Raw genomic sequence first — 144,179 nt, 5'->3', positions numbered from 1 at the left:
AACATTCTAGAAACAAATGAGTGATGCTGTAGGGGTGCCACAGTCAGCTGCTAGTTACATACTAGGACAATTCCTGGCAGTTATGTGACACTAAGTGGATAAATTCATCCACGTCCTAGAAACATCAAGGAAGCACCAGGATGCCATGGAATGGTTCTGTGCCATTGTCAACCTCCCTGGTGTCCTTGGTGCAATTAATTGTAGCAACAGGCCATTAACAACCCTCCTCTGAAGATGCAAAGCATTACATTAACAGAAAAGGGTGTCCATTACTTAATTGTTAGGTACTATGCACTACAGACAGTCTCATTATTAATGTGTTGTCCCCCAGTAGTGTGCATGATAATGATAATAGCTCTTGACCTTTTGGAGCTAAAAATCTGCACAAAGCCTAAAATGATGGGGGTACAAATAGGGACAGATTTTAAATATTGCTCTTTCAAGCATAGAAGGTTGATATAATAATAAGTTTTGCATTAGCATGAATTTTCTTAAGGATGCAGAGTCTTAAACTCAAATATTTGTCATTATTTAATGACTTCAATCCTCAGCTATTTGTCAGAAAATTACAGATTTTAGGAGGAACACAAAAAAATATGAGGTAAAAATCTGGACATTCTGTGAAAATCTGTACAGTTGAGAAGTATGATGATGATTATGCCATATGGCGAGAAAGCATCTTAACATCTGCTTTAGAAGAGTATGACATCCCTGAATGGCTACTAATTGGTAAGTATATTAGTACACCAGTAAGGTGTTCTGTCCCATCACATGGTACTGTATGCAATGGGTCTAACTGTTTGTATTCTTATACCAGCAGGTGACGGAGGTTATCTGCTGCAACCATAGCTTAGGACACCACTCAGAGCGCTATCTATACCTTTTGGGTATGCATATAACAGAGCACACACAGTTACATGAGACACCATTGAGCAAGTCTTTTCATGCTGAAATCATGATTCAGATGTCTGGACACATCAGGGGGTGAACTACAATGCATGTCAAAAAATAGACAGTGCAAATGATGACTGTGTGTTCTATATTGCACAATATGATTACATCTAAACACAGTGGGCTGCCAGCATTAGGTTTGAGTAGGAAACCCCAAAAGCCTAAGTTGTCTAAAGAAGAGCTATCACTGCATTCAAAGGATGATCAGGGGGAAATAAAAGGTGAAAATATTCAGGCATGTTCAATAAAGGCTGCAGTCATGTATGTTAGCTCAGTTGACATTGCAATATCTGACTCAGAACCTTTGCACCATGACACACCAGATGCACACATACATAGATAAACAAGTGGTGCATACACAGTAGTGCCCCTATGACAGCTCCAGTAATCTATGTGAAAGCTGTCCATAGGAACAATACACATACTATACAAAGATGTGACATGCTGCACAAGACACAACTATATGCATAAATGAAAACACAATATGTGTATTGAGAAATACATGTAAATGTAGGACTGTAGGCCAGGTATACTAACATGTGGCTATAGCTGTATGTGCATGAAACACATGTTATGCATGCTACTTTAACACTTAAGTACCAGGGCTTTTGTCTGCATATGTCTATGGCAGTGTGTGCTTTAAGCACAGAAATGGGTTTATGAATCTGCCTGTCAGTGTATGCATGGGGGAAATAATATATCAGTAGGAAATCTACATTGGGTATACTGTCGGTGATTCATATGCATTATAGACATTATACATGAATATTTTTTGAAATGATAAAGTCATCCACACTGTATATTGATATTAAAAGTGTGGAAACATTTGCCACTAATGCTACAGGCCTGACAAGGGACATACAAATCATACCAAATGGGTCTCTTATGGACTGTAATACTATAGTAAAAATGATTATAAGTACCATGTCTGATTGACATCTGCAATTATACACAAACATATGCAGTGCAGTATGGCAAGCCACAGTGACAAACATGCAACAACAGCCACAATACAATTATCAGTGAATTACTTAGGTCAGGACATGTGTCAAAGCACATATGTAATCCAGTATGCATGAGACATCATACGTAACTTGGACTATAAACTGCAGGCAAATGGAATTTGCAGCTTGAAAATGCATGTGCAGGGTGCAGTGTTGCATATACAGTGGCAGTAACCAGAACAATGTGCCAGAAGTAATGCAGGTTTGCCATTCCAGATATATCTGTGCAAGCAATATTGGAACACAGTACTGAACTATTGGTGGAACATAAGTGTGAACAGCTATGTTACAGAGAAGCAGCTATAAAATGTGGTGTCCATCCTGACTGCAGCATATAACTCAGTAAAAATGTGAACAGATGTATATTATGTGCACAGTGGTTTTATGGTCTGTTCTGTAACTCATATAAAACAATATAAATCCTGTAGGATCAGACATGTCAAACATCACTAAAATGTATGCTGTGGTCAGCACAGCAGTCATCGTTGCCACAGGATCACAGTGACACAAGACACACAAACTGAGGTAAATGTCACAGTAGCACTAATGCAGACAATTATACCCATGCTGATGGTTCATGTTGTGGTCCTGCCTTTCCCTGCTATGTAAAGAAACCATAGACACATAGTGCTGTACTGATGGCATATTGATTGTTCCAGTTTGGTTAGGTCATGTACTACCCAATTTTTCTTACAGTACTGCTCAAGCATTGCTGTGATATTTGCTTGGCAGAGCATACAGCAGATGCCACTCTGTTTCACTGTGCAGCCAAGGCTGCCATGACCTATCCATGCATGTAATCCTGACACTAATGTAACACATGCATCTGGTGTGCTACATGGTCAATAGCATTAACAAGAGTGGACAGTTCATTGTCATAATGGTACTGAGAACAATCATGTCCTGCAACAGGAGGCATACACTTTCATATACAAGTCCATGCATCTCTACCATTTCCTTAATTACTGTCCTACAAACATTTCTTGCCCATTGTGGAGCTGGCTCATCACCACTCTCATATTCACTTGAGGACAGTTGCTCAAGGTTATCACATTGTCCAATATCTGATGTTGCACAACCTGCAGACTAGCTGAGGGAACTATCCTCCTTATCACTGGTTATAGCCTGAGCCACAGAACTGGCCCTATTCCAACTTGATAACATTACTGACATTACTATGTATATTTACAAAATCACATCATGTATCAGGATCAGTGGATAAGCTTGTGAAGGAAGTGGGAAGTGGATGAATGGGAAACACAGAAAGCAAATATGGAACTACACATCACTTAATTGTACATGGAATAATGAACAGATGTGACAAAACATCATATGCATACACTAAAGCCTGTTCAAATGGAATGGAAATATGCACATAGCTTGATGGCATACATGTGGATGGTTCAATGTCCATACGCAACAGACAAAGTCAGTAATAATCATGGTCACAGCTACATGAAACTCTTGCTCTTGCTGCCCCTATAGTGCCTTTTTTAGGCAAGGTTCAAATAACAAATTCACTACCATAACAGGAACAGGTAAGCAAAAACTGAGGGTAATGCTACTCAGTGCTAGAAGTCTAAATCACAGAATGCACTCACTCGAGGCACTCCTTAAAATGGAGAACATCGATATCTATGCAGTGACTGAGACCTGGTTCAAGGCTCCAGAGAGCACTCCTGCACTACCAGGCTATAAATCATACCACACTTTTCGGCCATGTAACCTGGACTGAAACACCAAAGGTGGAGGCATGTCCATATTCATTAAGGATATCCACACCTCCAGGCTAGTTGCTCAGCATAATGCATCTGAGGTTATCCAAGTGCAACTAACTCTGGGCAAAACTGCAATCCAAATTGTAGTTTGCTACAGATCCACCTTCATGCTCCAGGATTCCCACTCCTCTTTTCTTGATGCACTGGAAAATATTAGGGTTCAACCAAAAACCATAATAATGGGTGACTTCAACTACCCCACCATTAACTGGGAAAACTATTCATGTACCAACTCCTTAGCTCAACGCTTTCTGGAATTCATAAACTCCAATGCCCTGGATCAACTTATCCACACTCCCACCAGGGGCAACAATATCCTAGACCTAGTCATTACCAACATGAGTGACTGGTGTTCCACACCTGAAGTCAACTCCTCGTTGGTCCGATCCGACCATAAGCTAATCACCCTTGATATCCACATTTCACCCCCACCCTCCATTAAGGAAACCACGGTAAAAAATTTCTACAAAGCCAACTTCATGCTTCTTAAGACAGAAGTGGTGATCTTCATGATACCCATGCAGATGGACAATACAGTTACAACTGCTGAATCCTACACAAATGCACTCTATAAGCACTTACAAGAGTGCATGGATCGTGCTATCCCAAACATAACTAAGATGCTATCCTCCAAAAAAAGGAAGCCAATCTGGTGGTCCCCTGCCATAAACAAACTGTACAACAGAAGGAAGAAACTGTTGCAAAAGAAAGTAAAATCCCATGAGTGGAGGAGCTCCCTGGTCAGCCTCAGTAAGAAGCTGAGATCCCTTATAAGATCCTCAAAAGCAAGCTATGAAAACAAAATCACCACTAATTCTAAGGACAACCGCAACACATTCTATAGCTATGTCAAGAATCTTGATGGCAACACCCAGATCTGTTCTGAGTTACAGCACAAAGGCATGAAAATTACAGAACCAACTGATATTGCCAACATCCTGGCAGATAGGTTCAGTATTAACTTTACCCCACCTCACCCCCTAAAGGGCCCATATCTCTACAGGAAGAATGCAGAGTCCCTGCAATCCCAACTACGCAGGTAAAAGCTGTACTCTCTAAAGCCAAAAACACAGCATCCATGGGACTGGACAGCATCCCAGGCTGCATTTTACACGAACTTCAGAACGAACTGGCTCCCCACTTAAGCACCATGTTCAATAATAGCCTCGCATCAGGCTTTGTGCCCACTGAATGGTGCACAGCAACAGTTATCCCACTCCACAAAGGGGGATCCACCACTGATCCCGGGAACTATCGACCTATTAGCCTGACGAGCCTGGTCTGCAAGTCCATGGAACGTATCATCATGGAACTCATAAACAAAAACATTGGTAACCGCCAAACTCTGGATCCCACCCAGTTCGGGTTTGTGAAAGGCAGATCATGCCTCCTGAACCTGATTGACTTCTTTGAAGCAGTCACCAAAGCCGTAGATGAGGGTAAGGTGGTTTGCACAGCCTATCTTGACCTCGCCAAGGGTTTTGACACCATCCCCCATTCTGGAATTATAGCTAAACTCCCTAAACTAGATATAAATCCCTACGTCACAAGATGGGTTGCCAACTGGCTCACTGACAGAACCCACACTGTAAAAGTTGCAGACTCCAAATCTGACCTCAAAGCAGTGACAAGTGGAGTACCACAGGGCTCCATCCTGGGACCTCTCCTGTTTGGTATCTACTTCTCTGAAGTACAGGCTAAAACAAAAGGCCTCTGGCTAACGAAGTTCACAGATGACTACAAACTAGGAGCCATAGTCAAGTCCCCAAATGATGTGGACATCCTACAGAAGTGCCTCACTGAGACAGATGCCTAGTGTCAGAGCCATGGCCTCAAGCTCAATGCCAAAAAGTGCAGTGTCATCCCCTTTGATAAAAACTCTGTACCCATGAACTACCACATAGGCAGCAATCTACTTAACACCAAATGTGTGATAAGAGACCTTGGGACCCAGGTGGACAGTAGTATCTCCTTTGATAGGTTCTCATTCAGGAAAAAAGAGGTTATTGTTCCCCTCTACTCGACACTCATTAGACCCATTATAGAGTACAAAGCCCCTTTTGGAATGTACCTCACAGGACATCTGCAGCAGCTGGAAAGGCCACAGAAGTAGCTCATAAAGAGGATTACTGGCCTCAAACAAATGCCCTATACTGACCGCCTCAAAAAAACACCAGCTTTACTCCATAGCATATCGCCTACACAGAGGTGATTTCTGCCTAACATATAAAGCTATGTCAAACCCAGAGCTATTGGACATGCTACACCTAAAGAAATCCCAATCCCTCTGGCTACATGCTCTAGGGACCTAAACCTTGTCACCACAATAAACAGGACATGCTGGAGGGATAGATTTCTGTCCCAGAGACTTCCCATACTCTGAAACAGGCTACCCATGTATGTCAAGCAAAGTTCTTCCTTAGCACTCTTCTAGAAAAATCTCGATGAGTGAATGGGAAATAGGAAATACACCTCGGGGATCACTTCTGTGTCTCTGCTCAACAGTGGCACAGGAAAATAACTTTCTTCAGTGGCGTAAGCCAGGGAACCTTGTTGGCTAGGCTTACATAGGTCCTTGGGCCAATAGCCTAGTTCCTACCTATGAACCTAAACAGCATACTACTGCAGCACATACAGGCACACTTTCCAGACATATCATCTTCAGAGTCCAACTCTGATTGTAGATGTTTTGGGTGCACTGTGCAATATATAAGAAGAGATAATGCATGCATGTAAGTGTTTAGCAGTAATATACAAATCAATGTGTCATATGCATAGTAATACAGCCATCCAAATCAAACCACTCATACTTGTACCTGACAGTCTTGTAATCATGGCTGGTGGGATAGACCAGCATTAGGGAAGAGGTTACCCATATGTATGCATGCTCATGACTGCACATAACAGTAGAGTTATATATTACATAGAGACACACCTATCAAGCCTATCTTCCTCAGACACTACCTCCTGCTGTAGACATCATGATGGCATTTTGCAATGTAGAAGAACAGATGAAACACATAAGTAGTTAGTAGTCTACACATCAACTTATCGTATGTATAATGCTACAATCATCCATAGCAAACCACCCAAACATGTACCTGATGGTCCTGTAATTACGGCTAGATGGATGTACATGGATAGAGGATGATATCATTGGTATGTATGCTCAACATTAAATATAATCTCAGAGTAATATATCACATAGAGACACAGTAACCATTTCTGTCCACCTCAGAATCCATATCCGGATGTGGATATTGTGATGGAACTGTGCAATACACAAGATGATATAAAACATGTAAGATTGTAAAGATATATATCTATCAAATACTATGTTTTTATGTATTTAAACAGTCTAAATACCAAAGTGTCTTTGGTACACTGGCCTCAATTCCCCCACCCCACCCCACCTCACAGGAATACATCTGTTTTGGCGAATCCTGTTATGGGATGCCAGGGATAATGTAGGTTCATCCGGGGAGGTGCAGTGGTTGCTCTACCCATGGCACTACTCTTACTTTCATTGTGGTTTAGATGGTTTGCTGCACAGAATATCATATTAGACCATCACTGGTGACATGCATCTTGTGATGAGTTGTAACCACCCACATCATTCACAGTGGCACTGATGTCACACGAAACCTGTGTTCTCCACACCATATTGCTTGTCCTGACCAGAATGGGATTGTCATACTCATGTAGGGCATCTAATATTTCCTTTTCATGTACTGAAAGGTTATCTTTTCTGGTTCTTTGCCTTATCTGCAACACACAGACAGGTGCATATCAGGATATAAACTTACGATACACATATCTAAGAGTACTGTCTAGTAGTGTAACATGTAATCAAGAAAAACATGAATTGATATGTCATTACAGCATGACTGTTGGGCATTTCATATTTATTGCTCTCTCTATAGATAGATAGATGGATACATAGATTACACTTAATTTTTACTACTCACAAATATCCACTGATATGCAAACCCTGAACCATAGCAAGTTAGGTGCGCACACACACACACACATACACACACACACACACACACACACACACACACACACACACACACACACACACACACACACACACACACACACACACACACACACACACACACACACACACACACACACAGACACATGGAAATACACATCTGTGCATTTATATTCCATCTACAGACAACTGAAATCCCTAACCTGTGTGCATTATACTGATTACAATGCAAGAAAGTCATTGTTACCACTGCAGCACTAGTACAATGATACTGAACATGCTTGGCTTAGAACAAATACAGTGGATATAAAAAGTTTACACACCCCTGTTAAAATGCCAGGCTTTTGTGATATAAAAAATGAGACCATAATAAATTATTACAAAACTTTTTCCACCTTTAATGTGACCTATAACCTGTCCAATTCAATTGAAAAACAAACAAATCGGTTAGAGAAAAATATAAAAAATATAAAACATACAATAAGCTGGTTGCATAAGTGTGCACACCCTTAAACTAATACTTTGTTGAAGCACCTTTGGATTTAATTTGATTTTGTCTGGAAATAAGATGTGTGGATTTATAACTTGACCTGTCATGAGACTGTAAACATTCTACCATAACTACTTTGATATTTGGCTGAATCCCTTCAGTAATAGGTTCATTTGTAGAATCGAAAAGCAGTACATGCATACACTAAACCCGAGAATGTATATGACAGTTTGTATCTATACATACTTTTTGAGTTGTAATATCAGAATGGAGACAAGCATGTAGTACACTTTTCCCTTAACTTATTGTTTCCTTATGCATGCAAACATACCTAATGCTCTAAGGACAAATGCGCGCACCTGACTTAAATACCATTTGCTACATGCATAGTTAATGAGCGTCATTAGAATACAATGATTCTGAATTGCATACATGTAAGCCAACATAAGCTCTCAGACTATGATGCAGTAGCCAACGGTTCAGCATAAATTTTCAGAGTTCAGTGCAGATGTCCAGTATGAGCCAATGTCTTTATATATGTGCAGGATATCTTTGACATCCACAAACAGGCTGATGCCAGTTTCATTGTGCCATATTTAAATGTGACACTGAAACACTTCCAGATCATTACTTTGCAATCTCTGAACTAAATAGTACCTCAATGAGTAATTTTCAGACTATTTTTAGTACACTTTTCTTGATTTATCAAAAGAGAAGATATTGAACAAGAGAAGATTGAGGCACATTCTGGTGCCCAACTGGACCATTGACAATACCCTACAGTTGCTGTCCATCTAAGTTTAATGTGAGATTGAAAGTACAACACAAGAACTTCACAGTAATTGATATCTGGAACTGGAGCACCAGCAAGCTTTACAGATAAACAGGGATCTTCAGGACAAGCATTCAGGTCTTTCAGTGCTATGATGATATTCATTGGAGAGAGAGATAGTAGCTTAAAGAATGGCTTGATCAGGTTCACAGACACTCACTGGATCCCTACAGTAAGTGAAATATTCCACTCCCTCACACCTTTTCTTTACAGTTTTCAACATGCAAAAATAACAATTGCCTTTTAAATGTGTTTGCACTGTAATATATTTATAATCATATTAAGCTGACATATTACAGCAGGTTTATATGGGGTTGTCCAACATGTGCACAATTATTAGTTGTATTCCTAGTAAAAGTATGGCACTATGAGCTTAATTAGCATACGATGATTCTGAATTGCATACATGTAAGCCAGCATAAGCTGAAAAAGTCTCCCCAAGGCCAATGATTCTCCTTTTCTATCTCTTCCCTAATTAAAACCATCATCTATATTGAAAAGCATACAAAATTACTAGGAATGACAATTGATGACCAACTAAAATTTGACTTACATATCCAGCAAGTGATTAAGAAAACTAATCAAAATAACCATGTGACCCTGCACACTCCATTGGAATTGTGGGATATTAACAACATAAAGATTGTAGTCAATAAATAATAATGACTGACATTTGAATTTCAGACTTTATACCCTCAGAATATACATAATGCAAAACCTGTTATTCTAGCAACTATCTGAGTTTACAGGAGAAATATTTAAAATCTGTAGCTATTTTTTGGTCTTTGTCCCGCCATTTTTTTTACTTTGTCCAGATATCTTCTCTGAGAGATTGAGAGGTGTGTTCATAACATATTAAACATTTCCCTTTCCTTTCTCTTCTTCTCTCAAATTGAAAGAATACACATTATGCAAATCAGAGTACAGTAAAGAAATGTATCTAGCATAACAATAACCAGGAAGTTAAAACTTGTCCAGGTATGTGTGAATAATTATTAGCTTTTCACCTTTGCAATGAAAGTCATAATTATTTTGCATACCTAATAAGAAGTATAATTTCCTAGTAAACCTTGTTGTACAAGTTATTTCCTCTATATTAAAATCTAAAACACCTTTGTACTTCTGGCTCTACAAAACTCTCAACTTTTCTTTAGCAAAATTTGTTAAAGAATGTTTGACAAGTGGATGTGACACATGTGGAACTCAGAAGCTAAACCACAGTAGAATGGAATGCATTCAGGTAACACCATTCATACCTTCATCATGCATTCCTATGATTAAAAAAGCACTGAGCCGTGTGTAAATCACTTTCTTAGTACAGAGCAGGGGAGTATTGAGAGCTAAAATGAGTGGGTACCTCTTGAAGACTGACAGATGAAGGGCACGATTTGTCTGCATACATTCTGAAACTTTAGGGGAAGGGGGCAGAAGGCTTCTAATTTAAGCAGGAGATATCTTCACACCTTACATTGTTGTGCAAACTACCATATTTCTAATGTACAAATCAATTTCACCTAAAAAGGACAGTGGCGTTTTTTTAACTTGTTCATACACATATGGTTGCAATCAAGAAGATGTGCATTCCTAATTCATGTGCAAACTCCTACATCCAGCAAACTACTACCAGTAGTACAGTTGTTTCAACAACACATCACCACATGTGACAAAAACAACATGCAAGGATACAGAACCACTGTGAAGTATGAACTCAGTACAACCAAGTTAAAATACCATAACACTACACTTGCGAAGAACTCAGAAGACAATGTAAAAGACAAAAATAAATATATTTGACAAGCAACTAGTTATGGCTAAAGATGACAACTCAGTATGATGATCTCAGTGATCACTGATATTTGAAACCGTCACTTATCTTCATAAAGGAGGCTTCAGTGAAATACTTTCTAAACTCATTTCTGTTGTGCTAATACCTTAACAAGCACGTGCATTTATAGTGTTTTTTATGTATAAAAGATAAAATATCACTTTTAAAAAGTAATTAAACTACATTGTAAATCATTTTCAGGGCTACCTATATAACAGCACAAATCTTACATTATATCTGTCTCTTTCACCTACAGCTGTAGTGTTTACCCATCCAGAAATACAGAGCACTGCTAGTATGTCTTGCCTGTACATGACAGCAGCATTTGTATGCAGCAGCAGCATTCCCCGAGCAACATGCAGAGCAACAACTAAAAGTGCCACTTAAGTGAACCCCTTACTGCTGCAGTATTCAAAGTGCTTGTACTCAGTGAACATCCTATCCAGAGCCTTTGTCACCGCTGTCACCCTGTGGGCCAGGTGAAGCCAATAGCCTATTAGAAAGTATGCTGTGACTGATCCATGGATGACAGCAGTCATATCATAGACAATGTTAGATTGATACACAACTACTAGCAACATCACCCATGGTTTGAAACTCCTGCCCCAGGCTCCGGGTCCTAAAGGCAGTCAGACACTACCACATGAAGCTGATGTGATCATGCATGATGCTACAAGTTGATGATGTTGTGGGATACCCTGGCAATGTGTGAAGACATCAGCCATAACTTAAAATTGTAAATAACAATTAAAAAAAAAAATTGGGAATTAAAGGAGCCACACCCCATTATTTTGACCTCAAAACTGGTAAATAGAGAGGAATTTGGTATGGTTGAGAGGCATGTATGAATATATATATATATATATATGTATATATATATATATATATATATATATATATATATATATATATATATATATATATATAATTTAAAATACTGAAATTCTCTAAGACCAAAGACCACAATATCAAGACAAAAATAAAGAAAGTTAGAATAAGGAACTGTGTTTTTTTTTCCCAGGGCAATAAAACCCACCTAGGTGATGGGCTATGCACCGCACACACCCCCAGTGTGGGGGGCTGCACCCCCCCTAACTAAATATACCAACACTGGGTTCATACTACACTAGGGAAAATGGCATTATTCTCCACATTTGGCAAGTAAAAAAGACGTGGTTCAGCATTCTAAGTTTCATTATTTTTGTCTCAGTATTGTGGTTTTCCATTGCATTTAATCAAATGTAGCAATGATTGAACCTATCTGGGACCCAGAAATAACACCAAGGGTTTTTTTTTAAAGAAAGCAGACTCCATCGATAATATAAAGTGCTGACAAATTTCATACCGACCATGTAAAATGCCAATAGCTTCTAAAGTGAACAAACAGTACTCCACCATATGCTACTTCATAAATAATGCAGGACTAGCAGCATCTTTTACTTATTCACAACAGAGCTGTACATGACTTGTACCAACACCACCATAAATACATAAAATAAAAAAGCACAACTGATGCTTCCACTGTACTAAAACTCATTATTACTATAACAACTGTTAGGCTAAACATTAATCTGCAGTACTGGTAGCAAAAATGCTTTCATATTACCCATGCTAACATGTCATAGAAGGCTTATGCATGCACAGTATGTATACCCATAACAGATGTCACTGACAATATTAGACAACGTTATAACACAGTACCAATTGCCAACATCGCTGCTCTAGGATCACACAGTGTACTATAACCCAACCTCCAACCTTATATGAATGACTAAGATATAAAATCTGATTCCACCACCATGGTCAGGGTAAATTTATTGAACAAATAAAACTGGTGAAAGAATAAAACAAAATAAACTTGAGTTCAATGTCCCTTCTGCATACAATAAGTGCTTTCGATTTGTCTTCGTCAGATTGTGAAAAAATTAGGGACTCAATTTCAATTTATATTCATCCTTTCAGACTAATAGCCCATAAGGAGGGCTTCCTTACTTAAAGGTATAATACATATTTTTGTCAAGCCTCTGATATTGCATCAATAGTACTTCTTAGCAAAACAGGAACACCTCTTTTTAACCTATCTTTGGTCTCCTAGCCTTTAAAATGGGTCTGAGTCGAACTATAAGATTAAGGCCCGGCAGTCGGTCAGCCCACAAATTATAATACACTTTAATTCTACTTTCTCAGTTTTATTAACAATATCCCCTTTCTTTTGAGTGCCATGATTGATTTCCAGTACTTTAAATAAAAAAGAGTGTGTGGCATTATGCTTTATGTGTGTTGCTAGCGCATTGTGTTCATCTAAGTCACGTATATCTCGGAGATGTCTTTGTATCCTCTGTTTAAACATTTGGTCAGTTTTACCAACATAGAAGGTAGAACAGAGTTTGCAAGTAGCTAAATATACAACATGTGATGTAGTACAGGAGGCTGCGCAAGAAATTTTATGCACAAATCCTGTAATATGATGAAACACAGTACCATAATCGATGTAAGGACAAGCTGTACATTTTCAACAGGCCATAGTCCCTTTATCGACTGGTTTGTTAGGTCTTGCAAAGCCATCTTTCCCACAGAGTGATCTCTTCAAATTTTTCTTATTTCTGTAAGTGAAACATGAAAAATCTCCTACAATTTCACGTAATTCCATATCTTGTGTCAATATAGGCCAATATCTCCTAATTATGTTAGTGACGTCTTGGTTGTCTGCTGCATAGGTGAGCATTAGTCTGATCTTATTTTCTTCTTTCATAACTGAATTGTTTACTTTATTGTTTATAATGCAATTTTTGTAATAGGGAGTTCCTTTTCCTCTCCTTAATTTCCATTTATCTTCAGTAGATACATATAAATATTTTCTTGAATAACCTCTTTGTTGCAGATATTGGCATAACTTATTACTTTCTTTTTCAAACCTTCGTCCTATGTACATAATCTAGAAATATGAATAACTTTGTTGTGCATAATATTTCTAGTAATGTGTCAGGGATGCATGCTGTTTTTTGCAAAGATAATGATTCCTTCAAGTCTTTCTCCTAAACATATTCTTTTCTATTATGCCATTTTCTGTCAAAATAACACTGACATCAAGAAACTCAATGTGGGTCTGGGACCATTGTCCTGTGAAAATTTAAAAAATTGTGGTATGATTCATATATACTTGTAGAGCCATCAGTTCATTCTCATTACCCTGCCATATCAGGAAAATGTCATCAACAAAACGTCCATAGTACAAGATGTTTTTTCTCCAAGGATTCTCATCAGTAAAGATGTATTGAGTATCCCATTCATTAAGGACCACATTTGAATAACTGTTCATGCATGGAGTACCTATGGCTACCCCCCCATTTCTGCCAATATAAATCTTCTCCTTAGGCAAATACATTTATTCCAAGGATCAGGCCAAGTAATTCACAAAGTTGGTATGCTTTATGGTCTGATACTTCATGTCTTACTACTGTTCTGATAGCTTCTATACCATAATCATTGGGGTTAAAAGTGAATAAATTACCTATGTCCATGGTTACAAGCCATAGGTTACACATATTCACTACTGTGCTCATAGTCCTTTGCAATTTATATAGAAAATCACCTGTGTCATGCAAGATTGTACTGTATCTAGTCAATAAGGTTTTCAATTCAGATTCTACATACATGGATAATGTCTCAGTTATCCATCCTTGGCCTTCTATAATTGGTCATAGAGGTGGATCAATAAGGCTTTTGTGTATCGTGGGGAGTCCTCCAGTAGTCGGGATAGTTGGATAAGGTGTATCAAAAAAATCCATCTGTGCTTGACTGATGGTACTGTCCAATAACATTTCCTGTAAATCACAACATACTTTCTGGGTCAGCAGGTCTTATTTCCCGATGGTTATTCTCTCATATGTCCTTTCATCCTTAAGCATGTTTGACATTTTATCTCAGTACCAGCTTGCATCTAAGATCACTATGGCCCCTCCCTTGTCAACAGGTTTCAGGACAATACTAGTGTCTCTCTATAACATAGATAACGCTTCTTTTTCTTCTTTAGTTATATTACAATAGAGTTTGTTTTGATGTCTGCCTTGTCTAATCCGTTCCACTTCATCTATACACATATGTATAAACAGATCAACTGCTGGATGGTTTGTAGGAACAAAACTGCTAGTTTTTTTAAAGTACTAGCTTCAATCTTTGATTACCAAAAATGTTTTTTAATGATATGTTACGCCAAAAACATTTTAGGTCTAATAGAGGGAATGAAAGATAGGCCTTTCTCTAATAATTTGATTTGATTCTCATTAAGTAATGATTGGGATAATTCTTTTATTAAACAGATTTCTTCCTTTTCCTGTCTTGGCTCATATCTCTCGGTTTCCTCCGCCAATTCTGCTTGATAAAAATCGGTAATTTCTGTGTGATTGTAGCATAAGAGCTACTTTGTTTAGGTCTAGCTCCTGTTGCATTTGATTCATGAGCTTCTACTGTTGTTAAAATAGTAGAGTCCTAGTTTTCTGTTCTTTTCTCTCCTATTTGTATGTGTACATTAGGAGTTCCTGACTTGTTCCGGCCTTGTTGAAAATCTGCAGCTTTAACCTTAACATCTATGACACAAACCTAAAAGAACAAAATATACGTAAACTTGCCAGGGATGTGGCAGATTTTCAACAAGGCCAGATTTTTGGATGGCCGAGGAAGAGTAGATATTCAGTGATCAGCAAGCAGCCAGCCATGTCTAAAATGAGTAACTTACATGTTTCGAATGAAGCAACATCTAGTGTAAGCTCTCTCACTTCAATAGAACCAATGAATTCTGGAACTCCTAATGTACCATAATAGGGGTAGTGGAATAGTGTACAGAATCAATGACAGAGCACAGAATTGTGTTCAGTGTATTTATAGCCATGGATGTCTAATGCTTTGGGTGATGGACAATGATACCTGCTGCATCTGTACCATATGATGATAATCTCCTCATTTTGGTATGTGATACATAACATATAAAGTGAATATAAAAAGTGTACAAACCCCTATTAAAATGCCAGGTTTTTGTGATATAAAAAAATGACACCACAATAAATCATTTCAAAACTTTTCCCACCTTTAATGTGACCTATAACCTGTACAATTCAATTGAAAAACAAACAAATCTGTTAGGGGAAAAAATATAAAAAATAAAAAATGTACAATAGGCTGGTTGCATAAATGTGCTAATCCTTAAATTAATACTTTGTTGAAGCACCTTACAATTTAATTACAGCATTCAGTCTTCTTGGGTAGGACTCTGTCAGCATGGCACATCTGGACTGGGAAATATTTGCCCACTCTTCCTTGCAAAAGCCCTCCTAATCTGTCAGATTGCGAGGGCGTCTCTTGTGCACAGCCCTCTTCTGGTCACGCCACAGATTTTCTATTGGATTTAGGTCGTGACCCTTGCTGGACTATTTCAAAACTTTAATTTTCTTCTGGTGAAGCCATTCTTTTGTTGATTTGGATGTATGCTTGGGGTCATTGTCATGTTGAAAGGTGAAATTCCTCTTCATCTTCAGCTTTCTAGTAGATGCTTGAAGGTTTTGGACCAAAAGTGACTGGTATTTGAAACTGTTTATAATTCCGTCCATCTTGACTAAAGCCCCAGTTCTAGCTAAAGAAAAGCAACCCCAAAGCATGATACTGCCACCACCATGTTTCACCGTGGGGATGTTTTTTTGGGGGGATGCAAAGTGTTTTTGCACCAAACATATCTTTTAGAATTGTCACCGAAACATTCAACCTTGGTCTCATCAGACCAAAACATTTTCCCTCATGCTTTTGGGAGACTTAATGTTTTGTTTTGCAAATTTTATCTGGACCTGGATGTTTTTCTTTGCAAGAAAAGGCTTTCCTCTTGGAAGCATACCTAATGGGCCAGACATATGGAGAATATGAGATATTGTTGTCACATGTAGTACACAACCAGTACTTGCCAGAAATTCCTGCAGCTCCTTCAGTGTTGCTGTAGGTCTCTTGGCAGCCTCTCTGACGAGTTTTCTTCTTATCTTTTCATCAATTTTGGAGGAACATCCAGTTCTTTGCAACATCACTGTTGTCCCATACTTTCTCCACTTTTTGGTGACTGTCTTCACTGTGTTCCACTGTATATCCAATACTGTGTCAATTTTTTATACCCTTCTCCTGACAGATACCTTTAACAATGAGATCCCTTTGCTGCCTTGTAAGCTCTCTGTGAACCATGGCTTTTGCTGTAGCAGGCAACTGAGTAAATGTCAGGAAAATCCTACTAGGACAGCTGAACTTTATTTCAGGTTAATCAGAGTCTCTTTAATTGATGGCAGGTGTGCACCCAAGAAGACTGAATGTTGTAATTAAAGCAAAAGGGGCTTCAATAAAGTATCACTTTAAGGGTGTGCATACTTATGTAACCAGCTTATTGTATGTTTTTTATTTTTTTATATTTTTCCTCTAACAGATTTGTTTGTTTTTCAATTGAATTGTACAGGTAATAGGTCACATTAAAGGTGGGAAAAGTTTTGAAATGATTTATTGTGGTCTCATTTTTTTATATCACAAAATCTGGCATTTTAACAGGGGTGTGTACACTTTTTATATCCACTGTATATGGTATGGGTGTGTTTATTATATGCTACTGACATTTTATATGGTCGGTATGAAATCTTGTTGACATTTTATATAATAGGAGCAATTTGATTTTGGTAAAACCCCACAGTGTTATTTGTGGGTTTCAGGCAGGGTCAGTCATTGTTACATACAATTAAACACAATAGATCCCCACACACACACACACACACACACACACACACACACACACACACACACACACACACACACACACACACACACACACACACACACACACACACGCACACACACACCCACATACACACACACATATGTATATATATATATATATATATATATATATATATATATATATATATATATATATGAGTCTACCTGATAATACCGAAAGCACAAAAGGCCAACATCAAGATCATCGACACCACAAGAACGAAAGTGCAAAAACTCAAAAGTTGACATGCCTGATAAAGCACAATCCCGACAGTTAACAAAACATGCTCGCAACTGACTGAATAACCTGCATGGAAAGAATACAAGCAGATTAGTAACTGCCATAGGGTTCCTATCACGTAATTGAACTTCCAGAAGGTCGAATACCAGAAGTTCGAACTTGGAAGATCGAAATGTGATAACATCGAAACATCAGAACAGCTAATTTTTTTCCCAGGAAAAACACACACACAACACAAGCACACCAAACACCTTAAAAGCCTACACTATACCTTACATACACAACTATCTATGCTCTAACCTTAACCCAGACCCTAACCATAAGGTCTGTCACTATCGCACAATTACTTTACCCGCACCCTAACCCTAAGGTCCGTCACTATCGCACATTTACCTTTACCCACACCCTAATCCTAAAGTCTGTGACTATCGCACATTTACCTTACCCACACCCTAACCCTAAAGTCAGTCACTATCGCACACTTACCTTACCTGCACCCTAACCCTAAAGTCAGTCACTATCGCACACTTACCTTACCCGCAACCCAACCCTAAAATCCATCACTATCGCACACTTACCCTACCTGCACCTTAACCCCAAAATCCATCACAATCGCACACTTACCTTAACCCATTCTGTAATAGTCATAGGACTTTTTCTTTTCACACATACCAGCTAGAGAAATGTAAATGCTTTAATCTTGCTGTAGAACATATTTACGTTCACTGTAAACACACAGAGAAACAGTTTGCAATGCACACAGTCACTCTCAAATGCAAGCACACATGTTTCGCATGCTGGTGTTTTCAGTATCGGGATTTCAACTTGTCGGTCTTCTGGTGTCAGTTATCTCATTGTCATTGTTTTGGCTTATCGGCCTTATCAGGTAGACCCATATATATATATATATATATATATATATATATATATATATATATATATATATACGGGTGTAGGTTAGAAGATCGACAGCTGGGATAACCGACAACGCATGAGCGGGCGCCAGATGATCGACACTCGGAAGACCGACGCTACGGATGAAAACTCCGACGCCAGGGATAGTGAGTTGAAAAGAATGCTGTGTGAGTATGCGGTGGTGACGGACGTTAGGGTGCGACTAAGGTAAGTGTGGATAGTGACAGTCTGTGGGGATAGGGGTGGGTTAAGTGAGTTAGGGTTAGGCTTAGGTTGGGTAAGTGTAGTGGTATTTTTGGGTTAGGGGAGGTTAAGTGAGTTAGGGTTAGGCGGGTTAGGTAAGTGTGCGGTAGTGGCAGTTTTTGGGTTAGGGCGGTTAAGTGAGTTAGGGTTAGGCGGGTTATGTAAGTGTGCGGTAGTGGTATTTTTGGGTTAGGGGTGGGTTAAGTGAGTTAGGGTTAGAGGCGGGTTAGCTGAGTGTGTGATAGTGACGGACCTTAGGGTAAGGGTTTGGGTTAGGGTTGGACGTAGTTGTGTGTGTGAGGTTTAGTGTGGGTTTGTGAGGATTTTGGTGTGCTTGTGTTCTGTGTGTGGTTTTTGGATAAGGGGATGTGTTTTGTTAGTTGATTTTTGTTATTGTGGTGTGTGCAGTGTGTGGGGTTTCGTGTTTGTGGACCGTCGGTTACTTGTTTGTCGGGCATGTGAGGTGTCATGTTTATGGTTTGTCGATAATGTGGTGTCGATGTTTTTGTTGTCGGTGAGAGTGGCTGTCGATCTTATGACCTAGAACCATATATACACATACATACATACACATACGTAGATAGGTATAGACATATAGACATATATCTTTTTCTCTTCCTCTCTCTCTATATATATAAGTATATATATATATATATATATATATATATATATATATAGATATATATAAATATATATATATATATATATATATATATATATATATATATATACACACATACATACACACACACACACACACACATATATATATATATATATATATATATATATATATATATATATATATATATATATATATATATATATATATATATTTATATATGTATATGTGTGTGTGTGTGTGTGTGTGTGTGTGTGTGTGTGTAAAAAGATGTTGGGGGGAATTCAATAAAGCCTGCATGGTGTTTTTTACTGTGTTCATGTCACAGTGCGATGGGAACATGGCCGTGGAAAGATTTGAATTCAATAAGCGTCGCGTTGATGAGTGCACCCCTGTGAAAAATAAACACAGTGGCATACTAATCAGCTGCATAAGTAGTTGAATAGCATGCTAATGAACCCAGGAAACAGGGTGGGGGGATTCAACAAAGTTGGAAGCACCCTGTAAACTCTGTGTTGGTGTTCAGTCTGTATTTGAAAGCTTTTCTAATACAGCCACAGAAAGGCATAACTCTCAACCTCTTAAAGCAAGAAATATGGACAAAGCCATCAATAATAGGGGACAAAGGCCTACAAACAGGGGCAGATTTTAAATATTGCTCTTATTAACTTGGAAACCTGCTAAAGTAACAGGGCTTATTTTAAGAACAGAAATGCAGTTTTGCTGCCGTGCCCCCAAATGAACAGTGTAGTAATGCAGACATACCTCTCAACCTTTTAGGGCAAGATTTTTGGACAAAGCCACAAATAATGAGGGGAAAAATGGCCAGAAATAGGGACACTTTTTAAATATTGCTCTTACAAACTTAGAAAATCGAAAGACCAACAGGTTTGCAAAATTCAGCTTTGCATCCCACCCTCAAATGAACAGTGCAGTAATGCCAACCATACCTCTCAACCTCTTAGGGCAAGATATCTGAACAAAGCCATAAATAATAGAGGGAAGGGGCCAAAAATAGGTACACTTTTTTAAATATTTCTCTTACAAACATATAAATTTGATAAAACTTCAGGTTTGCAGGCAGCAGCAGCAGCTTTGCGTACCTTTTGACCTCGTACACATATCTCTCAGCCTCTTAGCACAAGAAATCTGTCCGCGATAAGGACACATTTTAAATACTGTTCTTATTAACTTACAAAGTTTCTAGAATAACAGGAATTGTGTTTCCATGCATTATTATGAAGTTTATGAAGTCTAAAACTCAATGCCATGCCATTATTTAGCAATTTTAATCTTTAGATTATCCCAATGATTTATCAAAAATATTTTTTTGAGGAACAGACCAAAAATATGAGGCAAAAACTGGACATTCTGCAAAAATCTGAATAGTTTTGAGGTATGCTAGATCAAAGCATCTGGCTAAGCTTAAAATAAACAGGGGACAAAGGCTCAAAACAGGAACATTTTTTAAATGTAACACCCTCCGTTCTATGTTCAACATCCCCCCCCCCTTCAATTTCTCTAGCTACATGGTTGCTAATGGTGTAGATTCACAACTGTCAGCATGGTGAAGATGCAAATGAGGTCTGAACTCATTAGAATTGCTGAATCCTAAAAAGTTGGATCTGTGTAGGGATGTTCAGATCATGTAGGCACTCACTCAGTATTTGTGTTTATGGGATGGCAACTGTGATTGCTTGCTCCATCAGGTGAGTATGTCAGGTTACACTTACAAAGTGTTACATGTAGCTCTGTCAAAGTTGGAAATGCAAGTAAGCAGTACACAATTCATAGGTTCTGTTTCATTAACATCCAACCTCCTCTACATTTGTTTACAAACTGTTTTCTCTGTCTTTTTTAGCATTATTTAGTATAAAAGAAACGAAAAGAAAAGAAACAATATAAAAGGGAGAAATAGTGGAAAGGAGGAAAATCAATCTATAACATACAGAGTACAAAATGTTAGTATACATGAGATATGTCTATATAGGTTTGGATTTCATCTCTCACTCCAGTGCACCTTCAAGGGTGCCTTATCCCTCTTTGCTATACAAACCGCTTTGCAGCAAAAAACTGAAGTTATTTATCACACAACCAACTGCAACAGAGTGTACACTGATATCAAAGCATAAACAAATGCGGGGGCAGTTGGCATAATGTTTAAAATATTTGCCTTGCAGACACACGGTACAGTGTCTAATTCTCACATGGGTTAATTTGCTAGGCTTAAAATGGCCCACAAGAGCAGTTGGCTAGTACTAATCTACTGACCTATTTATTATTATATATGGACATAGTGTACTAAGTGATCTCACAACCTGTTATGATTATTGCTTGCAACTATACAGCTCTATATTGCCTTTCTGTGTTTCCTGGTCATTCATCAGTTATCTGACCAGTACTCTGAAACATGTAGTCTGTATGCCATGCTATATCATTGGCCTTAAAATGTGTGAGGATATTCACTTGCAATAATATGATATGCATCTGCCAACAACTGAAGGGCAGGTTGGATGGCACAAATAAGAACAGACTGTGCTTTGGGGAGGAGGAAAGGTGAGTTATGGCAAATACAAGGGTATAACTGTTCCATTGGGGGAAACAAGGCTGAGTTACTATTATGGCACATAGAAACATAGACTGTTCTTTAGGGGAGAGCAAAGGTGAGTTACTGATATGGCACAAACAAGAATGGACTGTTCCTTTTGGGGAGAACAAAGGTGAGTTACTGTTATGGCACATACAAGGGTACAACTGTTCTGTTGAGGGGAAAACAACACTGAGTTACTGTTATGGCACATACAAGCATAGACTGTTCTTTTGGGGTGAGCAAAGGTGAGTTACTGTTATGGCACAAACAAGACTGGATTTTTTTTTGGGGGGGGCAGAGGTCAGTTACTATTATGGCACAAACAAGGATATGTTGCTCTTGTTACTCTCCTTGTCATGCATCCTGCCTGTTGTTTGATCTTGTGAGAGTTGTGATGTCAGGAACTGCAATGTGTATCATTACTTTCTAACTTCTCTCTCTTCAGCAATTTTCCATTACAAACGTATAGTGCTAAACTGAGGGCATGCAGTGATCATCAGTACTTTTGAGAGGTATAACTTTGTGAATCTTTGATGCCTGAGCCTTACTACTTATTAATGGACACATATAAGTCATATAAGTCTCTGCTGTCACATGTTATGATAATGGTTCTACAAATCCCCCACATTTTATTTGCCTACTGTAACAAGTGATTAAATACAAGGATATGCCATATTATTAAACAGTACACTCCAGGTTCAGGACTTAAATTGTAAATGCAGTAGTTGCCACAGTGTTAGTCCAGGGCAAACTCTCTCTGATGCAAGCAGTACACAGCCAATACAAGGAGAGGTAAAGTGTGTGACTCAAGTATGAACAGTGTTCAGCCTTACAGAGGGGCTCCTAGTGGGCATGTGTGTACACCAGGGTTCAGCTCTGAGCCCACTGCAGTCCATACTGGTGATGGACTACATTAGCAAACAGGTTGGATGGGACAGATCAACAAAGCTGCTGTATGCAGATGATGTGGCAGTACAGGCAGACTCTGAGCTAGAACTTCAGCAAAGGAAAGGAGAATGGAATGCAAATCTGAAGGCACATGGGATGAAACTAAGCACAGATAAGATGGTGGTAATGGCAGCAAATTGGGGAAATCAGAAGAAGGTGAGAATATAGATAGAAGGGAAGATAGTAGAACAGGTAAACAGCTTCAAGCACCTGGGAGGGGTGGTTCAGGAGAAGGGTAGTCTGAATGAAGAAGTCAAACCTAGAATCAAGCAGGCTGCAGCCAACTGGCATAGAGTATCAGGTGTTGTCTATAACAGAAGAATGCCAAAGAAGCTGAAAAGTAAAGTGTACAAGACAGTGGTGTGACCAGTACTTCTGTATGGTACAGAAACCTGGGCAGTAAAGTCAGAACAGTTGAAGAAGCTACAGGTGATGGAAATGAAGTGCCTGAGAAAGGTGATAGGATGCACACTGTGGGACAGACAAAGAAATGAGGACATAAGACCAGAAGCCAATGTAGCCCCAATTGCAGAAAAGATCAAAGAGAACAGATTACGGTGGTTTGGGCACATGTGTAGAAAAGCAGAAGGCAATCTGGTGAGTAAGATTTGGGACAGAAAGGAAGAAGGTAAGAGGAATCAAGGACATCCAGCAAAGAGGTGGATAGATTATCTGAAAGAAGATCTGCAACAGTCAAGTATGAGTATTGAAGAAGCAGGAGTGTGGCACTGAATCAAGAGAGTTGGCAACAGTTAACACAATATCCCGACCCCATGTAAAAAAATGGGAAAAAGGGGGCTGATGATGATGATAATGTAAAGTGTGTGAGTTGCCTGGCATCAATATTAATATATGTATGTGAATAGGAGGAAGGTTTTAGGCCCCTAGGTAGTGAGTGTGCTATGTGTTGTCTCTTAGCCAATGCTAGGGCATACTGAGCATACCTATGTCTGTCTATACCCACACCAGCTGGTAGTTCTCTCTCTGACTCCTCATCTTCCTGTGGCTGTGGTAACCTTGGCATTGGAGGTGTGATGTGTGTCCCTTCCATTTGCTGATCCTGCTGCAGCTATTTCCTCAGGATTATGTTGTGTAGCATGGCACATGCTGTCAAGATTTCTGTACATGTCCATGGACTGTACTTTCTAGGCTCCCACAGATGTATCTAGGCACTGGTAATATGACTTCAGCAGGCCAAACACATGCTCTATGACATTTCTTGTCTGAACATGTGCCTCATTATCACATTCTTCTGTGGGTGTGTGTGCATTTCTAATGGGTGTCATCAGCCACTGTTCCACTGCATAGCATACATCCCCCAATAGATATTCTTGTGGGATGCCCCCCCCCCCAGCAAACATCTGGTACAGTTGGGAAGTGTGCCAGATATGTAAGTCGTGGTAACTGCCAGGGTTACCAGCATACACATTCAAGATGATTCCCTTGGCATTACACATGACTTGGCAGTTGATAGAGTGGTAGCCCTTTCTGTTAATGTAGAGTTTACCCTGTTTCCCAGGTGGTACCTTCATTTCTACATGTGTGCAATCTGTGGCACCCAGTACTGCAAGGAAGTAAGCTACCTCTTAGAACTATTGCATATTTCTGACCCTCTCCTCAGAACTATGGGGAAAATATATGTGGTCACTGGTATGTTGGAGCATAGCATCCAGGAACTGGTGAAGGATCTAGGATGCTGAGATCTGTGAAACCTCCAACATATCTGCTGTTGGTCTCTGAAAGGTACCTGTAGCTAATGTTCTAAGGGTACACATACCTTAGTTTCCACAGGGATGGGTTCCCCGTGGTTGGCTCTGGGTCTAAGTTGATGGCGGCAGATGTCACAGAGTTCCTGTAGTGTGTCCCTGTCCAACCTGTAGGTCTCTACAATTTCCACATCATGTAGGCTGCAATAAGCTAAATATGGCCTGCCAGCTATTCTCCTTCTTGGCCTAGGCCTATTGACAGCAGAAAAAGAATAGGCTTCAGTCCCTAGCATATACAAATGGAGTAAAGCAGCAGCAGTTCCTAACATTATGTCTGTGTAGACTTTCCATGTCTGTACTCCAAATGTTTTGACATCTGCAAGAAAAAACAGCATGGAGTGTACATGGATGCTTTATAGCTTGCTGAATAGCTCCACCTTGTTGGACTGGTTGATTAGTATGCAATTCAGTTGCTTATGCTGCAATTTGCATCTATGAAATATAGACAAAGACAGATGCAATCCATTAATAATCTATACCATTATAAAAAGGCAAATGTGTAGCTAGCTAATCTAATGGTGAGAAGAGTTGTAAATGTTTGGAAGACTGCAAACATGCTTTTTCTTCAGGATATATCTGTACAGAGGAGTACTGAACTTCAGCAGGTATGCTTCCATTTAGTCATCTACATACTGCATACGCTAGAATACATTTAAAAATAGTGTGAAGCAAAGGCTTTTACACTTTTATCTGTATGCATTACTTAAAAGTGTACTGATGGCATAGGCCTGTCTGTCAAGCCATTTCAGAGGTACACATGATTGACAATACATGAAAATGGAATGCCGTTTGATAAATATGTAGAAATGTGTCAGGGACATATCCTTTGATGGCGCTTATAGCATTTCAAAAGGTTTTGTTAACAAAATAGATCATTTGCCTGTTCTTTTATGTGTGTGTGTGTGGGGGGGGGCAAGGATGACTTATTGTTCTGGCACAAACAAGAATGGACTGTTCCTTTTGGGAGGAGCAGAGGTGAGTTACTGTTATGGTACAAACAAGGACATGTTGCTCTTATTACTCTCCTTGTTTTTCATCCTTACTGTTGTTAGTATTTCACATCACTAGATTGTTTTATGTTTCACCAGTGGGTAATAAAGACTGGCTACCTTTTCTGTTTTATCTACAAATGGTTATTTTGTAGGGTTACTTATGTGCATTATACTTCTATAGTCTTTTAGGACACTTACAAGTATGTCAGGTGTGTCAATCCACGGAGACCCCCCCTTCACTGATGCTGAAAATCAAGTCATACTCGATGGGTTTTGGCAACATGGTGCTTTTCTGCTGGAAAAGGGATGGGGTTATATGGCCCATAGAATGTGAATATGGCAGCAGATTGCTCATGATGTCAATGCCATCACTGGCCAGGGCAGAACATGCAAACAGGTGCGCCACAGAGCCACTGACATGATAACACCTGCAAGGAGATGAGGAGCTGAAGTGGTCAGTGACCAAATGGTTACCAGGGGAGGACCTGCTCGAGAACCACCAGTAGCCCGCAATGAAGAGTTCCTCACTAATCTGAGAGATCCAGACAGCTCTCAGGAGAGTGCAGTACAGCATGTCCTGTATGTGGGTGCAACACCTTCTGAGACAGCAAGCATGCCCCAGGAGGAGCTTCCAAGTAAGCGTTAATATTTCAGCAACTGAATACTGTTGCATAGTAAAACAACTGAAATGAATAAGTTAATTCTGTATCAACATGTCCTTTTTTTTTATTTTTTTGCGGGCATTGAAGTTTGCTACTGTTATAAGCTTAGTTTGGACTTGTCAGCCATGTTCTTCACAGTAACATAAATGCACATATGCAGGAGTAAATTTATTAGCCCCTGTGTTACTGTTAATTGTGATGATGTTGCCCTTACCTCTTGCTTAACTTCTTCCAGGACTGTCTGGAGTACAGCACAGTAGGTCTTCTGCAGATGGTAAGCAAAATAATTTTATGTCAGCAGTGCTGATCAATTTAAATAAATATTGTAGTTTGTGATTTTGATCTCAGGCTTGCTGTGTGTATTGCTGTACTGTCTGTAATAATAGCAGCACTGTTAGTTTGTTAGCCTATATTGCACTATAGAAGTGCAGGTATTAATGTAGTCCTGTGTTTTATGATTTTTGTCACAGGTGATCATGAGAGTGGGAGTTTGGGCCCTGTGCCACATGATGTCAGTGGATCCACAGACTCTGATGATGATGGTGGTCAAAGAGAGGTACAATCAGGGGATGCAGAAGTTGAATCTGACACACAGGTTGACATACAGCCATCCCCTGTATTTCCATTGGACACAGCCAGTAGACCTACTCCAATCCAGTCCACTGAGCCCACAGATATTGGACAAGAGGAGGACATTATCAGGGAAGTGTGGCTACTGTGGCTTCAGTGCCTGTTGAGTCTGTCTGTAGCCCATGTTTGGTCAAGGTGCCACACAGGAGTATTAATAGGGTTCTTGGAGGGGGCCTGCTGTTTCTCCTCCACCTGGTGAAGGTGTGACCTTCCATGCCACTCAGTTTGTGTTTAGGGTCATCATGGAAGCACAGGTACATTCTCATAGGTGCTCCAGACAAATTGTTAGGGTTGTGGATGTGACACAGTCTGACATCCATGACTGACTCCAACATGTTGCCGGTTCACTGGAGAAGATGAATGACATGTTGGAATGGGGGGTGTCTGTGATGGAGTGAGGGGTGTCTGTTATGGAATAAGCAGTATCTGTGACTGAATGTCTGCTAATAGGGGAATGACATCCTTGTGAGTGTAGGTCAGCCACGCCATCTGCTGTCAGCCAACGTGGCAGTGACAAATCACTCCCATAGTGGCAATAGTTCCACTGCTACATCAGTGAGTCAGTCTGCTGTCCAGACCCAGATGTGGTAGGCCATGGGGTCATGGTCCTGGACATCCCTGTGTAGGGAGCTCATCCAACAGACTTCAGTCACATTCAGGTAGCAGCACTGCATCTGACCATGGGCGTGGATGTGCCATTGCAACTCCTGCCAGAGTCAGTTCTCATGGTTGGGGGTGTCAACGATGAACTGCCACCTCTACCATGCATGGCTCATACCTGTCCAACAGACCAAGACATAAAGCTAGCACAGGGCTTGGCTGTGTTCATGCAGAAACTCAGACACCAATTTCATCTGGAGGACCCCTACATACACACACACATAACACTTACTCAATTTGTCCCATTGGTAATTTGTGGTTTCATTCCAAGTCTGCCTTCTTCTCCTTCCTACTTACACACACTCGCTGACCTTTTGTGTCAGCCTAGGCTTCCTGCCCCCCCCCAACACAACAGCCTGTGCAAGTGATGATAACTGTGCCATATCCCAGTTTTTTATCTTTTGGATTCAGGGATACAAGAGCTGTGTCTGATGCTCAGGGTGCACAGCTAACTTAGTGCTTAGCATATCTGCATTTGTGTTGTTGAACTGGTCATTGTACTTTTGACTTATATTGGTCTTTGAAAGTTAGACAGTTGATAGCATCAACATTTCACACTGTTATTGTGAATGGTCTTGTAAGGGTGTTGATGTCAGAAACTGCAATGTATGTCAATACTTTCTAACTTCTGTCTTTAATTATTTTCCATGAGAAATGCATGGTGCACATCAAAAGTCATGCCATCATAATCAGATCTTAGGATTGTACGACAGTACTGTAGTCAAACCTCATCAGAACTGTAATACATTTTAATGCTCTCTTTTGCATGTACCTCTTCAGACACATGCAGCAGCTGGAGAGAAAACAGGGCTTTCCCAGGAAGATAACACAGGGCCTACAAACTATGGCATGATGTATAGGGATACATTAAAATCCATGTCACCGTCATCTGTCTGTATTGGATGAGGAGATACCTGCCTGGCCTCCAGCCAGTCTCTGATCATGCCCTGGTGGGATGACAGCATATCCAGACATCTGATACAGCTGATAACATCAGCAGTGTCCATTGAGAATATGGCAATAACAGTGTCCCACATGCTACATTAAAAGTTTCTCTGTAATGTCAAGCAAGAGCACACATAGTTGAATGCAGTGAGAACAAAACCCCTACCTAAGTACACAGACTACAGAGCACAGTCCGTAACGAAGTGCCACAGCACAAGTCTAACTTTTGCAGGCCTGCAGTTGAACTTACTGTACATGACATCAGCAGCCCATGTGTGTGACAAGATGTTGGCATGCTTGCATAGTCTTATAGCCTCATAAGCCCATATGAAGCTACTACCATAATGGTCCTAGGTTTATAGGTTCATAGGAGGTTACTAGGCTAATGGCCATAGGGCCTTGTCAAGCCTACTCAAGTTGTACCATTGTTCCCTTATAGACCAAGATGTGTAGTCCATATTTGTCAATCCATGATCAGTACTGGTTGACACTGTCTAAGAATGACATAGATGAAACCTCCAGGGTAAATCTATGCTTTTCCATCCAATGTCCAAGTTATGCATGCTTAAATAGAGTCATTGAGGAGCTCTGTTTCATGAATTGTGAGTTTCTTCCAAGGGAGGTGCAATCAGTGGGAGACATGTCTGTGTCTCCAGCATGTCCTGTTGATGTTGCACACCAGGTTAAAGTCCCTACAGCAAGTGAGTATTGTCCCATGTGACTTGTGGTGGTGCAGCATTTCCATTAAGGCAGGGTTCGAGACTGCTCTGTAGGCCAGCCAAAAGTCACTTGTCAGCAGTTTATATGATACACAGTACAGTGACAAGGCCTTCAGACTGTCCATGTAGATAATGTGTTGGAAGTCCCTGGATTTTCTTAGTGAGAAACCTCTGAGGTCTCTCCACCTGCTATAGGTGTCTGGTGATGCACATGCAAATGGGAGCATTGTACTCTATTATTGGTCTGATGAGAGACCAGTACAGTGGAGTTATAACATCCTTAGTCTTGGATGCTATGCGCTCATTTATGAGGTGTGCAACATAAAGGACCTTCATTACCACTGTGGACACATGATGATCAAAGGGGACTTTGCCATAAACCTGCATTCCCAAATCTCTCACCATTGGGTTAGAACATAGAGGTGTATTATTAATAGGGTAATATGCACAGAATTTTCCTTTACTGGAAGGGATAATTGCGCATTATTGTGGGTTAATCTTAAGTCTGTGGCTTTGGCAACAATCATTTATGTATGTAAGAACATTTTTGTAGTATGTTTCCTCGTTTGTAGATTCAGTGATTGCACCCATTTTGCAGTTGCCAACAAACTTGTTGAGTCACAGGCCATCTTTTTTCACCCAATTTTCTGAGAAATACTTTCCAAAGAGCAGGGGGTCCAGCACAGACCCTTGTGGGATACCACTGGTAACAGCTCTGCTGGTATGGATGGAATCACCACCTATGTCGGTATGCATTCTGTTAGTGTGTCAGTTGGCTACCCATCTAATGATGTATGAGTTAATCCCCAGGTGGGTGAGTTCCACAATAACGCTTCAGTGGGGGATTGTGTCAAAGCCCTTGAGCAAGTCTTGATAGGCACTGATTTGCCTTCATCTAGGGCTTAGGTGACACTCTTGAAGAATTCCACTAGGTTTAACAGGCACAATCTGCTCCTGACAAAGCAGAAGTGGGTTGGGTGAAGAGTTTGAAGGTCACTAATGTCCTTGTTGATAAGCTCCAAGATGATTCTCTCCATGACCTTACAGATAAGGCTAGTCAGGCTTATAGGTGTACAGTTCCCTGGAGCAGTTGAGGAACTTCCTCTCTGCAAGGGTATTATGGTTGCTGTTTTACCCTCTTCTGGAAAAAAGCCAGTACTTAGATTCTGGTTGAAGAGTATCCAGTGTTTCTGTTAACTCTTTCTTTAGACTATTTAGTAAACAACTTGGTATGTTATCCAGTCCCATAGAGGCTGTGTTTTTGGCATTGATGAGTGAGGTTATGGCTGGTTATTTGGAGTTAATAGGTAGCAAACTGTTGACAGATATGCTGTGTGGTATGATCGATGGAGACAGGGATGTGAAATTGTTGCCAAACCTGTATGCTAACAGGTTGGCTATGTCCTCAGGTGCAGTATGAGTGATACTGTCCACTCTGAATATGGTGCAAAGCCGGGCCTTCCCTTTTACATTACAGACATAGCTAAAGACTGCCTTGTGATTATTCTTAGCTATGGATGCTAATCTAATTTTGGAATTAACTTTACAAGACTCTACAACATGTCTAAACAAGCTATGGAGGTTGTTCTTCTGCTGAGACTGTTCCCTCATATTCCTGGGCATCAATTTCTTTCTCTTGATATATAATGTATTTATGCCAGATGTCCAACAGCACAGCTTTTTTTTGCGAGCAAGTTTTGATCAGTTCTGGTACAACTAAGTCTGTACAATTGTAAGCATGTTTATACAGGGCATTTGTGTACACCTCCATAAACTGCCTTTTGGCTTTTCCCGGTTAGGGGTCACCACAGCGGAACTCCGGTCCGCTAATGATTGGCTGTAGATTTTTTACATGCTGGCTTGCTGGGCCTAACGCACAACCTTCAATGAAGGAACGCCCATTCACACATGTCGACACACAGAAGACGCTCTAACTGAGAATCGAACATGCAACGTCTAACTGTGAGGTGGCAATGCTACCGCAGCATCACCACCGCAGTGTGTGTACACCTCCATATAAAAGTTTATACTATCAGAGGCAGCAGCATGTTTGAAACTATTTATGTCATCACTTAGGAGCCTGTAGCTTGCTTTCCAGAGGTTTTTCCACCTTTTGGATCCTGAGTTGGGGGTCAGGTACTATTGTTACATTGAATGTCACTGATTTATGTTCAGACCTTACCAGGGACTGTCTCACACATGGGGTGGTGCAATGATATTCTATGTCAGTGAGTACTAGGCCAAGGACAGTTAAGTTCCTTGTGGGGGTGCAGACAAACTTTTTCAGAGCATTTGTGTTTACAAAGTACAGGAAGTTTAGGGCAAGTGCATTTCAGTTCATATATGTATCCCAATAGATGGAAGGATAGTTAAAGTTACCCATGTTTAATGCATTTGACTGTATTATGAGTGACTGAAGTAGGTCTAGGAAGACATTGTGTGGTTTACATTGTTCATGTTGGTGGACCTGTAGTTAACAACGACATGGACTGAGGGTTTCTCCTATAGTTAGTTGGACTTGTAATAACCCTTGGGAGTCACACTGCTTAACCAGTCTTGAGGTGTACTTGCCTTTTATGAAGATGGATACACCTCCTGCTTTGGTTCTTTCCCATTCATTTTGAGGCAAGAATATGTAGAAGGCATTATAACCTTTCATGGCTGGAGTACTCTCTGTGGCCCTAAACCATGTCTCTGTGACTGCACAAACATTGACATCTTTCTAAGTAAGAACTGCCTCCATTGAGTGTAGTTTCCATCTTAGACTCCTAGCATTAAGCAACATAACCTTGAGTTTGTATTTTGGGGATATTGTTACATTGGGAAGTTTGTTCGTATGACATTGCCTAAAAAAGTCACTATGTGAGATGCAAGTGCCTTGGCCAGTACCCAAAAGGCAAGAGGTGACAGATGAAGACCATCCCTGGCAAAGCACCATGGTCTGTCAACCATATCAGCCCAGCCTGACAACTACTGGATCCCCCTAGAGTCACATCAGTAGCTAAGCTAATTGTTGAAGTTGATAATTCTTTTTTTTTTGTATTGAGGCATCATGCTGGGGGAAGGTAGAATGCTCCTTAGGGCTAAGATTTACCTGTCTGGGACACATAATCTGAGAGGTCAGTCATATCTCTCTCCATATAGTCTAGTGAGGTACATCTCAAGTAATTTAATCCAACATGGGGTACGACAGAGGTGTAACTGTGATTGTTGTTGACAGACTTGAGTGCATGCATGACTTTGTGGATCCTGGCACCTGACAGGCAGCTGACTATGACGTTCTCCTTGTACAACCTTGTGAGGGGACATCTGTGTGTCTTCCTATGGATTCGCCTATGACCAAGACATTGGTTTTGAGGTGTTTTGCCTTAAGGGCTTAATGAATGAGACCCGATCCATTTTTTTTTTTTATGTGTAGTGGGTTCTGTTGGGACTGTCGTGTGCAGAAGGTTTGCCTTTGTGAGGTCTCTGCTCTTCCAGTAAGCTTCTAATGAGTACCTCTGCATATGGTGGGTTTATATGCTGTGCACTTAGTTTGTTGAGGAGGTAAAGTGTGTGTGCTGATAACCTGTTTGAGATCTGGTTCATTGTTGCCTAACAGAAAGAGAGGGAGCATTTATTCTAGATTCATTGTATACTTGCATCTTTCACATATTGTATTAGTAAGTTTTAGGAATACATGGTTATCACTATACATGAGGCAACAGAAACCTAGCTGTGTAAAAACACAAGTACCATTGTTAAACATATTTAGATGGTCATTGTTAGCAGAGTGATATTGTGAGCAGAAACAACTGGGCCTGTCTATGAAGACATAGGTGCCACCCCACTCAGAGGCTGTAATAGGCTCCTACTCTGTGTGAAGCAGTACTCCTCAATGACCCTGTTCAATCGCAACCTTGACTACTGGTTGGGTGATTTGCAGTCACCTCTGAGCTGGCACCTATATCCCTCATGGACAGGGCAAGCTGGTGCTACTCACAAACATGGTCTGCTAAAAACAACCATCCAACTATGCTCAATAAGGGTATGTCTATTGTTACATAACTAGTTTTCTACACACCCAAGTGTTATTAGTTTAGAAGTCTCATATGGACCTACAAAGCTATGTGTCTATGCATACCTCAGTACCTGTTGTTCCCCACAAGGCCTGCTGATATCATCTACTATAAGTTCACCTGCACTCCTGTATACACCAGCCATATCCCTTGGTGCTTGTATTAAGCATTGTGTTCTGTAGCCTGTATATTTAGATAGGTAGGGGTTCTATTCTCACTGCAGTCAACTGTGTGTGTCTAGACAGAAGAGCAGAAGTGTGTATTCCACAGTTATTTCTCCAATAGCATGAATTGTCAGCATTTTGATACATGCACATGCCTACACATCCTTTTCATGCAGGCCTCCCAAACTCTTGTCTCACACATGGCCCACTGATATTATCTACTATAATATGAAAAATATGAAGCAGCAGCCTAGGAAAACACCAAATAACTTTAATGGCATCAACGGTAAGTGCTTTCATCTCTCCACTTATTCATTCAACATTGACTTCTTCAAACAACCATTTAAAAGAAACTACAAAAATTTATACATGATAAAACACATGATTAAAACCATTTCATGTCACATGACATAATTAAAAAAATCTTTTTACCACTTTAAAACCATTCGTAAAACTACAAACTCAAATACGTCTTACTGACAAGAAAATACCTACAATATAATATTTTATTAGATATAAGTTATAAAGATATGAAATATAAAATATAAAATACAAAATATAATATGTGAACCAACTGTTAGTGCTTTAACCTCCTCCTTTTTAGATACATTATGAATTAATCTCTATTATTTATACCTGGTGGGAAACATGCATTAAGTTTGACCTGCCAACAATACTCCAACCAACCAATTTCTTCTTTAAATATATATAGACTGTCAGATAGTGTGGAACAACAATCAAGTTGTTACATCAGATGCATGTGTGCTACCTGTTCACCTTATGAACATACTGCATACATAGGTGTTTAACAACATTAATGGCATGTATAAAACTTGTGATACTGTGAATTGCGCCATTGATATATGCCATGCACACAAGACAACTAGCCTATAGAGCCCATATTGTCACATACAGGTATAGCAATGTCTCTCCTAACATCTCTTGCAGATATTACGGTACCCGGACAGTGTGTGTGTTTACCCTCATAGAGTGTGGCTGCATCATACTAGTTGTCCAGTGTGTGTGCAGACTCATCTGTTATCATTCCACATCACATATGTTATGACAGATGAATGATATTAGTGGTGGTATTATTCAGATATGGTCCATGATTGTGGTTGGTTCTTGTAATGTTTGCCAGGATCCTTTACCTGTGGCCACCATTCTGGAGATCTCAGCTGAGAGTGCACTCATATTCAGGTATATCAGTCTGCACAGCTTCCCAATATGCACACTACCTCAGCTGTATGTCAGATCACTGCATTATTCATGTAAGGATGCTTATCTCACACACAGACACATCCTGCCCATTGTTACATCACCTTGTGTGTCAGTCACAGGCAACACATTTTCACTGTAGTCAGTCACAGACAATGCATTTTCACTGTACAGTCAGTACTCTGCCCTATAGATATGTGCTTGATGTTGCTGCTACAACCATCTTCCATTGACATGCCCTCCTCTACTGTACATGAGGGACTTTCACCTGTACTCTTTTCCTGTGTTCATTCCCACAATTCATCTATGTGTCCTTATTCAATACACACCATTCCCCTTAGTGATAATTTCACACGGCAGTCCCAAGTTCTGCTATATCATTAACACAGCTTCAGTACAGAATGCTAGGAATGAGATATCACAATAGTCTGCACTGTAGGTACACTGTCCTGTACTGTGTTTGGTCCATATATTTCACATTCATACCTCTCAACTGTCCAGCTTTTCCCAGAATATCCAGATGTTTTCCTTATGAAATATGTGACTCTCTGCCATATCACTGGGATGATGTCTGTACTGCTGTGACTCAGTATTACAAACATTTGGGTGCATACCTTTCAATTGTCTTGAACTATGCAGATCTCCAGTTTCTGTCTCATATTTGTGATCTTTTCCTCATAACATGTTGTTTTCCTGTCAAATCATTGGCATATAATTGCAGATTGCAATCAGTAACTGATGACTGACATTTGATTTTCAAACGTTATGCTCTTCAGAAAGTTCCTGCTAAGTGGCTCCTTTCACAATGAAAGGATTTTGGCAGTCCATGCTTTCAGATAAATGACATTTCGAAGAACTGGGAATGGGTAAGTGAGTTTTGATTAACTGTAATTTCAATAGACCAAAGTAGACCCATATACACCTGGTTTAGTTTCATATTGTAGCAAGCACATCCACGAATGTGCAGATGGCGTGAACCATTTCTGCGAATTCTGTTCCACTGACTACTCTAAATTTTGAAAAAATAGTGAAAAATGACATTTCCGACCGCTCCACAGTTGAAACAAGTGCTACCATGGATCAAAAAGAGGGGGGGGTGGGGTCTGTTATTTGGAACATCGGCATTCACTGTTTTGAGAAGTTGCAGTTTGCAGTTCGCGGATGTTGTTTCAGGGATGTGGCTGTCAAAATTATGAAGGTAAACCTATATATATTTATATATATATATATATATACATATATATATATATATATATATATATGGGTCTACCTCATAACATTGAAATTTCATTACATTGAATTTCATAACATTGAGACCCAAACATCTAAATCTCAAAACAGTGAAAACCCAAAACATTGAAAACTCAGAACATTATGCTTCATAACATTGAAAACTACAATGCATATGTAAATAACATCCTCTCCACCTATAACAATACCTAACTATTAAACAGACTTTCTACTACATTTCTGCAGGGGGGGGGCAAGCCCTCCTGCTCCCCCCATGTGGGGGTCTCTGCCCCCCACCCCAAATTAAAAATACCAACTCCAAGAATGCACATTGCTGTATATAGAAGGTCTCCTCAAACAGGAAAGCATTAGAGCTCCAAATCATCTCCATAAGTTTGCATATTAACTCTATCTTTCTTTCTCCATAGTCACTTGCCTTCTCAAGACAGCCTTTTAATTCTTGTAGAGTAAGTTCCTTGCATCCATAGTTACCATCAGGTAAATTTTTCCTTCTTCTCTTGTTAACAAATGTCGATTTAATGTCCTTATAAAGTGTTAGGTATCTTTAAGGACTGCTGGAGCCTTTGCTATAATACTCTTTAATTGCTGTTCTACATATATTGATGCTGGTTCTGTAGCCCATCCTGCACCCACTACTATAGGGTGCATGGGAGTCTTCTTTGGGTCTTTATGGACCTTAGGAAGACCTTTAAAAGTTGGAACCAATGCATGCACTACATATAAATAATCATATAAACTTGTTGCAATCGTCATTTTCTTTAAGTTGGCATAAGAACAATTTAATCTTTGTCTTTATTTCTTCTACTTGTCCTTTCGTAATGCATTTATATGCCATTTTGTCTTTTAATAATTCTAAGATTCCTTCTTTATAGTTTGACCAATCCATTAGGACCACCCCTCCTCCTTTATCTGCAGGCCTCACTATCAAATCTGGATTTCTTTCCATTTCTCTTAATGCCAAAATTTCTTCTTTACTGATATTAAAGACATTTTGTTGATTGTTGTGCAGATACTGTGAAATTTCTTGTATGAGTGTATACCATCAGGGATGGCTGTCATTAATTATAGAACACAAAATAAAAAGGTCAGCCAGCAATGTGTCTATGCTGGATATACAAATAACATCTGTCATGAATTCCTAAACCTATTACTAAGTCATATTGTGTAACATACCAATCATAATTCATTGTTGTCACATATTGCAGTCAATCAATTTCTTTACTTTCTTGATAAATTTGACTTAGTACTGAATAAGTCAAATGGCATGTAGTAATAATTTTCTGTTTTTTTTGTGTCTCCTAACAGGTGACAAAGTAATCACCTGGAATTGCCCAATGTGTCTGAAATGGATGTATCATCTTGAAGAGCAATTTCAGGAGAGGGACATGGGTTGTATGTGAATGCTCTGCTGATGTAAATGGTGCATTATGCATTTAATTTCTGTCATAGTAGTCACAGTATTATGAGCTGTCAATCATATGCAAATAGATGTGTATGTTTCTCCATCATACCGCACTATCTATGCTGAGCTGTAACTCATAGCAAATATAATAAAGTGATTCAGACATCATTAATTGCAGGTCATACTGTGATACGTGATTGGGCAGCCACGGGAGTGCAGCGGTTAGCGTTGCCACCTCACAGCAAGAGGTACTCTAGTTCGATCCTTGGCTGGGGTGCCTTCTGTGCGGAGGCTGCATGTCCTCCCTGTGGTCACATGGGTTTCCTCTGGGTGCTCCGGTTTCATCCCAAAGACATGCTGTAGGTGGATTAGATACTCTAAATTGGCCCTAGGCATGAGTGCATGCATGTGTGTGCCTTCCATGGAAGGTTGGGTGCCGGACTGGCAACTCGATACTGTAAAACTTCACTGCCAATCATGAGAGGACAGGTGATCCACTGTGGTGATCCCTAACTGGGAATAAGCCAAAAGAAGAAGAATATGATACGTGATTGTACTGTTGACCTATGTTCGGTTACACTTTGGTGACACAACTTAATATTGTTATGTAGTACTCCATAAAAAAACAATATGTTTGTTTTGCATACTTCTGGATTACATTTTCTTGCTTGCTGCTTGGTCATGTATGTAGTATTTCAGATTTTTGGTGTTATTGCTGTTTTATAGGTATTGCTACAGTACTTGTTTATTACCTAGTCTCACATTAGACAGGTTGTTTCCATCGAATTATTTGCAAGGCAGTGTAAGAGGCATCATGTTTGTTATTGCTGGTATTTGTTCATTATAATTAATTCACACTGTTTCCTGTGGTGATTGACTGTGCCAGTTGTAAGTTTATAAATAGTAGGGTTCTTGTTATCTTGCTGTTAATCATGTGTTCATATTAGGTTAAATTTTTTTAAAGTCTTTTTATTATTTTACTGCATCTGAATTTTTTATAATTTACTGTATCTGAGCTTTGTCTGTACTTGTATTGTTTAATCCGTGGAGCTTTTCTCCCTGGGCCTCTGTTGAAAAAGGGTTTTGACTCAATCAGACTAACCTAGTCAACAAATGTCAAATAAATAAATAATAAATAAATTTACAGTAGCAGAAGCAGTGGTGTGCTTTCCACTTGGAGACCTTTGCTAGGCATTATTTCATACACTTTGTGTTTACCTTTTCCACACTGACATTTTTAATATCACTTGCCAGTTGCGCATTTTTTTATTTTTAACACCAAGATGTATGATCCATAATATGTATTCAGTTCTGTGCCTCCTCAGATATATAATATTATTTACTATAGATCTCGTGATGGTATTATTTAATTTATTCTGTGAGTCACAACACTAAATGTCAATGCAAAGTCACTAAATGGTATAGCAGTGGCATTTTTGTTTTCACAGCAGCTGATGTTTTTCCATGCAGATAGCAAATGTAGAAATTATTTCCTTACAATATAGTCACTTGGATGGCTATGTTTGGAAGGTACACCTCATTGTCACATTATTTGCAAAGGTCCCAATGATGCCACAATGTATGTAACAAATTAGATCCTTCAAGTAACAGTATGTTACTGTTGTAGTCCACATTTAGTTTGTGTTTACAGTATAACTCAATGTATATAATGGGTGTGTGTTGACTTATCAGTGGTTGTTTCACTTATTACCTCTATCAAATACGTGTGATATTTCTACAATGTTGCTTACTAATGATGTATTCTGCAAACATGTCATTCTACATGCATAGGTGGTTACTACTCATGCTATTGGGAAAAATTAAGAAGCCTAGCCCAGTTTCTAATTGCCCCAATGTGCTGTCCGATTAACTTACTTGTTCAAAGGCATAACATGGGGAAATGAAAGTAAAGAATCCAAGCTCTGTACCTTTGCCACAAGAATGGCTCATTAACAAGTCAGGCATTTATTGCTGTGTGAATACTGCCAGATAGTCCCAGCAACTGTTATTACAGTGTCAGCTCACCATATGACACAGTTGTTATGGTCATATCATTAGATACATGCATCCATCAATATATGTTGTAATGTACACATACTACATATTTGATTACTGCACTAGATATGTGTTTGTCATTCTATTAAATAGCTCATACGAGGCAGCTGGCATTGTCTTGGACATATGGCCTATATACAGATCGTGGCATACCTCAATGTCTGCAGCAGTTTGACAATGTCCTGTTTTTATGGACACATACAAGTGTGATACTTTGCTGCATACATCACTGTAATTACTTTTTTTACTGTGAGCATGTTTCTCAGTCAGTGTTATATATTATATATGGAGGTCTTTGCATGACCTCTGTCATTCATACAAAGACATATTTTGGCCATATGATACACATATACATGGCATATGTTTATCTTTGTGTGCTATCAGACTGTATATTTGTGTGACAGTTGCATTAGTGGACTGTGCATTACTATGCTTTACAGGATGTTTGTTTGCTGAGATGCAGATGATATCTGTGTACATCACACATGCATGATATTGGCACATATAGACTTTCTGCATGTTTATTTTCTGTAATGTGGTCACTTGTACTCATTTTGCCTCCATGTAAGTAGTCCTGCTTTTGTGGTAGTATACATAAAATTATCAGTTTACTATTAATATGTCGAAAGTCAAAACAATTTTTGTTCAATATATCGAAAGTAAATCGTGAAAATAAAAAAAAAAAATGAACAGGACGCAATGTTGAATCCGCTGATCGAATTCAACAGATTCAACATTGTTTCCGAACACATCAAGTGATGTCAGTATAGGTGCTAATGTAAACAAAACTCCTATAGCTGACATCATGTTTTTGCAAGGGGGCAAACCCCCCTGCAATCCCCTGTACGGGGTGCATCCCCCACTAACTATATATTCTAACTCTGAGATTGCACTACAGTGAGGTAAGGGATGAATTTCCCAAATCGCACTGTACCACGATCTCTATATATTTATTTGAATTTATATTAGCGAATGCATAGTGCATTCACTAATATAAACATTCGAACATTGAAATGTTCAAGCAGATGAATATTCAAACATCTGTGTTTCGGATTTTCATCTGCTAACATCTCAACATCACTATTTTGATAGTAAACCAAGGTTATCATATTGTAGAACAAGTGAACATGTGATAGCAGCATTTCTGGAATGCCCATATTGCACATGTTGAATGCATGGCAGTTATTCACTCATGGCTGCCCTCCATCAGGATTGTGTTGTTTCTTGTGCCTACAGTGTGGAGTGTTTCCTAACCCACAGTGCATTTTTGATGATCACTTGCCAGAAAGACAGCTATTTCTCATGAAAAATGTAGGACTGGTACTTGGATTGGTTAACATATACTTGTCTCAGTAATGCATAGTTGATGGTTCTTTCTCTCACTGACTTTCAGATTCCTGTTTGGTGGGTATGTCTAGTACTGGCAACCTACAGCATGGTTACAAATATATGTGAGTTTACTCTGCTTAGCCCTTTTTGCACAGATATTGTTCCCTATCAAATGTGTAAAGTCATTCTGATCATATTTGTAAGCATGTTGCAGAGTTGGCAACATCACAGCAATGCTATTATGTGCACCAATGTATTACTTTATGCAGTTTTATATGGTGGACAACTCTTGTGCTGCATCACTACCATGCTTGTTATCTTTCTGTGACTTCTCCTAGACAGTGTGTATGTGTATTATCTGTCTTCCACGTCCTCCCCTTTTGGTATGGTCCCTATGTGTGCCTGTATTGCTGTGTCCTTTCTGTTACAGACTTCTTACCTACCGTTTTCTTTTCTCCTATTTCTCAACATTTCACCAGTCCTTTTTTCCTCGTAAAATTAAAGTGGGACTATTTGCACAAAATAAATAAAATAAATAAATAAACTGTGGCAATTTAACCCTCCTTTGTCTTCTTCCCTCAAGACTGTCCATCTTTTTACCCTCACCCACTTTCTACATTCTTAACTCCCCATTCCATTTGGTGTGTATTACATGTGTGTTCCCCATGCATCCACTCCTAATAATATATTGTTTTCATAAACAATTTTGTTTGATAATTGTGATGTGACTGTGTAGGCCACATCCCCAATAACATTTTTTTACATATTTTTGTGTAGACTACAATGGTACCTGCAAACAATAATAGACACTTTTCTTTTGTATGATTACAACATAATCCATGGGAAAATATAAGCTCAGTAAGGCATACATGGAATTTTATTGGTAGTTATGTTCACTCTATAAACGTAAAGCACAGATGCAATGGCTGATAAGCAACATTGGCATTAGTAAAGTCAAACACTTTTGTATACAGATTAAATATGGCCCCTGACTACCATCATAATATGTACTATTATAATGTATGGCAGAGTTTTTTTTTTTTTTACCATATGTGTAAGTCTAAACAGGAATTACTTTTGTGTTTAACTTACGGACCACCTATGATTTACTTGCCATTTAGTTTCAGTACATTGATATGTTACTGTGCATTGCATCTTTGTATATTACATGGCTTCCCACAAGTTTTGTACAGTGCACAACACATTCTATCAAGTTCTTCAAATCTTCTAGAAGCTGAACCTCTATGTAGTAATACGATAGTAAAGAATATTACAGAATATATACAATTGTCATATTACATTTAAAAGTATGGATTAATAAGAACAATAACAGTAGAAAAAGAAAGAAAATACATAATTGCAGATTCAATAAAGCCCACAAAATGCACTATGACTGTATGTGCATTATGGCGTGATGAGCACATGGCAGCGAGCCATTTGGTATTCAGTATGCGGCTCTACATAGCATGTAAAGCCACACAAACATGGTAAACATCATGGCATGCTAATTACAACACAAACAGCTGAATTGTATGCTAATTAACCACTCCAAGATGGAGGAGCTATTCAACAAGCTATAAAGCAATTGTGTATACTCAGTGCAGGTTTTGGCCTTGAATTCCAAAACCTATTAGAATACAGCCACAGAAACTAGTCTACACAGAATGAATGTTAGGACGGCTGTTGATCTTGCATGTGCATATGTATGTGTATGTGCAACAGGACCAAGTTTATGCTGTTGCTAATAGACTTCGGCCAAGAAGTAGAACAGTGTTTAGACCCCATTTAACTTGTCATAATCTGCATAAGATGAACATTGTAGAGCACTGCAGGGTGGATAGAGACACACTACAGGAACTCTGTAATCTCTGCCATCCTCAACTGAGAGCAAGGACAAATTGAGGGGAACCAATAAGTGTGGAAGGTATGTGTAGCATTTAGAATATTAGCTACAGGAACCTTCCAGCGACCAACATGAGATAGACTGGCAGTGTCACAGTCATCAGCATACAGGATTCTCCATAAATTCCTGAATGCTATACTACAACATGACAGTGACTACATACATTTTCCCTGTACACTTGAGGACAGAGCTACAACTATGCAGGATTTCTACCCTGCAGCATATTTCACTGAAGTCCTGGGTGCCAGAAATGCACACACATTGAAATCAAAGAACCACCTAGGGAACAGAGAAGGGGTACATAGAAAAGGCTTCCACTCCCCTAACTGCCAGGTCATGCGTAACACCAAGGGAATCATCCTGAATGTGTGTGCTGGAAACCCCAGCAGTTACCATGACTCCCGTATCTGGCACAACTCTCAACTCTATCAGAGGTTGTCTAGGGGGATATCCCACAAGATCTTTTACTGGGAAATGCAGGGTATACACTTGAACAATGACTGATGACACCTATCAGTAATGCACAACCACTGAAGAACACTATAATGAGGTGCACACTCAAACAAGAAATATCTTAGAGCATGTATTTGGGCTGCTGAAGTCATGGTTCTGGTGCTAGGATACATCAATGGAAGTCCTATAGTACAATCCCTGTACTTGGGCTGAAATTTCCACTATATGTGCTATCCTTCACAATAAGTATTCTGATAAAACAGCTTCAGCAGGAACACCAAGGGGAAGGGGCACACATCCCACCACATCTGGCAAGGTCAGCACAGCCACACACAGATGAGGAGTCAGAGGGGAAACCACCAGCTGCTGTGGGTGTAGGTAGACATAAGCTTGCACAATATGACCTCACCCTGGCCAAAACGCAACCGATAGCACATGTGTTCATCACCTAAGGAGGTACAACTTTCAGCCTATGCACATACATACAGTAAAGTTGATGCCGGGCAATGCTTACAACCTTTACTTACTCATGTATTGGCCGTGTACTGCTAGTATCACACAGAGTCAGCCTTGAATTAAAACACTTGTAACTGCTGGACTATCAAGATAAGTGTTGAACCTGGAATAAATGGCAAAGAACACAATGAATAGCAGATCCCTGCATACTGTTACTTGCTAATGTAAAGAAGAAGGTGGGTGAATTTTACAGCAATGATATCAATATGCGATAGCACTGACTTATGCAATATATGTGTTCTCTATCAACTAATAGGCCTCATGCATCAAAGATATACACAATATAAAAACCTGTAAGAAAACAGTACAAATTTCAAAAGAGTATCACAAAAACATATATACTAAACACTCGATCCATTGAATTGGCCAAACTGCAGAGGCAGTTATACATGTCAGCCTGTGCCACATCTACAAACCTAAGAATGTCCCCGGAGGCCCTAGTGGAACATGCTTGTGCTTCCATGATGGCCCTAAACATACATTGAGTGGCATGTAAAGACACACCATGATCAGGTTGATTGAGAACAGCAGGCCTCCTCCAAGCACCCCTGACAAACCTCCTGTGTGGCATCTCACCCACACTTGCCAGAGTCAACCAGCAACAAAGTTGCAGTATCCACACTACTCTCATCAACCGTCCTCCACTTGTCCAATATTGGAGGGCTGAGTGGAATAGGTATGTATAGGCCTACTGACTGTGTCTGAGGGGAAATACAGGGAATACCTGAATGTCAATCTCTGTGTCAGATTCAAACTCTGCACTCCATGACTGTGCCTCTGTTTGGCTACCATCATCATCATCAGAGTCTGCCGATACTCTCATATCAAGTGGTAAGAGTCCTTCGCTTCCACTGCCAAGATCACCTGTGATAATAAGCAACAAACACAGGAATGAAATTAATATTACACTAAATATTTAAAACAATTTATATGATAACAAACTAACACCAGTCACACTATCGCAGATAATATGGCAATAAATACACTCATTACACCTATCTCACACATACAGATAAATACATATATCTGACAAATGGTCATCAATAATCAAAGAAAAAATGTTTGGCTTACCATTTGCAGATGACTCCACACTTGGTACTGAGGATGGTCTTGGAAGACATTAAGCAATGTAAGGATACAAACTTGCAATAAAGCAGGTGGAGAGTGAATACACAAATTTGCCAATATGTCTGTTAACATTAGTTTTAACTGAAATTGGATGACATGTCCATCCATAGCCCATGTGTAATGTTCAAATGTGTCATTAAGTCTATTAATTTATCAGTAGGTTCATAAAAAAAACACAGGAAGCCTTACCTAATTTTTTTCTGTTTTTACTTTACAAGAAAATCTTAAAACTTGACATATGTAAACTGACCTGGAAGCTCCTTCTGGCACATACTTGCCCTCCCAGACACATCAACATTGACTCAATAACATGTTTGTGTGCAGTTTCCATCTCTGACAGTGGACAGGAACTATTCATTTGGTGTCAGTGGTGGCTCATTGGCAGCTACACCCTGCACGCACACACAGAGTCAGCTGTTCATGGACAACTACTGCAGCTACTCTCTTCTGGGCTGATGAAACCATATCAGTGGCCCTATGGTGCGACTGATCATAAGTCCTGGGGTGACCCCCCCATGTCATTGACATTATTCACTAACTGGTTCCAAATCTGCATTCTGACAGTAATATCCCCACATCCTCTTTCAATGAGAAAGGTGCAATGGTGCCTGAATGCCTGCAATACGACATAATTTTCAGTCACTGAAAGGGATTTATGTGGATTTGTACTCTTGGGTACCATAATCCTATATGTGCGATAAAACAAAGAAGGATACAACACATTAATATCACATAAGTAAATTCCTGCTCATATACACATATATTTACAACATTAAACACTGGAGACACACATTTCAGTAATTAAAATTGAGGGTTATGTTGTTGTACCACATCACACTTACAAACCGATGTTTGCTCCAAAGCAAGGAATACCATTTTAGTAATGTATTGTTTTCCACTGAAATAACAGGATGACTACACATTTTCAAGAGCAAACCTCATGAAATAACATTTGTTGCACCAACACTTAAACGGTAGGTGGCTACCCCACCCCCAAAACAACAAACAAATGAAGTTTTGTACAATCCAAGGAATACCACCAAATTCAATTGTTATATACGCTTCATACACAATTCTTATAAAATGTGTGCACATTTATAATGCAAAGATCAATTTTATGTGATTGTTAGTCACCTCTCACTGTGCTCCCACTCCCCTTGAGGTGCCTATTGACCATCTTAGTAGCATAAAATCCCATGTCATTGACATTGTACATTACATTTCCGGGAAATAACATAGAAGATTGTAAGATAACTAATTTTAGCAATAACATTTGTGATTAAAGTTAATAACCTATCTGAGAAATGTAAATACCTGCCAAAATACCTATGCCAGCAGTGAACTATAGGAACTACATACAGATAAAAGTTCAATTTTCTAATGCATATATATATATATATATATATATATATATATATAGAGAGAGAGAGAGAGAGAGAGAGAGAGAGAGAGAGAGAGAGAGATTACTTTTTAACGTGTTACAAAATCTAGTATGCACCTGAAAAATACAATCATACCTTAGCGAGGTTAGAAGCCTTCTCTGCAGATAAATCAAAAGGAATGGCAAGCTTCTGTTTTCTTCACATACACAAGTATCCTCACCTTCAAGTTTCCTAACTACACGGTTAACTTTTTAGAGTGTAGATTCAGGCCTATGAGTATGGTGAAGATTCAAATGAGGTGTGAACTTATTTGAATAGCCGAATCCCAAACTTTTGACTTCATACAGTAGGTGTAAACATAGTGTAGGCACTACCTCAGTGTTAGCTGCTAATGGATTGCAGCTGTGAATGATTAATGGGAGGGTGAAGGAAGACATCACAGCAATTCAGACAACCTTACCTGCATTGCATGTGTCACATAGGATATACTTACAAAGTGTAGAAGTAACTTTATCAGTCTTTTAAATGGAAGTAAACAGCATGTTTCTCATTTTGTTCACTAATAGCCAAAGTCTCCTGTCTTTGCTGAAAATTGTTTTTCACGGCCATGTATTTTTATCATACATTTAAAGAACAATGATGCAAAATGCAATGTAGACTACATGTCTGAGAGTACAGCACAGATAAGAGAAGAACGAACACAATAGAAAGAGAAGACAGAGCTGCACTGGTGCAAATTATTTACTATCATAATTTGGAAATGCACTCGGTCGAGTAGTGCAACATTGAAAGTATACTTTCTAAGAGGCAAAAAATCTAAACCTACCATACTGAAGCTTGAATATCAATGTCCAGATGGCACATGCAGTTCAACAGGTACAGTTTCAAAATGGTGAATATCAAACACTCAACTTTAACATGGTTCCAGACGGGGGCTGAAAAACTTTTTCATTTTTGCCATTAATTTTCGATGACATGATGACTCGACCGAGTGCATTTCCAACCTATGATAGTAAACTGGTGCAAAAATAGTCATAAATGGCTGTGTGATCACTCATGGTACTAAATATCTAAGCCACATGTATAAATAAATGTACTAGTGTAGATGTCTTGTTAATACTGTGCAGGAAATAGGATTTACTTGTATGCACATAATTTGTTTTCCTGGTGTAAAGTTGTTTCTCTGAAAAAGAGAGATAAGACACTCTTAGTGTGTTTTATAGGTTCATTACTATGAAAGTTCAAATTCAGAGTTGTGTAAAAATCTGTAATGTGTTAAAATATATTTTGTAATATTGTTTATTTTTTTGATATATATTATTAAGCTTAGCACAAGTACAGTGAAATGGATAAATACTTTAAAATTAATGGAAGCTGCTTCTATGATAAAGTCAGCATAACAGAGCTGTCAGTCAATTGTGTGTGCAGCACACCTGGTTAACATGATGAAGCACATAGAATGTAGGATATGTAGATTATTGTTCAAGTCCAACATTTATCTTTTAATGATAAAAACTAATAAATGTTTTTTACAATAATAATGCATTTGCTTGTTGCTCACCTCTGTGTAAACACTGTGTAATGCCGCAGACAATAAGAACACATTCCCCCGGATTTACTATTCCTCCATGCAGGACTAGTTTAGTCCTTGCTGGAGGTGTCCATTTAGGAGCAGGATGACAGTGCACCATGCATAGTAATGAGGTGCACTACCTGGAGCTCCTAATCTTACATGTAGCATGTAAGAGTGCAGAGGGCATGTCTGAGAGCAGAGCTCTCAGAATATACATGCCTCTGCAATGAAGAACTGCAGAAAGGGGTAAGAAATGAGCGAGACTACTCATAGGTGTCCGCATATCCCCACCAACAGTCTCCCTCGTTTACAACAGCAAAAGTATACATAAATAAAATGAACAAACCCTTTTATTTTTTTTTTTTAATGCCATTAAAGCTAACCGCAGGTGCACGGGTGTGCCCATCGCTTAGCTACTGTTAATGCAGCTTAAATGGCTGAAGAGGATAACAAAGAAGATATATGCAAATGAAGCACCATAGCAGTAGTATAGTGGGTAGAGCATTCCTCTTATGAGTAGGCATTCCGGTTCGAGTCCCACTGCAGCACATTCCATTTTCCATGGCAATGGACATTATGACTAATATTTATGTTGCATATCCCGCTAAAAAATATATATTTATGAATTGGTGTACTGCAGTAAATGCACATGTGAGATGTCAGTATCATAATGAATAAAGCACTAGTAAGCAGGTTTAAGTACCAATAAGCAGAAGTAAGCATATTTAAGCACTAGTAAGCAAACTTAAGCCCGTTTGCGTGGGGGTAAGCAATGCGCACACAGGTTAAGCAATTTTGAAGCTAACTCTCTGTAAGTAGATGTAGCCGGAGGTTAACATTGCTCACCGTTGCGCAAACCTGTGCAAACCCACTTACAAATGCTCAAAAGTGCCTTAATCACTCTGTATCCAATGGCCCTTGTTCTGCCACTCAACAAAATAAACAGCCATGCAGGTCTCGAATCCAGGACCCTTTACATCATACTCACAGTAGCTGACCACCAAGCCATCACAGAAGTAAGGAAGAATGAGGTATCAGCAAACAAGTCTTCACCATGTTATAACCAAACTGAACCTGTGAAAGGAATCAGTATACAGAAATATGTGCTTAACCCACTACATAACATAAATATATGAACTGGAGTGCAGCAATAAGCCCAGAAGTCAGGTGTAATTGTAATAGAGTGTTGAATTCCCTAATAAAACACAAGGACTCCATACAGTGTAAGTACACATGAATCTTGGATACCAGCCATACATATAAGCTGTAATGAATAATAAATCAATGCCAAAGAGGAATTATAATGCAAAGTCTAATGTAAGCAACACTAAGCATTGCACAGGCCAACCTAGGAGGTGTAAGCAATGTGTAGGCCAGCTAACTCACTGTGCCCAGTGTTATACTCCTTAAACAATGCCAACCCTAGGTAAGCAGGTTTTCCCATAGCCTAGCCTTTTCAAAACTGGCCAATCACAGAAATGTGTGGGAAAATCAGCCCTACTTAAACCCAAGAGGTGGAAATGCATCTCATAACTGGTTGTAGCTTCCCCTTGCAGACACCATATCAGGAAGGGGAGAGGGTATGTACTTTTGGGTGCAGTGCTGGTGCATCCAGAAGTCCAGAGTCATGGCAGAACTCCTTGTCAAAGACCATGATCAGAGACTGCTGCAGGGCCAGTACCAGGGCTCCCAATATAAGGCAGAGTACTGGGACTGTCTCACCCATGACCTCACCAATGCCACTGCCATACCCCAAACTGGTGAGCAGGTCAGACATCACTATGCCAACCTGAAGCAGTGTAAGTGAGATCTCTTGGACCAGTGGATATAAGAGGCTAGAGCACAGGGGATATTCCAGATGTGTGTAAGCATCACCCCACTATGTGTGTAATAATTGCCAGCTTAGGTATATCATGAATGGGTATGGCTAAATATTCCTCTTATGTCCCTCACAGCTGTAATGGAGTGGGCCGCAAACCAGGAGACCCACGTCAATCACCTGGCAAGGTTGCAACGTGAGGCAGAGCAGTAATACTCATGCATTACTGTCATAGGAAATAAAACTAAAAGTAGTAGTAAATTATTTGCCTGTATAAAACCTGTATTGTTCAAGGCAAGTACTGCATACACTAGAGAATATGGCAGGAAGAGTCGCATATAATTTGTATGTAAATAAAAGTGTAATAGCCTGACAATAAAAGTCTAACTGATGGACTGCATGTATATACTCTGGTATCATATGGTAATGTAGATTTGCAATCATGCAAAAGTACTTTTGTATTAAGCACTGTTACCCACACCGTGCATCATAAATTGAATGTGTAGGAATGCTGTATATGACATGTGCAACCCCAGAGGCCATTTAGTACAACTGAGAGACACATAGACAGTAAACAGAGAAAATGCAGACAACAAAAAATGAATAGCACATGCAACTGTTGTTTTTTTAGCACACACAGCCATGGTTCAAATCCTGCCAGTGGTAGTACTCTATATACAGAATCATACCCCAGAACTGCACAGATATGTCCAGAATGTCCAGTAAAGTGGCCCATATATGTTGCCTATCAACCTGTCACCCTGGGAAATCAGTGGGATGATCCCAGACGTATAGGCAGCAAACAGGAAATACAACTGATTGACACACATCTATGAGAACAAAGCTGGCACACTAGCAACTCCCGAATACCTTATGAGACTAAGAAGCCATGTATGTCCCATTTACACCCCAACTTGTCAAGCTATGGTCAGAGGGTGTACAGTAACAGAGTGAGATGTATGTGCATAATAGTAATGGGGAGTCTGGTACTGTGTGTGAGAACATTCAGGTAGTGCTAATAAACATTTCTCCCACAGGTCTATCAGATGCTAACACTGTGTCCAGAAATACAAGATTATACACAGTACTGGTACTGTTTACATTGGTATTGTATGGCAGTGCGACTGATGCAGTTGCTCTGAATAATGAGGTATTAGACATCACTGTCACCCACACTGTCCTACAACATATAGCTGCCTAGGAAATCTGTATAAGAGTGTTGTAATACTAGGTCAGAATGCAAAAGCACAGGGGACTAATAAGACAGAAAGCAGATAGGAGATATACGGCAATATCTATATAGCAGACACAACTGTGATGGACAGTGTTTAAGTTGTAGCAGACACAGCCATGGTCTGAATCCTGGGAATGGAAGTAGCCTGCATACAGAATCATACCCAACAACTGCACAGATGAGGCCAGAATATACAGTATATGGGCCCATATCTACTGCATGTCCCCCTGGTAAGTCTGTGGGATGATCCCAGATGTTTAGCCAGCAAACAGGGAATACAAGTGATTGTCAAACATCTATGAGAACAAACCTGTCACTGTAGCAACCCCCAAAACTGTTAGGAGAGTAATAAGCCAAGTTTGTTGTATCTACATCCCCATGTTGTCAAGCTGTGACCAGAGTGTGTACAGTAAGAGAGTGAGAGGTATGTGCATAATACTAATGTGGATTCTGGAAATTTGTGTGGAAACAGTTAGGTAGTGCTAACAAACATTGCTCCCACAGGTATGTTGGATATGAACACTGTGCTGAGAAATAAAGACCATAATAACCTGTACTGGTACTGTTCACTCTGGTATTGTAGGGAATTGTGAGTGTTGCAGTTTCTCTGAATAATAACATATCACTGATCACTGTCACCCACACTGTGCTACATATAACTGTGTAGGAAAGCATGTATGTGTGTGTGTTAGGTCACTAAAGGTTGAAGAGGCAATATTCTAGATATGTTCCAGCACACCTGCATGCAGTCAACACATGGCCAGAGTCTGTGCAGAAAGAGTTGGATAGCTATGTGCACAACATCAACCTGGAATCTGTGAGTATGTGTAGAAAAAGTTAGTTAGTGTTAACAAACATTCCTTCCATAGGTATACCAGGTAAAAGGTGTATACGGCAGGTAAAACCAGTTCATGTATAACAATGATGACAGCCATATCACTGTCCAAACTAAGGCTATAGGGTAGTATAGTAAGACTTGTAAGGTACAGATAACAGCACTGACTAGGAAAGTAATGTGGACTACAGGAATATACTAGTTGTTAATTGACATCTTTCTCTGCACCCCCACCATATCTCCAACAATAATCAACATACCCACTCCAACTGGTAGGTAATGACACCTATGTTCTTATACTGTCCAATTGTTAGATAAATATATTAATTGTTCCCATGCATATGCTATATTGAATTATTCCAACATTGGTGGCATGGTGCCATCAATGTACTTGCATGCTGTTCTTATCACCACTGGTCCCATATATGCATGTGTTCTGTTTGCTATGCAACAGTTCCGTATCTGGTGTCTGGGTTAATGGAAATATCTATGCATGCTTTTATACCTAACTCTGGAATGTGTTGACTATTACTAATCCACATATGATGATGAAATCTAAACACTATAGCATGTTTGGGAAGGCTGGTCCCAGCAGATCAACCTGTCCCACTTCAGCTGGCCGTGACACCGAGCACCAGCATGTCTGGGGCCAAACCTGTGACCTCCCTGTCTGTTGGTCCTCCACCAACTTTCAGTAGAAATGCCTGAGGAGATAGTACTCAGCGCCCTTGGGAGTGGGCACGGACAGGAACCTGTTACCTATCTCCAGGTTGGGATCATGATGCGTAGAGAGCTCAACCAGCAGCTTGGTGATCTTCCACACCATCTTGAGGGCCATGTGTCACAAGTAGAGCATCAGTCTGGCTCTGTGACTCATCCCCCAGCACAGCCACCACTGGGGTTGTGAAGGTGCAGTGGTGACTGCCCATGGGTGGGGACCTCAGTCCCACTGTTTTCACTAGGGTGCTCATGGGCTGCCGATTTTGCAACACCCCTCCCCATCAAGGTGTTTATCCCCCACATGTGTCATATACCACCCCTCTATGTATCTTGTTTGTCTTGTCTGTTAACCTACCCAACCTACTTCCCCAAATATACCTACTACCCCTCCACAACATCCCACTCTCACCTGGTTTGGGAGGGTGGCCTAATGGTTAAGGTGTTTGTCTTACAAACACAAGGTGCAGGGTTTGAGTCTCACAAGGGATAATTGGCTAGGCTTAAAATGGCTCACAAGGGCAGTTAGCTTAGTACTAATCTATGAACATATGAACCTATGAACCTGAAAACAAATGGGCAATCTGTTCCCAAAAAAAATCTCGCCCCATACATAGCTGTCCATTTCACACGTATCCACTGGAGACATGTAATCAGGTCTAATTGGCATCGCAACTAATTATTGTTGTCCTCACCCCCTCCCAGGGGTTTGAGTTTCCAAATCTGCCTCCAAATACTGTGTATATACACAGCTGTTGCTGTAGAAGAAATGGGCAGCTATGGACCTTCCCCACACCCTTCCTGCACATCCTTAGCTATTTTCCCTACTGTCTTTCCCTTTTTGTGCCCCTTTTTCACCACTTTCCTATCAACCCTTTTTTTTTCTTTTAAAGAAATTAGCATTGGGGTAAGTGGGAGTAATCACTTTCAAGCAGCAGTAAGTGGGATTCAGCCTGTCTGCAAGGGGGTAAGCAATGCCTACACTAGTTATGCAATTAAGAAGCTGAGTTTAAGAAACTGTAACCAAAAGTTAGCAGTGCTCACCTCTATGCAAACCTGCGCAAACCCTCTTACATCTGCTCAAAAGTGCCTTATTCATTTTGTATCCAATGCCCCTTGTTCTGCCCAGCAACAAAATAAACAGCCTCTGCAAGGCTTGAATCCAGGACCCTGCACACCATAGCCAAAGTGATTTACCACTAAGCTATATCAGATATACATAACCCTGATATATTCACAAACATATCATCCAGCCCAGTCATTCAACAGTACAGGGAATGTATTCCAACATGTAGATGTCCGTGTGTGTATATATATTAATATCTAAACAGATACAACAGATCTATATATGTATATATATATATATATATATATATATATATATATATATATATATGTATATATATAAACATATATACATAAAAATGCCTACATCTATAGATATATATGTCTACATCTATATGTCTAAATATATACAGCAAGTTATATATATGTAAGCAGATATATATATATATATGTATATATATATATATATATATATATATATGTAGGTATATACAGACATATTTATATATACATACATGTAAATATATATATATATATATATATATACATACATGTAAATATATATAGGTATATACAGAGATACATCTGTAGATAACAATGTGGAAATAACAAAAACATATATGTCCACATGCACGGTTAATGGGGTCGAGAGACCTCAATCAATATAGGTCTTGTACGAATAGGTATACCCCCCACAGCTAAACACATCCCTCCTGCAATACACTACCAAGTGTTCCAGATCCGATAAGCAGGACCAGACATGACATGGGCATCCCTAGGATACATATACACTGACAGATATATGCAGATACAGATATACATGTATATATATATATATATATATATATATATATATATATATATATATATATGTATATATATATATATATATATATATATATATATATATATATATATATATAAAACTACACATACAGACACAGAGATATGTATAGCAATATACATATATAGTACGTTCACATAATATGGAACAGCCACTGTTCCTACAGTTACCACCTTACCAACTGGAGACTGTATGAGCCACCCATATAAATGACAATCATTGCCTGCAACATATACCCACAGAGAAATCAAAGGATATAACACCACACACAGGTTTGCATAAATGGGAAAGCTTTATTTGTGTATCATTACGGTTGTATATGCCATGTCATATATCCGTTTAGACACAGGCATCCATATAAACTGAGTAATGCAACTGTGAAACGGTTATACTAATACAGTAGTCTGGAAAAGTTAACAAATGTTGCTATCCAGGCCAAGGCCATCACATAGTACAATAGTAAAGACAGACTGGACCACAGGATACCAAACAATCAACAGTAAGTAATGCAGATGTATAGTTCAGCAGCCTCTATCTACACTCTGTAGACAATCCCTAGTGGGTAAAGACCTCAGTTGACACATTGGGATGTAACTGTTATATAACAAGGCACAACTGACACCATCACAAGCATACTGACAAATAGAACAGTCTGTATGGCAGGTGACAGTAGGCCTGCATTTAACCAAGGTGGATTGTATGGTAATGTACATCCATTTACCTTAAGGCAGCTCACCCTTGATGGTATTTAGGACTTTGGGCTTTCAGGATTCTGTAGCACTCCCATATAAATATATGTATATATAGATATATGTATGTAGAGATATAAGTATATGTATATATAGATATATGTATATATAGCTATATATGTATGCACATCCTATGTGTACAGATATATTTAGTTATGTTGGTATATATGTAAAGATCACATGCTGGAGGGATAGATTCCCTTCACAAAGACTCCCCTTGCTATGGAACAAGGTCCCGATCTAGATAAGACAGAGAACCTCACTATCACTCTTCAAGAGGAACCTTGACGAGTGGATGGATAACAGAAAGTTCACACCAGGGATCATACCAACAGCTCTACTAGATAGGGGCCAAGGGTACTAGCTGCTAGATCAAAGGCCTAAGGAACTAACCAAAGGGGTGATGAATACTGCACAATGTGGCTGGGCTAATATATGCCTTTGGGTAGATAGCCCAGTACCTACCTATGAACCTATGAACCTGTATATGCATACATATCTATTCTGACATACCTACTACTGTTAATATATATGTAGATATCCATATGTATATGTGCATATGTATCTCTTTCTGTACATGTGTAGACATATATTGCTCTGTATATGTATAAATCTGGGTGTTTATTTGTATATCTATGTACATATACATATCCATCTATGTATGTCGATATGTATATGTGCATGTCTATATAGATATCTGGATAAGTATATGTACATATATCATCACCATATGTCCTGAACATAGAGTGTACCCCTACCTCAGCCCCTGTAGTCCAAACTTCGTAGTGCAAGGGGATGTCAGGTATGTTTAGCAGGTATATTTGTTGAGTATTGCTACTGTAATAGGGATTGTCTTCACAGACCTGGTGTGTGTGGGAGGTCATATCTGCTTTTAACATGTGCGCCATTGGCTACCGACAGACATCTTAAGGTCGTCATAGTACAGTGCCACTGCTAGCACGTAATTCTCCTGTGGACTATAGCAGAGATAATGGCCAATATATATGGAAAGTCTGACACACTCTGGACAGTCCTGAGGTATACACATAACCCCTTAGGAAAAGATATGTGGAGCAATCCTGACAATGTGGATGTTAACAGCCATGTAGATGGTTATAACAAGTAACAACTGGTATACATGTGCCCCCATAGGTTATGCATTCACACATCCCTGTTTGTCCTGCCACATAATAACCACTGGTACAGAGGTGCCATGGCCACATATTCCCCACTAGATAGTGACATACATCTGCACAGCATCCTGCTGCTCTGTCTGACATACATGACTGTTATGGTGGCCCATCAGCAGTACATCTGGCAAGTATCTGCACATGACATCTCACTGGGTAAGTATACTAAGCTGCTAGGCATGTAACAAAGCACTGTGCAGGCTACAGGCAGACTGGCTCAACACTGGCCTACATTTCTTATGGGGGGAATACACATGTACCTGCATATATAGCAGGCTCTACAGTCATGCCACAGCACAGAGTAACATGCACCTGTGTGAAAGTCATAACCACAACCAATGTGAACACAGCCACAGCCACATATTGCATGCTAGGGTATTATTACACTATATGGACTATCTGTTCAACACCAACCTCATATGTGCCACTCACACACTAACCCTACATATACTGGGCCTCTACACAGTGTGGTCCAATGCCTGTCTGTGGTATGGGACATGTGGGTGTATGGCCCTACAAACATGCAAGTTAATAGGGTAACATACAGTGGAGCAGCATGTAACATCAGATAGAACAGGACCAAGAACAATGACATCTACCACAGTCTGTACACAGGCCAAGGTACATATTAACAATACTCATACTGTCGACAATCACCATAAGTACACAGACCTCAGTACTGTGCACACAACCACAGAATGTCCAGGTTTTGTCATCAAATATAACCCCTACTATACATTGCATGTGTAGCAGTCTGATCTATCACTGGCTTGTTATCAGATATGACATCACTAATTATGGTGTACAGTACATATGCACCCCTTACTGCATGACATATGTATAAAGGTTGACAGGGTTGTGGCTGGAGGCACATATACAGGGCCAATATTGACATGTTGCTGTGATAACCTCATACATTTACTGCTGTAACAGGGTTTGTTGCACCATATGTCCTATGAGGGATATGAAGTCAGTAACTCTCACAGCTGTCACCATCTACAGACTGCAATCCTCTCACTAACTTCTGCAGTTCACAGACAGGTGCTCTGTGGGTAACACCTGAAACTAAAGGCACTACACACTGGTCAGTCTGCAGATGGCCCTACAGATGGCTTTTCCCTCATAAACATAGCACTGACATGGCAGGTATGAAAACATGCAGGACAGCCATATCCACACACACCCTGTTAAACCTACATTACTCCAAATGCAGTATAGCAGCACTTACAGTCTGTAGTCAGGTCAGGCACATCCCCCTCCTGTGTGTTGGTCTGTTTCCACAGTGTATGTTGTTAGAGGTAAACCCCAATCCATCTGAGATGCTATTTGCCAAACAACAGATCTAGTTCCTGCTCACAGTGAATGAAAGGCCTAACACCAACATGATGTCCCTAGATATTGATGTGTGTTTCCATGCAATTGGCTATGGGAATTTTACAATAGCTGTTCCACATGCCATCAGCTAGAGGAGGGCTGCAATTTGTACAGAGGCCATCTGCTGATCCTAAGCATCACTTAAAATACACATGCTGCTACCTAAGCAAAGCAGGTGTAAGTCTCCACATCCACCAGAGAGGGAGTGAGAGTGGCAGACAGAGGCACAGAAAAGCCGGGGAGTGGTGGGAGAGTAAAACTTAAGCATGTTTGTGTCACACACCTACCAGTACAGGGTATCATACCCCTAGTGACTATGTAGTGTTATCACATGTCCATGCAGTTATTGGATGTGCCACATAGGTTACATGTTGGAGAGCCCTCAGAAAGTATATGTGATAGTGATTGACATCTGCAAAAGAGATACGGTAGCTATGTGGTAGAGGTAGTACACATGCCTGTCCGCATGAACAGGTGTCAGCTTCAGCACAGCCACACTCTCACATGGACGCACACATATTGCCACACTTGGCAGTGCCAGGAATACAACTCATCACTAGTGGGAATGCCACAACACAGTACTGTGCAGGTATCACATGCGCCACTGGGGTCATATGGAGGTTATATCTGCAAAGGGTATGTGGAAGCATCTGACATCAGACAGCATGCTTCACTATGCCAATGGGGGTTGTAGTGCATGTGAATGTGGTCATGCACATCATACACCACACTCACAGACACGGGTGCCAGTACTGACATGCATGGGTGCACTGCTTCACGGGTGTGTTTTGTCAGACGGCTATACAAGGCTAGGTGATGAGTATACCTTGGCATCAGGCCACATGACAATGGTCTGCATTGTGGCTCAGGGGTGTAGTATCTGGAGTTATCCACACAGGTGGGTATTGTATTACCATCTAGTCATTTGGGTGACTATTGCTTGTGGTCAGTGCTGTGCATTGCTTTCCATGTATGTGTTCCTTAGTACATGATATGGACAGTGTCTGGGATGTACACACCTCCCACATGCATGTACAGTGATATCTGACACTATACCTGGGGTGTCTGGCCCATGTTGTGTACACAGATTGTTATCATCAGATATGCCAGTCCTGGCCTCATGTGGCAGGAACTGTTAATGGACAGCAGGTTGACCCTGTACCTACACTGATAGCATGGTACCAGCATTCCCTCGTGTCAGTGGCATCTGTCCATACAGGGCTTGTGTTTCAGGCATGGTATGCCATTTGTGGGTTACATTTGATGGCAACACAGGTATTGCACGTGTCCAGTGGGGAACATAGGGGATGTGCACTGCTGGCATGTACATTCCTATTGGACAGATGGACAGAGTGCCATGCCCTCTATAGCCCACTGCAATCACACCATGGTTACTATCAGTGGGCAATATGCAGGGTACTACCAACATAGCGGCTGTAGCCTAGGCAAGTGTGTGTGTGTGTGTGTGTATGAGACATGGGTTGAGAGTGTTCCCTGGGTAATGCAAGGGTTGCTAATATTGTTCAGCTGGCATTGGTGTCACATTTAGGGGTATGGATTTGCACCCCAGCCTCTCGGCTATTTTGTTATTCCTGTATGGTGGACATCGTGATATATACATTGCCCACCATATAAGAAGTTTGCAAAACCCACTCCACATTGAGTCTATTTGTTACACACTCACAGCCACCTCCATACAGGATACGAATGACAAACACACACACACACACACACACACACACACACACACACACACACACCCACACCTGTCATGTCTGGGATTAGAACTCCTACCTAACTAGTATATTGCACTACAGCACTACACCATTATAGAATGCACCATGGAAATTACTGGTGTACTCCTTCCCCAAAGATGTATTTCACAGTGAATGTCAACAGCAGGATTGCCAAACTAGGGCATTTGAATTGTACTGAGTGTGACTAGCCTAAAATGTATTGCTCCCTACACAGACATAGAAACACACACAAAACATCCACAACTGCCATGTGTAGGAATAGAACCCCTACCAGAATTCTATATCACACTACAGCATGAAGATGTTATAGGATGCACTACGGGGATTGCTGGAGTGCCCCTTCCTCATAGGTGTATTTCACAGTGAATGACATCAGCAGGATTGCCAAAGTAGGGCATTTGAATTGCATTGAGTGTGACTAGCCTAAAATGCATTGCTCCCTACATAGACATAGAAACACACACAAAACATCCACAACTGCCATGTGGGGGAATGGAACCCCATACCAGAGTTCTATATCACACTACAACCTGATGCTGTTATAGGGCACACCACGGGGATTGCTGGAGACCCCCTTTCACAAAGGTGTATTTCACAGTGAATTACATCAGCAGGAATGCCAAGGTAGGGCATTTGAATTGTACTGAGTGTGTCTAGCCTAAACTGCATTGCTCCCTACACAGACATAGAAACACACACAAAACATCCACAACTGCCATGTGTGGAAATAGACCCCCTACCAGAGTTCTATACCACACTACAGCATGATGATGTTATGGGATGCACTATGGGGATTGTTGGAACACCCCTTCCCCAAAGGTGTATTTCACAGTGAATGACATCAGCAGGATAGCAAAAGTAGGGCATTTGAATTGTATTGAGTGTGACTAGCCTAAAATGCACTCCTCTCTCCACACACACAGACACATATGCCAAGTCTGAGATTAAAACTCCTACCTATCTATGTTACCACACTACAGCAGTACGCAGTTATGGGACACACAACTGAGATTACTGGGCTACAACCTTCACAGAGGTGTATCTGAAGATGGATGACATCAGCAGCCTTGCCAAAGTAGGGCATTTGAATTGTAGGGAGTGTGTGTAGCCTAAAAGGCATTGTTCTCTACACAGAAAGGGACAGACACACAGACACACACACAATTGCCAAGTCTGGGATTAGAACTCCTACCTAACTATGTTATCACATTACAGCAGTACGCGGTTATGGGACACACTACGTAGATTACTGGGCTACAACCTTCCTAGGGGTGTATTTCAAGGTGGATGACATCAGCAGCCTTTCCAAAGTAGGGCATTTGAATTGTAGGGAGTGTGAGTAGCTTAAAGACATTGATTTCTACACAGACAGAGACCCCCCCACACACACACACACAGATGCCATGCCTGGGATTAGAATTCCTACCTAACAATTTTATCACACTACAGCAGTACGCAGTTATGGGACGTGCTACAGAGATTACTATGCTACTACCTTCCCAGAGGTGTATTTCTAGGTGGATGACATCAGCAGCCTTGCCAAAGTAGATCATTTGAATTGTAGGCAGTGTGAGTATCCTAAAAAGCATTGCTCTCTACACAGACAGAGACAGACAGACACACACACAGACACCATGTCTGGGATTGGAACTCCTACCTAACTAGTTTATCACACTACAGCATTATGCAGTTATAGGACTGTGTGCTGGGTGGGACAGGCTGGATAGCTCCTTGTCACAGTCACCTTCTTCCACACATCTATGTATGTCTACCTTTGGCTTATTATAGTGTGTTGTACTTAGATATATGCCTGTATTCCTATCCACTGTGTGTGCAAAGCATGAGTGGTGCACACTGAGGAGTGTCTGCACTAACATCTGCAACTGCCAGATATGTCTGATCCACTGGTGTTTGCAGACATGACCTTCATTGGTTTGTGTGTGAGCATGCCCAGTATGCCCGTTTGTATTGAATGTGTGGATCAAGTCCAAGTAGTTTGTACTGCAGTGCAGACCTTTGTGTTGTACACCTACAGGTAACATACTGTTTCTGCAGGGTATCCGTCGATCATTTGGCAATATGGGGACAAAGTCTGCAGGGGATAGTGTGTACTGTAGCTGATTGTTTCCCCTGATTGCCCCCATTTCAACACTTTCCTATCTGCACACCTTTAGTCTGGTCAAAAAATAGAATCACACACTGCATACATGGCAGAAATGTTCCATAATAAAGCCCTTCACTTTTTGTCTTCTGCATTTCCTTAGAGTTTCACATCATGCACCAATGCCAAGTGTTGGTGGAAGGCTGTTCATGTCCTATGGTATGATGCTGTTACCTCTAAATAATACTGCTTAAACTCACTGATCAAAAGGAACACACAGTTACACGAGAGTAAAGGCACTAATATTACATATTTACTCTAACATTTATTTTGACTGCTAAATGTATAAAAATAGAAATCCATATGTGTTCTGCTGAAATAAATCAGTTGACTGGGTTCATTTTTATACAGTACTTCACTGTACTGATTACCTCTCACATTTGCAAAAAATATCATATTTGCTTATGTAATGCCATCCTGACAACATGTGTAAAAAATTAAGTGGAGCTGCTTTCAAACCCTGTGCCATTTATCCTCAAAACATGAGTACCCTGCTCTTACACCCACTGCCACAAGGAAACTTAGGTAGCAGGTGTTTTTCGTACACTCAGTACTGTCCAAAGTGCTAACTGCCACACCTCATCATTTAGCGTGTTTGCATGGAGGAAGGTGAATCAATAGAAAAATCTCTTTTTTCCCAATTAAGCAGAGACTCTCTTAACTCAGCGCAAATGAAGACAGGCAACAACAATAGTAGTTAATGTCATAAAAGTTATGACACAACATTTCCAATATAACCAGAAGAAACAATGTAGACCAACCACCACAGAGTAAAAAAAAAGACTGGTTTATATAACAGATACAGGTTAGCACTTTCATGGGGCTACCACTTTTTCAGACCATAGAACAAAGTAAAAATCAATCAGTATTTAATAAAATAACAAACCAATAAAAAACAGCAAAAATAAATACTCAAAATGCAATCAATGAAAAAGTAAGACCACTTATGAATCACTGCCTCTACTTCAAGACAGGCTTGAGGGGATGGGTATTAGTCAAACTAGGCATTCTATATGCTTGAAGGGCAGTAATATGTTTAAGCTCCATTTTCTCAATTAAATGATTAAATTTTCCTCCTCTAATATTAGGTGAGAGCAGTTATAAAACCCAAAAACTAAACCTATTATGCCCTGGACAGGAAACAGCATGTGAAGCTAATACATTAGTCAAAACTAAATTATGTATACTATTGACTGGTCTTTAAGTATATTAGGAAAAATATGGGATGCTACATAGGCCCAGTATGCATCCTTCCCATATTTTCCTAATATACGTAAAGGTCAGTCATTGGGAATTTCTAGGTTATCTACTGATGACCATTTCTTTAATGAGGATATGACTTTGGTCTGTACTTATTGTATGAATAGGGGTTATTCTGAGGGGGCAGTGAATGATTGTCTTTTCTGAGGTTAGTAATTGTAGAGGCCATAAAGGAGCACCCTACTTTTCCATGAATGCCAGGAATAAAGGGCTGAATGCATAGGGATTTTTGTGTGGTCGTCCTAGCTTTTTGTTTTACTTATTCTAGTAATATAAATTATTTTTGTAACATCGTGCGGAAGAATTGGCCAGTTTTGTTGGCTGACAATAAGATTAAATACCTGGTTGATGCAGAACCATGTTTTTTGTTTAGAAATAATATATCTTTGAAATGGATGCTGTGCTATGAGCCTTCTCAAGCTATATCTACTGATATTGTAGCATACAGAAAGGGTACTTTCCCTTGCTGGAGCTGCAAAACTTGTAATTTTATTGCTTCGAACTTGTCTTTTAGTCATCCAATTTCTGAATGGGTTTTTTCCCCTAAGTTTTTTGCTACATGTAGGAGTACAACTTTAGTTTACTTATCTACTTGCTGTACATGTCATTATTTTTATGTTGGTAAGACCACAAGGCAATTCAGATATAGGATTTTAGAGCATGTTAATAGTATACATAATTTAGTTTTGAGTAATGCATTAGCTTCACATGCTGTTTCCTGTCCAGGGCATAATAGGTTTAGTTTTAGGTTTTACAACTGCTCTCACCTAATATTAGAGGTGGAGACTTTAATAATTTCATTGATAAAATAGATCTAAAACAGAGTATTGCTCTTCAAGTGTATAGAATGTCTAGTTTGAATAATACCCTTTCCCTAAAGCCTGTCTTGAAGGGGAGGTGGTGATTTATAAGTAGTCTTACTTTTTCATTGGTTGCATTTTGAGTATTTATTTTTGCTGTGTTTTTATTGGTTTTATTATTTTATTAAATACTAATTGATTTTTTAGTTTGTTTTATGGTCTGAAGAAGTGCTAGCCCAGTGAAAGCACTAACATGTACATGTTAAATAAACCAGTCTTTTCATTTTATGCTGTGGTGGTTGGCCTACATTTTTTTTGGATATCTTTTTGTGGTAGGACCACTTCTAGCAGTAAGGTTTTCTTGCTTTTGTTTAATTTCCAATATAAACTGCAGTGTTATCTGTCAGCTATTTCTGCCATCGACTACGTGCATAAGTACTTCTCAAGTGCAAGCTATATTCATTAAATTTGAATCTCACATGCACAAACACTTTGCTACCAATTGCGCAAAACAGTTGCTCAGTGGTACACTATATAAAGAGCTGGTTGGCATGTATTCCTGTATTTACAGCCTGTTTAGTTGTCATCCTATTATAATCCATGAAAAACACAACCAAAGAGAAGGCACTTGTTAGTAATTGAATACATATTTACTCATACTAATGTGTGCCCTGCACCCATGCACTTGAAATCGGTATGTTAGTAGCAGTTTCCAAATGTCAGCTACACTAGAACAATGAATAGCACAGCTGCATTGTTACTCATCTAACTCATCTAAAGCTTTAAGCTGACAAAGGAAATTGAGATTGTCCTATACATATCTTAACGCGAGCATCAATTCATCACAAATACAAACATGTACATACAGAGTTGCATCCATGCTGATCACAAAAAATCTGTGCAAGTGTTTGTGCATGTGTGTGTGAGACTGTAAGTGTGTAATGTACAGAAAATATTGAAAAACAAATGCATATGTCTCAGTTCTGCAATATGCACCCCTGACAGCTTATTGCATATAGTTTGAGAAGCTGTCTTTTAAAGTATATCTGTACATTGGAACCATGGCCGAAAATCCAAATTCCACACTTTGCAAACCACTCTCATAATAGGATATGTTATCTACATCATATAATGATGATGTCATCATCTATAAAGACCAGCATCACAAGGCAAAAGCATACTTTGGGAATGGTACAATTATTAACTCTTGTGTTCTGGAGATGGGAACAAAACAGTTAGGTGTGGGTTAACTTACCACAACAGCCAAATTATGTTTGTGTAGGTATGTATGTATGTGTAAGTGTGTGTGCATAGTCAGAAGGGCATGAGTTTGTATCCTGCTGTCATCAAGCCAGTCCCATGCAGAATTATAATTTTGACAGTCATACATGCCTACACAGCCATTTCATACAAACCTCCCAACATCTTTTCCTAAACAGACGATGATGATGTCATCCACTATAAATTGTCTAGCAGCAGTGTACAAGTCAGACTTGTGCTGTGGAGTTTACATTAAGTACTGAATTTGCTGGCATATATAACAAGTTAGGTAGGGGTTCCAATCTTACTGGGATCACCTGGTATGTGTGTGTGCGTGCATAGTCAAAACAGACTGAGTCTGTATCCTATTGTCGGCAATCCAGGCCCATGTAGAACAAATATTTTGACAGTCATACATGCTTACACAGCCATTTCATACAAGCCTCAAAACATCTTCTCCCAAAACAGACAATGATGATATCATCTGCTATAAATTTTCCAGCAGCAGCAGTGTAAAAATAAGATTTGTGTCATGGCACTTACTATACGTACTGGGTTTTCTATCTTGGGTAACCAGTTAGGTAAGAGTTCTAATCTCACTGCAATTAACTGGTGTGTATGACTTTGTGTGTGTGTGTGTGTGTGTGTGTGTGTGTGTGTGTGTGTGTGTGTGTGTGTGTGTGTGTGTGTGTGTGTGTGAATACTTACAAGAGCATGACTCTATATGCTGTTATCAGCAATCTGGTCCCATGCAAAACAAATATTTTGACAGCTGTACATGTCTCCACAGCCATTTTATACAGATCTTCCAATATTTTCACCCAAACATACACTGCTGATGTCATAATTTACAAAGAGTTGTTTGACCCTACAAAAGCCAAAGTTGTGCTATGGCTCTTTTGTTAAGTACTATGTTTTGTAGGCAGTTAGGTAGGGGTTCTAGTTTCAATGTGCTGAACTGGTGAGTGTGTTTGTGTTCATTTAGTTCACATTCTACAGAACAGTTTAGACGAGCACGAGACACTTTACTGCCATCATCTTCTCACCAAGCACTGCTTCTGTCATCAGCTATAAAGTGTTGTCTAACACATGAAAGCCAGAATTGTGCTGTAGTGTTTCTAATAAGTATTGTGTTCTGTAGATAGTTTGATAAGAGTTGTAGTCTCACTGTGATCAACTGGTGAGTGTGTGTGTTTGTGTTCAGTTACTTTACATTCCAGAGACCATTTTAGAACAGCATGTGAGTCACTCCTGCTATAATCTTCTCACCAGACACTACTGATGTCGTCAACTATAAAGTGTTGTCTTATAATATGAAAGCTAGACTTGTGTGCTATGCTGCTTGTGTTAAGTACTGTGTTCTGTACATAGTTAGGTATGAGTTCTAGTTTCATTGCAATCAACTGGTGTGCATGTGCATTCAACAATCAGAGTGGTGACAATTTTACAGCAGCATTTGAGTCCACAACTGAACATCTTTTTGTAACATACACTGATTATGTCATCCTGTATAAAGTGCACACTGGCAGAATTTTGACAGTATTCAAGTCAAAAGTGTGCTGTGGCAGCAACATTAAATACTGTATTTTTCACCTTCTGTAAATAGATATGCAGGGGTTCTATTTTGACTGCAGGCTTCTTGAGTGTGCACATATTCAAAAATATTTCTGAGAAAATTTTACACCATAATATGACTCTACATCTATGTCAGACAATCCTCCCAACATGTTCTTCTCAGGATACAGTGATGCTATCATACTCCATAAAGTGCAATGTGACAGTGTTAGAATCAGACATATGAGGTGTGGCTAGTGTTACATTTTATGGAATTCAGCTTCTATACCTACACAGGTGTAATGTTCAAATCAGACCTAGTCTACTGCTGTGTGTGTGTGTGTGTGTGTGTGTGTGTGTGTGTGTGTGTGTGTGTGTGTGTGTGTGTGTGTGTGTGTGTGTGTGTGTGTGTGAGGGGGAGGTTGGTGGTACATTACGTCCATTATTTTATTTTTTGAATTGCTTTTTATTTCATTACTACTTTGGAGAACCTTTAATGTACCTCTGTGCATCCAACATCCCCTTTTTCCTCTGGAAATACAGCATCCTTCCTGCAGAGTAGTGGAGGATGTCCTCATGTCAGAGATGCATGCACACATGATGAAGTAGAGTCCTTCCGTGAGCCTATGCAAGCCATCTCCAGGCCACTGGATGTGTGACTTCTATTTCTGTCATGGGGTGGTGCACATTTCAGATATGGAAAGAGGCAGTATGTAATGCAATCAAATACTCATATACACACATAGCATTACTAACTTCCACCATTTTATATATATATATATATATATATATATATATATATATATATATATAGAGAGAGAGAGAGAGAGTTTGGTTTAAATGGTATAATAATGGCTATGATTGTATGTGATGTTGGTTGTTAGCTTAGTAATGTCCTTTGACCATATGAACATTTCACATGTCAATGTTGTTGTTATTGAAATGTGCTATGCTGAGGTGTGGATGCACGGTAGGCCTACAAGAGGGCATTACAATCTGTGAAGTGAGGTAATGTATTGATGGCCACTGCTGACATTTGATTACATGTTTCTTCCACAACAGTAGTAATATGCCTCTTGAGAACTGTTGACATGGGATGATACTATGTATATTGCTGGCTTAGTAAGTTTTTGTAGAGGAGCAGATCAACATTTTGGGCAGTTCTTATTCAACCATCACGGTGACACTTGCAGTATGGCACATGTGTGCATGTGTATGCCTATCATCATTAAATGCTCTGTGATATGCACCAACATAAATTCATACTGATTACATTGGCACATAAGTCTTGTTTCATTTACATGCTGTAATGTTGTGATATACACAAAAATATCACATATTTTGATTCAGTTACAACATTGTGGAATTCATTGTATGGGCTATTGTATTCCCAAGGGTTATTGAGGTGGTCACCAGCAGCATTGTGTGAATTTCAACATTTCTGTTAATAACTGCCCTGCATGGGCCACAGCCCACTCATTTGTAATGTGTCTTTATATGGTATCAAACTGTGTGAACAGTACCACTGTGTGGCATGTGATGCATAACCAAGGGTGTATTTCAAGGTTTTGTCACAAATCATTTATTTAAATAAATGTGAAATGTTAAGGGGAATATACAACTAAGAGCAGAGTTGTTTGTGGATGCCAGCAGCCATACTCAACCAAACTAGGCAATCTGCTACCTGACAGATTGTCTTACACTTCACCCCCTGTCCCCACTGGCCATCAGCAAAGTGTACATGCAAACATTACTCAGTCTATTTACTCATGAGAGCAGCTCATCTGTGTGCTTTCTATGGCTAAAAACACAGAATCAATGGGCCCCAACAAAATTCAAGGTTGTCTATATCATGACCTAGAACCTGACCTAGCAGACACGGTTGGATCTCTACTTCAACACAGCCTCCAGACAGCCTATGTATTGGCAGAAGGGTGTACAACAACAGTCATCCACCTGAACAATAGGGGAGCATCACATGAAGCAGGGACTTATGGACCCATAATCTTGACTCTCCTCATTTGTGAGGTAGTCCAATGACTCATCATGGTCTTTATTAAATAGGACATGAGTAATCTCCTGACTGTGTACTAAATCTATTTTTGATTTGTTAAGGCTACATCATGTCTGTTAAATTTGGTCAAGGTCTTCAAAAAGGTCACCAAGGGCATGCATGAGGAAAAGACTGTCATTCCATCTAACTTGATCTGGCCAAGGCATTTCACAGAAATCCACATACAGGTATTACCGAGAAGCTGGCTCAAGTGGGCATAAACACCTATTTCACCAAGTGTGCAGACAAATGGACACATGATGTTGAAGTTCGTGAATTCACCTCAAGTTAGACTCCAGTGAAGAGGCCCATAAATCAGATTCCTTACTAAGCCCTTTCTTGTTCAGAATTTAAACCTAATAAGCCAAGACAAATGTACACATCCTTTGCCTAACCAGCTTTGTGGACAACTGCAAATTGTGGACAATCACTGAATCCAAGCACGCTATTGATATACTGCAGAAAGTATTAACCCACACAAATTCTTGTTGCCAGAGCCATGGAGACAAAGTAGATGAACAAAAAGCATGATTAGTTATTTTCTGAAAGCAAATACACAAACTAATTACAATATAGACAGCACACCCCTATCAGCAGACCAAGTGGTATGTGACCTGGGTACTCAGGTAGATAGTAAGCCGAACTTCCACCAGCATGTGATGACAGTTGTGACAAATCCCTTGGATGTAGCACAATTACTGATTATAGGCAGGCCATCCACATCAAAGGACATAATAGTCCCATTGTTCTCAGCCCTCATCACAACAATAATTGAGAACAAATCAACTTTTTGCTTGTACTTCACCACACATCTTCCAGGGAAGATTTACTCAAATGTATCACTTTTGCTACAGTGAGGTTCCACACATCATTTGTTTCATACATAAGTATTCTTTGTGGTGCATAACCATTAGGAGTTGATGGTGCAGAGTCCCTTTAAGGTGTTATTCAAGATGCATGTGTGAAACATCTTCTTGCGATGCACCCAGTAAATACATAGCTCATTGATACCACTTATGACGTGGATTACATTCTTGCAAGTGTGAATTGTGGCATATGTGTGTCATGCAAACCTCTCAACTCTCCAGGATTTCTCATAATTTAAACTACAGATCTAATAGTGTCTCTCGTAACACCTCCAAAAAGTGGCCATTTTTGAGGAAGGTGTGCTTTATTACCCTTATACATAATTGACAAATCATGACAGTTGTATAAGTGTGTTCATGCAGAACATGTGTAACTCACAATTGCATATTTTATGTCAATGCCACAGATTAATGGTAGTATTATTCTGATACTGTTCATGATTGTGTGCACTTCTATCTACTGTTGCCCATGAGCCTGTTGCTATGTGTCCCAATTGGTTGAGATTTATGCTGACATTACATTCAAATTCAAGTAAATCATTTTGCACATCTTCACAGTATGCACTTAATTCCTATTGTATATACCGTCCTCTTCAGTGATCATGTCTGGTTGCTTATATCACAATCAGTCATCTCCACTGATATGTGGCCTTGTCTGACAGTCACATATATGCAATAAATATGTGATGATATGAATATACCCACACAGGAGGCATAATCAGAAGTACCTACTATATAATGTACATATATGATTACTGTTCATGCTATAACTGTCTTGTCTTTGAGGTGTACGTATGTTGACATGCCCTTATCTGGTTTACATTACCATGGTTCACTTGTATTCTTCCCCTTTCTTTATTCCTACCATTCACGTCTGTGGATCTTTGCAATACACAAACTTCCCCAGACTAGTGTATTTATAATGCAGTCTATATACTCTTGATGATCACCACCAAACCATTATTTCACTATGCCAAAAACATTTGCACTGTGCGTTGCACTGAGTACACTTTTTCTTTAATATGTTAGTACTCAGTCATTGCCTTAATTTTACCCTGGTAGTCATTGCGGCTTTTCGCACAATCTCACAGAACAAGTCTGCCCATTGGTAAACGTGTCTGCATGCCAGAATGTGTTTGTGCTGCTTTATCCAGTAACCTCATTTGTATTCATGTAAGAGAGATGATCAATATGCATATGTAATTAATGTTGCTGCTCATCGTACAAAACTGTAAACTCCATGTAGGCTTCCCACTCATCCTACATGGAGTTAATTGAATCCTTGAGATAATGAAAATAAAGATTCATTTCAGTGTGAGGGCTACAACATTGACAGTTACATAAAATTTAAAATTTTTACAGTCTCACTACTGTTTTTCTGCTGTGATAAACATTTCTGTAGTGTTTTCTGCCTAAAATAGTGTAGCTAGTAGCTGTAGTATAGTCCCAGTTCAGATTTGCTGTCTCTGAGCCTGTTTGTTTCCAGTGGTTGTTTGTTCTGAGCACATGTCCCAGGCCATCTTGAATTAGCAGAAGCCTTTCTTTATCTTCATGAGAGGATTGTGTTGATTGACTGCTGGCTGGTATAGGCTGGCTGATCTAGTTCTTGGAGTAAGCACTTATTGGTTCTTTTGAGTTTTTTTTAAGTTGTTTCAGGTTGTATCTCCTGCCATTTAAGCCCTAATGTTGAGAGGATTTCTGTCTATACACACTGAGATGAGCAGAGGAGGGGCACTGACAACAACTCTGATCTGTGATATATAATGATAAGTATCCTGTTTTTTGCTTATTTTACTAGTTATAGATTATTCTAGCCATTTATAGCACTTTTTTATTGTCTGCTGCATACTTTTTATTGTATTTTATTGCTATAAAGTAATCTGCACATTTATACTAAAATTGTCTGCCTTACAGGGCCTGATAAATATGTTTTTTACTGTCACACTGTTTGCAAAGATTTTTAGTTAGTTTCACTGTGTGAAAGGTATTAACTGGAAATGTTCACTGTTTGTTAATCATCTGTTTGTTCTGATGTCCTGCCAGGGAGCGTATCATATAACTGATTTGTTTGCAGTTAAAAGCATTCTCCAGAGTCTCCTTGCTCCTGTATCTGTTTAAAACTTCCATTTAGTGGCTCACTGCTGTTTTTCTGCTGTGATAAACATTTCTGTAGTGTTTTCTGCCTAAAATAGTGTAGCTAGTAGTTGTAGTATAGTTCCCACCCTCCATCCATGTTAGTGTCTTATTGTTATACTTGGTGGCTTTGCAGTTGCCCACCCCCTACTGTAAATTTGATCTGGGACACTTCTCCAAGTCTAGTATCATTAGCCCATTCTACCTAATAGAGACAGAACATTTGAGAAGGCCAACCCACTTAGTTTCATAACCTGTATTATCTTCTGTTCCTCCTTTCTCCATTTCTACTTTATAAAAAAAAACACTTTGCTAGACTATACCATTGCTAGAATCTCCTTGTGTTCTGACTGAGTGTGCTTCTCAATCTGGAAATATAGAGTTGATAAGTATATTTTTGGCACTTTTTAACTGTTCAGAGTTCTGCACTGTCTTAATCTTTGCTTGACTGAGTTATATATATACTTGCTGGAGTTGTTTTGTGATACTCTAAGTGCCTCCATTTTGATTTTTCCTAATTTACTGTTTTCTGCACTTGTTTTTAGTCATTTTTAATTAATTACATTTATTTAAACTGCATTTGCTTTAATATTACTACATACTAATGTGTGCTAACTTGCATTGCATTTGAATTGCTTTTACTGCTGTTTTAGCTGCTTTTCTGTAAAAAAAAGTTCTAAGCTTGTTTCCCACCTTTCCTGTAACTACTATAGTCCGGATACAGACTCGCTGTATCCGGGACTGTTTGTAAGCTTCTGAGCCCCCTAAGCCTTTCTGTGTTGGAGGGAAGCCTTCTAGCTTATCAGTGGGAGTGATAAGCACTTGGTAGCCTATCTATCACAAGAGGAGTGGTTTCTGGCCCAGAAATTGTAATTTATTGGCCATTTGGGGAGTTTTTCCATCCCATTCAACTTTCTGGTTTAAAGCCCACATTCAAGCTTCTTTCACAACTTTCCTGTAACTAGTCTGATCCAGAACTAGATTTGCTGTATCCAGGACTGTTTGTAAGCTTCTGAGCCCCCTAAGCCATTCTGTGTTGGAGGGAAGCCTTCTAGCTTATCAGTGGGAGTGGTAAGCACTAGGTAGTTTATCTACCACAAGAGGAGTGGTTTCTGGCCCAGATATTGTAGTTTGTTGGCTGTTTGGGCAGTTTTTTCATCCCTTTCAACTTTCTGGTTTAAAAGATAGTGCACTTGTTTCCCTCCTTTTCTGTAATTCATCTAGTCCTGATACAGATTTGCTATATCCAGGACTGTTTGTAAGCTTCTGAGCCTGCCAAGCCTTTCTGTGTTGCAAGGAAGCCTTCTAGCTTATCAGTGGGAGTGGTAAGCACTAGCTAGCCTATCTACCAGAAGTTTTAGTTTATTGGCTGTTTGGGCAATATTTCCATTCCTTTCAACTTTTTGGTTTAAAAGCCTGCATTTCTGTGGGTTTGCACTTGTTTAAGCTCTGCTCAGTGACGCCAAGTTGAGGTAAACTATTACTGGTATCAAAAAGTCTGCTCTGCAGTTTGTCCCTTAGATCTTGCTAATTCCTTCTCTCTTGCACTTCAAATAGCCTAATCAATTTGCACCTCAACAGGTTTTTGTAGCAATTATTATAGCATACCTAAGTGCCATCAGCCTTAATCATTCTTCATGGAAATAGTTCCAGTACTTGGTAATTATGACCACCCCTCTTGGCATGATTAAAGGGTAGTTCCTTGTGCTTTCTTCTATTAATCTTGTGCATTTGGGCATTCTGAGGCAGTGTAGCAACTGTCTCATGTACACAGACAGCCCTCTCCTCTTACCTCCCAACACTCAGACTTTTGAGATATGTACTTATATCACCAAATTGGAAGCTATGCACTCTCCAGCCAAGACCTGACTAGTTGGTCAAGAGGAGAAGGTCAGCACCTGCACCACACTATATGAAACACATAGCTCTCCTGAGCACCCACTATCACAGCTCTCAAAAAAAAACACAAACCACAGACATACCTTCGCAGAGGCTCTCAATAGAAATTTATCCAAACAGTAGAGACCTCCAAGACAGAAATACACTCAACCACCACAACACAGCACAAACCACAGGACACATAGCTCACCTCCACAGTGTGCCCCTCAACTTAAGCCCCTAAGGCTAAACATCATGCTCAATACACTAATCATAGGTGACTCAGTAGTGAGACACACAGATGCCCCACTCACTAGGTTAAATATGGAGAAGGTAACAGTCAGCTGTCTATCAGGTGTCAGAATATGACACATCACATGCACTCAGGTCACTCTACAACAAGTACAAGTATGACTCTGTCATTGTTCATGTGGGTGTGAATGATCTGAGATGCACCTCCCTGGACTATATGAAAAAAGACATGGTGGAGCTCTCGGATTATGGGGCCCAGGAAGGTATAAGACTAGCCCTGAGCAGAATCCTACTGTCACCCAGAATGATATTACAGTACAAACAAAAAATGATTGACTTCAACAATTAGCTAAGCTTCTGGTATCATTCTAAGGGGATCCAGTATCTGTCTGCTTGGGATGACATGATTGACAGACCTCGATGCTTTGCCAGAGATTGCCTGCATATGTCACCCCTGGGTATCTGGGTACTGGCTAAGGCTCTTGCCACCCCTATAGTGCCTTTTTTAGGCAGTGTTCCAAAGACCAAATTACCACCATAATAGCTATAAATAAATGCAATCTGAAAGTCATGCTGCTCAATGCTAGAAGTCTAAATCTCAGGAAGCACTTGCTCGAAGCACTCCTCAAAATGGAGAATATCAACATTTGTGCTGTGACAGAGACCTGTTTTAAAGTGGCGGAAAGCACCCCTGCTCTACCAGGCTATAACTCATTACACACCTTTTTGCCCAGAAACATGAACTGAAGCTCAAAAGGCGGCAGTGTCTCCATATTCATAAAGGATGTGCAGACCTCTAGACTAGTAGCCCAGCATAACGCACCTGAGATACTTCGGGTACAACTAACATTGGGTAAGATAGTAATCCATGTCATAACCTGCTATAGGTCCCCAACCATGTCCCTAGACTTTCACTCCACATTCCCAAGCACCCTGGAATCTATCATGGTCCAACCCAAGACTCTCATACTAGGAGACTTCAACTACCCGTACATCAACTGAGAAAACTATTCAAGCATCAATTCACTGGTCCAACGCTTCCCTGGAATTCATTAGTTCCAATGCCCTGGACCAGCACATTTGGACACACACTAGAGGTAGCAACATCCTTGACCTGGTTATTACCAGCATTGGCTACCGCTGCTCTACACCAATAGACAAATCCTCCCTGGTCAGATCCGACCATAAACTAATCAGCATGGAAATTCACATCTCACACACACACCCCACAAAGGTAACCACCTTGACAAACTTCTCCAAAGCTGACTTTGCAGTCTTAAAAACAGAGGTGGCTAACTTCACGGCAACCACGCCAATGGAAAATAGCTGCACGACTGCTGAATAATATACCAATACACAATATGAACATGGACATAAATGCATAGAACTAGCCATACCCTACAGAACCAAGACATGCTCCTCCAAAAAAAGGAAGCCAATCTGATGGTCCACTGCCATTAATAAACTCTACAACAGAAGGAAGAAACTGTTGCAGAAAAAGGTGAAGTCCCAAGACTGGAAAAACTCCCTTATTAGCCTCAACAAAAAGTTGAGATCCCTCATCAAATCCTATAAAGCAAGGTATGAAGGCAGAATTGCGGCAGACACTAAAAACAATCACAAACCCTTCTATAATTATATCAAGAACCTCCACGGCAATACCCAGATTTGCTCTGAGTTACTGCACAAAGCTACCTTCTATACTGAGCCAAGAGATATTGCCAACATGCTGGCTGACAGATTCAGTGCCAACTTTACCCATCTCTTTACCCCTACAGGACCAGTCACAATACTGGAAGAATGCCAGGCACCCAGCATTACTGAAGCACAGGTTAAAGCTGCAATGACCAAGGCCAAGAATACAGCTTCGATGGACCCGATAATATCTATGGTTGTGTTCTATATGAACTACAAAGTGAACTGGCACCACATCTGTGTTCCCTGTTCAGTCACAGCCTCACCTCAGCCTTTGTCCCTACCAAATGGTGCACTGCTACAGTCATCCCTCTCCATAAAGAGGGAATGACTACAGATCCTGGGAATTATCACCCCATTAGCCTGATGTGTCTGATATGTAAAGCTATGGAGTACATCATCATGGATCTGATTAACAAAGATATAGGGAATCTCCAAATTCTGGACCCCACACAGTTTGGCTTTGTGAAAGGGAGATCATGCCTGCTCACCCTGGTTGACTTCTTTGAGTCAGTCACCAGGGCTGTGGATGAAGGTAAGGCAGTGTATACAGCTTACCTTGATCTGGCCAAGGATTTTGATACCATTTCTTGCTCAGGAATTAGTGATAAACTCACAAAACTAGGCATCAACCCCAATATCACTAGGTGGGTTGCAAATTGGCTCACAGATAGAACAAAGGGACTCTGTCTGACCAAGTTGGCAGATGACTGCAAGCTAGGTTCCATTATTAACTCCCCAAGTAATGCAGACATCCTACAGAAAGGCCTCACTGAGACCAATGACTGGTGTTGAAACCATGGCCTTAAGCTTAATGCCAAAAAATGTTTTGTCATCCCCTTTGGTAAAAACTCAGTTCCCACTAATTACCACATCGATGGGAGTCCAATGAACACTGAAGGCATTATAAGATATCTGGGGATGCAGGGTGACAGCAACCTCTCCTTCAACCACCGCATTGCCACTGTGGTCTGAAAGTCTTATTTGGCACATCTCATTACCAAGTGTTTTGCATCCAGGAATAAAGAGGTCATCATCTCTCTCTACTCTTCCCTCATTAGACCAATCATTGAGTATAATGCCCTGTTTGGCATGTACCTCAGTAGACACTTGCAACAGCTGGACAGGCCACAGAAGTACCTCACGAAGAGGATCCTAGGCATAAAATACATGTCCTACATGAACCGACTCAAAAGGCTCCAGCTATTCTCTGTCTCATATCTCCTTCTTAGAGGCAATCTCTGCTTGACTTACAAAGCCATGACTGGCCCAGCTCTGTTAGAAATGCTACATCTAAAGAAACCCCAATCCCTTGGCATCACATGCTCCAGAGACCTCAACCTCATTACCACAATCAACAGAACATGTTGGAGGGACAAATTACTCACCCAGAGACTGCCCATGCTCTGGCATAGACTTCCCATATATGTCAAGCACACCACCTTCAGAAAAAAATGTGCAAAAAACAAAATGATGACTGTCCACACAGATAAAAAGTTAAGCACTTTCTTTCATTTTAATCACAACAAACTTCTACAGAACTGACCAGTAAATCGATTATTCAGGTTTAAATACAGAATTTGATTAATAAATAAATGAATCACATATCCATTCATCTAATTATTAATTAATACATACCATTTTCTTAAAGGGAAAAATATAAAATGTGAAATATAACACTTGACATATATACAAAAAACACCTAGCCAAATATACTACCCCCATACTTTTGCCTTTACTAACCACCATTTTATTAATGTGTAGAAAGATATATTTTTTGATGAATCAATAAATTTGCATTGTTTGCAGTTATAACATGGGTAGGTGCCAGTGGCTCCTCTAACAGATAAACTGTCAACCTCTCCCATTATTTGGACCATTTGCTGAACCCCTTAGTTGTTAAGACTCCATATTTTTTGAAAGCTTCTTGGGAGTTCTTGGACCTTCTTAGAAATTACAGTTTTACAGTTACAGAAGCACTATTAGTTACCACAGATGTAGTATCCCTGTACGCTTCTATTGATCAAGGTATGGGGTAGAAGCTATGAAAAGTATGGGATAGTATATTTGGCTACGTGCTCCACCAGTTATAATTTTTATGTGGGAAAAACAACTAGAGCCCTTTATAAAAGGATTTATGAACACTGTTTGGCTATTAGAAATAAAGACACTAACAATGCTTTAGCCCAACATACTCTGGAGTGCTCTAACTTCAAGAAATTTGTATTTTTTTGTGTTGGATAAAATAGATTTGACTCCATTTGTTACAGAATTCAACAATGCCCTGGAAAACAAGGAGCTCAGATGGCAGGTTTTCCTTTGGGCAGATCATATTCCTGGTCTAAATGAGACCTTAAATGTTAAATGCCTTTTAAATAATAGACTATACTATTAAACAGTTTATTTGACATTTTTATTGTAGGCACACATTTGTATGTGCTATATGCTGTTTGTATATATGTCAAGTTTTATATTTCACATTTTATATTTTTGCCTTTAAAAAATGGTATGTATTAATTAATAATTAGATGAATAGACATTTGATTGGTTTATTTATTAATCAGATTTTGTATTTAAACCTGACTAATCGATTTACTGGTCAGTTCTAAAGAAGTTTGTTGTGATTAAAATGAAAGAAAGCACTTAAATTTTTATCTGTGTGGACAGTCATCATTTTGTATTTTTTTCACTTTTTTTTCTGAAGTTTATTCTGGCTTTTATGAATTTGATGTTTTTCACATTACTGAGTTTATCTTTTTCACCTGCAAGACTTTATTGTGGCTGTTTTCCATACAAACAAGGACATAGTGATGCCTGCTTTTGGGGAAGTGCCACCAGTTCAAGATTCGGAATGTAACCTTTATGTAAGTACCTAAAAAAAACACCGGAAGATCTAGGTGTGATAGCTAACAATTTAACAGAAGCTATCCAAAAAGCTCAACTTGCTTTGGACAGATTAACTGTTTTCCATTCATCTAATAATGTTGAGGCTCCTTTAAATCTGAACAGTAGCAGCAGGAAGTCTTCAACTGAAAGTTCAGGAAGTAATTCCACAGTCATTGATAGTGACTTAGTGGATAATGGAGGGTCTTTTATTAGCAAAAATGTTGTTAATCCATTTGCAGCATTTGTCAGTGCTTCTAACAATGTTATCAGCCTTGTTGAAAGTAATGGACTACAAACTAAGACACCGAACTGTAAGTCTAACATTTTTAATTTGGAAAAGAAACTGTTTAAATTACGTTCACTTGCATATGACAACTTTTATTTACATACTTGTGCAGAACACAAAGAAATACCGTTTGACTTAAGATGCTATAGGTTTCCAAATGGTATTAAGGAAACTGACAGCATTTTTAAAGATTTGGTTACTGTGTATAACAATGCAGGGATAGAGGCTTTAAAACTGTTAATTAAGCACAACTGAAGTCAGACAACTGTGTTAAAATAAGAAATATTTGAATTGAATGATTGTATTGTAAACCATGATTAATTTTGCATGTTTAAGTCACTTTATGATGGCATTGAAGCTAAACTTCAAAGGCACATGACAACCTTAACTAATAGAAAGCGTAATAAACTGGCTCAAGATTTTTTAGCTTATGCAAACAATTCAGCATTTGTTTTGAATCAAAAATCAAATGGTCTTGTCAGAAAAGGTACTTCTAATGGCTTTAGAGATGTTAAGAGTTCCGGAAATATTGACAAGGGGAATTCTGTTGAAAATAATCAAAATAGTAATGAAGAGAGTGGAAATGTAATAAATGAAGCAGGAAAAGGTGCTAGCAATAATAATGATGTTTCACATGGTTCAAATAACCCTTTTCCCCACAAGTCACCCGAGACAGACAACAATGTGACCACTACCAAAGGGAAGGGGAACCTGGGGAAAAAGAAGAAAGGGAGATATCGAAAAAATAGTACCTTTATGCAAAATATATAACCTTATTGATTTATCACTTAGTGAAAGTCAAACAAAAGCTTTGGAAAAAGGTGTTTCTTTTGTACCTGCTGTTAAAGCTCCATTAACTGACACTATTTTAGATTTAAAACACTACATCAGAAAGTTAAATCTTAGATATGTTTTTGACAGAATAGAACATCGAAACAACACTGAATGCAGAAAACCAAGTAATGTGAACCCAAGATTTTTTAGCTGTTTGTTGCATTATATATTATCTGCACTTAAAGTTACATTTGGTCGAAAATTGGTCGAAAGTTTGTTTGTTTGTTAAATTTAACTGTTGAGGCTGCCCACTAAAGTGTGCTAGCCCGTGTAACTGATTTATTACTGTTTACTGCATTTCTGTGTGCTTTCTATCTCAAAAACAAAAAAAACAAAAAAAAAATCCTTGTTTTCCCACCTCTCCTCGACTAGTTTAGACCAGTATACAGGCTTTGCTGTATTCTGGGCTGTGGTGTAGTTCCTGTGTTGTCCATTGCCTTAATTGGATAGAAGGAAGTTTCTTTGCTCACCAGTGGGAGTAGGGAGCCTTTAGCAGCCTATCTGTCCCTGAAGGAGTGACCTCAGCACAAGAGCTTGTAGTAATTGGTTGTTTTGGACCATTTCTAGCTCTTTTGAAGTTCCCTGTTTAAAATCCGCGTTTGCGCGGCTTTGCGCAATTGTGCGCATAGCTAAACAAGGTTAAACGTTTTCTGGCTCCGCCAAGTCTGCTCTTCAAATTTTCCCTTAAGAAAGCTCTATTCTTATAATAATCAGTCTACTCGCTTTATTATAAGCCTAGCACTTGTTCTCAAAACCTCTCTTCTAAGTAAGCACTCTCAAACTAAATAAAGCACTACATCCACCTACCACCCCTGTGAGTACCCACTTCCCTCAAAGGCACAGCACTCCCTTATAATATTCTAGCATGTCGAGTGGTAGATCACTAGCATCCTCTCCGGTTCAGCTGGTTAATCTGGAAATCTTGAGACAATGCTACAATTGTCTCATGTACACAGACAACCCTCTCCTCCTCCCAACAAACACAAATACATGTGAGAGATGCAACTATATAGCCAAACTGGAGGCTGAACTCTCTCAACTCAGGACTGGCAAGACCAGACAGGAGGAGAAGGTAACCACACATACAGCAAACCCAGTCCCACATAGACTTACCACAACTGTAAACCAAACAATAATAACACAAAGACATACTCGGAGGCTCTAACAAAAAACTTACCAAAACAACAGAGGCTCCCATAGCAGACACTCAAAAATTCACCACCTCAAAACACAACAAATGCAACACATACTTCAATAAATCAGTGTGTCAAACAATCACAGCCCTTAAGGCCAAACACTATACCTGATACACTAGTAATAGGTGACTCTGTAGTCAGACACACTGACGTTCTGCTTACCAGGCTAAACAAGGAGAGGGTAACGGTGAGCTGCCTATCAGGAGCTAGGATCCACCGCATAACACACGCACTCAGGTCACTCCAAAGAAAGTACAAATATGACTCCGTCATTGTCCATGCTGGCGTGAATGACCTGAGACGTACCTCCCTGGACTACATGAAAAGAGACATAGAGAAGCTCTCTGATTATGTAGCCCAGGCTGGTATGACCCTGACCCTGAGCAGCATCTTGCCCTCACCAAGAATGATGCCACAATACAAAGACAAGATGATCAGCTTTAATAATTGGCTCAATTACTGGTGTCATTCTAGGGGGATCCAATGTCTGTCTGCTTGGGATGACAAGCCACGCTGCTTTGCAATGGACGGCTTGCATCTGTCACCACTGGGCTTCCGGATATTGGCTAAGGCTCTTGCCACCCCCAGAGTGCCTTTTTTAGGCAAGGCTCAAAAGACAAACCCACCTCCTTAGAAAACAAAAATGGAAAAAATTAAGGGTAATGCTGCTCAACACCAGAAGTCTAAATCTCAAGATGCAGGCTCTCGAAGCACTCCTCAGTATGGAGAACATCGATGTCTGTGCAGTCACTGAAACCTGGTTCAAGGCTCCTGAGAGCACCCCAGCGCTACCAGGCTATACCTCGTACCATGCTTTTCGACCCCAAAACTCGGGCCAAACCAAAAAGGGAGGGGGTGTGTCCATTTTCATCAAGGACACCCACTCCTCCAGGTTAGTGGCAACACATGAAGCATCAGAGAACATCCAGGTGCAACTAACCATAGGCAAAACTGCTATACAACTGGTAGCATGTTACAGACCACCCTCCCAATCTCAGGAACCCCATTCAGCCTTCTTGAAGACATTGGAGGATATGAATGTCTCGCCAAACACCATCATATTGGGAGACTTCAACTTCCCTAACATAGACTGGCTGCATTATTCTAGCCCTAACACCCTAGCCCAAAGGTTCCTGGAATTCATAAATTCAAATGCAATGGAACAGCTAGTCACCTATCCCACAAGGGGAGATAATATACTAGACCTGATCATCACAAACATGGGGACAAAGTGCTCCACACCAGAAGTATACCTCTCACTAGTGAGATCTGACCCCAAACTAATCACCCTGGATGTACATATCCCACCTCCACCCCCAACACAAAAGACTACAGTGAAAAACTTCTCAAAAGCCAACTTTACACTTCTTAAGACTGAGATGGTATCCTTTAAGCCCACTGGGCCAGTGGAAACCACATCCCACAATGCTGAATCCTTCACAAATGCTTTCTACGGACATCTCCAAGAATGCATGGATCATGCAATCCCAAATAAAACCAAGACCCTCTCCACCAAGGGCAGGCGCCCTGTCTGGTGGACCCCAGCCATAAACAAATTGTATAACAAAAGAAGGAAGCTACTGCACGTCAGAGCAAAATCCCATAAAGAGAAGGCATCTCTGATCAGCACTAGTTGAAAGCTACGTTCTCTCATAAAAACATCCAAGGCCAACTTTGAGAGAAACATCACAATGGACACTAAAGTTAACCACAAGGCCTTCTTCTGCTATGTTAGAAACCTGGGTGGAAACCCTCAGATATGCTCAGAGTTAGTTCACAATGACAAAAAATACACTGAACCCACAGATATTGCAAACATTCTGGCAGACAGGTTCAGTGCAAATTTCTCCCCTCCCTCACCCCCAAAAGAGGAAATACTTATCCCAGCTGAATGTAACCTCCCTGTCATCTCAGATGTCCAGGTGAGAACCGCCCTCAGCAAAGCTAAAAACACAGCATCAATGGGACCTGACGGTATCCCGGGTTGCATGCTACGTGAACTCCAAGTGGAACTAAACCCGCACATAAAAATGCTATTTAACCTTATCCTTACTACAGGATATGTACCTGAACAATGGCGTACAGCAACAGTGGTCCCACTCCACAAAGGAGGCACCTCTACAGACCCTGGTAACTACTGCCCCATAAGCTTAACCAGCCTGGTCTGCAAAGCTATGGAAAGAATCATTATGGAACTCATAAACAGAGACATTGGGGACCTACAGACACTTGATCCCACCCAGTTCGGCTTTGTAAAAGGCAGATCCTGCCTTTTGAACCTGGTTGACTTTTTCGAAACAGTCACTAGAGCCATTGATGAGGGCAAAGCAGTCCATACAGCCTACCTGGACTTGGTTAAAGCTTTCGACACAATACCCCACTCAGGCATCATAGATAAGCTCAACAGCTTAAATGTAAATCCATATGTCACAAGATGGGTTGCAAACTGGCTAAAGGATAGAACCCATAAAGTCAAAATCGCTGGAGCCATGTCAGACTCAAAGCCAGTCACAACTGGTGTCCCACAGGGCTCTGTCCTGGGACCCCTCTTGTTCGGCATTTATTTCTCACATCTGAAAGCAAACATGGGAGGGTTGTGGCTGACAAAGTTCGCAGATGACTGCAAACTAGGCACCATAGTCGATACACCAGCTGACACATGCATCCTACAGAAAGGCCTCACTGAAACGGACAACTGGTGCCGGAGTCATGGCCTTAAACTAAATGCCAAAAAGTGTATAGTCATCCCCTTTGGGAAAAACAAAGTACCCACAAATTATCACATAGACAGTAACCCACTGAGTACGGAAAAAGTAATCAGAGACCTGGGAACCCAAGTCGATAGTGACCTCTCATTTGACACCCACGTTGCAAAAGTGGTTAGAAAGACTTTCTACCTTGCCCACTTTATCATGAAGGGATTCACATCCAGATCAAAGGAGGTCATTGTACCCCTGTACTCCTCCCTTATCAGGTCCATGATTGAGTACAATGCCCCATTTGGTATGTTCCTCACCCGGCACTTGCAACAGCTGGAGAGACCCCAAAAGTACCTCACCAAGAGGATCAAGGGTCTCCAACATATGTCATATGCTGCCAGACTAAAGAAACTCCAGCTTTATTCAGTAGCATACCACCTACTCAGAGGTGATCTGTGCCTGACGTACAAGGCCATGTCCAATCAGGAATTAATGGACATGCTCCAAATCCATCAGAACCATGAGAGCTAAAGATTTAAACCTCAGCACAAATATGAATAGGACATGCTGGAGGGACAGATTCATAACTCAGAGGCTTCCCATACTCTGGAACAGAATCCCAGTTCATGTTAGGCAGAGCCCCTCACTGACTCTCTTCAAGAGAAATCTTGACGAGTGGATGGGAGATCGTAGGTTTACCCAGGGGGTCATCTCTGTGTCACTACTAGACAGAGGCACAGTAAACTAATTCTATTATGTAAGGGGGTCTTCACTGTGTCAATACTAGACAGAGGCATCTATTCTGTACACTTTTGTACCATTACATGGGGTGGTGAAAGCCACATCACTATGGCTAGGCTTATAAATGCCCCAGGGCAGATAGCCTAGTACTAAACTATGAAACTATGAAACTATGAAAATTGACATCGACACTCAATCCCCCGGATTCACGAATCCTCCGTGTAAGACTTAATAAGTCTTACTCAGAGGCTGCAGTTGAATGGTATGACGTCAGCATGCCATGAATATTCATGAGGGCATGCTGACTAAACCGTAACTCTTACATGGGCCGAGTATGAAAGCAGGGGGCGTGTCCGACTGCCGAGCAGTCTAAATGTCCACGGCCCTGCAAGTGTAGTAAAAGCAAAATGTCAACACACTAGAGCGTGTTCACTCAAATGTACTTGCACCCAACACCACACTCCCTGACACTGTAAATCCCCATCACAGTTATAAAAATAAAATATTTATTTATTTTTTTAAAATCCACGATATAGCTGCCCGTATTTGTGTGTGTGTGCACAGATGTGCCCATTGCTTAGCCATAGTTAGCAATTCCAACATGGAAGAGCATAAGAAAGAATGTTTATGCAAATCACACCAAATTGCAATAGCGTAATGGTAGAGCGTATCCACAAAGAGGAGGCATTCACAGTTCGAGTCCCACCACTCCCCTTCTTATTTATGTTTTAATCAGTATTTGAAATAATACCAGACATATATGATTAAAATTTTATTAAAAGCAGTGACATGGCCAATGTATCAGTGAACAAAATATATATTTTTAAAGGACCCAGATATATAATAGCCTGCTGTTAAACAACGCTTTACCCAGCTAAACACAGGTGCCCATAGTTTAATAGCGCTTTACCCAGATAAACAGAGGTGCCCATAGTTTAATAGCACTTTACCCAGTGCAATAGAGTTGCCCAAAGTTTAAAAGCGCTTTACCCAGCGCAATGTGTTTGCGCAGACGTGCGCGCCAACCAGGGCACCGTAGGGCACCAGGGAGCAACATAGAGCTAAGTTGCTTAAACGCAGCCACACCCCCTAGCCTGTCTAGACAGTATTAAAATAAAAGAATGACAAGGTTCGAACCCAGGACCCTGTGCATCATAATCAAAGTACAGAACCACTAAGCCATGACAACATAGGGAAAGCAGCCACTATTAACATTCAAAAACTTACGAATGGTAGTTTAAACATTACTAAGCAGGTCTGCAGTCAGCCGAGAATTTAACAAAATGGCCAATCGCAAAAAACTGTGGGAAATGCGGCATATTTAAGCCCCATAGGCGGGAATACTCACCATAACTGATTGTAGCTCACATTTGCAGTCAGAATAGCAGGTGCAGGAGAGGGTTCATGCATCCAAGCGCAACACTGGGGCATCGAGGAGTCCAAATACATGGTTTGGCTCCTTGTCCATCATCACGAGTCAAGACTCCTGCAGGGCCAGTTCCAAGGGACGGAGTACAAGGCAGAGGCTTGGAACCGGTTAGCTCATGACCTCACCAGTGCCACAGGTGTTCCTTGGACTGGTGAGCAGGTGCATCACCACCATGCAGACCTGAAGAAATGAAAGCAGGACCACCTGAACCAGTGGATACAGGAGGCCCGTGGGATGCAGAATGCCCCACAACTGAGTATGTAGCCATGGAATGCAGTATGTAAGAATTGATAATGGAGTATGTATAACGGATAGGTATGTCTCAATATCCCTTCATTTACTTTACAGCTGCAGGTGACCGTTATATGAATCAGCAAGCCTATGCTGGTAGGCTGCTAAGGCTGCACCACCAGGCAGGTTAGTGATTATTCTGCATATATTGTTATATAAAATATGGGAGAGAGCATGAAAGAAAGTGTTGTAGTCCAATAAAACAGCCATATAATTGCCTGAATAAGTCCTCTGCATGTACTGTCAGATAAAAATGTCAGAGAGGCAGAAAAAGAGTGTAGTAATCCATTAAGAAAGGTAACATATGTCTGGAATAATATCTCTGCAGGCACTGTCATATAACATAAGTGAGTGAGCCTGAAAAAAGATTGTTCTAACCTATTAATAAAGGTATAATATGTCTTGAACATGTCTGCCATAAACACCGTTAAAACAAATAAAGGAGTGAGCCTGTGGAAAAGTGTGTAATGTCATTAATAAAGGTCTAAAACCCAGAGTGTGTCTGTGTCACAGAGTCTGAAATGTTGTACCCTTGCATTATACAAACAGTACTGTTTGAAAATGTGCTGGCAACCCAGAGTTATGCAGTCCCATATAAAGTGGGTGATGGAAGTGCTAGTAGCTGTGAAACATATATACAGTCCACAATAGTCAGTTACTGGCTGGCATGAATAAGTAAGCCTGGCACATGTGTAGCATGTAATTATTCACAAGAAATGTGAGTGTGTGTCAAGAAATGCAGGGTTCTGGACAAATTGAAGTGTAAATGTCATGTGAAAACATCCCAGATATGTAGATAAAGAAATATAAATGCAAACAAGAAATATGTAGCAGTAACACTGCGTCCTAGACAGTTAGTATGTCAGATATAGGTCAGGCATATATTGAACTAGCCAAACCCATGACACAACCTAATGTATGGTGGCAAGTGTAATAATACAGGTAGGGGATATACACTTGCAGTCACTGGGAATGTAGTGTAGACTAAAAGGTCATTATAAGAAGTTAACCGAGGTTTTTTTCTACAACCTACAATATGTGCATAAACCATGCAATTCCACACCTCAGTGGGTATGTGTGATCTTAAATATTTGTTGGGACATATTTCCTATTGTTTTATAAATATTTGCATTGATGTTGATGCATGTGCCCTGTTCAAACACCATGTTCATGGTGGCCTGTTGCTACCAAACATCCCTGCATGCTGTTGGAATATCCACTGTCGTTTAATATATGCATGTGTTATGCTTGCTGTTCAACTGTTGGAACCTTGGTGTGGTGGGTTAATGGGAATATTTCTGCATGCTGTTACAACTAACCTGGAATGCTGTTGTTTATGTTGCAATTAAACACACCTAATCAAAGAACGCATGGGAAGGCCGGTCCCAGCAGACCCACCTGTCCCTCTTCAGTTGGCGAGTGCACCTGGCACCAGCAGCTCCGGTGCCCAGCACAGGCTCCCCTCCTCCATTGGTCCTGTGCCACCTTTGGGTGGAAGCGCTGCAGGGGATGGGGCTCGTCCCCCCCATGCAAGCATGGGCGGAGGAGGGCCACCTGTCCCCCTTGTTAGGGTCTGGGCTGTGGTGCGTAGGGAGATCCAGCGTTGAGTCGCTGATCCCCTACACCAGCTCAAGGCGAGAGTGGCATGTCTCTCGGGTGAGACTGCCCATCCTAGACAGCCCTCAGCACAGCCACCCTCTGGGCTGTGAAGGTACAGTGGTGACTGCCCATGGGTAGGGATCTCAGTTCCACTGTTACCATCTGTGGGCTCATGGGCTTGTGATTTCCAAACATCATTCCCTGTCAGTTGTGTTCACCCACCCCATGTGTCAAACTCCGCCTCTGTATGCGTCTTGTTTGTCTTGTATGTTTACCTCCCCAACCTACCTCCCCAAATATACCTACTTCCTCTACCTCACATTCCACTCTCACCTGAAAAAAAAAATTAAAAAAAGGGCAATCTGTTCCCACAAAAAAAATTACGCCCCATACATAGCTGCCCAATTCACACACATGTCCGCTGGGCATGTAAACTGATAATTCTAATTGGCAGTACAACATATTTTGTTGTCCTCACCCCTCTCTCAGGGGTGGAAGGTTTCAAATTTCACACCAAATTTCAAACATATGCACAGCTGTTGCTGGTAAAGAAATGGGCAGCTATGGATCTTCCCTACACCCATCCTGCACATCCCGAGCTGGTTTCCCTACCGTCTTTCCCTCTTTGTGCCCCCTTTTTCACCACTTTCCTATCTCCTCATTTTCTTTTCTTTAAAAGAAATTAGCACGGGGGTTAGCGGGAGTAAGCACTTCTAAGCAGTAGTTAATGGGGGTGGGCGAGTGTGAGCTTCTGTGCGCTTAGCTAAGCATTGCTAAGCATCGCACAAACCTGCGCAAACCCGCTTACAGCTGCTTAAAAGTGCTTTAGTCACTCTGTATGACAAGGCCCTTTTACTGATCAGCAGGAAAATAAAAAACCTTGTCAGTCTCAAACCCGGGACCTTGGATTCACCAGTCTGCATGAAGTACCATTACACCACAGCAGATATGCAATAACTTAGTACTGAAAGCAATACATCATGCATTACCATGAGTGAATGTAAAGGGAAAATAGGAATGGCATAACACAAATCTTGTTCTGTGGGCCTTAACCAGCAGGTGTTGTGGAATTTCATGACATGACTGTGAAAAGAGAATCAGCCATGCTAGCAGGGAATAATGTTACAGTAGCACCTTACAAACCCCACACAGTATCAGAGCAGGATAAACACTGGTATATTTGCATAGGTCATAGGCCAGACCTCCCAACAGTGACTGATCTACAGGGATGACCCTGATTTGTAAACAAATGTTAGCTGTGCCCCTGTGACTCCCTGTGAAATGTACTAACAGTAGGCAGAAAGTGGGGAATCTCACTTAATGACAAATGTCAATAAGTGAGAGTAGACACTGCTTGCACATCAGAAAAGGTGTAGTAATACATATGCTCTGAATCCCCCAAAGTCTGAACTGCAAATTGTCTGAAATATATCACAGGTGTATCCCAGTTATATGTACCTTTCCCTGAGGCTGTTCAAATATATACCTGAGAGTATCTGAGGCCTGGAAGAGTCAGAAACACACAGGCATATCAGCTTGTCTGCTGTTACCCACTCTGCAAATAGCTGTAGAATGAATCCCACAAGCATGCCCTTATGTAGAAGTACAACACAGAAATATCAAAGGATGTAGCCATGTACTGCTAGCAACCACCTGTGACAATGCCATTGTTCAGGTGCTGAAAAGACTGCTGTGGTGCACAGTCAAAGAATACTAGGCTGACCTCTGTCTACCATCTGGATATGTCCACAGGTGGAAGCTACTCAGACAGACTACTAGCCTTTATAGACTTACAGGTACACAGCAACTCTGCATGTTCAGTAAGATAAACATCACATGATAATAAATAATATACTCTGCAGTTCTCCACCCCTACCCAAAGGTACTATATACCCGTGTAGTCAAGCACAACCAAGGGTGTAGGTAGGCATACACAGTAGTGAAATATGTCCAGTTGTCCTGAACAGACTGTGCTAATGTCAACACAAACAAACCACAAACTGTTCAGAAGTGAGTAACGTACTAATGACAGTGTAGCAGTCCACAAACAGTGCATGTGCCTGATATTCATAATTGGTAGTACAACATACTTAGTTGTCCTCACCCCTCTCTCAGGGGTGGAAGGGTTCAAATATTCCTCCTAATGTATTGCATATGCACAGCTGTTGCTTGTAAAGAAATGGGCAGCTGTGGACCTTCTCCACACCCATCCTGTACATCCCGAGCTGGTTTCCCTACTGTCTTCCCTTCTTTGTGCACCCTTTATCACCACATTCCTATCTCCCCATTTACTTTTCTGTCAAAGAAATGAGTGCAGGGGTTAGCGGGAGTTAGCACTTGTAAACAGTAATAAGCGGGTTTGCACCAGTGTGCGCATGTGTGCATTTAGCTTAGCATTGCTAAGATATGATAAGCTAAGCCAAGCTTGGCTTAGTATTGTAAAATAAAATAAGCCAAGCTAAGCTTAGCTTAGCATCGCTAAGCATCGCGCAAATCCACCCATGCAAACCCGCTTACAACTGCTTAAAAATGCCTTAGTCACTCTGTATGACAGGCCCCTTGTACTGCTCAGCAGCAAAATAAAATACTCTTGTCAGTCTCAAACCCCACACCTTGGGCTCACCAGTCTGCATGATGTACCACTACACCACAGCAGATATACAATAACTTGGTGCTGAAAGAAATATAACATGCATTACAATGAGTGAATGTAAAGGGAAAATAGGAAAGCCATAGGAATACATTGCAATAACTACTGTTGTATGCCAGTTAATTCTCTAATTCAAAAATAAAGTACATACTCCCATGTATCCAGTGTTAGCTTTAGGAGGTGTGAGTAAACCTACACACTGAGAAGAGTGTACTGGAAGAAGCAACAGTCAGGTTTCAGTACAACATGCATTTCACTAGCTACAACCCAGCTTCAGATATGAGACATATATCAACCTTATGACTGAGACAACAGTATCCACAGCAAACAAGCATGGTCCCCACCTTGCAAAACTGAAAGGGCTACACCTACCTAACCTATCATTTTATAGCAGTGTCCTGAAATCACAGTGAGAACTGCAATTACCACACAGCAGGCTGCATGCAATTACTAAATGGTGGGCACCAATTGGTGCAGAGGCCATCACATGCACATGTGCAGATACCTAGAAAAGCAGCCTGTATCTGCTGTCCACACATGCAATATCATTGCAACAACTGGGAGAGAGAGAGACAGCACAAGCAAGAGAGACAGACAGAGACAGACAGACACAAACAGGCAGTAGGAGACAGACGCTGAAAACAAACAGCAACACACAGAGGAAATAAAACCAAAAAAAAAAAAAAAAAAAAAAAAAAACACCTACAACAGACGGAGGTGAGGAATACAAAGGTAAGGTATGTAACAGATATGTATTTGCTGACATCCAAAAGATGTGTCTGAAGGGTACTCTACATACTGTGAATCATCCATATGTGGCAGCAGTCCGTATCTATATGTACATGCACATTTGCATAGGGCAAGGGACATACTGCAACTGTTAGTGAAGGCTGGACATATGTATGTTGTTGAAAGCTGCTATGTGCACATATGTATGTAGGTTGTAGTGTGTGGCATTGCAGAAAGCAAGCAGTGATGGTATATGTCATGTGGTGTTAAATGCTGTGGGACTGAGCTGCAGGCAGTGAGGCCTGCAACAGCTATATGGCCTGAGGACAGCAGAATGCATTCTGCACAACATTGTGCAATAGTATTACATAACCGTATGTCTCACAACTGTTGCATAATTGACATCCCCACCATGAAAAGTGGGCAGTATATGTGCCTATATGTACAGCTATATGTACAGCAATGGATGTTTACATGTATGTGTATATATACATGGATATATATATATATATATATATATATATATGTGTATAGATATATATATATATATATATATATATATATATATATATATATATGTGGATATATTTAGATATATATATGGATATATATGGATAAATAGAGATATATATATATGGATATATATGGATATATATGAATATATATATATATATATATATATATATATATATATATATATATATATATATATGGATATGTATAGATATATATAGATATGTATAGATATGGATAGATATTTATAGATATGGATAGATATGGATAGATATGGATAGATGTATAGATATGGATAGATATGTATATATGTATGTATATGTATATATATATATATATATATATATATATATATATATATATATATATATATATATATATATATATATAGAGAGAGAGAGAGAGAGAGAGAGAGAGAGGGAGACACGGGGTCATATGTACTGCAACAGGTGCCTGTTGTCCAAGGCATGGACTGAACACCAGTGTTGATACTGCAGTGCCATACCCCATTCCAAAACACCTTACACAGTAACTGCCACATAGGTGGTAGCCTGCCTAACACTGATGGTGTCAGAAGGGTACACGGGACACAGGTAGACAGTAGGCTCCACTTTGATAATCACAGTGCCACAGTAGTCATGTAATCTGTCTATCTGGTACATGTCATCACAAAAGGTGTGTCATCTAGGGAAATATAGGTTGGTGTTCCCCTCTACTCATCACAATGCCCCATGTGGTATGTACCTCACATGACAACTACAGCAAGTGGAAAGGCCACAGACATACCTAACAAAGAGTAATACTGCCCTCAAACACATGGCCTATGCAGACTGACTCACAAACCACAGCTAGAGTGCGTTGCATACTGCCCACCCAGAGGTTACCACTGCTGGACATACAGAGGTATGTCAAACCCATAGCAGTCGGCCAACCACCATGACAACACCTCACAATCCCTCTGGGCTACATGACCTAGGGCCCTAATCCTTGTCACCTCACTAAACAGCACATGCTGGAGTTACAGGTTCCTATCCACAAATATGCCATACTCTGGACTAAACCACCCAGCATGAACAAACAAGGCTCCTCATTAGCAGATGTCATACATACCCCTGAAGATTGTTTTGGAGATAGGTAATATGCCCTGGGAGTCACCTCTGTGTATCCGGTTGACAGGAGCAAGTGAAATCACATTACATGTGTGTCAAAGGCCAGGGTAACATATGGCTAGGCTGCTCTACGCCCTAGGGCCAATAGCATATTACCTACCTATGACACAATGCACACACACATGTACTCAGTGCAATACATGCTATGTGAGGTGGAATAAGTGTGACAGTGACTCTGTGCAAGGTTTGTAAAGGTGTGATAGATTAGTGTGAGGTTGTGTCTGTCATGGTAGTTTGTGTCCTAGGTGTGAGGCCGGAGAAAGATGTGTCAGTTATTGGGATGCAGTCATAGTAGGATGGCATATGTTGTGATGTAGTTCCTTGTGTATGACTGTGGTGTCCCAATGTAGGCTGAAGCAATACATGTATGCTCAGTAAGTGGTACTGCTGGTGACTCCAGCTCACATATGAACTGTTGTATTACCTGAAGCTGTAGGCCTAAACAGCACAGTATGGTGTATGCTCACAGTCCCTGGTAACATTGTCTTGTGTGTTTCCTGTAGTTTGCACAGATTACATACCACAGGCATAGGTATCTGTAAGTAGGGGCACACAGTACTATAAGGTACACAGGTAATGCTCATCTGTGTTGGCATACATCTGTGTGTTGTATGTATGTCTGATGTGTGTTTAATGATGCTTATACCATGCCTGCAATCACATGTGTGCTACAGGGTATGTGTGTGTACCTAACAACATGTATACTCTGTTACAGCAGTATGCCAGCTATATTAACAACCGTGCACATATGTTAGGTAGGGGTATGGCATCAAAGACTAGGGTGGTTTACCGGTAATACTGTAAATGTACATGACATTCATTGCATTGGATGACATATTTCTTCATGCATTAGCTTGATATATACCCCTGGGGTGAGGTTGTGCATTGTATCCCAAACAGTATGCCGACTACTGGTGTATACTGGTTTGTTATATGGAGTGTTGCAGGCACTGTCAGCCAGTTGTGGGCTGAGCACTGATATGTGGTATTGAACTTGTGTATCCTCTGATAGACAGATAGATGCTATATATGGCAGTTAAGTGATATCTGTACTTCATAATGTTAAGTGTGCCACATGACATGCTCACATATATCATTTAATTGTCTTCCAGGGTTATGGCTCTTCAACGTAATCCATCATATTCAGCTGCAGATGAGCAGGAAATTCTGAACAGCCTGGTGTAGCACTATAACCTGCTTTTTTCCAGGGCCAGCCAGCACCAGCATGACAGTACTGCACTGTGGCAAGACCTTGTTCGCCGGGTAAATGACATAGGCATGCATAACTGGACATATGAGCAGGTACGCCATCACTGCAGTGATTTAATTAGACATGTCCAGTGACATGCATCTCATATCCATAGGCAACAGCTTGCCACAGGTGGTGGGGCAGCCATACATCCCCCCTCACCAGAGTGGAAGAGCTGCTCCTAAGCATGGTGGCTCCTGGCCTACAGCAGCAACAGCGTCACACATGTGTCATCATGGTAGCCGGAGCCACACAGCAGGATGACATGGAGCATGCAGGTAATATGCCCTAGCTGTAGACTACTGAACCAAAAATTAGAAGGAGCTATACCAAAATGCAATCTGGTCTTGAGAATCCTAGAGTCCTCATGACTGATACCAACCAAATTAAAAACTTGAATTTCCCAAGAATTTCCGTGTACAAATTCTTTTAATAAAATAATAAAAACACGTTCCAAGCACAATTGAAATTTGATTGTAAAATAACAAAACACAAGATCAGCACGAATTAATTTCAGTTAAGCGCTTTCACCCGTTGTAATATGGGCTTCCTCAGAACTGAATATAATCGTAACAACAGTAACTATTTAAAAACTTTTTGGGCCAATACCTAAGGTGGAATTTAAAGTTACAGGCACATACCCAATAATATAACAGTGACCCATGTTCTAATGTATCGTACTCAACCTATATGATTAAATTAAAACCATAATTAATTTGTAATAATCATCTAAGAATATTAAGCAGTGGTTTAACAGAAATAAAATCATTTAATACCGGAAACGTTGAAGCATCAGTTAGCAACTGCCACCACATTTCTTTATACGACAAAATTGTTCTAAAGTCTCCCCCCCTGGGATTTGCCTTAACGCTATCAATTATAGCAAATTTGAATGTATGATGAGCATCAAATTTTTGAATGTGCCTATACAAGGCATTTTTTTCATCCTTTTTCTTTATACAATATAGATGGTCATAAATACGCTTGTTAAACTGCCTTTCAGTTTTTCCTATATAAAAGGCCATACATGTACAGCAATTAGTGATGTATATCATACCTTTAGATTTACAGTTCCCTTGCTTAAATTTTATGTCAGTCCTATTAATGTTGTTTAATTTTATACCTTCACCTTCATTGATTGTGTGGCATAAATTACACATGCCACACTTCTTAGTATATCTACTAATAGGATTTATACCTAAAGGACCTCTTTCCAAATATTTTTTGATATTTGGTCCCATTTTATTTACAAATAAGGGGTGGCATCCCACAATCTTCCTAACCTCTTCATCAGCCAAAATTATTTTCCAATTTGATATCATAATATCTTTAATTTTGAATGAATGAGGTCCATATTCGATGACACAAGCTCTACTAAAATCCGTTGTTTTCACTATCTGTTTGTTGGAACAATCACCCCCATATTCATTATTGTTTGCATTTAAACCTAATAAGGGAACATATTTACTTCCCCACTCTTTTATCACCTGCTTCTTTACTTTGTTCATCATTCGGACTTCATAACCTCTTTCAAGGAATAATGATGTAATGAATTCTGCTTCTTCCACCATATCATTATACAAAGAAGTCATCCTTATGGCTCTAATTAATTGTCCCCTAAAAATATTCATTAAAAATTTTTTGGGATGGTTACTGGAATATTCAGGATAGTTATTTGAGAATGTACAGGGGCTGTATTTGAGGACAGACAACTGGATAACTACAGATACATATAATTATTTGAAAGTTGAGCATCCAGTTGTCGCTTCTTTGGTGGGTATTCCAAAAATTCACAAACAGATAGAGGACCCACCTTTTCGTCCCATAGTATCCGGTAGTCGGTCCAAAACCTTCCCCTTGGGTGTGGCAGTTGACATTTCTTTGAAACACATATACAACAAAATCCCACACCGTGTGAAAGATTCATAGGAATTTTTGAAGAATGTTCCCATTAATTTATATAAGGAAGACATTATTTTTGTCACCATTGATGTTATCGATTTATTTTCATGTATACCGAAAACCGAGGGGTTAAATGCATTTGCAGAGAGCATCAAAAAATATGCAGAAATTGAATGGGACAAGGCCTGTCTCCTTATAGATATGATGAGTATAGTCCTTGAACACAATTATATTTTTTATGAAGGGGAATATTACAGACAGACCAGGGGAGTGGCAATGGGGGCAGCTTGTGCCCCCATTTTCGTAAACCTGGTTATGCTGGAATGGAAGGAATCTACTATATTCCAGAGTTTATATATAAAATACATAAAGTATTATTCAAGATTCTTGGATGACATTTATATTTTATGGGAGGGTACCTTGCAAAATCTTGAGGAATTTTTAATATACATAAATACCAGTACTAATTATTTGAAATTCACCTCTAAAAATAGCACGGATGGTTTGGTTTATCTAGACACCTGGATTTATAAAGATGGAAAAAATTTCCAGTCGAGAATATACAGGAAAAGTACATTCTCAAATAACTATCTTGAATATTCCAGTAACCATCCCAAAAAATTATTAATGAATATTTTTAGGGGACAATTAATTAGAGCCATAAGGATGACTTCTTTGTATAGTGATATGGTGGAAGAAACAGAATTCATTACATCATTATTCCTTGAAAGAGGTTATGAAGTCCGAATGATGAACAAAGTAAAGAAGCAGGTGATAAAAGAGTGGGGAAGTAAATATGTTCCCTTATTAGGTTTAAATGCAAACAATAATGAATATGGGGGTGATTGTTCCAACAAACAGATAGTGAGAACAACGGATTTTAGTAGAGCTTGTGTCATCGAATATGGCCCTCATTCATTCAAAATTAAAGATATTATGACATCAAATTGGAAAATAATTTTGGCTGATGAAGAGGTTAGGAAGATTGTGGGATGCCACCCCTTATTTGTAAATAAAATGGGACCAAATATCAAAAAATATTTGGAAATAGGTCCTTTAGGTATAAATCCTGTTAGTAGATATACTAAGAAGTGTGGCATGTGTAATTTATCCCAAACAATCAACGAAGGTGAAGGTATAAAATTAAACAACATTAATAGGACTGACATAAAATTTAAGCAAGGGAACTGTAAATCTAAAGGTATAATATACATCACTAATTGCTGTACATGTATGGCCTTTTATACAGGAAAAACTGAAAGGCAGTTTAACAAGCGTATTTATGGCCATCTATATTGTATAAAGAAAAAGGATGAAAAAAATGCCTTGTATAGGCACATTCAAAAATTTGATGCTCATCATACATTCAAATTTGCTATAATTGATAGCGTTAAGGCAAATCCCAGGGGGGAGACTTTAGAACAATTTTGTCGTATAAAGAAATGTGGTGGCAGTTGCTAACTGATGCTTTAACGTTTCCGGGATTAAATGATTTTATTTCTGTTAAACCACTGCTTAATATTCTTAGATGATTATTACAAATGAATTATGGTTTTAATTTAATCATATAGGTTGAGTACGATACATTAGAACATGGGTCACTGTTATATTATTGGGTATGTGCCTGTAACTTTAAATTCCACCTTAGGTATTGGCGCCAAAAAGTTTTTAAATAGTTACTGTTGTTACGATTATATTCAGTTCTGAGGAAGCCCGTATTACAACGGGTGAAAGCGCTTAACTGAAATGAATTCGTGCTGATCTTGTGTTTTGTTATTTTACAATCGAATTTCAATTGTGCTTGGAATGTGTTTTTATTATTTTATTAAAAGAATTTGTACACAGAAATTCTGTGGAAATTCAAGTTCTTCATTTGGTTGGTACCAGTCGTGAGGACTCTAGGCGTCTCAAGACCAAATAGCGTTTTGGTATAGCTCCTTCTAATTTTTGGTTCAGTTGCCTAGGGTACACCGAACTGTTGTTGCATTACTTTAGTACTAGCTGTAGACTACCATTACCTGTATTGTTAGAATATGCATATGTGTGATGTGTACTGTGTGTTTAGCAGTTGTGCTGCCTAACCTGTGCAATATTAATATTTGGAATAGTATCCATACACCTGTTACTGTTGACTGTTGTTCCACTGTCATTTAGCACACTCACAGTAGCAATGCCACAGTTGTGGCCACTGACAAACTGTGTCATATTCTTCTAGGTCCCTCTGGTGTGACAGCAGGGCAGACGATACATGCTGGTGAGTGTGTTAACACTTTAATATTGGTAATGAAATGTGCATGTCATAGGTGAGGTGTAGGCCATGTACACGTAACACACCTATGCATAATGCATGCTGTGCATGTTTGCTGTGAGACATCATCTCAGTAAAGTCAGGAGCTGCCTCAATCACATGCAATGCACAGTGCAGCAGACACAATTGTGGCAACACTGTACTGCACATTGGATATGCATAGTTGCTACAGCTGTACACAACAGAACATGTTTATCATACGCAGTACACGAAAACATGGTACATTTGGCATTACCACACACCTGCTGTAAGGTCACACTTCAGTATCCCACATGTCATGCACACACACATGATGTACCTCAGGGGTAGAGGCCTATCATAGGGCTGTGCAACACTCTGCAACACATAACACAGTCATGCTAGGCAATGCTCCCTATTGGGCACGTCACACACCCATGTACAAGATGGCTGTGTAATTGTGAATGTAGCCACAGCACTGCAGTTCAGGTACAGCATGCTAGGCTGTGGTCTTGCACACATTAGTAGCTGTGAGTGACCACAAGATGCATGTTGATGATGGCACAGGGTACTACACCCCATCCAGTTACAGTGACCACAGTACTACTCAGAGCAGTCATTGCTTTGCACCTGAGTGTTGTGTGTGTGCAAACATATGCACCTATACACAATATGCATAGCATGTTGTCTGTGTGCTTACATATGCCAGTATACACAATATGCACAGTAGTCACCATCCAAAGTGTCACATATATGTCCTGGAATGCTAGTGGGTGTATAGGTCACTTGACACACATTGGGTATGTGTGGTGTTTAATGTTGCAGTCATGTAGCATGCCATGCCATGTCTGGCACCCACATATCTGCAATATGTCCCACACTCACCATAACCACTGTACACTGACATTTGGATTCCTTCACTTCAACATGCACCACACATCCCGTGTGTGTACATAGCATTCATGTGCTACACCCATGTCCACTATTATCTGCTATGGACACAGACACTGTAATCAGACATGGATATCTATGTGTCATACAGATAACACATGCAGCCATGGCATGTATACTTGTGAGTGATGGTGCACAGGGCATTGCAGAGCTGATAATACCTGCACAGCAATGTTGTGTCCATGTACACATTGTGTTCCAGGGTGTCGCCAATCACTGAACAACTACAGAGTTGCATCAGTGCCATGTATACTGCCATTTAATAGGGGTATCTACACTTGCACTGCATGTTCATGTGCAACACATATTCTGCATGCTGACATGTGTGTGGTGACTGTCTACCTTGTGATACTGACACCCACCTTCACCCACTATAGTGTATGTGTTGGATTGCTGGTATGTGTGTGTATGTGCTGTAGTGAGGAGTGTATTAGTGTTCATGTGTGCATGTGTCCATGTGTTCATGTGTGCATGTGTGTATGTGTTCATGTGTGCATGTGTGCATGTGTGCATGTGCAGACCAGAGAGTGTGTTTCCTGTCTTCCTCTCACAGGTGCTGAGTTAGGGGTTGGCAAAAGCAGCAGGCAACCTGAAGCTACTGCCAGGAATAGTGGTGATGATGACACATGTATTTTGGCACAGGAAGATTGGACAGGGTCTGTCATTGGTCCGCCAATCAACAGTACACAGTGTTCAACCCCATCTATGCGCACACTCATACTGTCAATACATCCCTCACCATCAATGGCCATAGGCGAGGGACAGCATACAGTTGGCATTGACCAGGAGAGTGTGGTACCCATGGCACTTGCATCCCCTCACAGCAGCCATAGCCATAGACCTGGAATGGTACCACATAGGTGGCAGTCCAGGGGTTCTCGGGGGAGCATCACTGGTCATATTGCCCCTGGCAGGCGTGCCCTCACAGGTCTTATGACGACCAGTATGTTCCGGGCTGTAATGCAGGCTCAGGCATGTATGGAACGGTACACCAGGCAGGGACTTAGGGCGCAGAGGGCACATTACCCCACTATCAATGACAGCATCCGTGACCTTGCCGGTGCCATCCGGACTTACACCGAGGTCATTGATAGACGTTGGGGGGAAACATTAGATGCCATCCACAACATGTCTTCCATGTGCCAGAACCGTCCGGGATGGTTGCGACGTCGACGCGGACGCATGCCAGCAACAGCTGGCAGTGGTCACGGACGGCCCACAGTTCACAGCCGCTCCCGTAGTTGCAGTACCAGCCCCAGCAATGCTGGGACTGGCCTGTCCATTGACCGTCCCAGTAGACCACATGCATGTGGCTCTGGCCAGTCCCAGCAGGGACATGGGTCCAGTCATCATACCTCTGCCTCTGATGACAGTACCCAGTCAGGGTTGGTACCCAATACTGTCTGTAGCACCCCTGCCAGGCACAGGTACTGTGTCCATGGCTGGAGACAGTGATCTGTACAGCATAGCAGGTACAGTCTGTGGCTGTCCCACAAACTACCGTATATGGCAGCCACATAGTGGAGCTGTGTGCTTGCATACACACACACATTAACCAAACAACTAGGGCTCACACATACACACACACATTACATCAACATTGGCCCATGTGGTACTTTTGTCCCTCACACACACACACACACACACACACACACACACACACACACACACACACACACACACACACACACACACACACACACACAGACATGTCGATGGGATTGGTCAATGTCAGGCTCTGGCAAACAACAAAATGCCCTGTGCATATGATGATACCTGTGTCGCCTCCTGTCATCTGCATCATTGACGGAGGGACAGGCTAACATGGTGCTGATGCACAGGGTGACACTATAGCAGTGTAGCAATAATAGCAAGTTGTCAACAAGGAAGTGTAACGACATCCTTGTAGGTATATCTGAGCAGACATTATGCATCAAAGCTCTGATTGTCAATGTAGCATTGTTTACACCACTGTTAGGTCTGAGTATGTATTGTCCACCCGTGTGCCACTTGGCTGAAGTGTAATGTGTTGTCAGCATGTGTTAGTGAGTGGACAGTACGTGTGTGATGTGTGCAGTACAGATTAGCAAGTGTACATCTGTGAACATGATGGGTGCGCACTGTCTGCATGTACGTGCATAGTGGACACATGGGATGTGTGGCATACCCTGTCGTACACATTGTTAACATCTCATAGTATCTTTCAATGGCCAGTATGCATTCTACTACAGTTATGTACTAACATGGGTAGATGTGTGTATGACATGGATTGACACTATGCTGTGGGTGATACCATTAATATCAGTCAATGATTTGCGGTCTGGTAGTATACACAACCTCAACAGCATGACTATAAGCAATCATTGGATGATGTCCTGACAAATGACACACAGTAGTAGGGAACTCAGTAACAATTGGATCCTTCCGGTGCTACACTATAACACTAACCAGTGGTAATGACCACCACCCATTCCTGTGACCACACCTGTTTGGCATATAGCCCCCTTAGGTACATGCAGACACACTAGGGATATGTCCATCCAAATCTGGAAATGCATGCATTGGCCTACAATGCATTCTTTGGATGGGATGCATATCCTACACAAGGGTATCATATAGACAGATACCTGTTGTCTGATACATGCTGTATAGCAGGAAGCCGACTATGGCATAGTCATCCTCATGTACTATACATACTATCCCATCAGTACCACACAGGTGGTAGCCCTCAACATGTATGTTGGGTACCAATGTGTACATACGGCCTCATGTTATGTCATGTGTCACTTAGTATCCACATATCCATAGGTATTGTGGAGTCCCAAGGTGTATCACATAAGAGATTAGAGATCTGAATGCATATCCACAAGGCAGTCATACACCTATAAAGACTGTCCAATCTTGGCAGTCTTTGTTGTGTATGACCATGTCTGACATATACCCCAGGCATATACCCTCACTCACACTACTCTTAAGTAACTGTCATGGGTGTGTGTGCCACAGATGACCTTGGCCACAGAACATGACAGTGGATGGCCTTGTCACATACATACATATGTGACCTACGATCTGAGAAGCAGCGGCACAACCTGTCAATGGAAACAAATATATTCATGTAGTATGCAGGTTTCACACCTATGTACTGATTGAGGGGACATGTACACATATATATTTGCCACGCAGATACCTGATGTGTGCAATGCACTTACTGTTGTAATCATACTATGTCATACCATAGTAAAAGCAAAACCCACACTGCATTGACCAACAGTGACACACACACAGTCAGCATTTGCAGGATTCTAACTCCTACCTAGTTATGTTATGATACTAGAGAGCAATGCATTAACACGGTGCGCCAGCTGCTTTATTGGGTGGTTTCCCTTCTCCAGCTGTATTTGTAGGATGGTGACATCATCAGTCTTTCCAAAGAGGAATGTACCTCTTTTAGTGAGTTTTCCCAGTCTCCAAAAAGGGGACATCTCTCAAAGGAAACTGCAGACACACACACTCACTGTTTGCAGGATTCAATCCCCTACCTAACTATGTTATGATACTAGAGAGAGAGATGCAATAATAAGGCACGCTATTTGTTTTACTAGCTGGTTTCCCTTCTCCTGCTGTATTTGTAGGATGGTGACATCATTAGACTTTCCGAAGAGGAATGTACCTCTTTTAGTGAGTTTTCCCAGTCTCCAAAAAGTGAACACCTCTTAAAGGAAACTGCACACATACACACACACTCACTGTTTGCAGGTTATGTTATGATACCAGAGAGAGAGACGCATTAACATGGTGCACTATTCTGTATTTGTAGGTTGGTGACATCATCAGTCTTTCACAAAGAGAAATTACCTCTTTTAGTGAGTTTTACTTTTGCAGGTTATGTTATGATACCAGAGAGAGAGACGCATTAACATGGTGCACTATTTGCTTTACTGGATGGTTTCCCTTCTCTGGCTGTATTTGTAGGATGGTGACATCATCAGTCTTTCACAAGAGGAATGTACCTCTTTTAGTGTGTTTTCCCAGTCTCCAAAAAGGGCACTCCTTTCAAAGACAATTGCACGCATATACACCCCCCCACACACACACACACACACACACACTCACTGTTTGCAGGATTCAAACCTCTACCTAACTATGTTATGATACTAGAGAGAGACACATTAACATGGCCCGCTATTTGCTTTACTGACTGGCTTCCCTTCTCCTGTTGTATTTGTAGGATGGTGACATCATCAGACTGGACATGGTGATGTGTGTACACTTTGTTTTATGCCATTCCAGGAATGGTCCATGTAGGTCAGCAGGTGTCAACAGCTTGAACAAGACCTCAGAATCCTTACCTTGTGTGATCTATCTGTGGACACACTGACATTCTGTCGTATGTCAACACATATGTATACACAGCTTGTTGGTTTTGTGGATACTACATGTGTCTGGGATGTTGATAAAGGGCTATTCAAAGTCTATGTGACACATGTGTAGATGTGTTCATTGATGTATGTCCTGGGTGGCTGCCTTGCACACAGTCTAGCATGTTTGGGAACCATGATCCACACATTAACATATCACAGTTGGTAGGGTTGTGTGTATGTCAGCTTCCAATAGCTCTGTTTATGATTGCAACCATGATGGACTCCATGACCTTGCAGATCAGACTTCATAGGCGCACTGGACTTGACTTCCCATGGTGTGTTGTGCACCGACACTTGTGGGGAGTGCCATATGTAGCTGTGACACATTCAACGGTTCCACATCCTGTGTAGGGGGTGAGGCTCAGCTGACTGTTCAGGTGCAGGATCTGTTTGTTCTGTAGTTTGTGCATGACACATATTGGGAATCAATGTATTCCACTTGCTGCCATGCTTTTGGCAGTGGGGGTAGCTGCTCATCCATTCTACATGTGATATCTCCTAGTATGATGATATGGACTATTGTCAGTGGGAGGTGGGTATGTACATTGGGGCCTGTCTGTCATGATGTTGGCATTGTCACTCAGGTACAGTTGGCCCTGACTCAGGACATATATGGGTGTACATTGCTATTTATGACATAGCTGAAGGAGGTGTCATGATTCAGTCTGGACTCCTTCTCAGCTACTCTTTACAAAACACCAATGAACATGAGCACTAATCCCTGTTATACTTTTTTACATGCTTAACACACTACTGATCCTTTGTGATCAGGCTACAGAGTATGGCATGATAATATCCTGGCATGTCCAGGGGTCGGTTTCATGTGTACTCTCCAGTCCAGCTGGTGGATATTGTGATATTGACACAATGTCACATCTGCCTCATGTACACAGACAACCCTCTCCTCCTCCTGACAAACTCAGATATATGTGTGAGATGCACCTATATAGACAGACAGGGTGCTGAACTCTCTCGGCCCATGACTGGCACAGTCTATCAGGTGATGAAGGTAACCGCACACGTCACATATCAGTCTCACATATCCTCTAGCAACAGCACTCAAACCACATTATCACACATAGACATACTCGGATGCTGTAAATGTACTCTGCCTAAGCAGCAGAGACCTCCAAAGCAGACACACACACACCTGCTACCCCACTACAATACCCACATATCACATAGTTCACAATGTCAGTGTGCCACACAGTCACTGCCCTTCAGGCTAAACAACACACCTAATACACTTGTAATAGGTGACACTTATTGTCAGACACACTGACGTACCACTCACCAGCCCTAACAAGGGAATAGTCTCGTTGGGCTGTCTGTTGGGTGCCAGGATCTGCCGCATAACACAGGCACTCAGGTCACTTCAAAGCAAGTACAGGACTGGCACCATCATTGTCCATGCTGGTGTGCATACCCTCAGACGTTATTCCCTGGACCACATGACATGATACATGGAGGAACACTCTGATCATGTAGTCCAGGCCAGTATGACCCTGACCTTGTCTAGCATCTTACACCCACCAATTATGATGTCACAGTATACGGACACACATATCACATTTAGCAGTTGCCTAACAAATTAGTTTAATTCATAGGGGATACAATGTCTGTCAGCCTATGGTGACATGCTCAACATGCCACGTAGCTTAACTATGGACAGCTTGCACCTGTCACCCTTGGACTTTGGAATGCTGGCTAAGGCTCTTGCTACCACCATAGTGCCTTTTTTAAGCAGGGCTCAGAAGACAAACCCATCTCCATAGACATTACAGGTTAAATGAAACTAACGGTAATGCTGCTCAACAACAGATGTGTTAACCTCATATTGCGGCCACTCAGGACTCTCCTCAGTATGGAGGATAGCGATATCTGTGCACTAACAGATGCCTGGTTCAGGCTCGCTTATGCACACTAGCACTACCAGTTTATGTTTCATACCATGCTGTCTGACAACAAGACTTGGAACAGACAACACAACTAGGGTGAGAATCCATATACATCACAGATACACACACCTCTGGGTTAGTAGCACTGCACAAAGCATCACAGACCATACAGTTTGTTGCCTGCTACGGAACACACTCCCAAACTCAGAAACCACACTCGGCTTTCGTGAGAACTATGGAGAATATGAAGGTCTCCACAAACACCATTATATTGTGTGATTTCATATACACAAATATTGATTGGGGATAGTACTCAAGCCCCAATACCCTCACCCAACAGTCGCTACAATTTGTAGACTCATATGCTATGGTACAACCAGTCAGCACAGCCACAAGGGGGAATACATATTGGACCTGATCATCATCAACATGGGGACTCTATGTTCCACAGCAGCGATATACCTCTCATTGGTAAGGTCAGAACATGCATGTATCTCACTGGACATACATATACCCTCCACACACCCATCCTGGGTAATCTTGGTGAACTTCTCATGAGCTAACGTCTCACTTCACCGAAGCAAGGTGGTATCCTTCAGAGACCCTGAGACAGTGGCAAATATGGCTCACGCTGCTGCATCCTTTACATACACATTCTATGGATACATAGTGGACTGCATGGATTGTGCTATCCCAAATAGCAACAGGACTCACTACTCCAGTGGCAGGGGACCTGTCTGGTAGACCCCAGCCATTAAAAAGCTGTACAACATCAGGAGGAAGCTACTATAGGATAGAGCACAATCCCAGAATGGGAAGGCATCTGTGATCTGTACTAGCAGATAGCTACGATCACTCATGAACTTTTCTAAGGGCTGCTTCTACCGGACAATTGCAACAGACATATAGGACTATCACACGGCCTTCTTCAGTTATGTCAGGAACCTGGGTGGACACTCACTGATATGCTGTGAGTTACTGCATAATGACTAAACCTACCCTGAACCCAATGGCAATGCCAACATACTGGCAAACAGGTTCAGTGCAGATGTCTCCCACCCATCCCCCCTAAGGAGCAACTATCCATCCCAACAGTATAACCTCCCTGACATCACACAGTAAAAGGTGAGTGATGCCCTCCCCAAAGCGTGCATCACAGTATCAATGTGACCAGACGGTGTCCCAGCCTGCATCTTACACGAGCATCATGACAGACGTAACCCTCACATTACATCACTGTTCAATATTGGAGTTACCACAGGATATGTACCCAAGGAATGGCATACAGCGACAGTGATCCCACTCCACAAAGTTGGTTCCACAACGGACCACAGACAATATTGCCCTATAAGGCTAACTAGCCTGTTCTGCAACGCTATGGAGCGTATTGTCATGGGACTCATACACATAGACATCGGGAACCTACAGACACTGTGTCCTACACATTTCAGCATTGTTGTGGGCAGATCTTGCCTCTTGAACCTGTTTGTATTCTTTAAATGGCTAACAGGTCCATTGACATAGGGGCAACTGTCCACACAGCCAACCTGAACCTTGCAAAACCCTTCAACACAATAAACCACTGGGCCATTATGCATAGGCTCACCAGCGTCGATATGGACACATATCTCACATGATGGATTGATACCTGGATCAGGGATAGCACCCACATGGTTAGAATTTCAGGTGCCATGTCTGACTATACACCAGTTACACGTGGCATCCCACACGGCTCAGTCCTGGGACCTCTCTTGTTCAGTATATATTTGTCTGACGTACAGGCTACCACAATGGGAATATGGTTGAACATGTTTGCACTTGACTGCAAACTGGGTGCCATGATCAACTCTCCAGCTGCCACATGCATACTCAAACAGGGTCTCACAGACATGGATGACTGGTGCCTGAGCCATGGCCTACAGCTAAATGCCATTAGTTGCATAGTCATCCCCTTTGGGAATAACAACATGTCCACATATTACCACATAGGTAGTACTCCATTACATATGGAAGGAGCTGTTAAGGGTTTGGGGACATGACTTGTTCATACTGTCGCCTTTGACATTCACGTTGCCAAAGTGGTTGAACACACCTTCTATGTGGGCCACCTTATCCCATATGGTTTCGCATCTAGATCGAGTGAAGTCATTGTGCCCCTATACTCATCACATCCATGCTTGGTTACAATGCCACATTTGGGGTGTACCTTACCCGACACCTGCAGCAACTGTACTGGCCACGGAAGTTCTTCACCAAGCAGATCTAGGGACTCACACAGATGCCCTGCACAGTTCGGATGCAGTAACTCCAGCTCTACTCAGTTGCTTACCACCTACTCAGATATGATGTGTGCCTGTTGTTTACAGATATACCCAACCCAGAATTACTGGACATGCTCCACCTCAGGATATTCAACTCCCTTGGAGCTACACACTCCAGGGATGTATACCTCAGCACAAATGTTAATAGGACATTGTGGAGGGACAGATTCTTATCCCAGAGGCTCCAGTCACTCCAGAATGTAATACCAGTTTCACATAGGCAGAGCCACACACTGACCACCTACAGGAAGCATCTTGACGACTGTATGGGTGATCGTATGTTTACCCCTGGGATATCTTCTGTGTCCCTGCTAGACAGAGGTACACTAGCCTAAACGTACATGGGCTATTTTGTGTGACCTACTATTCACACACACAGTGTAGTAATCTGACAGGGTTGCGAATGCCAAACACACTCTGGCTAGGCTTGTACATGCCTTAGGGCAGATAGCCTAGTATCGACCTCTGAACCTATGCTAATGTTCAAGATGCACAATGTTTATTGCTGATACTGTTTGCAGGTCTTTATCATCTTTGCTTTACCAGTTTCTATGAACAACTTCGGTATCTGCAGAACATATTTGATTATGACAGGGTTCCACTATATTATTGATGTGTCTGTTGTCATATAACTGTGTGCACTGGGTGGATTGCTGTATAGTGACAGGTTCCTGGGTTAACACATGAAACTGCCAGATATGCGTGGCCCACTGCTGTACTCAGACATGGCCTAAGTGTGTGAGCATGCCCAGTTCAGCCATTCCGTGTTTTGTTGCCTGACATTTGTCTCATTTATTCAAGTGTGTGAGCATGCCCAGTTTGACCTTTCAGTATGTTGCTATCTGAGGTCCACTACATTTGTTGATGTGTGTGAACATGACCGATATTAACATTTATACTGTGTGTGTTGGAAGTCAGGTTCTGTTCTCACTGCAGGACTCACCTTTGTATCATAACTCGACAAGGATTATGCTGTGTCTGCAGGGTTTCCATGAAATACTTTGCATAGACCTATCAACATTCCTTCATACAGGCTGACCACTGCAAACATGTCATGGTTTAGTGGTTCAGTACTTTGGCTATAGTGCACAGTATCCTGGGTTTGAGGCCCATCACTACTTTATATTTTCATACTGAGCAGACCAGACTGCTTAAGGGCCAGTTAAGCAAATATGAGCATGTTGGCTTTTGTTCAGCTATGCCCTAATTAGACCAGGCTTGTCTGACATTGCTCAATATTCACCAACATTGCTGGACGTTTCCCAATATTACTGAACATTGACCAGAGTTGTGCTAGTTGGTGTGTGCGATTTTGTTTGCATATACTACATGGTGGTAAATGCTGTTTAGCACTGCTCTATATTGCTTAACACATGGCAATCATGCCTTAGGTGGTGCTGCAGGGCTGCCTATGTCGGATGCACATACTACACTCCCTGTACATGTTTGAAAGCAGGTAGTGTCAACTTAGGCATCCCTTTTACTATATGTGCGAGTCGGAGAGAAGTATCATTTCCAGAGTTCCTACTGAGCCAGTGTATGTGTTATGCGTTGCCTCTTTGCCAAGGCCAAAGCATACTGGGCACGCCTCCTTATGCGTACTGGGGCTGGCTCAGGTTGTTCCTCCTCCTCCGAGTCATGCTCTGCCTGTGATGGCCTTGGCAATGGTGGGGGGGGTGTTTGGCCCAGGCCTATGCTGATCCTGCTGCAGCTGTTTTTGCAGGCTCAAATTATGTAGCATAGCACATACCATGACAATTTGGGTACATGTAGTTGGTGAGTACTGCAAGGCTCCACCAGATGTGTCCAGGCACCAGAAACGTGACTTGAGCAGCCCAAACACATGCTCTATTACATTACGTGTTTGTGTGTGTGCCTCATTATGGCATTCCTGTTCAGGTGTGTGTGCGTTTCTGATGGGTGTCATCAGCCACGGCTCCAGTGCATAGCCAGCATCCCCCACTAGGTGACCATGTGGGATGTCCCCATTGGCAAATTTCTGGTACAGCTGCATCAGATGCCAGATATGGGAATCATGGTAGCTTCCAGGGCAGCCTGCACACACATTCAGTATTATGCCCTGGGCATCACACACGACCTGACAGTTGATGGAGGAGAAGCCCTTGCAGTTGAAGTAGACCCTACCCCGCTTGCCGGCTGGTGCTTTGATGCATATGTGCGTGCAGTCTATTGCACCCACTACCTCAGGGTATTCCGCTATTTGCTGGAAGAGACGCATATTGCTGGCCAATACCTCATGGGAATTGGGGAAATATGCATGATCACCGACATGTGCTGACATGGCATCCAGGAACTGGTGCAGTACCCTGGATGCTGATGCCTGTGATATCCCCATCATATCACCAGTTTGTCTCTGGAAGGTACCTATTGCTAATATTCTTAGGCCAACACATACCTTGGTTTCCACTGGGATGGGTTCCCCTCTATTGGTTGTGTGTGTGAGGCGTGGCCTGCACAGCTCAACAATTTGCTGCACAAGGTCTCTGTCTACTCTATAGCACTCCACTATCTCCAGCTCATGTAGCCCCTAGTAGGTTACCCTGGGCCTGTGTACTCTTCTCCGTCTCCTCACTGTGGGTTGTCCAGCAGCATTTACATTGTCACCACCCTCAGCATGTTGCATATGTCACCTTATAACAGCAATGGCAGCCCCTAACATTTCTTTGTCTCAGTAAAGCTTTTTCAGTTTTCACTTCTATTAGCTTACTGCAGTGTCTGCTGTGAGAAACATAATGGACTGTTGTTTGCAGAGTTTTAAGTGCTAGGTTGGGCTGGGCTAGTGTATTGCCTGTGTAATTGCCCGATTCTGATTGTTTTCACCTGCTAGCTCTGCTAGTACTCCCTGGTAGCTTCCTGCTATTTGTTGTGCTTCCTTTTTCCTTTCTGTTTCCTCAGGGGGGAGAGAGCCACGCACACAAGCGCAAACACGCGCACAGCACCTAACACGCACGCACACATGCTTACATGGACTAAAACTTGCTTATTCGGGTTAAAATGCGCGCATACCAGTGCAAATGCACTTACAACTCTTTAAACAGCCTTATACATGCTTACTCCGGCTAAAACGTGCGCACTCATGCTTACACGCATGCACGCTGTCTTACTCGGGTTTACACGCGCGCGCACGTGTGCATACCCGCTCAGCAAGAAACGTTGGTGTTATCCATGGCATGCACCTTCCATTTCTTGCCTTTCCCTAACCTACCTGTTGACACACCTCTTTCCATGATGTGTAAATGACAGCTGACACATGCCACTCTGCTCCAATGAGCTTCACTTCTTTCATACATATCCCCCTCGTGATGTCACCTATCTTCTACTCTGTTACTCCCCTTATCCTACTCCTACACTCCACTGACTGTGCTCATTTGCTATGTAAACTTGCGATTCACTATCCTAACCCTCATTTACATTGGATTGCCTACTAATGCTTGGTTACATGTCTTAGACTAAGCTTCCCCCCTTAGCAACCTCTACTCGGTGGCCATGTTGTCTTCGGCATGCCATTCCCTTGCATTGTACATTAACAATTTCAATAAAATCCACATTTGTGGGTTTTAATTTTTAGTATTCTGGGTTTTAGAGTGCAGCCTGTTTGTGCGGCGTTGCGCTAAGCTTAAACATCGGAAATCGGCGAAAAAAAATAAAATATTTTTATTTTCATATTGCATCAGGAAACATTTCACATGGCCGTATATTTGGCCATTGGCATGCTTCCTGCACTGGATGCAACCTTTATTTGGAGCTGTCACGGCTCCGTTTTGCTATTTGCAGAATGGTACTCAGTTGTCAACTGAGTACATTTCTGCAAATAACACTGCTCTTACTCAGACAGGTTCGGGTTTCCTGAATCGCAAATCTACCTCATTTGCATGCCTTTTGCCTGCAGTTGAGGTAATTTGCATATCCCAGCCCTGTCTGTGTAAGAGCCGTTTTAGGAGCTCTCTTACACGTCCCTGCAGGCTGTTCCTGGATCGCTCATCGGACATGATGGCTGGATGGAGTCTTACTCTACTCTAAGACTCTGTGCAAGCCTTCGTGAATCTGGCCCGATATATTTAATAAACTGTGTGAGAATGACATCAGGTGTATATGTAACAATTAGGGAACACATACAATTTATAACAAAAACAAAAATAAAAGTAAAAAGTATTTTTGGGACCAAAGAGAGATGAAAATTTTGACTGACTTGAGAAAGAGTCAACAGTATAGGTTTATGAAAGCCGGTAAGGATAACAGGTTGGTCATAATGACTATCAAGCATGTATCAAGGAATTACTAAATGACAAAAAGAATTATCAGTTAGTCAGTAAAGACACAGTGAGGAGAAATATTCACAATATAGACCAACTTTTGATGGAATTGTTAAAGAATATTTACATTAATTTAAACATCTATGAATTCCTTTATGTGGAAGAACCTCTGTTAGATGTTTTCTTTGGTATTCCAAAGATACATAAAGATCTGACCAACCCACCCTTTAGACCCATAGTGTCAGCTAAAAAGGGTAAAACTGCTACCATCTTCCATTATTTGGACCATTTGCTGAACCCCTTAGTTGTTAATACTCTATATTTTTGGAAGACTCTTGGGAGTTATTGGACCTTCTTAGAAATTACATTTTTACAGGTACAGAAACACTGTTGGTTACCATGGATGTAGCATCCCTGTATACTTCTATTGATCAAAATATGGGGATAGAGGCTGTGAAATGTTTTTTGAATGAACACACTAAGCGTGACAATATAATGTAAATTCCATTTGCCTTTTACTAGATTTGGTGTTGAAAAATAACTTTTTCTTATTTGACGGAAGAATATACTGTCAGACCTATGGGGTTCCTATGGGTGCTAAAGTAGCACCGGCTTTTGATAATTTAGTGTTAAGTTGGTGGGAACTGTCCTTTCTGACCAAACTGGAGAGATTTAAATATGTCTCCTTTTATAGGAGGTTTATTGATAATTTGTTTTTTGTCTGGAATGGACCTACTGATGAGTTAAGTCTATTTTTGGATGATATGAACAGACATAGGATGGGACTGAACTTCACTTTAAGTGAAGTTGGCATGAATGTGCACTTCTTGGACTTGAATATAAATATGAATCTTGAAGAAAAAAGATTTGTTATTATGGTGTTTAGAAAGGACACCTATACTAATAATTTCCTTCATTTTGAGAGTGGTCATCCTTTGTTCATGAAGTTGAACTTGGTCAGAGGATAAATTATACGCCTCAGTAGATTAATTTCAGACAAAGAAAATTTCATTTGTGATGCAAACAAACTTATTTCTATATTTGTGCAGAGGAGGTAGCCATATAAAAAACTGAGGGAAATTTTCAAGCAGATATTATTGGTTAGGATGGACAAGTTCCCACCAATTTTAACTAGTGGGTTTATAACTAATAACAACAGTGGGAAAGTAAAAGAAATGGATTGTGCCTTTCCTGTTCCTATTAGTATTGACTGTCACAGTATCAAACAGGTAATTTCCAACAACTGGAAAGTTATTTTGGGAAACCGAGACTTAGCTAGAGTACTAGGGGACCACCCACATTTCATTTATAAAAAGGTTGCAAGTTTAAAATCCATCTTAGAAATAGCAGAACATAAAACTTTTAGAGGAGCTATTGGCACTTACCCATGTTACAACTGTAAACAATGTAGGTTTATTGATTCATCTAAAAGTATATTTTATTCCACACATTAATAAAATGATGGTCAGTAAAGGCAGGTACAATTGTAAAAGCATGGTGATAGTATATTTGGCTCGTGCTCCACCAGTCATAAATGGACATAAAACACTGCAGGACTCACCTTTGTGTCATAACTCGACAAGGATTATGCTGTGCCTGCAGGGTTTCCATGAAATACTTTGCATAGACCTATCAACATTCCTTCATACAGGCTGACCACTGCAATACTGTCATGGTTTAGTGGTTCAGTACTTTGGCTATAGTGCACAGTATCCTGGGTTTGAGGCCCATCACTACTTTATATTTTCATACTGAGCAGACCAGACTGCTTAAGGGCCAGTTAAGCAAATATGAGCATGTTGGCTTTTGCTCAGCTAAGCCCTACTTAGACCAGGCTTGTCTGACATTGCTCAATATTCACCAACATTGCTGGACGTTTCCCAATATTACTGAACATTGACCAGAGTTATGCTAGTTGGTGTGTGTGATTTTGTTTGCATATACTACATGGTGGTAAATGCTGTTTAGCACTGCTCTATATTGCTTAACACATGGCAATCATGCCTTAGGTGGTGCTGCAGGGCTGCCTATGTCAGATGCACATACTACACTCCCTGTACATGTTTGAAAGCAGGTAGTGTCAACTTAGGCATCCCTTTTACTATATGTGTGAGTCGGAGAGAAGTATCATTTCCAGAGTTCCTACTGAGCCAGTGTATGTGCTATGCGTTGCCTCTTTGCCAAGGCCAAAGCATACTGGGCATGCCTCCTTATGCCTACTGGGGCAGGCTCAGGTTGTTCCTCCTCCTCCGAGTCATGCTCTGCCTGTGATGGCCTTGGCAATGGTGGGGGGGTGTTTGGCCCAGGCCTATGCTGATCCTGCTGCAGCTGTTTTCGCAGGCTCAAATTATGTAGCATAGCACATACCATGACAATTTGGGTACATGTAGTTGGTGAGTACTGCAAGGCTCCACCAGATGTGTCCAGGCACCAGAAACGTGACTTGAGCAGCCCAAACACACGCTCTATTACATTACGTGTTTGTGTGTGTGCCTCATTATGGCATTCCTGTTCAGGTGTGTGTGTGTTTCTGATGGGTGTCATCAGCCACGGCTCCAGTGCATAGCCAGCATCCCCCACTAGGTGACCATGTGGGATGTCCCCATTGGCAAATTTCTGGTACAGCTGCATCAGATGCCAGATATGGGAATCATGGTAGCTTCCAGGGCAGCCTGCACACATTCAGTATTATGCCCTGGGCATCACACGACCTGACAGTTGATGGAGGAGAAGCCCTTGCAGTTGAAGTAGACCCTACCCCGCTTGCCGGCTGGTGCTTTGATGCATATGTGCATGCAGTCTATTGCATCCACTACCTCAGGGTATTCCGCTATTTGCTGGAAGAGACGCATATTGCTGGCCAATACCTCACGGGAATTGGGGAAATATACATGATCACCGACATGTGCTGACATGGCATCCAGGAACTGGTGCAGTACCCTGGATGCTGATGCCTGTGATATCCCCATCATATCACCAGTTGGTCTCTGGAAGGTACCTGTTGCTAATATTCTTAGGCCAACACATACCTTGGTTTCCACTGGGATGGGTTCCCCTCTATTGGTTCTGTGTGTGAGGCGTGGCCTGCACAGCTCAACAATTTGCTGCACGTGGTCTCTGTCTACTCTATAGCACTCCACTATCTCCAGCTCATGTAGCCCCTAGTAGGTTACCTTGGGCCTGTGTACTCTTCTCCATCTCCTCACTGTGGGTTGTCCAGCAGCATTTACATTGTCACCACCCTCAGCATGTTGCATATGTCACCTTATAACAGCAATGGCAGCCCCTAACATTTCTTTGTCTCAGTAAAGCTTTTTCAGTTTTCACTTCTATTAGCTTACTGCAGTGTCTGTTGTGAGAAACATAATGGACTGTTGTTTGCAGAGTTTTAAGTGCTAGGCTGGGCTGGGCTAGTGTACTGCCTGTGTAATTGCCCGATTCTGATTGTTTTCACCTGCTAGCTCTGCTAGTACTCCCTGGTAGCTTCCTGCTATTTGTTGTGCTTCCTTTTTCCTTTCTGTTTCCTCAGGGGGGAGAGAGCCACGCACACAAGCGCAAACACGCACACAGCACCTAACACGGACGCACACATGCTTACATGGACTAAAACTTGCTTATTCGGGTTAAAATGCGTGCATACCAGTGCAAATGCACTTACAACTCTTTAAACAGCCTTATACATGCTTACTCCGGCTAAAACGTGCGCACTCATGCTTACACGCGTACACGCTGTCTTACTCGGGTTTACACACGCGCGCACGTGTGCATACCCGCTCAGCAAGAAACTTTGGTGTTATCCATGGCATACACCTTCCATTTCTTGCCTTTCCCTAGCCTACCTGTTGACACACCTCTTTCCATGATGTGTAAATGACAGCTGACACATGCCACTCTGCTCCAATGAGCTTCACTTCTTTCATACATATGCCCCTCGTGATGTCACCTATCTTCTACTCTGTTACTCCCCTTATCCTACTCCTACACTCCACTGATTGTGCTCATTTGCTATGTAAACTTGCGATTCACTATCCTAACCCTCATTTACATAGGATTGCCTACTAATGCTTGGTTACATGTCTTAGACTAAGCTTCCCCTTAGCAACCTCTACCGTGGCCATGTTGTCTTGACATGCCATTCCCTTGCATTGTACATTAACAATTTCAATAAAATCCACATTTGTGGGTTTTAATTTTTAGTATTCTGGGTTTTAGAGTGCAGCCTGTTTGTGCGGCGTTGCGCTAAGCTTAAACATCGGAAATCGGCGAAAAAAAATTAAATATTTTTATTTTCATATTGCATCAGGAAACATTTCACATGGCCGTATATTTGGCCATTGGCATGCTTCCTGCACTGGATGCAACCTTTATTTGGAGCTGTCACGGCTCCATTTTGCTATTTGCAGAACGGTACTCAGTTGTCAACTGAGTACATTTCTGCAAATAACACTGCTCTTACTCAGACAGGTTTGGGTTTCCTGAATCGCAAATCTACCTCATTTGCATGCCTTTCGCCTGCAGTTGAGGTAATTTGCATATCCCAACCTGTCTGTGTAAGAGCTTTAGGAGCTCTCTTACACGCCCTGCAGGCTGTTCCTGGATCGCTCGTCGGACATGATGACTGGATGGAGTCTTACTCTACTCTAAGACTCCGTGCAAGCCTTCGTGAATCTGGCCCAATATATTTAATAAACTGTGTGAGAATGACATCAGGTGTATATGTAACAATTAGGGAACACATACAATTTATAACAAAAACAAAAATAAAAGTAAAAAGTATTTTTGGGACCAAAGAGAGATGAAAATTTTGACTGACTTGAGAAAGAGTCAACAGTATAGGTTTATGAAAGCCGGTAAGGATAACAGGTTGGTCATAATGACTATCAAGCATGTATCAAGGAATTACTAAATGACAAAAAGAATTATCAGTTAGTCAGTAAAGACACAGTGAGGAGAAATGTTCACAATATAGACCAACTTTTGATGGAATTGTTAAAGAATATTTACATTAATTTAAACATCTATGAATTCCTTTAAGTGGAAGAACCTCTGTTAGGTGTTTTCTTTGGTATTCCAAAGATACATAAAGATCTGACCAACCCACCCTTTAGACCCATAGTGTCAGCTAAAAAGGGTAAAACTGCTACCATCTTCCATTATTTGGACCATTTGCTGAACCCCTTAGTTGTTAATACTCTATATTTTTGGAAGACTCTTGGGAGTTATTGGACCTTCTTAGAAATTACATTTTTACAGGTACAGAAACACTGTTAGTTACCATGGATGTAGCATCCCTGTATACTTCTATTGATCAAAATATGGGGATAGAGGCTGTGAAATGTTTTTTGAATGAACACACTAAGCTTGACAATATAATGTAAATTCCATTTGCCTTTTACTAGATTTGGTGTTGAAAAATAACTTTTTCTTATTTGTGGAAGAATATACTGTCAGACCTATGGGGTTCCTATGGGTGCTAAAGTAGCACCGGCTTTTGATAATTTAGTGTTAAGTTGGTGGGAACTGTCCTTTTTGACCAAACTGGAGAGATTTAAATATGTCTCCTTTTATAGGAGGTTTATTGATAATTTGTTTTTTGTCTGGAATGGACCTACTGATGAGTTAAGTCTATTTTTGGATGATATGAACAGACATAGGATGGGACTGAACTTCACTTTAAGTGAAGTTGGCATGAATGTGCACTTCTTGGACTTGAATATAAATATGAATCTTGAAGAAAAAAGATTTGTTATTATGGTGTTTAGAAAGGACACCTATACTAATAATTTCCTTCATTTTGAGAGTGGTCATCCTTTGTTCATGAAGTTGAACTTGGTCAGAGGATAAATTATACGCCTCAGTAGATTAATTTCAGACAAAGAAAATTTCATTTGTGATGCAAACAAACTTATTTCTATGTTTGTGCAGAGGAGGTAGCCATATGAAAAACTGAGGGAAATTTTCAAGCAGATATTATTGGTTAGGATGGACAAGTTCCCACCAATTTTAACTAGTGGGTTTATAACTAATAACAACAGTGGTAAAGTAAAAGAAATGGATTGTGCCTTTCCTGTTCCTATTAGTATTGACTGTCACAGTATCAAACAGGTAATTTCCAACAACTGGAAAGTTATTTTGGGAAACCGAGACTTAGCTAGAGTACTAGGGGACCACCCACATTTCATTTATAAAAAGGTTGCAAGTGTAAAGTCTATTTTAGAAACAGGAGAACATAAAACTGTTAGAGGAGCCTCTGACACCTACCCATGTTATAACTGTAAACAATGCAGGTTTATTGATTCATCAAAAAATATATTTTTTATTTTTTTCCACACATTAATAAAATGATGGTCAGTAAAGGCAGATAAAACTGCAAAAGTATGGAGGTAGTATATTTGGCTACGTGCTCCACCAGTCATAATTTTTATGTGGGGAAAACAACTAGAGCCCTTTAAAAACGGATTTATGAACACTGTTTGGCTATTAGAAATAAAGACACTCCCCGGGATTCATGAATCTTGCACCAGGCGCAGGAGTAATGTAGGCGGTATAATGCCAAATATGGCCGCCGAGTGATTCAGGTACGATCCAATTCCACGTGCACTACCAGCGTATGCCAGATCTGCTCAGCCCTCGGCCCAGGTATGCTAATCACCCCATGCACAGTACTGCACCATGCAAATGAAGGTACATAAAGATTCATTAAGTGGTGCAGGTGTAGCGTAAGCCTACAGAAATGTAAACCAAAAAAAAAAATGGTTTACATTTTGCCAAACAGAACATCGGAGCTATGAAAGTGGACCAGACTCATGTATTACAAAGTTAACATATGCCAATGGCTAAATATACAGCCAATGGCATAAGAAAAGATGCACAACACCTAAAAAACAACATTTAATATCATGTCCACAGTAACGCAAAGTACAACTGCAGGGCATGTGTGCGCACACGGGAACACAAGGAAAATATATACAAATGTCATAAAATCGCAATGTAATACAAATCACGATTTCACCATAATACTCATTGGTATGCATGGTACATCAATACCAAGCTGCAAGGGTTGCTAAAGGTCTGTGACAGTGTTTGGCGCGGTAACTATGAATTAGTAGTCAATGCTATGCAAATGAGGCAAGTAATAGTGAATCGCAATCGTCCTGCCGGACTAAGGATGTACCATATGGCGCAGCGCTACAACACCGAGGAGTGGTTTGGAGGTATACATGACATCAGCAGTGGGGTGTGCCACCATAGCTGTAAGCACATTGGAGCAATGCAAATCCGGGCCGCCTGTTGCTAAGCAAAGCCGCAGGATAGGGGTGGGGATGTAAGTATAGCATTGTTTAGCTGAGAGCACATAGGGTGCCCGAAAGCGCATGTGTATGTGGATGAAAACATGCTTGAAACTCAGTAAGCGGACGCACATGCTGCGCAACATAGCTCAAACAGGAAGGTTAGGGGAAGAAAATAAGGAAATGCCGCAGTAGGGTAATTGGAGTACAACTGAGCAATTAACACCTATTAACTCGCAGTGGGCAATCGACGGCAGCTAACAAGTCTGCTCGCAGCAACCTGCAGAACAGGATAGGGGAGGTGTCGGATTGCAAAGAAAAGAGAACTTTCACTGCAGAGCAAAGCAAACCTGCAGTAGATTGGCCATAGAACACATTTCGCAAGATAAGCCAGGTTTTGGAAAGTACAAAAGAAAGCAGGCTGCTGGATGCATGCCAGAAAATGGGAGGGGAAACATTAAGAAATGTTAAGGGAAGGGCGAGAGGTAATCCATGGCAGCTAAATGGAATTCAACACCAAAGGCACCACAATAGCAGTACCTGTGGTAAAACACATAAGATACCCTGTAGCTTCGATTGTACATACACACCCTATGACATCATCAGTGTTCAAAGCACAATAGTATAAAGTGTGAAGGCACCTCACACACACCTGTGTATTCCCAAACACTGCACCATCGGTGTAAACAGATGGGGAACTTTTACAATGTACATGTTGGGAGCTGCCATAGCTGTGATTCATCACCATGTGCTAGAGACTGAAGGTGCTGTGGAGGATGATGCTGACAACCACCGCAGGCCCCAGAGGAGGAGATGAGTGTTCAGACCAAGGGTAACCTACCAGGGGCTACATGATCTGGAGATAGTAGAGCATTACAGGGTGGACAGGGACATCTTACAGCAAATAGTTGAGCTGTGCCGGCCACACCTGAGATCCAGAAACAACAGAAGGGAACCCATCCCAGTGGACATGAAGGTATAGCCACAGGTACCTTTCAAAGGCCAACTGGAGATATAATGGGGATCTCACAGGCATCAGCATCCAGGGTACTACACCAGTTCCTGGATGCCATGTTACCACATGCCAATGAGCATATATACTTCCCCCGAACTCAAGAGGAGTTGGCCAGCAATATGCGTCTCTTCCACCATGTGGCACACTACCCAGAGGTACTGGGTGCGATAGACTGCACGCACATACATATCAAGTCACCACTTGGTGAGCATGGTAGGCGCTACATAAATCGCAAGGGATACCACTCCAACTGCCAGGTCATGTGCAATGCCCAGGGCATTATCAAGGATGTGTGTGCTGACAGCCCTGGAAGCTACCATGACTCTCACATCTGGAATGCCTCACAGCTGTATCAGGTATTTGTCAGGGGTGACATCCCATATGGCCACCTTGTGGGGGATGCTGGCTATGCACTGGAGCCGTGGATGATGACTCCCATCAGAAATGCATACACAACCATGCAAGAACGCTATAATGAGGCACACGCACAAACCAGAATCATCATAGAGCATGTGTTTGGGATGCTGAAATCACGGTTCCATTGCTTGGACATATCTGGTGGAGCCTTGCAGTACTCTCCAGGCACGTGTGCCCACATCTTCATAGTATGTGCCATGCTACATAATATGATCCTGCCGAAACGGCTGCAGCAGGGACATAATGGTGAAGGCCCTCACAGCCCACCACAATTGCCAAGGCCATCACAGGCACAGAGGGATTCAGACCACAAACACCGTGTGCCAGCCCCAGTAGGCAGAGGGAGGCGTGCCCAATATGCCCATGCCTTGGCAAAGAGGGAACGTATAGCACATACACTAACAGTGTAGGCCCCTACAGACTGACACACCTCTCCACCTGCACACACAGTAAACTGGATGGCACACACACACAACCACCTGTAAATTGTAATGTATAGGTGGCCTACTGTGTGAATCCTACATAGGCAGCCCTCAACCATTGCACACACAACAGCTATTGGAACAAGGAAAGTCAACACCTGAACAGTACACGCACTTAACAGCATATGTTGATACTGTATGTATAGGTTCCTAGGTACATCGGTAGGTACATGCCCGATTGTCAGAGGCCATTCATCAACCGAGGCAAACAGTGTCTGCTGTCACCACCACATCGATTAACCAACTGTCCCTCAGTGGAGCAGAGCCAATTGCGGGATCCATGTGTGTAATCACTATTCCCTACACACTCTGCATGGATTCCCTGCTGTGTTAATGAGGGGTTCCATATAATGTAATCAGGGATGTAGTGGCAAAGCATGGGGAGTACCCACGAAGGTATCTGTCACCCCAGCATGCTCCACCTATGGTTATGTGAAGGTGTAGCACATTATAGTGTGTGGCTCACTGTGACATAGAATCCCAATGCTGGAGCACATCCATTAAACATCACTTGGACATACCATTAATAGGTCTCATCCATATGTAAACTAACTGAGTTACACATTTGATTGCAGTATGGAGTAAGAGCTGTAGTACAGTCCACATACAAAACACCATAACACGTGTACAAATCCCAGATGCCCAAGTAGTAAATGCACTGACTGTCGTGCATGTTCCCGGTTCCACGTCCAGCAAGGGCCCTTATGTAATCCCGAAGGCACGAATAATGGATGTTGGATGCAAGTCATCAGATCAGGTTTAGCATATGTTAGCGGGTTTATGCATTGGCAAGTGCTGGTAAGCATTGTTTAAACATGACTATACAGATATGCGAGAAACAGGGCTAAGCTTTGCTGAATATCGCGCAGATCACAGTCAACGATGTCCAGAACAGGTGAAACTAGCATTATTCACCCCTGTACTAATAGTGCCTGCTCTGAAAGGTAAAATGACCACTGCCAGGAGTAGAACACGTAATCATGTACACAATCACCTAACACTAAGCTACCCGAGATGTACCAACGGCAGGTGTGCATTGTGACAGGTTAAAACACAAAAGTGTGGAGTTCAGGAAACAGTATATACCACCATGTACACAACAAAAGGTGTGTTCTCCCTCTCTCTCTCTCTCTCTCTCTCTCTCTCTATATATATATATATATATATATATATATATATATATATATATATATATATAAAATAGAGATAGAAAGGGTGATAGAGAGATATATGTCGATATATACGGATTCACCTATATCTGCAAATATATAGATAGGTCAACGACATGTACACAACCATGGAGGTACAAATAAATAGGATACTGTCAACTACAGAATGTTTTACATACTGACACGCGTAATCACGAGGCTTAAAGACCGAAAGACCACAGTACCGGAACACTAGAACCGCGAGTAATATTATCACGATGTTAAGGGACATTTAGTTATCGCTGCCGGTGCTGCGGTCCAGGTAGGTACTGTGTTCAACTGTGTTTGTGATTGCTGTAGTCTGTGTAAGTGCGTGTTGAGGGTGCCATGTGCGTTTTCATGGGACTGTAATATGTGTGTGTGTGTGCTTGCATCGTGTGTCTGTTAGTGCTGACTCGGAGGTAGATCATTATGGTAGGTGTGGTCATAACTGGCCATAGGCATACGGTTACCACCTGTCCCACTTTAAGAGGGACAGCTCCTCCTTGGGCAGTTGCGTCCTGACAACAAATATTAAAAGGGCAAATGTCCGAGATTGTAGGACATAATTATGTCCCATATATTATGTAATAGTTGCATTAAATAGTTACTCCTGTATCTGAAATACGTAAATGTTACAAGAAACATGATAAGTAGCTAAAGTGCTACAAGAATAAGTATGTATTTAGGATAAAAGTACGTTCTATCCTGTGTACTGACCATGGGTATGTGTCGGCCTGTAAACACTGATGTGTGTCCTGCAAATGTCCCGCTATGGCCATTTGAAAAGGTGGCAACCCATGCCAAAGAGGTTCAGTCACCAACACAACTGCAATGAGTGCAAATATCTGTGACAGAAATACACGAGACAGCTGTCATTTAGTAACATTCCCTTACATATCGATGTATTTCCGGAAGTATTGATGTATCAACCTCACCTGCATGCTATATAGGAACCAATTAACAATGGCTCAATGTATAAGCCTGCAACAACCATAGTTTTAGTCTACTAAATGGTAAGTCTTCAATTAGGGAAGGAGCCCACACACACATATGGAATATGTAAAAATGCACCCACCTACTTCTCCCCCACACCCGAAACAATTGCAATACAGACTGTAATATCAACACAAACATCCGCTCACTCAATTACATTTGCAAAAGCGTTAACATACCTTGTGAGAGACACATTTCTAATGGCGCCATGTGAAATCGTAGCTGTTGTATAATGGAACAGGCGGCGATGTTACAGGTTTTGTTTGCAATAGTCCCTTATCAGACGGTTGAGATGACAGGTACACTCACATGTAGAACAACATACTCTAGCCATCACACACAATCCATGTGGGACATGAATTCAAAATATCCATGTCTCTCCAAATAGCAGTTGCAATTCCTCACAACAAAACACATACAGGCTGTCTTCCTGAAGGTAGGGCAAAAGGGCAACACCCAAGTGGAGAATTCAATTATACCCCATTGTTGCCGCATAATTGGCGAATGGAGTAGCTGCACAGCTGATGTGCATGTAATAATTTACTCAGGAACACCAAACTGGCGGCAGGACACTACATGTTACAGGTATCTACGTATATAAAGATGCCTTGCCATACATTCAAACCGTATGCTCATACCATAGAACCGTTTAAACAGGAAAGGTGTAAGAGAGATATTTACAAAGACTCGGAATGCTAACAAGGTATGTAGAACACTCAGTATGTTAGTGTATGTAGAGCCTGGTTTGTATTAATTAAAGTGTACGCAATGCATAAAGTGGGAAAAGGTATTATGTAGTGATGTCTTGTTGAGCATAGTAATGCTTGTAGAAATTGTGTGTCCTGCTGTTGGCCACAAGGTAAACATCTCATACACCACAAGGGATGCTACATGAGGCCTTTAAACACAACAATTCCACATTACCCGCCGTCAGTGGTAGGGTTTGTCCAACAAGTACGTGCCATAGCAGGGGATAGTATATGTTGATATACTGTCACAGTAGGCATGTGTATGGGCATATAACGAGAATAACATGCCTAAGGTGGTCCTGCTGTGCAAGTATGCTTTGCATTATGGGATAATGTTTAAAATGTGTAATTTACAGTATTGTAGGTAGATATGTCAGATATTTTACACAGCATAACTGTTATATCATGCAAACAAAAGGTATGTCTATTGGCATGTACAATACACAATAACAAGATACATATGGCTTGTAGTCACGGGACACTGTAACAGCATGATAGCTAATTGAAATGGAAGAGCTACTCAATTATCCATGCACAAAGGACATGTAATAGCTTCACTGGTTCATAGTTAGGTACTATGCTGTCTGGCCAAGTCCATTTGTAAGCCCAACTACAGTGTTTTCACCGGCAGCACCTCCCTAGGGTAGTGTCCTGTGTCTGTGAACAGCAGTGCAATTTGTTACCTACACCTGTGTACAGTACAGCCACTGCAGTGATCACTGGCGTACATGTGTATCTCCCATCCACCCATCGAGGTATCTCATGAAGAGTGATAGTGAGGGACCCTGCTTGATGTACATAGGAATCATGTTCCAAAGCATTGTGAGTGTCTGGTTCAGGAATGTATCCCTCAAGCACGTCCCACTCATTGTTGCGTTTGTGTACATATCCATGAGCATGTTGCTGTCATTGGCTTTTGCTTATGTTACTTATGTGGAGTATATCCATCAATATTCTTGTGGACATGGGCCCTGTATGTTCAGCAGAGGTCACCCCTGAGTATGCAGTATGCAAATGTGTACAGTTGTGGTGTTTGTAGTTGTGCTGCATACATCATCCTTCGGAGGCCAATAATCCTCATGGTGTGTTAATGTTGTGGTATGTAAAGCCGTTGCTGTTCTGTAAGGTACACCCCGAAAGGGGTGTTGTGCCCTTGAATGTGTCATACGTCAGGAGTATAGAGTTGCAATGGGTGCCTTTGTTCCAGCTACAAACCCATTACAGATAAGGGTGGCCACGTAGAAGGATATCCACGCCACATTGGCAATATGGTTATCAAAGGAGTGGGTGCTATATACATGTGTACTAAGATCCCGTATAATGTCACATGTATGTAGGGGACTACCACCTATGTGATAGTCAGTGGGTGATTGGTGTAATCCAAAGGGGATGTCTATGCACCTTGTGTCATGCAGTTTGAGGCCATGTTATCGACAAAAGGTATCCGTCACAGTGACACCCTTATGGAGGGTGTCTGTATCTGCTGGTGGACCAATCATGGCTCCTTGTTTGCAGTCGTCTGGAAACCTATTCAGGGAAAGTCCCTCTGTGCTAGCCTGTACCTCAGGAAAGCATATAACGGACATGAGGGGCCCTATGACCGAGGACTGTGGTACGCCAAGTGTAACTGAATTACAGTAGGTACTACAGTATGCTACCCTCACTGTGTGGGCCCTGTCCGTGAGCCACTTTGCATAACATCTCGAGACATAGGGGTCGATGTGCAGGTGGATGTGTATGTTGTCAATACCAGAATGGAGAACGGTGCTGAAAGTCAATGAGAGGACAAGGTAGGCTGTGTGGACCCCCTTACTGTCATCAACTACCCTGGTAACTGTATCAAAGGAGTCCACCAGATGTAGGAGCCATGGTCTGCCCCTAACAAATCCAACCTGGGTGGCATCAAAGGTCTGGAGCCCACCAATGTCTCTGTGAATGACTTCCATGATGATGTGCCCCATAGCCTTGCAGAACAGTCCAGACAGGCGTATAGGGCAATAGTCCCTCTGATTCATTGTGGCGCCACCTGTGTGGAGTGTGATAACTGTTGCTGTGTGCCATTCAGGGACCACAATGTCTGATACAAGGCTATTAGTTAATCTGGTGGCCAAGAGGGAAGCCATGTTGTTCTGAGGTTTGTGTAAATCGCAGCCTGGGATGTTGGACGGTCACATGGAGTCTGTGTTCCAGGCCTTAGAGAGTGCAGGTTAGAACTGCATAGTTGTGACCGCAGGGACTCTGCATTGTTCCTTTATAGATTTTGGCCCTGTAGGGAGTGAGAGGGTGTAAAGTTAGCATTGAACCTATCTGCCAGGATGTTGCCAATATCATTCGGTTCTGTAATGTTCCTGCCTAACCATCGTATGTCAGAGCAGATGTGGGTATTGCCATCGAGTACTGACATACCTCCATAATGCTTTGTGGTAGTCCTTGGAATGTGTCGCAGTAATGTTTATGTATCTAGCTTTGGAGGATGTGATAAGGGATCCCGGATTCCTACTGAGGCTGACCAGTGAGCTACCCCACCCATGGGATTGTACTCCACTTTGCAACAGCCTCCACCTTTTGTTGTACATTATGTCCATGGAACTGGATCCCCAGAGTGGCGTCCATTATCTGGTGGGTACCATCATGGCTCTGTTTGGGATAGCATGATCCATGCAGTCATGTAAGTGCTAATGAAGTGCAGTGGTGTATGTTTCAGCGTTTGTAAGTACATTGTCCATCTGCACGGGTGTCATGACATTTACTACTGCTGTCATAAGACGTCTGAAGTACGCCTTGTAGAAATCTTGTACGGTGTATTCCTTGAAGGGTGTGGTGCCGGGATGTGGATAACAAGGGTGATTAGCATACGTTTGGAAACTACCAACGAGGGGGTAACCCCAGGTGTGGAACACCAGTCACATGTTGGTAATGTCCATGTCTAGGATATTGTTGGCCTTGGCGGTGGTGTGTATGGGTTGATCCAGCCGATTGGAGGTTATGAATCCCAGAAAGCATTGGCCTGATGTGTCGTTACATGAGTAGGTATCCCAGTTAAGTGTGGGGTAGTGTCAGTCTCACATCAGTTGTTCCTGTCTGAACCCTACTGTCCAGTACACCAAGAAATGAGGGCCTGTAACCATGGAGTATGGTGTGGAATCCGTAGCAAGTTACAATGTGTATAGCAGTTCTGGCCACAGTTAGTTGCACGTGGATTACCTCTGATGCATTGTGCTAAGTAACCAGCCTGGAGGTGTGTACATCCTTGTGAAATATGGACACACCTCCGCTGTGGGTGTTCCAGTTCTGGTTACATGACTGAAAGGTGTGGTCTGCGTATAACCTGTCAGTGCAGGTGTGCTCTCCGGAGCCTAGAGGCAGGTCCCAGTCACTGCAGAGATATCAAAGTGGTCCATTATAAAGAGTGCCTCGCCTGAGTGCGTTAGAGATGAAGATGTCAAGCATTGAGTAACATTACCCCAGGTTTTGCTTGCCTGTTCCTGTTCTGGTAGTGAATATGTTATTGGAAACTGTCCAAGACAGGCAGTATAGGAGCAGCAAGAGCCTTACATGTTATCTGTAATCCCAGGGCTGACAGGTGCAGGTCATCTGTGCCAAAGCATCGTGTTTTGTTGACCATGTCATTCAAAGCAGACAGATACTGGATGCCTGTGGAATGACAGCAGAAGCATAGGCAACTGTTGAAGTGAAACATTCAGTTGTTGTACAGTGGTATCAGTCTGGATGAATGCAGAATGCTTCTCAGGGCTTGGGCAATACCTTCCTGGGCTACGAGACCGGAGAGCTATTGCCTGTCCCTGTACATGTAGTCCAGGAAGTTACATCTCAGGGCAGTCACACTAACATGGAGAATGACAGTCAAATTGTACCTGGTGAGGTGTGGCATGGGTGCATAGGTTATGTTGCGGATCCTGTTACCCGACAGCTAGAAGTAAGTGGCTATCACCTTGTGCAGCCTGCTGAGTGGGACATCGGTGTGACCGCCTACAGAGTCACCTATAACTGGTGTTTTGGGTATGTTATAACACCCTATTGGCTGTAGTTGATGGGCACATGAGTCTGTGGGCTATAAGTAATTGGTGTTGTGTTTGGTGATGGGGGCTGCCTCTGTTGCCTACACAGAGAGTATGGAGAGGTTCTGCAAATGTCGTAGTCATACTATGTGTGGCCTGTGGTGGTGGAGATCTAGTGAGACTATGTGATGAGTGGGGTGTGTTGCAAATGTTTAATGTCCCCACATGAATGTCAGGTTCAGTCTGGGTTGGAGAGAGCATTACCCCTAGCATGGCTACATATGTGCATCTCCCACAGGCTGTAGTGTCGTATGTTGGGAGGTGAGCATTGACTGTGTACATAAGACAATTGCTCTATTGCCTCATGTTTGCCATATTCATCATATAGACAGGCAATAACACTGGTAATTGACACTTGGACATGCCTGTACATTCAACCATGTCTCACAAGATATGTGAGGTATGTTTGTACAACAACTGTTGTACTGTAAGCAAGCTGGAAATGTAAGGACAAACAGTGTACTTGTAGGAAATGAGTTGAATGGGTGCTATAGTAATTAGTAGTTCAAGAAGTGCTTACATGTTCTGAACAAGTGCTGAGCATGAATATGCAATACAGATATGGTGTTGGATAATATAAGCCCACTGCAACCCACAAGTGGAGATGCCAGTCATAATTGGAGGCACTGCACTATTACCCTGCTGAGTATGGTCTGCAAGTCCATGAACCTTTATTAACGTAGATGTTAGCAGTACAGATATAGATGACAGTACAGATGATTTCACACTGCATAGCATACCTGGACAGGTCATAGGACATCATCACCCATACTGTGTTCCAGCTACACTGAGTATACTAGATGTACCTTCGTATGTGACAGGAGTGTTCTACCAGTGGCCTGTTGACAGAAGCAACACAAAGGTGTCTGAGTGACGTGCATATCACACCAGTGGCAGCTACAGTAAAACAGGGTTAATGTTTTGTACTCCCCCTCATTGTAGCCCATACCACACAGACAAATGGGAGGCATCTGCATATGTAAGGATGTGAATGGCCATGACCTAGGAGCAATAGCTGTCTCAGTGTTGTGGACAACATGCAGAATGGGCTTTGTGGGTGAGGTGTGTGACATATGTGCACAATCTGACAGCTGCTAATAGCACTGTCACTGCTAGGTGAATAACCCTGTACCCATTAACTACCACCTAGGCAGCGGTCAACATTATGGACACTGTGTGTAAGGGATGGTGCTGTGCAGTTCACCTCCCTGAGTTGGTGACATCTCCAGGCCTATTAGGTAGTCATACAAGGCACCCAAGTCATGACAGGGTGCCATCCATGAGCATGGAGATCATTGGACAGGCATACTCAGCACTCGGGTGACCAATATCGGATCACATATCACCTTTAAGGGGTATTGGCCATGCGTGGATGGGCGACACCAGCCTTCACAATCCTCACCTCCACTATGCAGCTTGCTGGCTACCTTGCATTAAGACATGTGCAACACTGTGATGTTGGACATGCTACACGTACATATCCTAATCTGAAAGACATACGTCATGGACAGCCACCTTCCTACTACAAGGATCACCACATGCTGGACAGATCCCTGTGCCATACATGTTACATACTCCTGCCATACCATGCAACCCTGTCCATCAAAGCTGCACATGTCATCTCTGTCATACATGCTGCAATGACCGCATGGTAGATGCATCATTAACTGTCTGGATAAGTAATGTGGCACTGATGCACCTGGCGGTGGCAAAATGGCTGTCAGACACAGCTAGAAAACCTTGCAAACTAAGCCCATACATGGCCCAGGGCACACACTGCATGACCTTGCCTGTACATGCTATAGTTGATAACCATCCCTGTGAATAATGTCCGGCTAGCCATTGTCCCATGTGTATCACATGTGCAACACAAGCGATAACGTGGCAGGATGTTGAACTGCTGTACAGTGCTGTGTAGCTGTATATGGCAAAACACATGCATGTAAAGGTTTCTGTGTGCATGTCTGCATTGTCACTGCTCATGTCCATTAAGGCAGTGTATGTGTTGATATGTGACATATACACAGCATCAAGATCAACAGCATTACTGTGGACACATCCAGGCATGTGCTGATAGGTAAGAACACCAGTACAGGCAAACAGACATGCCCACATCAAGACAGCATTCACATGGAGTATGAGCAATGTAATGAGGTGACACACATATATGGTGATGATATCCAATGCACAACGGGTGTTACATGTGTGTGACACAAACATGTTAGTCATGTCAGTGTCATGATGATTTGCAATGATAACTGTTCATTTGTACTAGATTTAATACAAATGTATGTGCAGCTGTATCTCTGTACATCTCTGTGATACTGTGACCTGTCTCCATCATTATGTCTTCCAGATAATGCCTTGTTCATGCCTGCCAGTGTATAGCCGCCTGGAGGATGATGCCCTCTTACTGTACCTCCATGATAACTATGAGGTATTGTTCAGCCATGTGCCACAGCATGCCCAGCAGTGTGATGACCTGTGGCAGGAACTTCGCAGGAGGGTTAATGATGTGGGTGGCCATAACCGCACCTACCAGCAGGTGCACAGACACTGCATGGACCTGATATGACATGCAAAACAGTGTGCCAATGCAATCGCCAGGGAACAAGATAGAACAGGTGGTGGGCCACCAACCCAGCCCCCACTCACACCTACCGAGGAGCTACTGGCCAGCCTGGGGACACCATCAGAACAGCATCCACAAACACTAGCTGCCATCATGGAGGTGAGTGTCTCCCAACCACCGAGCCTGAAGTTGCCTGGTAAGTCACTACTGCACATATAACTATTATATCCCATTTAGTTGCATGTGTCACTGTACAATATGTAATGTAACATCATATGCAAGGTATGTTTACACACATACCACATACTATAGTATGCTACCCTGTGTATGCACACATGTGCATACTATATGCTATTGTACAGGCAAATGTGTTAACATGCACAGTGCACCCTGTAGCTGTCATACAGTCATGGATAATGTTCAAACTGCTGTGTCACCCCTGTACAGGTACCTCTGGCATGCCGCACAGACATCAGTCTGTTGCAGGTAAGACAGTTATCAGTATCAGGCATGTTAATGCATAGATCTATTCACCATGTGGCCAGTTAACACATGTACACATAATGTATGGTCCAGTCACAATATACAGGTTGCATCTGTTATCAATCACACTGGCTACCCATGTGCAATATATGCAAACTAAATGAAACACCAACATGAAACCACTGTATCTGTCATTGCTAGATGTGTGGACAGCTGTGCATACAACGGTGGAGGTGTTGTTCAATGTAGGAATATGTACTATACGCAAACAGTACCACACAGTGAGCTGGGATATGGGCAGCCCACAGGATTCGCCATTGTGGAATATGCCCTTGCAATGGGTGCACACATTGTGATGTGCCATCTGACATGTCCCAGACATGTAGTGTTCCTGCTGCAACATTGTCTCACTATCCCATAATACATACCCCACATACCAAACATACAACCCTTTGTCTGCATAACCCTGTGGACAGTGATGTATCTGACATCTATGGGTGTATGTCATATGGGACAACACAGACATGTGAGATAGACAGCCATCACAAACATTTGGCCAACACATGTTCACACATGGCCATGGAGGATGGCCAGAGAAATGTAGTAACACACAGTAGATGTGATGTGTATACACCCTGTTGCACATTGTCCACACATGGTCCAATTATAGCCTTTGTTGAATGGTGATATAGTTGATGTTGAACACTGGACATCCTAAAAGCCTGTGCACAGCTTGTGGAGGGGTCACTTAATTCGACCATATAACATGTGTTGAACATCATGACTGTGTCACAGCATGACAGTAGTCACCTGTACAGCTTCCACAGACATAGACACCATATCAGTTCACAGATACTGTACATTTCCCTTGCTGCTGTTGGACATGACTGTCAGCTGTGCACCTCGTGTGTGTGGTACATAAATGTCATGTGGGACATGGTGCATTGACAAGTCTGCCACATGTGGACACGGTTGCCAGGCAGCTAAGACATTTTAGTAGTTGTGCAAGGGTGTCATCCATAGGTCTTCCATTGACCTGTCACATGACACGGTGTTGTCTGTATGCCCTACAGATAGTATGCACTTTTAGCAGATGTGCATGAGCATTGAAGGGTAGTATGAGGCGTCTACATTGCTATACAGTGTGAAGTACAGACACTGTGCCATTGCATGGCATCATGAGGCGTCTATATTGCTATACAGTGTGGAATACACACACAGTGCATAGCCATGACTGCGTGCATGGTTTAGTGTGTATACACCTCAGCGACGTGGGTCACAATCCACAGTAGTTATGTAATGTGTATGCTCGCAGTCATGGCTATGCACTGTGTGTGTATTCCATGCTGTATAGCAATATAGATGCCTCATGATGCCATGCAATGGCACAGTGTCTGTACTTCACACTGTATAGCAATGTAGATACCTCATACTACCCTTCAATGCTCATGCACATCTGCTAAAAGTGCATTCTATCTGTAGGGCATACAGACAACACTGCAATGTGATACCCATTACACCACTGTACATGTGTCAGGACACCATTGTGTCAGACATGTATGCATGTCAATGCACACATCAGCAGATTACATGTCATACTACATGTTAATGTCAAGGTCACATCAGCCATGTGTACTGTTAACCTGTGCTGGTCCACATGGTGTATCACAGGGATGCATGCTTACTACCATGATTGTGTGAACTGTATGGCTTCTGATATGACACCTGCTTGCTGTTGTGTGCAACCCAGGGATGTATGCTAACTACCACTATTAATGTCTGAGCTGCATGCTGTCTGCTGTATCACATGCATGCTGCATGCCTTCTGTCAAATCACATGCATGGTCTGTCTCTGTGTCTGTGTGTGTGTGTGTGTGTTTGTCTTTGTGTCTGTGTGACTGTGTCTGTCTCTGTGTGTGTCTGTCTGTGTGTGTGTCTGTCTGTGTGTGTCTGTCTCTCTGTCTCTGTGTCTGTCTGTCTCTGTCTATGTGTCTGTGTCTCTGTCTGTGTCTCTGTCTGTGTGTCTGTGTCTCTGTCTGTGTCTCTGTCTGTGTGTCTGTGTCTCTGTCTGTGTGTCTGTGTCTCTATTGTAATGTAGAGTCTTTATTTGCATTCACAGGTGATGTAGGTGCATTACCCTCCTGTGGTCCACCTGATGTTAGTGTCCCCACAGACTCTAGCAGTGATGAAGATATGCATGTGGTACAGGCAGGGTTGTCAGGGGGTGAATCTGTGCCAGTGGTTGCCATCCCAGCTATATCCCCCCTCTTCCTTGCACACAGTTCTCATGCCAACACATACCCCATCACCAGTGGCCATAGAGGAAGGACAGTCAGCGTGTGTTAGCTTGGAACAGGAACGTGTGGTGGCTACAGAAGGTGTGTCTTCACACCATGGTTTCAGTGTAATGACTGCAGATGTGCCACACAGGCATGTGGTCAGTGCTGCTCATAGGAGGACCTCTGGCAGACATGCAACTGCAGGACAGAGTGCAGCAGCTGGTGTCACCAGATGCATGTTTCAGACTGTAATGACAGCACAGGCACGTGCTGAATGGCAGAACAGAGAAGGGCAGAGGCTTCAGAGGGCTGCTATCTGTTCTTTAAATGACAACATCCAAGCACTGGCAAATGCTCAACAGCAGATTGCTGACATTCTGGACAGGCGATTGGGTGACATGGCTGGAATCTTTGACCGTGGCATGGCAATCCGCGAGCATGAGCTGTCTGTGCTGCAACATCAGGTAGGAGTGAGGTGTAGGCCATGTGGACGTAGGCCAGCTACACCACCTGGTGCAGGTCATCATGAACGAGCTACCTCACATGCCCGGTCCCACAGTGCCGGTAGCAGTAGCAGTGCAGCTGGTGCTGTGCTGTCCACACCAGGACACAGCAGGCCACATGGACATGGCCCTGGACGTTCCCAGCAGGGACACGGTTCCAGTGGACATGTGTCATCAGACAGTAGCCAATCTGTACCTCTGCCTGGTAGTGCCCGTGCAACCCCTGGCAGGGACAGGTCATGTAGCCATGGCTGGACACAGAGAGCTGTACATCCTGGTCTGTACAATCTGGAGCTGTCAATAATACCCCTGTGTAGGCCAGACACATGGCAGAACTGTGTGCACACATACACGCACACAGCAGAAACATCTGTAGGGAACCGCAACACCCACATGCATAACAACCACACATGTCCAACCAGATCACCGGCCCTAACCTACACACATGATGTCATCCACTGGTGCAGCCTATGCCCCTGGCAAACATTATCACCCTGTGCATATGATGATGCCTGTGCCACATCCCTGTCATCCACACCATTAGTGCAGGGACATGCTCATATGGTCTGATGCACAGGGTGAACAGAATAGTGAGGTAAGTGTATATTACATTTGTTGTGTACTGTTGACATGCGCCAGACATTCCATGTAGTACAGGTTTAGAATGCATTGTTATATGTTCACAGTATGTGTCTTGGTAAAAACAGTAACAGCATGTTAGTAATTATGCCCTGCTTCCCTCCTTAAGGTCTAATTGCATGTGCCATTACGTTACAGTGTTTGCAGTTAGAGTGCATTGTTGCATGTTCACAATATGTGTCTTGGTAACAACAGTAACAGCATGTTGGTAATGATGCACTGCTTCCCTCCTTAAGGTCTAATTACATGTGCCAATAAGTAGCAGTGTTTGCAGTTTCCCATGTGTAAATGTGGAGTACTCACAGGCATGTATGGCAATACCAGCATGCTATACGTAGCCTCAACCTCACTGTTAGAAAAGCTACCATTCTACAGATGTCCACACATCTACTGATACAGAAGAATGTGAGCTGTTTAATATGATGATACGTCTGACAGACATGCAGCAGTATTGGCCGCATTATGTGTACCGACGCTACCTTCAGCAATTGTGCTGCTATATGCACACGGGAGGACGTAAGTGTTACAGGTGTCAAGTGATTTACAGTCAGTAACACCTTGACCGCTGTGTAGGTTGTATGTCTTCACATTCAGGTAACACTAACATAGCGTACTGTTTGCACATGTCATGGTAGGACGGCTTGTGACACACCTGTGAGCTGTCTTCAGCAAACATCCATCTGCAAAGGTGGACCACCACTTTATGTATGCACATCCATTCATACCTGATGTACATCCTACCGTACTGTCAGTATTTCACCATATACAGGTGTCAATAATGGGGCTGCATTGCAACTGCATGTTGTAGTTAAACACAGATGAACTGCATACATCAACTACTGCACATGCATGGTAGCTGAATGCACACCACTACATGTACATGTGTGTTGGTCCTACATTCCTGTCATGTAGCCATGTTTGTATGCATTGCAATTGGTGGACATGTGTGATGACATACATGAGACATGGACTGTTGTATGATATGATAGTTGTCATGGGTAACTAGTACAGAGGGAATGTTACCTCAGTCAACATTGCTACCTTATGTACTGTTAGCATTCAACAGCCATGGACCTACCTTCCATGTGCATGCATGTGATTGCTGTAGCCACTTATCTGCACGGAGGACAGCAAAAGCTATACCATGTACATATGTGTTTTGTGTGTGTGTGTGTGTGTGTGTGTGTGTGTGTGTGTGTGTGTGTGTGTGTGTGTGTGTGTGTGTGTGGGCCATGTACATATCCACGGCAATTACATGTATGTTATATCCAAACATGAGTATTTTTTGGTGTACAGCAACAGTCATCTGTTACAGCTGTATAAGACCCAGGGCCCCTGTTATGTGTAGAGCTGACCTCGTTATGAACAGTGGTATCATTGCATTGCATAACACATGATGGAACCCTGTCAGTACATGTGTAGTCTGCACAGTTGCTATAGACCTATGTACAGTCCACTGATCATGAGTAACATGGTGTTGTAGTAATGTATGGATGTGTGTTGCTGGTCCAAGGACATGGTGATGTCTGAGGGCTACATAGTAGAATGCGGCATTTACCACTGTGATCTGCACCTGAGACGTACATGTGAGTGGTCTTCATGTACGTGGGGACACTAACACCTGGAGCGGTCCATCACAGTCTTATGGCCCACATGTCTGTATCTGAGGTATACGGTGGTAGTGCTATTGTGCACAACTGTGCCATATGCCAGGTGTTTCTCACTGCAGAGATGTCCGTATTCCCCATTGTTGGATCTGGATTGTCAGCTGTGATTACGAACGCTACACATCTAGCACTGACGACCGGTGTCAGATATATATAGTGCATCATTCGTGCTAACAATGTTCACTATCGACACACTGTGCCCTTCCGTGTTTAGAATCCATGTGCATACAAGACAGCCCTTCGCTACTACTAAGTGTGTGAGCATGCCCAGTACGCCGTTGTGTAGATGGACACACAGTACATTGCAAACGGACGTGTGCTACTAAGTGTGTGAGCATGCCCAGTGACACCTTGTGTTGGTTATGTGCCTCTGTGTATGGCAATGACTATTGAAATCCTGTATAGTGATGGTGGTCATCCAGGCAACAGATGTCTATACCCCACATCAGAATGGATTCCTACATTGAACATACTGGTTGACTGTCTTGAAAGGTGTACTGTCTGTGGCGCGTCTTGTATCTATGTAGTGTCGTAATAGTGCTCCGTAGATAGGCAGTTGTCCCGCTCACACCACTGCCGTGTGTTTGTCTCCATCTACCTTTGGACAGTAATATGCTTTTAGACTGCTCACTGTCCATACATTCCCTATGGGCGTCTTTGCCTTTGCTGATGATGTCATCCACCTAGAAGTATGCCTCTGGGAATGCTGTGTTCCAGTAATATTGGTAGTGCATTCTGTAACTGTGTAATGCTGTAGTGTGATAAGGTAGTTAGGTGTATGTTTGATTCCCAACCCTACCAAGTGTGTGTGTGTCTGTGTATTTCCAGTTGCCTGGGGACAGAGTAATGCTTTTAGACTGCTCACTCTCCATGCATTCCCTAATGGCGTCTTTGCCTTTGCTGATGATGTCATCCACCTAGAGGTATGCCTCTGGGAGTGCTGTGTTCCAGTAATTTCGGTAGCGCGTTCTGTAACTGGATAATGCTGTAGTGTGATAAGGTAGTTAGGTCTATGTTCGAATCCCAGCTCTGCCAAGTGTGTGTGTGTGTTTCCAGCTGCCTGGAGACAGAGTAATGCTGTTAGACTGTTCACTCTCCATACATTCCCTATTGGTGTCATTGCTTTTGCTGATGATGTCATCTACCTAGAAGTATGCCACTGGGAGCACTGCGTTCCAGTAAACTTGGTAGCGCATTCTGTAACTGCGTAATGCTGTAGTGTGATAAGGTAGTCAGGTAGTAAGTTCTATGTTCTAATCTCAGCCCTGCCATATGTGTGTGTTTCCAGCTGCCTGGGGACAGAATAATGTTTTTAGACAGCTCACTCTCAGTACACTCCCTATTGGCGTATTTGCCTTTGCTGATGATGTCACCCACCCAGAAGTATGCCTCTGGGAATGCTGTGATGCTGAAACTCGGTAGCGCGTTCTGTTACTGCATAACACTGTAGTGTGGTAGAATAGACAGGTAGGTGTTCAATTCCAAGGCATGGCAGGTGTGTGTGTTTGGCGGTTGTACCCTATGTGTTGGTATCTGTGGGTGGCTAGCTGCAGGATGTGTTCAGTGTGTTTTGTTGCTGACCTATATAGTGTCCACAACCCGCATATTCTGCCAAGACACTGGGTTGTCAAGACATACACTCGCCACTAGGTCTGGTGAGTAAATGTCAGCAGCCCTACTCTTACCCTTAATACAGTCTGACCCGTGTGATGCAACAAAACACACATGTCTTGATAGTAACAACACTACATGGTGCAGGTGGCAAATGTAGTTTCCTTTTCATTCCTGTCTAATGCTTTGCTGTCATGTGGTCCACTGTTGTGATATAAATGCAATATCTACATATGTTGTGTGCAGGGTCCCGGGTTATAGTCGTGTAGACACCGGTTATTTTGTTGCAGGGAAGACCATGGGACAATGATTACGGTGATAGTAAGGCACCTGTTACCAGTTGTGTACGGATCTGTGCGACACTAAGCAGTGGTTATTAATTTGGAGGTTCGGTATGGGTCATGTAACTATTCATTAAAAGACTATACTATGCAGATGAGGTTGACAATAATGTATCCCATTTATCCCCAGGGTGTGATACTGATCTCTGGAGTGTATGTGTGTAGATAGCCGGGTGCAGGGCTCGAATATAGTTGACAGCATGGGAGGGGGGTCAGGCATACTGTACGTACATTGCACACCTGTGCCTCGGGAGTGCTCCTGGCTTAGCACACCTAAGCTAGGGGTGTGTCTATACCTGCCTGATGACATTGGGAGGGACAAAAGCAGTAGTGGGGTAGTCGGGGTGAACAGGCTGCACAAACAGGTGATGATCAGCACAATCAGCAGATTACATGGCCAGCCCACACCTGAACAGTACGGTAATGTGAGCAAGCAGCATACACACAGGTTTCTTCTGCACTCTACACCACTGGTGTATACCTGCGGGGATATTTCACAACACAGTCCAACCAAATGAGAAGGGCTGCAGCAGGCAACGTAGACCAACATGTGCAGGAGGCTGAGGGCAGTGAGGATGTGTATGCTGCCAAACAACCCTTACTGGGGTGACATAAAACTTTATAGACCCAGAGTGACTTACCAGGGGCTACATGAGCTGGGGATGGTGGAGCACTATGGGGTGGACAGAGACCTCCTACAGCGGCTTGTTGACCTGTGCCTGCCACACCTGACACATCAAACAGGCCGAGGGAAACCCATCACAGTTGATACCACGGTATTTGTTGGCCTAGGTATACTAGCCACAGGTACCTCCCACAGCACAACTGGGGATATCATGGGGATCTCACAGGCATCTGCATCCAGAGAAATGCACCAGTTCACAGATGCCATGTCAACACATGCTAGTCCTCAACACACGTGATTAGTAGACCAGCAATATGCATCTCTTTAACCACATGGCTGACTACCCTGGGGTACTAGGTGCTATAGCCTGCACACACGTACACATCAAAGCAACACCCGGTGAGCGGTGTAGGGCCTACATTCACTGCAGGGTCATACTTTCCAACAGCTAGGCCATATGTGATGGCCAGGGCATTAGATTGAATATGCTGTCTGCCCTGGAAGCTATGATGATTCCGATATATGGAGTCTGACACAGCTGTACCACACCTTTGCCAATATGGACATCCCCTACAGTCTCCTAGTGGGGGATGCTGGGTAACCACTGGTGTCGTGGCTGATGACACCCATCAGCAATGCACACACACCTGAACACTCACACCATAATGAGGCAGATGCACAGGCAAGACGTATAATTGAGCATGTCACGGTTCTGATATCTGGACACTTACGGCGGTGCCCAGCAGTATTCACTAGCTACATGCACACAAATTGTTATGGTATTTGCTATGCTACACAATCTGATCCTGCAGTGACAGTTGCAGCAGGAACAGCATGGCGCAGGGCCACACGGCCCAACTCCACTGCCAAGGCCTGTACAGGCACAGTGTGACTTGGAGAAGGAACTACCTGAACAGGGCCCAGTCAGCGACAGGGCTGTGCACAGTATGACCTGCCCTTGGCAAAGAGGCAACACAAGGCATATGCACTGACACAGTAGGTACCCAGGGATTTCACCCTCTCTGACCGTCACACAGTACAATGGATGCCAAACATTACACTACTTGTGCTCGGCCATGTATAGGAGGTGCACTGTGTGCATCTGACATAGGCAGCCTTCCAGCACCATCCCCAGGTCCGGAACACCTCCAGGGCATGTCTATCGACCTAACAATTGGCAGTTGTATTAGAATGTGTTTTTACCCATTGCTATGGTATGTATGTGAGCATGCAAGAGACTTTATTGGCCGAATGTTAGGGCAGCAGACAGTACACGTCCATAGTGGCACCATGACATCTGTAGCACATATGGGGGTCACAATGGTAGCCAGTAGTACACAGGGTGTCCTAACCCACTGCAGATTATGGGCTGAACATCATGTGTGTCCATACAGCCCACACAAGTTCCATGCAGCTGGACAGGTGTGGACCAATACAGACAAATGATATACAATGGCCTATGGATATGCCCAATGAATGACCCCAACCCCCAGATACACACACAGACTACAGCAGGCCAGGCAGTTTGATGTAGGTTGTGAAAGCTAGGACGTCCAACACCACTATGCTGGTATTTAAAGCTGGGATCAGACGTACACTGGTATCCCTCCAAACAGCAATTTCGGTAGGTCCACACTCTGACATGGAGTACCTGGCATACCAGTACAGTAGTGGCAGATGTGTACAACTGTCAGCTGTGCCCCCCCGTCCAACGTACACATGTGAGAGTCATGTGTGCCACCCCCGGTGCTGTGTAGGACTGTGGATGCGGTTGGATGTCCCCCCACGCTATGCAGAAATGTAGCGACTGACAATGCCACATGACCATTAGCTACCCTGCAGACACAGCATGACACCTGTCTGTGTAGAATGGAGGGGTCGGCAACACAGTACTGACTATCTTGACATGTGACACATGCGATGCAGTTGACCATACTTGGCATGCTCACACACATGACGGTATGACGGTAATGTCGGTCGACAATATGCGTAACAGTCATACTGGGAATGCTCACACACTGATACACAGGATGGCCAGGCCTGCAAACACCAGTTGTCCGGTCATATCTGCCAGTACATTGCTATACTGTTGGATGACTGTGCTGTATGGTGTGTGTGTGGTCTATTGTCTGTACATATGCCATGGTGTATTGTTAATTCACATGAGCTATGTGCGCAGGGTACTGCTACCAACACGTGAATAGGACGGTTCTTTGTTTGCGGACAGAACAACGCCTTTGGATACGGAGTGGGTAAGGCACATTCCAGCAGGTGTGAGCAGTTGTGCGTGGGTTTGCACAGTGTTAAGCACTGCTAACCTCTGGTTACAGCACCTTATACCCGTTCAGACTCCACATTTCTTTGACAGTGCAATACTGGCATACTGGTAAACAAACACTCTTACACCCACTTGCTCGCCGACATTTGTGCTTACATTTGCCACTCACACTAGGTGTATGCGATCCCTTGTGATGCGTATTACATTGGACTACATGACTACAGTATCGGGTATGTCTAACCATTTGGCGACGGTAGGCGTTCGACTGTATGGACACTGCGGCCTGTCCAGTGACATAATCATATTATATGCGTGTTCCTCATACGATCTGCTCCCATCTGCCTGATACATGGAAACCGATACTCTGCAATGCTGACATGTGAATTTTATTTTGTTAACGCAGCTGTCCGCCGGGTCATGCTACCGCATACCTACTGAATGTTTTCCACCTTTCAGATTTCACGACGGGAGACTGTAGGAGTAACACCTTTCCCACTTTGCATGGGACAGTCCCTCATTAGGCATATGTCATGTGACAATACTCTAGCCATTGCAACTGTCCTGATTAGGGGACATTCTCATATTCTACGTGTCTGTAATAGTTGCTTGTTACAGGTCTTGTATAACTGACACGTCGATATGTTATAGGAAGTAGCATAAGCAACTTGACTGCTGCTAGACTATGCTTTGAGTTGTGCTGATATGTATATTTCTGTACTATGCATGGCTGTAGGTATGTTCTGCCCTGGTACGTCTGACATTTCTACAGAGCAGGTTCCACTTTGGCCATCCAGAATGATGGCGGCCCTATAGGTCCTATATGTAGAGCTATCACATGTGCCAAGGCAACACATACCCACAGCCATTAGTAAACTGACTACCTCAACGGTTTGCATACGTTAAGGTTATTCTTGTAGCATTATAATTGCTAATACTGTTTCCTATTACATGTAGCTGTTTCTGATACAACATATTAATTTCTGACACCACTACACACAGTATATGGCCTCCTTTCCCGAACTCACAGGCCATGTGCCATAACATTTATTTTGCAGGACACAACTGCCCAGATGGGTGTGTCCCTCAAAGGCATATGGGTGGTAAACCTCATCTATTATGCTATCATCTACCTAAGGTGGTCAGCAAATTATGCACTTTCCGTCACTAGCAGACCTCACATACCAATGGGGGAGAATGATCACTGTATCAGGAACACTGCATAACACTCTGTGGGACACATTTAGATGATTGGTTCTATTAACCAGACACATTGACAGTCACAGAGCATATGTATTCATTCACGTTTGTCGAGGTACATGCTGTTTATGACTCATACATGTTGTCATCTGTCATTACCTGTATTCTGCCACCTGTCCACCTAATATCACTAGTTCTGGAAGTGTTTAGTTGGACTTTGTTACATTCTGATTCATAACTATGGACGTCCATGCAAATCGGGTACACGGCACTGATATGGTCCCTATGTATTCCCCCGATGGTTTACAGACTACCCAGTAGATGTGTTCTTCAGGTATGGGGGGTATAGGCATCTACTATGCCCACATAGTAATATTAATGACTTCCACTGGGCGGGCCTACTACATCTCTGCCAACCAGCAGCTGCACACTTAAGCCCATTATTGCATACCCATGGTTCACCTACCTGTCACCCGTCTACAGCACTCATGAGAACTACTTACTGTGAGTGCAGCTGGGGTATGAGCACACCCCTACACATTGCCCAGTCTCCCCATCTCGGGACACATGTCATACGTTTTTGTCAACCCATGTGTTATTACATTTGCACAACCTACTGTTCTGTGTACAGCTACATCCTGCTTGCGTCAATCACTACAGGTTGCCTGTATAGTGAATTTTTGGTGTCCCGCAAGGGACCCCGTTATCCATGTTTAAAGGGTAGACCTTGCAGATCTCTCCCACTGGTACTTTCCTGCTGGTGGTTTGGAATGCAGTGGTGTATTTACCTTTATTGTGTGTCTGTATGTCTGACCGGCTTAGCCTAGCTGGGCGGTGTGGGAGGTAAAACGTTTATTTATTGGACCTCCTAGTAACATATACCCGGTCTGAACATATGTTACCCCTAATTGCTGTAAAGTAACCTAGTTATGTACATGTGTATATCTACAATGACATATATATTTGTTTTGTGTGTATGTGTATATATTAATACCTGCTGTATGTGTGTATATATATATATATATATATATATATGTATATATATATATATATGTATATATATATATATATCTTTGTGTGTGTGTATAGATATATATCTGTGTATATATATATATATATATATATATATATATATATATATATATATATATATATATATATATATATATATGCGTATATATTTTTATCTATATATACATCTGTGTGTCCGTTAACCAATACATTTCCCGGACATAGACACTTACACATGCGTATTGGGTATTATCTCTGCTTCCACAGCATACTATTGCCTTAGTCATTATGATAACGGCACTTCACTCTGGTGAACTTGTGATCAGTATACTGCACATTATACAGTGGACAGATGTTACACGTTTTTCATGTCTGGGGTACCGCTGATAAGTGTGATGTGATACAGTGTCATTTGACCTATTACTCGTATGCACAGCCTATTATTCCTGCTACTGTGTTTGTTTCTGTGCACATTCATATTATTAATGTTATTAGAATGAGTGCTTGTGTTACAGAGATTGTACGTCAACATATTGATGTCTGCATGTAGTTGTGTCTTTCTGCTTTTCCAGATTTGGGGTTGTCACAGCAGAACTCCATTCTGCTCATGGTTGGCAGATAGGTTTTACGTTCCGGGCTGCCAGCCCTGACGCACAACCTCCGACGATGGTATGCCCATTCAAGCATGTCTCCACGCAGACGACGCTCTATCTGGGAATCGCACCTACATACTAGCTGACCTCCACAGGCCGCTCCATTGCAACCAGCGCAACATACCCTAGCAATCCTGTGTCCATAATCGCATATCCATAGTTTCTCCAGCACACCCGTGTTGAGTTTCCACGCATAACAGCCATTATGCACCTGATATCGCAGCCATGACACACGTTTACACATTGCCCTCTCCAGAGCGTTGGGGCCC

The sequence above is a fragment of the Protopterus annectens genome, chromosome 17.part0 (genome assembly GCF_019279795.1).
Source record: "Protopterus annectens isolate FY-2018-M chromosome 17.part0, PAN1.0, whole genome shotgun sequence".
Taxonomy (NCBI): Eukaryota; Metazoa; Chordata; order Ceratodontiformes; family Protopteridae; genus Protopterus; species Protopterus annectens.
This window is presented reverse-complemented; position numbering follows the sequence as displayed.